The sequence below is a fragment of the Ranitomeya imitator genome, chromosome 5, assembly GCF_032444005.1.
Source record: "Ranitomeya imitator isolate aRanImi1 chromosome 5, aRanImi1.pri, whole genome shotgun sequence".
Taxonomy (NCBI): domain Eukaryota; kingdom Metazoa; phylum Chordata; class Amphibia; order Anura; family Dendrobatidae; genus Ranitomeya; species Ranitomeya imitator.
In genome coordinates this window covers 267,967,189-268,111,367 of record NC_091286.1, presented here as the reverse complement: position 1 = coordinate 268,111,367, position 144,179 = coordinate 267,967,189, and positions in this window count along the sequence as shown.

Sequence of the window (144,179 nt, the reverse complement as noted above, 5' to 3'; positions counted from 1 at the left end):
TTCATTTGCTTCTATCTAGTGTTTTAATAATTGTAGTGACTTACAATTAAGTCCATATATATTTGGACAGAGACAACATTTTTCTAATTTTGGTTATAGACATTACCACAATGAATTTTAAACAAAACAATTCAGATGCAGTTGAAGTTCAGACTTTCAGCTTTCATTTGAGGGTATCCACATTAAAATTGGATGAAGGGTTTAGGAGTTTCAGCTCCTTAACATGTGCCACCTTGTTTTAAAGGGACCAAAAGTAATTGGACAGATTCAATAATTGTAAATAAAATGTTCATTTTTAGTACTTGGTTGAAAACCCTTTATTGGCAATGACTGCCTGAAGTCTTGAACTCATGGACATCACCAGACGCTGTGTTTCCTCCTTTTTGATGCTCTGCCAGGCCTTTACTGCGGTGGTTTTCAGTTGCTGTTTGTTTGTGGGCCGTTCTGTCTGAAGTTTAGTCTTTAACAAGTGAAATGCTGCTCAATTGGGTTGAGATCAGGAGACTGACTTGGCCATTCAAGAATATTCCACTTCTTTGCTTTAATAAACTCCTGGGTTGCTTTGGCTTTATGTTTTGGGTCATTGTCCATCTCTAGTATGAAGTGACGACCAATCAGTTTGGCTGCATTTGGCTGGATCTGAGCACACAGTATGTCTCTGAATACCTCAGAATTCATTCGGCTGCTTCTGTTCTGTGTCACATCATCAATAAACACTAGTGACCCAGTGCCACTGGCAGCCATGCATGCCCAAGCCATCACACTGCCATCGCCGTGTTTTACAGATGATGTGGTATGCTTTGGATCATGAGTAGTGTTGAGCATTCCGATACTGCAAACATCGGGTATCGGCTGATATTCGCTGTATCGGAATTCCGATACCGAGTTCCGATACTTTTGCGATATCGGATACCGGAATCGGAAGTTCCCATAGTGCAATGATGCACTATAATGGAGTGTGGGCGGAGACTGTGTTTGTGTGTGGGCGGGGTCTGTGCGAGCCTGCCGGGGGTCTGTGCGTGCCTGCTGGGGGTCTGTGCGGGCTGCTGGGGGTCTGTGCGAGCTGCTGGGGGTCTGTATGGGCCTGCTGGGGCTCTGTACGGGCTGCCGGGGGTCTGTACAGGCCTGCCGGGGGTCTGTACGGGCCTGTTGGGGCTCTGTGCGGGCTGCCGGGGCTCTGTGCGGGCTGCAGGGACTCTGTGTGGGCTGCCGGGGGTCTGTGCGTGTGTGCAGGCATCGTCCAATGGGACTACAAATCCCATCAGACAATGCCTGCTACAGTGACAGTGATTGACACACTAGCCAATGATGGGACAGTAGTAGTCCCATCATCTGGCTAATGTGTTGAATGTAAAATAAAAAATACTACATACATACTACATACTGTACTTACTACATACATACTACATACATACATACATACAACATACTACATAGATACTACATATATACTGCATACATACTACATACATACATACATACTACATACATACTACATACTACATACATACATACTACATACATAATACATACTACATACATACTACATACACACTACATACATACTACATACTACATACATATTACATACTACATACATACTACATATATACTACATACATACTACATACTACATACATCCATACTACATACATACTACATACACACTAAATACATACTACATACTACATACATGCTACATACATGCTACATACATAATACATAATACATACATACTGCATACATACTGCATACATACTACATACATTCTACATACTACATACATACTACATACATACTGCATACATACTGCATACAATACATTCATACATTTATACATTACATACAATACATACATACAATACAGTACATATAACATAGAGTACATACTCACCATCACTTGTCACTTTGTTCCCCGAAGCGTAGTGTCACCTGTAAAAAATATTTAAATAACAAACAACCAATATACTCCCTGTCCGCAGAAATCCACGCGTGTCCCACGATGACCTCCCATGGAGAACAGCAGCATCAGCTGATGCGACCGCTCTCCAGGGGCTCCAGGAACACAATGATGGGAGGAAGGTATCCTTCCGCACTGTATTCCTCCACCGCTGTAAAAAAAATAATCCCTAGTCTCACTTTTGGCATTGCTGTGTGAGAAATTTTCCCACGCAGCAATTGCCATAAAGTGAGACTGTGAACTATAGCAACCTCAGTGATGCACTGCAGGAACCATTGTCTCCTGTCAGTGTGTCACTGAGGGTCCTATAGAGCAGTGACATCACAGTGACATCACCCGATGTCACTGTTCTATAGGGGAGATTGTGGGACACTTGTTATTAATTGGACTACGGCAGACAAGGAAATCCTGAAAACATGACCTGTTTGCAGCCCTTGAGGAATGCAGTTTGACACCCCTGTGCTACATACATACATACTACATACATACTACATAGAATACATTCATACATTACATACAATACATATAGACATACAGTACATTAAACATAGAGTACATACTCACCATTACTTTTCATTTTGATCCCTGAAGCCAGTGTCCCCTGTAAAAAATATTAAAATAACAAACAACCAATATACTCCCTGTCCGCAGAAATCCACAAGTGTCGCACGACGATCTCCCGTGGAGAACAGCAGCATCAGCTAATGTGACAGGTAGTATACGGTTTATTATTTTATGTTTTTTGCAGGCGCTGAAGTATGGTAAGTATGGTTAAATGAAAAATATTAAAATATAGGGGGACCCCACATCATTTTTGGGGAGTTCCCCCTAATTTAATAGCCATAAACGGATCCGTTTTTTTCCGCCGGATCCAATTTTTCCGCCTGATCCGTTTTTTTCTGCCAGATCCGTTTTTTCCGCAGGATGTTTTTTTCTGCCGGATTCGTTTTTTCCACAGGATTTGTTTTTTTCTGCCGGATCCATTTTTTCTGCAGGATCCATTTTTTTTCCGCCGAATCCGTTTTTTCTGCTGAATCCATTTTTTTCCGCCGGATCCATTTTTTTCCACCGGATCTGTTTTTTCCGCAGGATCCGTATTTTTCCGCAGGATCCGTTTTTTCCTCCGGATCCATTTTTCCACAGGATCCGTTTTTTCCGCCGGATCCTTTTTTCCCGCCGGATCCGGTTTTTTTCGCCGGATTGTGCCTGACTGCAAAAACCTGATCTGTGAAACCAGCCAGATATATGGATAGATACATCTATGTATCTATAGATATATCTATCTATAAATATATCTATAGATAGATATATCCATAGATATATAATAGAAAGGCCGATTTTCTAAGGCTATTTCCATACTTGCATTTTTAGCAATCCGTCGTTTTGGGAAAAAATCTGATCCTGCAAATGTGCTCGCAGGATGCGTTCTTTACCCATAGACTTGCATTAGCGACGGATCGCGACTGATGGCCACACGTTGCGTCCGTCGTGCAACGGATGCATGGTGTTTTGGCAGACCGTCGGCACGAAAAAACATTCAAGTGAACTTTTTTTGTCCGTGGCGTCCGCCATTTTCTACCGCACATGCACTGCCGAAACTACGCCTACTTCTCACGGACTTCAGAATGGGCACCGGATGCATTGAAAAACTGCATCCGCTGCCCACATCGTGCAGAAATTTCACAACGTGCGTCGGTACATCGGCCCGAGGCATAGCTACGGACCCATACCGACGGAAGTATGAAAGAGGCCTTAATGAGCGTTTAATTAAAAAAAAAAACAGAAAAAAATGGCGTGGGCTCCCGCGCAATTTTCTGCCCAAGAGGGGGAAAGCCGACGGCCGGGGGCCAATATTTGTAGCCTGCTATGAATATTAGCCCGCAGCTGTCTGCGTAGCCTTTACTGGCTATTAAAATAGGGGGACCCAAAAAAAAGTTACTTGGGGTCCCTCTATATTTTATAGCCAGAAAGGCTACGCAGACAGCTGTGGGCTGATATTCCTAGCCTAGAGAGGGGCCATGGATATTGCCCCCCCCCGGCTACAAATACCAGTTCGCAGCTGCCCCAGAAGTGGTGCATCTGTGAGATGCGCCAATTCCGGCACTTAGCCCCTCTCTTCCCATTCCCGTTTAGCGGTGGGATATGGGGTAATAAGGGGTTAATGTCAGCTTGCTATTGTAAGGTGACATTAAGCCGGGTTAATAACAGAGATTCGTCAATAAGACCCCTATCCATTATTAATCCAATAGTAATAAAGGGTTAAAAACACACGCACACATTAGGAAAAAAGTATTTTAATATTCTTCATTTAACCATACTTACCATACTTCAGCGCCTGCAAAAAACGTAAAACAATAAACCGTATACTACCTGTCACATTAGCTGATGCTGCTGTTCTCCACGGGAGATCGTCGTGGGACACTTGTGGATTTCTGCGGACAGGGAGTATATTGGTTGTTTGTTATTTTAATATTTTTTACAGGGGACACTGGCTTCAGGGATCAAAATGAAAAGTAATGGTGAGTATGTACTCTATGTTTAATGTACTGTATGTCTATATGTATTGTATGTAATGTATGAATGTATTCTATGTATCATGTATGTAGTATGTATGTATGTATGTAGCACAGGGGTGTCAAACTGCATTCCTCAAGGGCTGCAAACAGGTCATGTTTTCAGGATTTCCTTGTACTGCACAGGTGATAATTTAATCACGTACACACATAAGGATTCCAACACCTTGTGCAATGCGAAGGAAATCTTGAAAACACGCATGGTTTGCGGCCCTCGAGGAATGCAGTTTGACACCACTGATGTAGCATGTATGTATGTAGTATGTATGTTTTTTTTTTCATTCAACACATTAGCCAGATGATGGGACTACTACTGTCCCATCATTGGCTAATGTGTTAATCACTGTCACTTGTAGTCCCATTGGACGATGCCTGCACGCAAACACAGACCCCCGGCAGGCCCGTACAGACTCCCGCCAGCCCCCAACAGAGCCCCGGCAGGCCGCACAGAGCCCCGGCAGGCCCGTACAGACCCCCGGCAGCATGCACAGAGCCCAGGCAGGCCCGCACAGAGCCCCGGCAGGCCCATACAGACCCCCAGAAGCCCGCACAGAGCCCCGGCAGCCCACACAGAGCCCCGGCAGGCCCGTACAGACCCCCGGCAGCCCGCACAGAGTTCCAGCAGGCCCGCACAGACCCCCGGCAGCCCACATAGAGCCTCGAGAGGCCCGTACAGATCCCCGGCAGGCCCCCACAGACCCCGCCTGCACACACAGACGCTCACAGTGACCGCCCACGCACCGCCCACACTCTTCCCCCCTCCGGAACAGGTAGAAGGACAGAAAGGGCTTATTTATATTCTGATATTTGTGTCCCATTGACTTGCATTGGTATTGGGTATCGGTATCGGCGATATCCAATATTTTTTGGCTATCGGCCGATCCAATCCGATACCAATACTTCTGGATATCGGAAGGTATCGCTCAACACTAATCATGAGCTGTACCACGCCTTCACCATACTTTTGTCTTTCCATCATTCTGGTAGAGGTTGATCTTGGTTTCATCTTTCCAAAGAATGTTCTTCCAGAACTCTGCTGGCTTTTTTAGATGTTTTTTTTAGCAAAGTCCAGTCTAGCCTTTTTATTCTTGATGCTTATGAGTGGCTTGCACCGTGCAGTGAACCCTCTGTATTTACTTTCATGCAGTCTTCTCTTTAGGGTAGATTTGGATATTGATACACCTACCTCCTGGAGAGTGTTGTTCACTTGGTTGGCTGTTGTGAAGGGGTTTCTCTTCACCATGGAGATTATTCTGCGATCATCCACCACTGTTGTCTTCCGTGGGCGCCCAGGTCTTTTTGCATTGATTAGTTCACCAGTGCTTTCTTTCTTTCTCAGGATGTGCCAAACTGTAGATTTTGCCACTCCGAATATTGTAGCAATTTCTTGGATGTTTTTTTTTCTGTTTTTGCAGCTCAAGGATGGCTTGTTTCACCTGCATGGAGAGCTCCTTTGACCGCATGTTTACTTCACAGCAAAACCTTCCAAATGCAAGCACCACACCCCAAAATCAACTGCAGGCCTTTTATCTGCTTAACTGAGAATGACATAATGAAGGGATTGCCCACACCTGTCCACGAAATAGCCTTGCAGTCAATTGTCCAATTACTTTTGGTCCCTTTTAAAAACAGGGTGGCACATGTTAAGGAGCTGAAACTCCTAAAGCCTTCATCCAATTTTAATGTGGATACCCTCAAATGAAAGCTGAAAGTCTGAACTTCAACTGCATCTGAATTGTTTTGTTTAAAATTCATTGTGGTAATGTCTATAACCAAAATTAGAAAAATGTTGTCTCTGTCCAAATATATATGGACTTAACTATATATGGTGTTATTTAACCCCTTAAGGACCAGGGGTATTTTTGTTTTTGTGCCTCCATTTTTTGCTCCCCTTCTTCCCACGGCCATAACTTTTTTATTTTTTGTCAATATGGCAATGTGAGGTTGTTTTTTGCTGAACGAGTTGTACTTTTGAATGGCACCATTTATTTTACCATATCATGTACTTGAAAACGGGAAACAAATTCCAACTGCGGTGAAATTGCAAAAAAAGTGCAATTACACAATTGTTTTTTGGATTTTTCACCATGTTCACTAAATGCTAAAACTGACCTGCCATTATGATTCTCCAGGTCATTATGAGTTTTCAGAAACCAAACATGTCTAGGTTCTTTTTTTATTTAAATGGTGAAACAAATTCCTAGGTTTGTAAAAAATAATGTTGCATTTTTCTGAGACCCGTAGCATCTCCATTTTTCAGGATCTGGGGCTGGACGAGGGCTTATTTTTTGCACGCCAATCAGAGTTTGACAGCGGCATTTAACATGTTAAATGCCACGGGGAACCACAATTCCACCTGCGGCTGTTCCGGGCACATGTAAGCTGATCAGATCAACTGTCATGTGCCAGAATAGGTGCGGGCTCATCGCCGTAGCGAATCCAGTGTTATACATAACTCAATTATACTTTGTTGATTCATTCTGTTATTGCTCTGAAAAGCTTGCTTACTGAATAGCCTTTGGCAGTTTATTACTTCATTGCAATGCTTCTTCATAGAATTGGATTTGATTGTAGTTCTCACTTTCAAGCTTCACATCTTTCCTTGAGTTTGGTGATCCCAGGGGGAAGATCCCACAAGAAAAAGCCTGCAATGGTTTTTGCTGAAGCAGATCTTATTCATCATTCCATACCAAAGCCCAGAGTTCAGGAAACAATATTATAAGTCCTTTTGACTGTATAATTTTTTGCTGCTTTGTAATTAAGAAAAATAATGTTATCTATAATGCTCTTCATATCTCATATTTGGTCCCATTCCACCAAGTGCAAACCAAGTTGCTGTGACATATACAGTAAAGTCAGGAGAAAAACTAGGTACATTATTTTTTAATTCTATCCTTTTACATATCGGGCCATAAAACAACATTTGGTCTTAATATTAAGTTAACACAACCTCAGATGAACACAACACATGACAAATTATTTGCTTAACAAAAACTTTAGTAGGTGTCATGCTTCTGTATTTGAACCCTTAATTCTGTGCTCAGTGGCTCTTTCCACTGCTCCACAACTGATACACCTTTTCTTTTGGTGTTTTAGTTCTGTTTTCTTTATTTCTGTTGCTTTGGGATGATAATAGGTGTCTTTCGTTTACTTTGTCAGTCCTATCACCTTTTGTGTGCAGCTTTAACTACCTTCCCCAACTGGTGTTCCCTGCTGATGATAGACTTTGTTGGATTTATTCACTATGCTGCAGTTTGTGTTAGTTGCAGTTACTTTGTAAGTGATTGCTTTTCTCCTTAGGGAACTGCTACTCTAGCAATCCTAGAAGCTGCTAACAACATTCAGAGAAAGCCGATACTGAGTGGGAGCGCCATTGCGTTACCTTAGGGTGCCAGCCTCCGTTTTCAGGCAGGCACAGATCAGGGTCAGAGAAGTGTTTTTCCTATTTTGAACAGGGACCTGTCAGGTTTAGGTATATGTCTTCCAGGTATGTACGTTAACATTGTGAATGTGCTTTGGCAGTCATAAAACAATTTTTTTTCTAGGAGACGAAGGCATCGGGAATTAGGCGTTAAGGTGAGTATAATGGGTTTTTTATTTTTATTTGAATATGTATGTAATTATATTACTTTTTTTTTTAACTGTGAGCACAGGCGCAGGCTGATGAGACTATGTCTCCCATCAGCGGCTCCTGCCTTCATTGTTATTAGCGACAGCTGACATAGCCCGATGGGAGCAGTAGTCTCATCAGCTCACACCTGCTGACCTGCGTTTAGCTTTTTACCACAGGTCACCACTGCATGTCACAGTCATAGCTGTGGGGTCACACAGGACAGGCCGGAGAGAGCCGCCCCCTCCCCCCATGTAGCCTAATTACATGGGTGGGTGCTGGTGGTGGGGCATAAAGTGAGGGTTGGGGGCCGGGGGCTGGTCAATTCCAGCTCACTGTTGTGAATTCTGCTCTTGGGCTCCCTCCGGTGGTTGTTGATGGTAATGCAGTTATTCCTGAGCAGCAGTCTTGGACAGATGTTTCTGCTAATTGCAATTCTGACTGGGGTATTTAGCTGTGCAGGACTCATTAGTCCTTGCCAGTAGTCAATGTTCCTTTGGAAGTGTTGGTCCTCTGCCTGGCCTCTCCTGTTTGCTGCCAATTCAGCTAAGTGTTTGCTTCATTTTTTAGACACACTGCTGTGTGTTTATTTTCTGTGCTTATCTTGTTTCTATATTGTTCCTGCTAGACTGTGCCATATGTTTTTCTCAGTCTAGTTGGACTCGCTGGAGTCGCAGATATACTCTCCACATCTTTAGTTAAGGCCCCTTCACAAAAAAAAACACTAGATACTTACCTACCGCTGTCTGTCCTCCAGCGCTGCGCTCTGCTTCTCTGCTCTCCTCCTGTACTGTCTGTGAGCCGGAAAGCAGAGCGGGGAGGAGAGCAGAGCACAGCGCTGGAGGACAGACGGCGGTAGGTAAGTATCTAGTGTTTTGGTTTTTTTTACTTTTAGCATGGTAACCAGGGTAAACATCGGGTTACTAAGCGCGGCCCTGCGCTTAGTTACCCGATGTTTACCCTGGTTACCAGTGAAGACATCGCTGGATCGGTGTCACACACGCCGATCCAGCGATGTCAGCAGGAGTCCAGCGATGAAATAAAGTTCTGGACTTTCTTCAGCGACCAACGATCTCCCAGCAGGGACCTGATCGTTGGTCGCTGTCACACATAACGATTTCATTAACGATATCGTTGCTACGTCACAAATAGCAACGATATCGTTAACAATATCGTTATGTGTGAAGGTACCTTTAGGTGTGGAGTTTTTGTATTTTTCTGCTGTGGATATTTTGTAGTGTTTTATGCTGACCGCATAGTATCCTGTACTTTCCTTTCCTATCTAGGTAGAAGTGGCCTCCTTTGCTTATCCCTGTTTTCTGTCTGCGTGTGTCTTTTCCTCTCCTACTCACAGTCATTATTTGTGAGGGGCTACCTATCCTTTGGGGATCTACTCTGAGGCAAGAGAGTTTTCCTATTTCCATCTTAAGGGATATTTAGTCCTTAGGCTGTGTCGAAGTGTCTAGGTCTGGTTAGGCACACCCCACGGCTACTTCTAGTTGCGGCGATAGGATCAGGGTTTGCGGTCAGTAAAGTTACCACTGCTCCAGCGAAGGTCTTTTCATGCTGCTACAAGGCTACCTGATCATAACAGTACTACTGGCCAACAATGAGTTAATTGCATCTCAGAAGAAGGGAGGAAAGATCTTGAGCCATTTTTTTTTCTCCAGTCTGTTTTGTCTTCTCCTCCCTCTTTATCTCTGGGTGGCTGAAGAGCCTTGTGCTAGCATGAATGTTCAGGAATTAGTTTCTCGTATAGACCAGCTTGCTGCTAGAGTACAGGGTATTTCTGATTACAGTGTTCAGACTCCTGCTTTAGAACCGAAAATACCTACTCCTGATTTGTTTTTTGGTGACAGGTCCAAATTTTTGAGTTTTAAAAACAACTGTAAACTGTTTTTTGCATTGAAACCTCGATCCTCTGGTGATTCCATTCAACAGGTTAAAATCATCATTTCCCTGCTGCGTGGTGATCCACAGGATTGGGCATTTTCCATGGAATCTGGGGATCCTGCTTTGCTTAATGTAGACTCCTTCTTTCAGGCGTTAGGATTACTGTATGATGAACCTAATTCGGTGGATCAAGCTGAGAAGACCTTGTCGGCCCTGTCTCAGGGTCAAGAGGCGGCAGAATTGTACTGTCAGAAATTCAGAAAACGGTCTGTATTGACTAAATGGAATACTGATGCTTTGGCGGCAATTCTCAGAAAGGGTCTTTCTGAATCCGTTAAAGATGTTATGGTGGGGTTTCCCACACCCTCCAATCTGAGTGATTCTATGTCTCTGGCTATTCAGATTGATCAGCGCTTGCGGGAGCGCAGAACTGTGCGCGCTATGGCGTTATCCTCAGAGCAAATTCCTGAGCCAATGCAATCTGATAGGATTCTGTCTAGAATGGAACGACAAGGTTTTAGCCGTCAGAAAAGGTTGTGTTATTATTGTGGCGACGCTTCCCATGTCATTTCTGTCTGCCCTAAGCGGACCAAGAGGATCGCCAGTTCATTTACCATCAGTACTGTACAACCTAAATTTCTGTTATCTGTGTCCTTGATCTGTTCATTGTCATCATTTTCTGTGATGGCGTTTGTGGATTCAGGCGCCGCCTTGAACTTAATGGACTTTGAATTTGCCAGGCGTTGTGGTTTTCCCTTGCAGCCTTTGCAGAACCCTATTCCTTTAAGGGGCATTGATGCTACACCCTTGGCTAAAAATAAGCCCCAGTTTTGGACACAGGTGACCATGCGCATGGCGCCAGCCCATCAGGAAGATTGTCGATTTCTGGTGTTGCATAATTTGCATGATGCTATCGTGCTGGGTTTTCCATGGTTGCAAGTACATAATCCTGTTTTGGATTGGAAGTCCATGTCTGTGACTAGTTGGGGTTGTCAGGGGGTTCATAATGTTGTTCCTCTGATGTCTATCGCCCCTTCTCCCTCTTCTGAAATTCCGGAGTTTTTGTCTGATTTTCAGGATGTATTCGATGAGCCCAAGTCCAGTTTCCTTCCACCACACAGGGACTGCGATTGTGCTATTGACTTGATTCCAGGCTGTAAGTTTCCTAAGGGCCGACTTTTCAACCTGTCTGTACCTGAACATACCACCATGCGGAGCTATATTAAGGAGTCTTTGGAGAAAGGGCATATTCGGCTATCTTCTTCACCGTTGGGCGCGGGGTTCTTTTTTGTTGCTAAAAAAGATGGTTCCTTAAGACCCTGTATTGATTATCGCCTCTTGAATAAGATCACGGTCAAGTTTCAATATCCTTTACCTTTGCTTTCCGATTTGTTTGCTAGGATTAAGGGAGCTAGTTGGTTTACTAAGATTGACCTTCGGGGGGCTTATAATCTTGTTCATATTAAGCAGGGTGATGAATGAAAAACTGCGTTTAACACGCCCGAAGGCCATTTTGAATACCTTGTGATGCCATTCGGACTCTCTACTGCTCGATCTGTTTTTCAGTCCTTCATGCATGATATCTTCTGGGATTATCTTGATAAATTCCTGATTGTATATTTGGACGATATTTTGATCTTTTCCGATGATTGGGAGTCTCATGTGCAGCAGGTCAGGATGGTATTTCAGATCCTTCGTGACAATGCCTTGTTTGTGAAAGGGTCTAAGTGTCTTTTTGGGGTGCAGAAGGTTTCCTTTTTGGGCTTTATTTTTTCTCCCTCGTCTATAGAGATGGATCCAGTTAAGGTTCAGGCCATTCATAATTGGATTCAGCCCACATCCGTGAAGAACCTTCAGAAATTTTGGGGTTTTGCTAATTTTTATCGCCGTTTCATTGCTAATTTTTCCAGCATGGTTAAACCCTTGACTGATTTGACGAAGAAGGGCGCTGATGTGGCGAATTGGTCCCCTGCGGCTGTCTCTGCCTTTCAGGAACTTAAGCATCGTTTTACTTCTGCTCCAGTGTTGCGTCAACCGGATGTTCCTCTTCCATTTCAGGTTGAGGTTGACGCTTCTGAGATTGGGGCGGGGGCTGTTTTGTCTCAGAGGGATCCTGTTGGTTCCTTAATGAAACCGTGTGCCTTCTTTTCCCGTAAGTTTTCGCCTGCTGAACGCAATTATGATGTTGGCAATCGGGAGTTGTTGGCTATGAAGTGGGTGTTTGAGGAGTGGCGACATTGGCTTGAGGGAGCTAAGCACCGTATTGTGGTCTTGACCGATCATAAGAATCTGATTTACCTTGAGTCTGCCAAACGGTTTTATCCTAGACAGGCTCGATGGTCCTTGTTTTTTTCTCGTTTTGATTTCGTGGTCTCGTACCTTCCGGGTTCTAAGAATATTAAGGCTGATGCCCTCTCTAGGAGTTTTTTGCCTGATTCTCCTGAGGTCTTGGAACCAGTTAGTATTTTGAAGGAAGGGGTGGTCCTTTCTGCCGTTTCTCGTGATTTACGACGTGTTCTTCAGAAATTTCAGGCTGACAAACCTGATCGTTGTCCTGTGGGGAAGCTGTTTGTTCCTGACAGATGGACTAGTAGAGTGATTTCTGAGGTTCACTGTTCTGTGTTGGCTGGTCATCCTGGCATTTTTGGTACCAGAGACTTGGTTGGTAGGTCATTTTGGTGGCCTTCTTTATCACGTGATGTGCGGTCTTTTGTGCAGTCCTGTGGAACTTTTGCGCGGGCCAAGCCTTGTTGCTCCCGTGCTAGTGGGTTGCTTTTGCCATTGCCGGTCCCTGAGAGGCCCTGGACGCATATTTCTATGGATTTTATTTCCGATCTTCCTGTTTCCCAGAGGATGTCTGTTATCTGGGTTGTTTGTGACCGATTCTCTAAGATGGTTCATTTGGTGCCTTTGCCTAAATTGCCTTCTTCTTCTGATTTGGTTCCGTTGTTTTTTCAGCATGTGGTCCGTTTGCATGGTATTCCTGAGAATATTGTGTCCGACAGAGGTTCCCAGTTTGTTTCTAGGTTTTGGCCGGCCTTTTGTGCTAGGCTGGGCATTGATTTGTCTTTTTCTTCTGCATTTCATCCTCAGAAAAATGGCCAGACCGAGCGTACTAATCAGACTTTGGAGACCTATTTGAGATGCTTTGTGTCTGCTGATCAGGATGATTGGATCTCTTTTTTGCCATTGGCCGAGTTTGCCCTTAATAATCGGGCTAGTTCGGCTACTTTGGTTTCGCTTTTTTTTGTAATTTTGGTTTTCATCCTCGTTTTTCTTCTGGGCAGGTTGAGTCTTCTGACTTTCCTGGTGTGGATTCTGTGGTTGACAGGTTGCAGCAGATTTGGGCTCAGGTGGTGGACAATGTGGTGTTGTCTCAGGAGGAGGCTCAACGTTTTGCTAACCGACGTCGCTGTGTTGGTTCCCGGCTTCGGGTTGGGGAATTGGTTTGGTTATCTTCCCGTCATGTTCCTATGAAGGTTTCTTCTCCTAAGTTTAAGCCTCGGTTTATTGGTCCTTATAGGATTTCTGAGATTATTAATCCTGTGTCTTTTCGTCTGGCGCTTCTGGCCTCTTTTGCTATCCATAATGTCTTCCATAGATCTTTGTTGCGGAAATATGTGGAGCCCGTTGTTCCCTCTGTTGATCCTCCGGCCCCTGTGTTGGTCGATAGGGAGTTGGAATATGTGGTTGAGAAAATTTTGGATTCTCGTTTTTCGAGGTGGAAGCTTCAGTACCTTGTCAAATGGAAGGGTTATGGCCAGGAGGATAATTCTTGGGTTTCGGCCTCTGATGTCCATGCCGCTGATTTGGTTCGTGCCTTTCATCTTGCTTGTCCTGACCGGCCTGGGGGCTCTGGTGAGGGTTCAGTGACCCCTCCTCAAGGGGGGGGTACTGTTGTGAATTCTGCTCTTGGGCTCCCTCCGGTGGTTGTTGATGGTAATGCAGTTATTCCTGAGCAGCAGTCTTGGACAGGTGTTTCTGCTAATTGCAATTCTGACTGGGGTATTTAGCTGTGCAGGACTCATTAGTCCTTGCCAGTAGTCAATGTTCCTTTGGAAGTGTTGGTCCTCTGCCTGGCCTCTCCTGTTTGCTGCCAATTCAGCTAAGTGTTTGCTTCATTTTTTTAGACACACTGCTGTGTGTTTATTTTCTGTGCTTATCTTGTTTCTATTTTGTTCCTGCTAGACTGTGCCTTATGTTTTTCTCAGTCTAGTTGGACTCGCTGGAGTCGCAGATATACTCTCCACATCTTTAGTTAGGTGTGGAGTTTTTGTATTTTTCTGCTGTGGATATTTTGTAGTGTTTTATGCTGACCGCATAATATCCTGTACTTTCCTTTCCTATCTAGGTAGAAGTGGCCTCCTTTGCTTATCCCTGTTTTCTGTCTGCTTGTGTCTTTTCCTCTCCTACTCACAGTCATTATTTGTGGGGGGCTACCTATCCTTTGGGGATCTACTCTGAGGCAAGAGAGTTTTCCTATTTCCATCTTTAGGGATATTTAGTCCTTAGGCTGTGTCGAGGTGTCTAGGTCTGGTTAGGCACACCTCACGGCTACTTCTAGTTGCGATGATAGGATCAGGGTTTGCGGTCAGTAAAGTTACCATTGCTCCAGCGAAGGTCTTTTCATGCTGCTCCAAGGCCACCTGATCATAACAGCTCACCTTCCAAAAGTTGTCATGTCCAGCATCGATGTCATACTTGAGAGCCTGAGGGCGGCTGCAGCTTTGCGCCCTCCTGGCTGGCTGGAAGCGCAGGTGGTGCACATTGTGGATGGCGGCGGAGGGTCCTTGCCAGCTGACCCCCCCTTGGAGCGCCAGTCTCGGCGGTCGCGGCCCCCTGAGCGGTTGTCTCCCGATTCGGGTCCACGTGTCCCCCGGAGGCACAGGAGCCCCTCCCGGGACCCTCCAGGCCGGGTGCCGGTAAAAGCAGTGGCGAGCAGGCCCCAGCCTGGGTGGAATCCGACATGGTGCGGTGAGGGCAGAGTCAAGACGCATCGGGCAGCATCTGGGGCTTGTAACATCGGGAGGCCGCGGCGGTGATGTGCCTGCCACGCGGCCTGCCTCTGCGCATTCGGCTGGGTCCGGAGGAGCGGCTGATGCTGGTGAGTCGGGCAGCCTGAGACCGAATAGTGCTGGGCAAGCCTCTTTCGCAGTGTCGGGGGGTTCCCCTGCTCCAGGGCCGCGGGCTAGATGGCATTCTGCTGTGGCCGGGAATGCGGCTGGCGGGGGTCAGCGCGCTGCAGGGTCACCTGCCCAGACTACGCCATCCCCTGGCACCTGGAGTCCGGATCCTATAAATCCTGTGCCTGCAACGTTCCAGAGCATTCGGTCGGATGGGCAGCACCAGCTACAGAGGGAAGACGGGTCGGTGGCGGATTGGGCAGTCCGTGGACGTCTGGATGCCAACACTCTGGCTGAGGGGACCACAGATCTCTCGCAGCCTGGTGAGTATGGGTCACATTTTTGTCCTTCAGATGCATGATCGCCTGCTTTTAGTGGGGTCAAGGTGCACTTGGGGAAGGAGTGGGGATGGCAGGTGGTGGGGAGATGGCAGGGGTCTGCGAGATTTTGTTTAATGTGCAGGATTTGCTGGGGAGATTGAATCGCAGTATGGGTGCGAAGGCACATTTCGGAGCTTGGTTGGGCTCACAGCTGGGGCCGGTTAGTTCAGCACTGGCCCCAGCTGTGGTTGCGAAACCGGTTTCTGTTTCGGTTCAGACGGAGAAAAGAGTGCAGGATCCACCTGGACGATAGGGCACATGGGGAGGTATACATGTGTTTCGAGGGCCTGTTGGGGGCGCATCTTAAAAAAGAGGTTAGGGAGAAGATAGGAAAAGACGAATATGTTGAAATTTTCTCATTGCTCCCATTAGAAAAATTTAATCTTGATAAGGGGAAGAAGGAGGATAGCAAAAAGGAGGAGGAAGAAACACGGCGGCGGCGTTTGATTCCTCAGACTTTCGCTAATTGGCTTCAGGCTTTTGCCATTCTGGCCAGTGTTATTGGCGAGAAGGTGCCCGAGAATTGTTTGGGGTTATTTTGTTATTTGGATTCCATCAGTGAGGCTCACAGGGTGTATGGCGGTCAGGCATGGCTTAGGTACGATGAGCAATTTAGACAGAGAAAAGCTGTTCGGTCGGCCATTAGAAGGGACCAGAAGGATATTGATCTCTGGTTATGGGTAATGGTACAGTACAAGTTCGGCCATCCCTTTCACGGGGGGGGGGGGCCGGTGGTTCAGGCCAGAGTTCACAGCCCGGTGCCTCAGGGTCCTCAAATAACGCAGGACAGGCAGGAGGGCAGAAGTTGGGTGTGTGCTGGCAATTTAACGAGGGACAGTGCAAGTTTGGAGTCAATTGCAAGTTTAAACACTTGTGTTCTCACTGCAGCGGGTCCTCCCCTGGGACCGCCAAATGTTTTAAGAAGGGCAAGGCAAAGCCAGGTTCAGGTAATTCCCATGGGGGAGACACTGGTAAAATGGGAAAGGATGGTCCCTTATCTAAATAGATATCCGGATAGGGAGAAGGCATCTTTGTTGTTGTTTGGTTTTAAGGAAGGTTTTGTTATTCCGGCTCCTTCCTTTGCGGTTCCCTGTGTTTGAAAAAATTTGCGATCAGCTTTGTTGCACGCTGATGTGGTCTCGGAAAAATTGCGTAAGGAAGTGGTGCTGGGGCACATGGCGGGCCCCCTTGAGCGGGCTCCGTTTGAGGATTTAGTCATTTCCCCTTTGGGGGTGGTGCCTAAGAAGGAGGCAGGAAAATTTCGCCTGATCCAGCACTTGTCGTATCCCAGGGGTCTATCCGTGAACGATGGTATTGATCCTGAGCTTTGTTCGGTGGTGTACGCATCTTTTGATGAGGCTGTGGATTGGGTGCAGAAATGCGGAAAATGGGCCATTCTTGCCAAGACGGATACTGAATACGCTTTTCGTTTGTTGCCAGTTCATCCGAGTAGCGTTAGACTCCTCAGTTGTTTTTGGGAAGATCGCTTCTTTGTTGATAGATGTTTGCCCATGGGCTGTTCGCTATCCTGTGCTTTGTTTGAGGCATTTAGTTCCTTTTTGGAATGGATAGTGCGGGATGTTTCCGGTTGTGATTCAGTTTTGCATTATTTAGAAGATTTTCTGTGTGTCAGCCCGGCTTGGTCTGATCGTTGTTCTAGGATTTTGTGTGCAATTGAATGGGTGGCGTTTTGGGGTTCCTCTGGCTCCTGGTAAGATGGAGGGCCTGAGCACGTGTTTATGTTTTTGGGTATTGTCAACGATACTGTTCGGTGGGAGTTTGGATTGCCTGATGACAAAGTCGTAAGCCTTCAGGAGGATGTATTCCCATAGTCCTATGTTTGGCAGCGGCTAAAGTCACTCCAGCATAATGTCAAAACACATTTTCATGTGGTAGGTGCCACAGAAAAAATGAAGTGAAAAGAGAATATAAGGGTACCGTCACACTATAACATTTCGATCGCTACGACGGTACGATCAGGGATCCTGCTGAGAATCGTACGTCGTAGCAGATCGTTTAGAACTTTCTTTCATCGCTGGATCTCCCGCTGTCATCGCTAGATCGGTGTGTGTGACACCGATCTAGCGATCTAGCGATGCGATCTAGCGATGCGTTCGCTTGTAACCAGGGTAAACATCGGGTAACTAAGCGCAGGACCGCGCTTAGTTACCCAATGTTTACCCTGGTTACAAGCGTTAAACTAAAAAAAAAAAAACAGCACATACTTACATTCTGGTGTCCGTCAGGTCCCTTGCAGTCTGCTTCCAGCACTGTGACTGCCGGCCGTAAAGTGAAAGCAGAGCACAGCGGCTGTGCTTTCACTTTCACTTTACGGCCGGCAGTCAGTGAGTACGGGAAGCAGAGACTGCAAGGGACCTGACGGACACCAGAATGTAAGTATGTGCTGTTTGTTTTTTTTTAGTTTAACGCTTGTAACCAGGGTAAACATCGGGTAACTAAGCGCGGTCCTGCGCTTAGTTACCCGATGTTTACCCTGGTTACCCAGGGACCTCGGCATCTTGGTCGCTGGAGAGCGGTCTGTGTGACAGCTCCCCAGCGACCACACTACGATTTACCTACGATCACGGCCAGGTCATATCGCTGGTCGTGATCGTAGGTAAATCGTATAGTGTGACGGTACCCTTAGTAAAAACAGAATATTTATTTATGAAACTTTTTCTAAAAGAATTTCTGATACATAAAACAATTCTAAAGACGGACCAAGGGGGAACGGAAAACCTCCAAATACCAGGGGAAACTAGTACCGCACAATGCCAGAAAATGCAGTGAGCTAAAATAATACAAATATCTTATAGCTCAAAAGATTATGCACAGTAGTATGCAGCGCACAGAGCTGTATATAATATATGGCGTGTTATATGAAAGTGCTATATCCACCACATGTAGCAACATGAAGGCAGATGTATCCAGAACTGCAGCGTTTTGCTTGCTTATAAATACCTGGGAAGTGATAAACACACTATACTACCTAGTTTTTATGTAGTGGGAAAATATAGAGCACAAAGAAGAGTAGTTTACCTGCTAGTGCAGTTATTGGATGTTCCGGATCTGTGTGCCGTGGTCAGAGTGCTGTAGAAGCTCCCCTACGCCCAACAAGCGCCGTTTCGCAAATAGCTTCTTCAAAAAGGGGCATGGATAGTTTTGATAGGTGTTAGGAGTGTTTATATACTGTGTATGGGAGTGCAAAGTGTTGAAGGGGAGGCCCGGTGAGCTCAAAATTAGCGCATACAGGGCCAAGGTGTGACACTTTGCACATGTTGCTACATGTGGTGGATATAGCACTTTCACATAACACGCCATATATTATATACAGCTCTGTGCGCTGCATACTACTGTGCATAATCTTTTGAGCTATAAGATATTTGTATTATTTTAGCTCACTGCATTTTCTGGCATTGTGAGGTACTAGTCTCCCCTGGTATTTGGAGGTTTTCCGTTCCCCTTTGGTCCGTCTTTATAATTGTTTTATGCATCAGAAATTGTTTTAGAAAAAGTTTCATAAATAAATATTCTGTTTTTACTTATATTCTCTTTTCTCTTCATTTTTTCTGTGGCACCTACCACATGAAAATGTGTTTTGACTTCGGGAGGATGTGCGGCGGGCTGGTCGCCTGCACAAATTGCCATTGCAAGAGTTGCACTCGCTGCTAGGGAAGCTTCATTTTGCTTGTCGGGTCATGCCGATGGGTAGAGTTTTTTCTAGGAGGTTGGCCAGTGCTAAGACAGGAGTCAGGGCTCCTCATCATTTCGTACGGTTATCGGCATAGCACAAAGAGGACTTGGCGGTTTGGAGTGAATTTTTGGAGAATTATAACGGCAGGTCTTTGTTTATTGAGGGTGTGATTGACAACGAATCTTTGGAGTTATTTACCGACGCAGCAGGTTGGTTGGGCTTTGGAGCGTACTTTCAGGGACAATGGTGTGTGTCACAATGGCCGGCGCTTTGGATTTCTTCTGGCTTGGTTCGAAACATTGCGCTTTTGGAGATTTTTCCCATCTTGGTTGCGGTTCATTTGTGGCAAGGGATCTTTCGGAACAGGCGGGTTCATTTTCACTGTGATAACATGGGGGTGTTTTGCGCGATTAACAGCTTGTCTGCATCGTCGCCTCCGTTTGTGCGTGTATTAAGGCAGTTGGTGTTGTTGTGTTTGACTTTGAATGCACACGTCACAGCGTCGCATGTGCCAGGAGTTAATAATTCCATAGCTGACTCTTTTTCTCGTTTACAGTTCGATCATTTTCGGTCATTGGCTCCGGATGCGGAGGTGGTCGGGTTGGAGTGCCCTGCAAAACTCTGGCTAGTGGTATCCGGGTCGCTGAGGCTTTGATTAAGGTGTCATTGGCGCCCAGAACTTGGGAGGCGTATCAGACAATTTGGTTTGAGTGGGAGAATTTGTTTTCGCCAGCGGCGTCTTGTGGGTCGAGCGAGCAGGATCAGGTTGGGACCTTGTTGTCGTGGTTGACTCGTGGGGCATCGGTAGGATGGTTATCTTCCAAAGTGTCAAGAGTCATGGTGGTTTTGGCCTCTGGGTTTAAATTGCGGGGTCAGCATGATATCACCAAGATCTTTTTGGTGCAACGGGCGGTGAAAGGTTTTCGGCGGCGGCCTGGACAAATGGATACTAGGTGACCGGTTTCCTTCAATGTGTTGGAAAAGTTGGGAGAGGTTTTGTCGTCTTTGTGTTTCTCGGTTTTTGAGCTTTGTTTGCTTCATTTTGACTTTTTCGTTTGCCTTTTTCGGGGCGTTCAGAGTGGGCGAGTTGGTGTCGCCTAGCAAAAAGGTGATGGGGGGACTTTTGGCCAGGGACGTGTTTTTGTCTGACGGTCGTGTGGAGCTGTGGCTGCGGCGATCAAAATTGGATAAGTAGGGCAGGGGTAGTAGAATCGTTTTGGGTTCAGTTGCGGGTTCTGCTATGTGTCCAGTGGCCTGTCTTCACAGATTTTGGGGCCTTCAGCCTCGGTGGGATCGGTCGTTGTTATGCCATCAAGATGGTTCCCTTTTGTCTCGTTATCAGTTTATGGTTGTTTTTAAAAAGGCTATCACGTTGTTGGCTTTGGATGGAGCTTGTTTTGCCCCTCATTCCTTTCGGATCGGGGGCCGCGACAGAGGCGGCGCTGGGGGGTTTAGGTGCCTCCACCATTTAGCAGATTGGTAGGTGGTGCTCAAATAGATATTGTAGTTACCGTATTTTTCCGACCATAAGACGCAATTTTTTCCTCCAAATTTGGGAGGAAAGTGTGAGTGCGTCTTATGGTACGGATGTAGCATGTGGGGAGGGGGGCAGCAGTGAGTGGGATCGCACTGTTATGCCACTTCAGGATGTCCCTGCTGCCCGGAATCAGTGCCGGGGAAACCATGTGGTCCCGAAGATTAAGTGTAGTGAATATTCATTAGCGGCTTCCCGCCCACCTATCAGCTGAGCAGTGAGCCGGAGCAGCAAATGAATACTGCACTTAAGCAGGAACAGACATGGCTTCCCCAGCGCTGATTTCTGCAGCAGCTGGGGAGGTCTGTGTGTCTGGGGGAGAGGAGGCAGCAGCAGCAGGGGCCAGAGGAGAGAGGAGATCGCTGCATACCTGCCTGCCATGCCTGGGCTGGACATCAAGTGCTGTGCACAAACAGGACCTGTTTGATGTCAGGAGTGGGCGGGCTGGAGCATCACATGGCAGCTCAGAGCCATCCCTCTTCTTGACATCATCACAGGTCCTTCAGGCTCTCCACTAGAATCTGCAGCTTCCTCATAACCTGTGCTGTGGAAAGGAAACGAGGGAAGGCTCTGTGTGCAGTCATGGGATGCTTTTAACTCACCACAGTGTGGCTGGCTGCCACATTTAAGAGGTTAGTCTTTACAAAACACAATAAAGCACTCTGCCACTCCTTTGGTGAACTATAACTCCCAGCATGTCATAGGATCTGCAGGACATGCTGGGAGTTATAGTTCTCCCATGGGATTTTAAAGCAGCACTCCAGTGTTATTTTGCAGTGCTGGAGTGGTGATTTCAATATAAGCCCTGTGCCCCCATTCTTATACTCACCCTCCAGCATCTTCATATAGTATTGTACAGACACCACACTGGTCCCACAGCTTCCAACATAATAACATACTATTATATATAATAACACCACATATAATAGTATGTTATTTATGTTATTAAATATTTTACCACATTTTTTTGCTTCAAATATTTTTTTCCCTATTTTCCACCTCTAAAACCTGGGTGCGCCTTATAGTCCGGTGCGTCTTATAGTGCGAAAAATACGGTATGTGCGGCCACAAGGGGTGGTCGAGGTTAGTTTGTAGGAGTTGCATTGCCAGGTATTTCTATTGTTCGTAGTATATTTTGAGTCTGCGTTTTGTTTTCCAGGTCCCCAGGCATTATTGGTGTGGATTCTCGGACACTCGTATGTTCATTGGGGAGCCCTGCGTGCCGATGTGCGGACTGAGGGCAGACAGCTTGGTTTTGATCGGAGTGTGGCAGTAATCCGGTGGCTTGGTTTTCGGGGGATGGCCTGGAAAAGAGTATTACGGGAGATCCAGTGTGAGCTTGGATAAAGCCCCGAATGTTTTGGTATTACATGTTGGGGGTAACGATTTGGGGGGTTGACCTTTTCAGGAATTAATAAAGGATATAAAACAGGATTTTTTACGGTTATGGGTTTTGTATCCGGGCTTGACCATTGTCTGGTCCGAAATTGTGCCGCGGAAACGTTGGAAGAATATGCGGTCTTTGGAAAAAATCAATAAGGCCAGGATAAAGGTTAACAGGGCGGTGTCCGCATTCGTGTCTAGAAATAGGGGCATGGCGGTGAGACATTTTGAGTTGGAAAAAGGTAAAGGGGCATTTTGGTTGGCTGACGGTGTTCATTTGAATGCCGTGGGAATGGATTTTTGGGCGCTTGGCTTACAGGAGGGCATTGAAAGGGCCATGGCTTTTCGTTTTGGTGTGGTCTCGGGCCTTTAAGGTGTTCAAAGGCCTCTCATTGTGGCGTCTGGGGGGAGTCCTTGGAGTTGGTGGAAATTATTTTGGGGGGTCCATTGGCATATGGCTCCTGTTTTTGGAGTTTAATATGTTTCGGATCTGGTGAATGGTGGTGGGGAGTTCCGGCAGGGGTGGTCGGATCTCCAGAATATTATCGTGAACAGTGAACCCTCTTTGGGGGTTTTTGGTGCTCCCGAGCCAGGGTTACAACGGCTGGAAGTAAAAAATTGGTGTTATGTTATGTTCACTTTATGGGTTGTTAAATCACCAGATTCTTGTGGGCTCCAAGGACTTCTCCTAGTCGAAAAATGTTAATGTATTTACATTCATTGTTAATTGTTGTATGTTAAATAAAAGAGGCTGCTGTGGCCTATATTATTCCAAAGAAATTCTGGTCTTTGTCTTTACTTGGGTCAGGGTGGTGTAAATAGTGGTGCTGGTAATTATGGGGGAGTCAATAATTGGCGGGGCCAGAGTGAATTTGCCCCTTCATAGGGGGCGCCTTCGACAATACCAGTGTCATGACATCTGACAACGTGACCCTGCAGTGCTCTGACTGACGTTCTTACCAGCGATAACGTTGCCGCCGATAAGAACCTCTGCGCCGGTGTTTCCCATGCTGTCACACAGATGACAGAATGGGAAACACCATAGGAAGCCGGTAAAATGCACAGCAAAAACTCAGCAAATCCGCAAGCATTTTTATACCTGAGTTTTTGCTGCGGATTTGACTGACTGAATTGAAGTCAATGGGTGAAAAACATTGCAGAAATGCACAAAGAATTTACATGCTGCAGAAAAAAACGCATTACAACTAATCGAAGGCAATTTACTGATCATGTGCACAACACTTCAGGATTGTCATTGAATTAACTTGCATAAGGATTCCATAGCGTTTTTGGCACATTTACGCTTGGAAAAACTGCAGTGAAAATTCATCAAAAAACGCACAGTGTACAAACAGCCTTAAGGCTTTAGTTAGCATGTTAAACGGCTTAGGCCGGGGTCACACTTGCGAGTGTAATGCTAGAAACTCATGCGAGTCTTGTGCATCAATACCCGGCATTGCCGCCAGCACTCAGGACTGGAGCGTCCAGCTTCATAGAAATACATGCAGCCGCACATTCCGGTCCTGAGTGCCGGTGGCAGTGCCGGGTATTAAGGCGAGAGACTCACGCGAGTTTCTCGCATTGCACTCGCAAGTGTGACCCCGGCCTTAGCCATTTTATCTGTATTTTAACAGATGTGTGTACACCTACTAATATGTGTGTATGACAAGTTCATATGCTGCACACACTAGAGCAGCTTTCCTCATAGACTGCACAGATGAACTGTCTAAAATCCTGTTGATGGAGGAGCATCTGACCATTTCATTCCATCATCTACGTCCACTTGAAATTGATATGAGCTCATCTGGGCTTGTTTTGTAGCCACTAGTGTTGAGCATTCCGATACCGCAAGTATCGGGTATCGGCCGATACTTGCGGTATCGGAATTCCGATACCGAGTTCCGATACTTTTGTGGTATCGGGAATCGGTATCGGATCCATAGTGATGTGTAAAATAAAGAATTAAAATGAAAAATATTGATATATTCACCTCTCCGGCGGCCCCTGGACATCACCGCTGGTAACCGGCAGGCTTCTTTGTTTAAAATGAGCGCGTTTAGGACCTGAGAATGACGTCGTGGCTTCTGATTGGTCGCGTGCTGCTCATGTGACCGCCACGCGACCAATCACAAGCCGCGACGTCATTCTCAGGCACTAAACTCCTCATTCTAGGAATTTAGGACCTGCGAATGACGTCGCGGCTTCTGATTGGTCGCGTGGCGGTCAAATGAGCGGGACGCAACCAATCAGAAGCCGTGATGTCATTCTCAGGTCCTAAACACGCTCATTTTAAACAAAGAAGCCTGCCGGTTACCCGCGGTGATGTCCAGGGGCCGCCGGAGAGGTGAATATATCAATATTTTTTATTTTAATTCTTTATTTTACACATTAATATGGATCCCAGGGCCTGAAGGAGGGTTTCCTCTCCTTCAGACCCTGGGAACCATCAGGATACCTTCCGATACTTGGTGTCACATTGACTTGTATTGGTATCGGATATCGGTATCGGCGATATCCGATACTTTTCGGGTATCGGCCGATACTATCCGATACCGATACTTTCAAGTATCGGACGGTATCGCTCAACACTATTAGCCACGTGACCTGAACATCTTGCAGTATTTGAACCATGAACGCCACTGTCATAGTATTGTAGAGTCAAATGTGAGGCCATCTTTACAAAAGCTAAAGCTCAGCCAAAACAGAGTCATGAACAGGACAATGATCGCAAGCATACCAACAAGCAAACAAGCAAATCTACATCAAATCAAGGTGTTGCAATGTACCCACCAAACTCCAGACCTCACTGTGATTGAAATGCTGCAGCTGTTCCTTAAAAAAGCCTGATACACTTAGTTGATCAATGACATGAGGTTCTATCAGTATAAAGATACACTCTAGCTCCTGATACTTTACCCAGTATTGTGAGCATGTTCGGATGTAGCAATCATTACAATAGCAGATGTGCTTTTACTGGTTCACTTGCATATAAACCAACTTTCATACTTGCTATTTACTACAGATGAGTGTATTGTTTCACATTCATTTGAACATTTTGAGATTCAATTTGCAGTTCACAAAATAAACTTCCCCATCACCATTTCCCACACTGATGAAGTATCAGAGAGATGGCTAATGTCATTTTGTGTGGTGTGGTGCGGTAACCCATGTTACAGCCAGGGGGCGCTGTATGTGGGCTTCAGGATGCGCTTGGAGGCATAATTATGGTGATGAGACAAAGTCTGGCAGGATTGTAAATGGTCGGAATGTGTCGCAGAGGTGCTCTGCGCTGTAAGCCCAAAATGATATGGTTATGCTGGGACTTATAGTTCCACATGAGTTTGTTTTGTTTACTTATAACGGCAGGCTTATAGGGTTAGCTGGTGAGCTGGGCGGGACTGGCTAACCACACACACTCCCAACTAGGGGAGTGGTTACAACCATATAATGTGATTGAGGTCTGGTCACATGGTCAGAGTGTATGGATCTGTTTGGTCCATGTGCAAGGTCCTGGACGGTCGGTGTTGGAAGCTCCTGTGAGTGGAGTCTTCCTGGAAGCACCTGAGAGACTGTGAACCTAAATGCTCAGGGTGTTGGATTGTCCTGGGATGGACTGGAGTCCTGCAAGCACCTGGTGAGAGAGTGAGTCCTGGAATGGTTAGGGTGTTGGATTGTCCTGGGATGGACTGGAGTCCTGCAAGCACCTGGTGAGACCATGGACTGATGCAGGGCCGGCGTCAGCACCAGGCGTACCCGGGCAAATGCCGGGGCCCTGGCGAGACAGGGGGGCCCATTCAGGGCTGGCGTTAGGGGCAGGCTGCCCGCATGCGGCCCCTGAGGCAGGCATCTGCGGTCCGAGGTGCACGATTGAAGAGAGGAGGCAGCACGGAGCTCTGGGACTTTTGCAGCTGCTGGAGGGCAACCCACAATCCATCGCCATGGATACACAGAGCAGAGCAGAGTGACTTCCGACCGTCCAGTGCCCAGAGAATGAGCCGAGCGTCCCCAAGCAGGAAGTGTGCAGCACCTGCCACCTGGCTGGAACAAAGGATTGCGGGGGGATGCAGAGCCTGGCTGGGAGGACAAGGTATGGGCTCTTATATACTGGCTGGGCTGTGTTATATACTACGTGGGCTGCTATATACTACGTTGGCTGCTATATACTACATGGGCAGCTGGGCTGCTATATACTACGTGGGCTGGGCTGCTATATACTATGTGGGCTGGGCTGCTATATACTATGTGGGCTGGGCTGCTATATACTATGTGGGCTGGGCTGCTATATACTACGTGGGCTGGGCTGCTATATACTATGTGGGCTGCTATATACTACATGGGCAGCTATATACTACGTGGGCTGGGCTGCTATATACTACGTGGGCTGGGCTGCTATATACTACGTGGGCTGCTATATACTACGTGGGGTGCTATATACTACGTGGGCTGGGCTGCTATATACTACGTGGGCTGGGCTGCTATATACTACGTGGGCTGCTATATACTACATGGGCTGCACTGCTATATACTACATGAGCTGGGCTGCTATATACTACGTGGGCTGTGCTATATACTAGGTGGGCTGCTATATGCTACGTGGGCTGCTATATACTACGTTGGCTGCTATATACTACATGGGCTGCTATATACTACGTGGGCTGGGCTGCTAAATACTACGTGGGCTGTGCTATATACTACATGGGCTGCTATATACTACGTTGGCTGCTATATACTACATGGGCTGCTATATACTACGTGGGCTGGGCTGCTATATACAACGTGGGCTGCTATATGCAACGTGGGCTGTGTTATATACTACGTGGGCAGTGTTATATACTACGGTGGCAGTGTTATATACTACTTTGGCAGTGTTATATACTACGTGGGCTGCTATATACCAAGTGGGCAGTGCTGTATACTACTATGTGGGCAGTGCTGTATACTACTGTGTGGCTGTGCTATATACTACTATGTGGGCAGTGCTGTATACTACTATGTGGGCAGTGCTGTAACTACTATGTGGGCAGTGCTGTATACTACTGTGTGGGCTGTGCTATATACTACTGTGTGGGCTGTGCTATATACTACTGTGTGGGCTGTGCTATATACTACTGTGTGGGCTGTGCTATATGCTACTCTGTGGGTAGTGCTGTATACTACTATATGGGCTGTGCTGTATACTACATGGCTGTCCTATAAACTACGTGGGCCGTGTTATATACTATGTGGCTGTGCTATATACTGTATGGGCTGTTATATGATACGTGGGCTGTGATATATACTACGTGGCTGTGTTATATGCTACGTGGGCTGTTATATACTACATGGCTGTGTTATATGCTACGTGGCTGTGCGATATACTACGTGGGCTGTGTTATATACTACATGGCTGTGTTTATATGCGATCATGAATCGTGGTATGTGTTAAAGGGGGGGCCCACTGAGACTCTTTCGCCCGGGGCCCACAAAAACCTGGAGCCGGCCCTGGACTGATGGCCTGTGTGTTGGAAGTGCCTGTGATTGGACTTCCTGGAAGCGCATGGAGAGCCTGCATCTACAGAGCATGAGACGGTTTCTGTGTTGGGGAAGCTACAGTTCCTACTGTGGGTCTGGACTATCCGAGGTGCCTTGGTCACAAGGATGGTGATCCCAGTGAGGCAGTTTTTCCCCTGTGAACCAGCGTTGGCAGGAGTCAGTGTGTGGAGCCGGAACTCCTGAAAGGTAACTTCAGGTAACAAGGGGTTACGGGCAGACACGGATCTGCCATTGGAACAGACTGTCAATGATTAATGTGTTCCGTTAATGTGTATAATAGACTGAATGTCATGTGGTTTATGATGTATAATAAACCGGATTGGACTGTTTATGTGGAGAAACCGTGCCTGAGTGCTTAAATCCCGTGCCAAGCCAGTGTTCCCGAACCCACTCAGGTAGCGTTTCACCACAGTGGTCACATGGGCTTTCTCATAATGATCTTCAGCTTTGTCTTCTTATAGATTATCAAGCCTTGTTCAGTGATGGTCAGAACCTGGACCATCACAGATCAGCGGTTCCTAGCGGAGCACAGTTTGTATGGCAGAGTCGTTCTCCATCTCCAAAGTCACATGGCAAGTCTCTATCTTCTGTAGAGTGTAAGGTCTTATGGTCAGCAGGATCCTCTCTCTCCTATATAGTGTAAACTCCTATCATCAGCGGGGTTCTCTCTCTCTCACCTGTAGAGTGTAAGCTCCTATAATCTCCTGTAGAAAGAGAGCTCTTAAGGTGAGCAGGTTCCTCTCTCTCCTGTAGAGTGTAAGCTCTTATGAAACTACCTTTGTTGTACATGTATCTTTGTACTACTTGTATTGTTTGTATGGGGCACTATATATATATCCACTTTGCACCTACAGTTATTCCCATGTTTCCTCATGAATTATATTATTTTTAATAATTTGCATGTATTCAATTATACTTTATTTAACCCCTTTCTGACCTCGGACGGGATAGCACGTCCGAGGTCAGAAGCCCCGCTTTGATATGGGCTGCGGCGGTGAGCCCGCATCAAAGCCGGGACATGTCAGCTGTTTTGAACAGCTGACATGTGCTCGTAATAGGCGCGGGCAGAATTGTGATCTGCCCGCGCCTATTAACTAGTTAAATGCCGCTGTCAAACGCTGACAGCGGCATTTAACTATCGCTTCCGGCCGGGCGGCCGGAAATGATCGCATCGCTGACCCCCATCACATGATCGGAGGTCGGCGATGCTTGTACATTGTAACCATAGAGGTCTCAAGGACTGATCGCCGGTAGCTGTGAGCGCCACCCTGTGGTCGGCGCTCACAGCACACCTGCAATTCTGCTACATAGCAGCGAACATCAGATCGGTGCTATGTAGTAGAGGCGATCGTGTTGTGCCAGCTTCTAGCCTCCCATGGAGGCTATTAAAGCATGGCAAAAGTAAAAAAAAAAAGTTTAAAAAAATGTGAAAAAAATAAAAAAAATATATAAAAGTTTAAATCACCCCCCTTTCGCCCCAGTCAAAATAAATCAATAAAAAAAAATCAAACTTACACAAATTTGGTATGGCCACGTTCAGAATCGCCTGATCTATCAATAAAAAAAAGCATTAACCTGATCACTAAATGGCGTAGCGAGAAAAATATTCGAAATGCCAGAATTACGGTTTTTTGGTCGCTGCGAAATTGCATTAAAATGCAATAACGGGCGATCAAAAGAACGTATCTGCACTGAAATGGTATCATTAAAAACGCCAGCTCGAAACGCAAAAAAATAAGCCCTCAAGCGACCCCAGATCATGAAAAATGGAGACGCTACGAGTATCGGAAAATGGCGCAATTTTTTTAAAGATTCTTTTAGCAAAGTTTGGAATTTTTTTTCACCACTTAGATAAAAAATAACCTAGTCATGTTTGGTGTCTGTGAGCTTGCACTGACCTGGAGAATCATAATGGCAGGTCAGTTTTAGCATTTAGTGAACCTAGCAAAAAAGCCAAACAAAAAACCAGTGTGGGATTGCACTTATTTTGCAATTTCACTGCACTTGGATTTTTTTTTCCATCTTCTAGTACATGACATGGTAAAACCAATGATGTTGTTCAAAAGTACAACTCGTCCCGCAAAAAATAAGCCCTCATATGGCCATATTGACAGAAAAATAAAAAAGTTATGGCTCTGGGAAAGAGGGGTGCGAAAAACGAACACGGAAAAAGGAAAATCCCAAGGTCATGAAGGGGTTAAATAACTTGAGAACGCTCTTAACTATATCAACATCTCCAGCACACTCATCACCAGTAGAGTCCTTTACATATGAACCATGGATAAACAATAATTTTATGTTTTAAAGCAAATATTTGTATAAGTCTATATACAATGGGGGAAAAAAAGTATCTAGTCAGCCATCAATTGTGCAATTTCTCCCACTGAAAAAGATGAGAGAGGCCTGTAATTGACATCATAGTTAGACCACAACTATGAGAGTCAAGATGAGAAAACAAATCAAGAAAATCACCTTGTCTGATTTGGCAAGATTTATTTTGCAAATTATGGTGGAAAATAAGTATTTGGTCATTAACAAAAATTCATCTCAATATTTTGTTATATATACTTTATTGGCAATGACAGTGGTCAAACGTTTCTGTAAGTCTTCACAAGGTTGGCCCACACTGTTGGAGGTATGTTGGCCCATTCCTCCAAGCAGATCTCCTCTAGAGCAGTGATGTTTTGGGCCTGTCTCTGGGTAACACAAACTTTCAACTCTTCTTATGAAGTCACTCCTTTGTTGCTCTTGCGGTGTGCTTGGGATCACTATCTTGCTGAAAGACCCATCCATGTTTTATCTTCAATGCCCTTGCTGATGGAAGGATGTTTCCACTCAAATTCTCATTATTAATGGCCCTGTTCATTCTTTCATGTACACAGATCAGTTATCCTGGTCCCTTTGCAGAAAAACAGCCCCAAAGCATGATGTTTCCACCCCCATGCTTCACAGTAGGTATGGTGTTCTTTGTATGCAACTCAGCATTCTGTCTCTCCTCCAAATAAGAGTTTTGTTTCTACCAAACAGTTCTGCTTTGGTTTCATCAGACCATATGATATTCTCCCAATACTCTTCTAGATAATCCAAATGCTCTCTAGCAAACTTCAAATGGGCCCAGACATGTACTGGCTTAAGCAGGGGGACAAGTCTGGCACTGAAGGATCTGCGTACCTGACGGAGTAGCGTTTTACTGATGGTAGCCTTTGTTACAGTGGCCCCAGCTCTGCAGGTCATTCACTAGGTCCCCCAGCGTGATTCTGGGATTTTTGCTCACCATTCTTGTGAACATTTTGACCCCACCGGGTGAGATCTTGCGTGGAGTCCCAGATCGAGGGAGATTATCAGTGGTCTTGTATGTCTTCCATTTTCTTATTATTGCTCCCACAGTTGATTTCATCACACCAAGCTGCTTGCCTACTGCAGATTCAGTCTTCCCAGCCTGGTGCAGGGCTGCAATTTTGCTTCTGGTGTCCTTCGACTGCTCTTCGGTCTTCACCATAGTGGAGTTTGGAGTGTGACTGTTTGAGGTTGTGGACAGGTGTATTTTATACTGATAACAAGTTCAAACAGGTGCCATTACTACAGGTAATGAGTGAAGTACAGAGGAGCCTCTTAAAGAAGAAGTTACAGGTCTGTGAGAGCCAGAAATCTTGCATGTTTTAGGTGGCCAAATGCTTATTTTCCACCTTAATTTGCAAAATAAATCTTGCCAAATCAGACAAGGTGATTTTCTGGATTTGTTTTCTCATTTAAACGCTCATAGTTGTGGTCTACCTATAATGTCAATTACTGGCCTCTCTCATCTTTTTAAGTGGGAGAACTTGCACAATTGGTGGCTGAATAAATCTTTTTTTCCCCACTGTAATTTGTTTTTGGTGACTACATTAACAGAACATATTTTTTCACATGTAGCTCTGTGACTTAGGTCATTTTTGTAGGCGATTATTCACTAGTATAACAGATCAGTGAAGTGCATGCTGATTTTTTTCTTCACAAAGACCACCGATCCTTATAAAAAATTGTTGGTCTGCACATATAGCTGTCTGAACCCGGCATTAAAGGAAACCTGTCACTAGTTCTAATGTTTGTAAACCATCCCCATCACCTTTAAAATCATGTAAATGGGGTTCCTACAACCCCTTTATATTCTCATAGGTACTCCTGCATACCTTTGAAAAAGTGCTTTATACATGTCCCACCCTGCATGTAAATTGTGTGGTTCAGTTCAATGGGTAAATTCTGATTGCGATCAACGCCACTACAGTCCCTTGAAACACCACCTCTTCTATCTGAATGGAAGTGGATGATGTCTTTATCTCATCCATACAGTGCTTGAAGTCTCTCACAGGTGCAGGCCAGGGCCCATGATAGGGGACATTATTACAGGCAGGAACCAGCACAGAGGACAAAAAGGGGCCAGGAAAGAGAAAATTATTACAGGAAAGGGCCAAGATAGGGACATTATTACAAGAAGGGGTTAGGACAGAGGTAATTCTTACAGGAAAGAACAAGGATGGGACACATTATTGCAAGATGGAACCAGGATGGGTAATGTTCTTACAGAAAGAAGCCAGGATGTGGACATTATTACAGGAAGGGTCCGGGACAGAGGTAATTCTGACAGGGAAGAGCCAGGAAAGGGGACATTATAGCAGGAAGGAGCCAGGAAGGGGGACATTATTACAAGATAGAGTCAGGATTGGAGACATTTTCACAGAAAGGGGACAAGATGGGGACATTATTACGGAAGGGCCCAGGAAGGGAACATAATTACATTATTACGTGGATGTGCTAACACATGTCTTTATGGGCTTTAGAACGCTACAAGGACCCATACATTTGATAAACAAAAATGTCCATAAACATAGTAATGCTCATCAAAGGGTTCCTCCACCAAAGAAGGAAATCCCACAGGAAGCATAGAAGGGGTGTGAAAAGCTAACACTCACCCAAGAGATACCAAGTATCATAACACACCACTCAAAGGGCAATATAAAAGGGTAACAAACTTTATTGAGTATACAAAAATGCTAAAAAGCGTAACATCAAATAGTAAGCAGTAAGAGGAAGGATATAAAGTACCCGAGTACAATGCACAGAAAAAGAGAATGAGGTAAACAAGGCTCTGGGATACAGTAGGTATATATGACATAGTATGATAGCTTAGTAGTAGCATGCATAAAGAGTTAACCATCCTTTATAAAAGTGCTGGTGCATAGAGGGTTAACACAGAAACCGACACATACCCATAAAGTCCGCCTGTCCTCAGCCTCAGAAAATGCCCCGACGCGCGTTTCGCGTATATGCTTTATCAAGGGGAAAAAAAAAGTGTGCGTGTCATGTCTCCCAAACACCCCCAGTTTATAAGGCCCAATACTTATCACCACTGCCAATCCCGCATCACGTACGGCACCACCGCCCCCGGGTTCCAGGTGCATCTGTTTCCGGCACTCACTGTCGGTATGCGGGGAGGAAATCCTCCTTGACGTCATATCCGCAATACCGACAGAAAAGAGGCCTTCGACAAAATGGTGGATCCCGGGCGCAGTGCGCATGTGCGTCGCCATCTTGTTAGGGTCGGATTTTAGTACTGCAGAGAATACAGCCAAACCAATGGAGCCAGCGCGTTCACCCCAAACCCCAGTGGTAAGTGACACACTATGGCTGCAGAAACAGGAAAGCACTAACACCGGAAAATACAGTAACAAAAATTATTTATATATATATCTCATTAACTACAAAATCGCATCAATATACATATCATTGCACAGGAGATAGAAAAGAGGAGAGAAGGGAAAAGAGGAGACCAAAAGGAGAACAGCAATATAAAGATATCATCACGTAATAGTACCTATAGGTTCTCCGATGAAAATTCTCCCTCTATATCTTGTTTCCCAGTCACAATCCATAATATTTCCGGACTGTAGAAAATAGTGATGTTGCCTGCAAGTTATTCCACTGAGGGACATTAAACCAACTGAGATGTCATAAGATTGTGGGATGATGAGTGCTTTAAACCGGAGCATTTATAAGTAATTTTCCATCATTATTGCTAAAAAATAAAAAAATACAAAGGAAAAAGAATATAAATAAAGACATAACAACAATGAGATTAAAAAGCAGAGAATTATAAAAATGGAGCAAAACTTAATTTCTCATTAAGCCCCCCAGGGGACATAGTGCCAAGTTCAACGATCCACCTAGTCTCGGATTGTGCCAACAGCTGCTTTAAATCACCCCCTCTTATACCCCCGTGAATCCTATCAATGCCCCTAACTTTGAGGCCTCAGGGGTCAGAGTTGTGATGCAATAGAAAGTGTTTAGGCAGCGTTTTCAGTGTAGACGTATCTTCCACCTCCTTGGCAGCTGAGATGTCCCTCACATGCTCTCTCACCCTAACACGCAGCTCCCTAGATGTTAAACCAATATAGGTTTTAGAGCACGGGCACTGTTCAAGGTATACAACATAAGAGGTGTTGCAGGATATGTAATGAACAATATTATATTCATGAGTCCCAGCCACGTTGTTAAAGGTTTTAGCCCTTATAATGTTGGATAGATTGCATGCCATACAGTTCCCACACGGGAAACAGCCCCATCTTTGTTTTGAGTTACCGAAGAAGCTCTTATGTGGAGCCACATAGTGGCTTCTCACCAATTGGTCCTTTAAATTTTTGCTCCTTCTTGCAAGATGGAACCAGGATGGGTAATGTTCTTACAGAAAGGAGCCAGGATGCGGACATTATTACAGGAAGGGTCCAGGACAGAGGTAATTCTTACAGGGAAGAGCCAGGAAAGGGGACATTATAGCAGGAAGGAGCCAGGAAGGGGGACATTATTACAAGATAGAGTCAGGATTGGAGACATTTCCACAGAAAGGGGACAAGATGGGGACATTATTACGGAAGGGCCCAGGAAGGGAACATTATTACTGGATGGGGTTCATAATTACATTATTACGTGGATGTGCTAACACATGTCTTTATGGGCTTTAGAACGCTACAAGGACCCATACATTTGATCAATGTGCAGGTGGGGGTCCAGGTGCAAATTTTGCATTGGGCCCATAAGACTATAGTTATGTGTGCATGAATATAAATAGAAAAGCCACAAAAGAGGACTGAAAATCATCCAAAAATTCAAGAATTAAAACAGCAGTTCCTACCTGTCCAGGCGTCTTACTGTAACTAGTGCACTCCCATGATGCAGCAAGCCCATGAGCTTAAAATTATGGCAATACATGTGCAAAATACTGATGAGACAACCACTCACAACATACCAACTCATGGAAGGGGTGTTTGCTTAGTATATGATTGTCCACAAGAGGCTTGCATAGGGCGCTGGTCACACACAGGTAATGCACAGTGTCTGGCTTACAGCCTATCAATGACGCCCATACTATTAGATTAGGCAGGCTGCCCAGCACTATCTAGATCAGGGGTGTCAAACTGCATTCCTCAAGGGCCGCAAACAGGTCATGTTTTCATGATTTCCTTGTACTGCACAGGTGATAATTTAATCACCTACACACATAATGATTGCAGCACCTTGTGCAAAGCTAAGGAAATCTTGAAAACACGCATGTCCACTGACACAAGCAATAAGCATCTTTTTACCAAACATCTTTGTTATTCAATATATTGAAATTGAAACATAAAACTGTCTTTTTGTTTCCATGTAAAAAAAATAAGTTGTTAAAAATTAATATTCAAAAGATCATTTCTGCAGAAGGTTATTGTATAAAGTCTCACGTTATGTCCTGGAGAGCTACTCCGAGGTGAAGAACAGTTTGATGCCATAAGGGCAAAATATGGAAAGTAGAGAAGAGTTCACACTTTATGGAACATATTGTTTTAAATAATTAATGCTTGCGGTTAGGAATTACAATGAAAACAAGCATGCCGTTTCCAAGAAGAGAACTTTTATGCGACTTTTTGAACTGTAGTCATACTTTACTTTACATATCATTGAAATTGGGCAAGTGGTGTAATATTACATGGTATTCAGTTTATTTTTTCATCTTCCAGATCCCTTATGTTCTCTAGAAATAAATGTTGACATTATGGATTACATGAGATCCAGCTGTGCTATCTTTATATACATTATAAGTTCGGTGCTTCTATACAAACAATTATTGCTAATATAAGCGAATAACCTCTGGAAAATTAATATTGTGCACAAGAAATCATTTTCTTTTGTTTATTTTTCCAAATTCCAGGGTTTTTTTTTGTTTTGCTTATAAGAAAATAAATGACCATACTTGTATTATGATATTCTTGGAGGATATTAGAAATACAAGGCAAAGCATAGAAAGGCTTTGGAAGAATAAGGCTCAACTCAACTAATCTCATTTAATTCATCATGAATAGGTTGTCCACTACTGGACAACCCCTTACTAAGAGCTCCACTGTGCAGCATGAAAAAGATGTACTTACCTCCCGGACTGGCGCTAAATTTCTGATTTTCTAAAGCAGTCACTGGACATAAAAATGGAATATGATGTCTGCAGTTAATCAGTGACCATTGATCAGCTGCAGCCTTCACTATTCTGTCAAAGTGTAAGAAACACTGACTTATAAAGAAAATAATACAGGATAGTAATGGTTTTTATTAGTGATGAGCGAATATACTCGTTACTCGAGATTTATATCTGTTAGCCAGCATAAGTACATGTGGGGGTTGCCTGGTTGCTAGGGAATCTCCACATGTACTTATGCTGGCTAACATATGTAAATCATCCAGCTGCGGCAAGAAAAACTAAATCTCCAAGCACTAAAAAATACTCGGAGGACCCTCGAGCGTGCTCGAGAAATCTTGAGTAACGAGTATATCTAGAGTTGAGCGACCTTGACCTTTTTAGAGTCGAGCCGGGTTTTGCGAAACCCGACTATGTCCAAAGTCGGGTCGAGTGAAATCGGCCGATTATGACGTAAAGTCGGGATCGACCGAAACACGAAACCCAATGCAAGTCAATGGGGCAGCATAGTCGGCAGTGAGTGGGGGCCAGGAAAACACCTAGAGTGCCCATTTTAATGTCAAAACCATCCATTCTTCTTAATGAAGCTTGTCAAGCGTAATTTACCTTATAATAATTGGAAGGCATTTGAAATTGGGGGTCATTTGGCTAAAGTTGTGGGGGGTAGGGCTGGTTCAAGTAATTAGTGGGCCCAGGAAATCTGGACCACGTCACGGCAGTGGAGCAGGGAGAGGTAAGTATTTCAACTTTGCAAGTGCTGTGAACCTGAGCAAGCAGGGGGGGCCCACTCGTTGGCATTGGCACTGGCACAGGGCCCCTCAAAGTACAGCGGTGTGTTTGCACGGCGGGGGCGCCTCCCACCGGCAGCAACACTTTTGCGTACTATGAGAGGCCCTGTGCCAGTGACGTCGCCAACTAGTATTCCTCCCCCCACCTGATGAAGGAACCTGCACTTTCATCTGCACCTTCCTCTTTGTCCCCGTGTAAGGTGGTATGGTATGCGGGAAGAGCAACCTGACTTTCAGCAGGGTCACAATGTTGTTGTGTAGCGTGCACGGGGAATGTTGCGTTATGGGTCAATGTACCAGCAGACTCATCTATCACTGGCTGGGCAATGGGCACGATGAAGTGGAAACACAGATATAGGCCCAAAGAAGAAAGTGGGCTAAATGCAGTTCAAAATTGGTAACACAGGAATAACCAGGGGGCATTGCAGTGGAGGACAACTGGAATGAGAGGCTGACACAGAGAGTAGGGCCAAATCAGTAAGTAGTCGAAATGCAGTTCAAAATTGGCAACCGTAGTAAACAGGCGGCACAGCTTTGTTCAGTGGAGGAGAACAGCAAGGAGTGGCAGACACCGATAGTAGGCCCCAAACCAACTAGTACGCCAAATGCAGTTGTTCCATTTAACCACAATTTAATGAGAGCCTGAAGATAGAAGCTCAGGAAAGGCAACCTGGGGAACACCTTGGAGTGTAACACACCATCTCTCTCCACCCCATACCCATTTTGTAGGCCTAATGCTGTGTACTTTTCTACAACTACTAAACGAGAGTCGGAAGACCGAAGCAATGGCAAGGAAACCTGGGGAACACCTTGGAGTGTAACACACCATCTCTCTCCACCCCATACCCAATTTGTAGGCCTAATGCAGCCTACTTTCCGACACCTACTAAACGAGAGCATGAAGATCGAAGCTCAGGAAAGGCAACCTGGGGAACACCTTGGAGTGTAACACACCATCTCTCTCCACCCCATACCCATTTTGTAGGCCTAATGCTGTGTACTTTTCCACCAACTACTAAACGAGAGCCGGAAGATCGAAGCTCATGAAAGGCAACCCGGGGAACACCTTGGAGTGTAACACAACCTCTCTCTACACCACGAAAGGGCTGATTCTTAGGAAGGAAGGCTGTTGTAAATAAGCATTGCGCGTCCGAGGGTGATTATATTCTTATTCGGTATCTACTCACCCTCGGACGCGCCATGCTTCTTGATTTGTAATTAATGTTTATTTGCAATGTGCTTTTGACTTACTCAATTATTTTTTTAATTATTGATTTTATTAAATTAATAGTTTAACATCTTATTGGAAATAATTTAAAGGAGACGCGACAGGACAACACTCGGTGGATGCCATATCTGTGTTAACAACTCCAAAAAACTTTCAGTTAACTTCTTGCAGGAGAAAGAAATTGTAGCTGTTGGACCTTTGTAGTACAGTTCCAGATATTTGTTGTGTGTTTGTTTTGATTGTTAAAATGTCTGCATTTGAGATCTCAACACGATCTTATTTTTTATAATCAAATTAATTTTTTAAATATTTTATTAGGTTGGTTCAAGGGGTACACGGGCCGCAGTAGACAGGTCAGTGGAGGCCTAGTGGAAGGAGGGACCGCAGATGCGCCACTGTTTCACCCATACACAATTAGTAGGCCTAATGCAGCGTAGTTTCCAACAGCTACTAAACGAGAGCCGGAAGATCGAAGCTCAGGAAAGGCAACCTGGGGAACACCTTGGAGTGTAACACAACCTCTCTCTACACCACGGAAGGGCTGATTCTTAGGAAGGAAGGCTGTTGTAAATAAGCATTGCGCGTCCGAGGGTGATTATATTCTTATTCGGTATCTACTCACCCTCGGACGCGCCATGCTTCTTGATTTGTAATTAATGTTTATTTGCAATGTGCTTTTGACTTACTCAATTATTTTTTTAATTATTGATTTTATTAAATTAATAGTTTAACATCTTATTGGAAATAATTTAAAGGAGACGCGACAGGACAACACTCGGTGGATGCCATATCTGTGTTAACAACTCCAAAAAACTTTCAGTTAACTTCTTGCAGGAGAAAGAAATTGTAGCTGTTGGACCTTTGTAGTACAGTTCCAGATATTTGTTGTGTGTTTGTTTTGATTGTTAAAATGTCTGCATTTGAGATCTCAACACGATCTTATTTTTTATAATCAAATTAATTTTTTTTATATTTAATGATGTTGGTTCAAGGGGTACACGGGCAGCAATAGACAGGTCAGTGGAGGCCTAGTGGAAGGAGTGACGGCAGACAGGCATCAAAGGCCTAACATTGGGCTGGCTGTAGGCAAGTTAAAATTGGTTCCAGGGGAACACGGCCATCAGTGGCCTGGTCAGTGTAGTTGTAGTTGAAAGAACGGGACGCAGACAGGCTTCGAAGGCCTAACATAACAAACTTGGGCTGGCTGTAGGCACTTTTAAATTGGTTCCAGGGGTACACGGGCAGCAGTGGTCTGGTCAGTGGAAGTCTAGTGGAAGGAGTGACCGCAGACAGGCTTCCAAGGCCTAACATAACAAACTTGGGCTGGCTGTAGGCACTTTTAAATTGGTTCCAGGGGTACACGGGCAGCAGTGGTCTGGTCAGTGGAAGTCTAGTGGAAGGAGTGACCGCAGACAGGCTTCCAAGGCCTAACATAACAAACTTGGGCTGGCTGTAGGCACTTTTAAATTGGTTCCAGGGGTACACGGGCAGCAGTGGTCTGGTCAGTGGAAGTCTAGTGGAAGGAGTGACCGCAGACAGGCTTCGAAGGCCTAACATAACAAACTTGGGCTGGCTGTAGGCACTTTTAAATTGGTTCCAGGGGTACACGGGCAGCAGTGGTCTGGTCAGTGGAAGTCTAGTGGAAGGAGTGACCGCACACAGGCTTCCAAGGCCTAACATAACAAACTTGGGCTGGCTGTAGGCACTTTTAAATTGGTTGCAGGGGTACACGGGCAGCAGTGGTCTGGTCAGTGGAAGTCTAGTGGAAGGAGTGACCGCAGACAGGCTTCGAAGGCCTAACATAACAAACTTGGGCTGGCTGTAGGCACTTTTAAATTGGTTGCAGGGGTACACGGGCAGCAGTGGTCTGGTCAGTGGAAGTCTAGTGGAAGGAGTGACCGCAGACAGGCTTCGAAGGCCTAACATAACAAACTTGGGCTGGCTGTAGGCACTTTTAAATTGGTTCCAGGGGTACACGGGCAGCAGTGGTCTGGTCAGTGGAAGTCTAGTGGAAGGAGTGACCGCAGACAGGCTTCGAAGGCCTAACATAACAAACTTGGGCTGGCTGTAGGCACTTTTAAATTGGTTCCAGGGGTACACGGGCAGCAGTGGTCTGGTCAGTGGAAGTCTAGTGGAAGGAGTGACCGCAGACAGGCTTCGAAGGCCTAACATAACAAACTTGGGCTGGCTGTAGGCACTTTTAAATTGGTTCCAGGGGTACACGGGCAGCAGTGGTCTGGTCAGTGGAAGTCTAGTGGAAGGAGTGACCGCAGACAGGCTTCCAAGGCCTAACATAACAAACTTGGGCTGGCTGTAGGCACTTTTAAATTGGTTCCAGGGGTACACGGGCAGCAGTGGTCTGGTCAGTGGAAGTCTAGTGGAAGGAGTGACCGCAGACAGGCTTCGAAGGCCTAACATAACAAACTTGGGCTGGCTGTAGGCACTTTTAAATTGGTTCCAGGGGTACACGGGCAGCAGTGGTCTGGTCAGTGGAAGTCTAGTGGAAGGAGTGACCGCAGACAGGCTTCGAAGGCCTAACATAACAAACTTGGGCTGGCTGTAGGCACTTTTAAATTGGTTCCAGGGGTACACGGGCAGCAGTGGTCTGGTCAGTGGAAGTCTAGTGGAAGGAGTGACCGCAGACAGGCTTCGAAGGCCTAACATAACAAACTTGGGCTGGCTGTAGGCACTTTTAAATTGGTTCCAGGGGTACACGGGCAGCAGTGGTCTGGTCAGTGGAAGTCTAGTGGAAGGAGTGACCGCAGACAGGCTTCCAAGGCCTAACATAACAAACTTGGGCTGGCTGTAGGCACTTTTAAATTGGTTGCAGGGGTACACGGGCAGCAGTGGTCTGGTCAGTGGAAGTCTAGTGGAAGGAGTGACCGCAGACAGGCTTCGAAGGCCTAACATAACAAAATTGGGCTGGCTGTAGGCACTTTAAATTGGTTCCAGGGGTACATGGGCAGCAGTGTATGGTCAGTGGAAGTCTAGTGGAAGGAGTGACGGCAGACAGTCTTCGAAGGCCTAACATAACAAAATTGGGCTGACTGTAGGCACTTTTAAATTGGTTCCAGGGTAACACGGCCAGCAGTGGCCTGGTCAGTGTAGTAGTTGTAGAAAGAAGGGACCGCAGACAGGCTTCGAAGGCCTAACATAACAAAAATGTCAAAACAATGGTATTGTCAGTGCCAGGCATTGAAGGATGTCAGCGCCTAGACTACACATTGGTGAAGCTGTGAGAGATAATTTTGCTAGTGGTAGAGCACTGTTTGAGCTGGGGGGGGGAACTGTCTTGTGGCCGGCGGTACAGGCACAGGGCCCCTCATATTACAACGGTGTGTCTGACGTTGGGTGCGCACCACCACCGCCAGAGACACTTTATTGTACTATGAGGGACCCAGTGGCAGTGCCGTCGACCAAAAGCGGCCACACCCACCTCTTCAGACAAACAGCACTCTCAAGGGTCCAAGCGCAAAGTGGCGATAGCACGGCCCCGTGTGGGGAGTTTGGCCATTTCGTGAGGTGGAAACATGTCGTATGCTGGACAATCAGGTGAAGAAAATTACGAGATTGGAAAAGTCATTCAGAATAGTCCACAGGCAAGACCTTTTCATAGGAAAGCTAGGTGTCAGCCGGGCAGGGTGGGGCAAAAGATTTTGAAATCCAGTTGTGGTTCATTTTAATGAAGGTTAGATCATCTACATTTTGGGTAGCCAGACGAGTCCTTTTTTCTGTTAGTATTGAACCTGCAGCACTGAATACTCTTTCTGATAGGACACTAGCTGCCGGGCAAGCAAGCTCCTGCAATGCATATTCTGCCAATTCTGGCCAGGTGTCTAATTTGGATGCCCAGTAATCAAATGGGAATGACGGTTGAGGGAGAACGTCGATAAGGGATGAAAAATAGTTTGTAACCATACTGGACAAATGTTGTCTCCTGTCACTTTGAATTGATGCTGCAGTACCTGTCCTGTCTGCGGTCATAGAAAAATCACTCCACAATCTGGTCAGAAAACCCCTCTGGCCAACGCCACTTCTGATTTCTGCCCCTCTAACACCTCTGGTCTGCTGGCCCCTGGAGCTCGTGTGAGAACGATCACGGGCGCTGTGTGCAGGGAATGCCAGAAGCAAACGGTCAACAAGAGTTGATTGTTTTGTTGCTAATATTAGTTCCAAGTTCTCATGTGGCATAATATTTTGCAATTTGCCTTTATAGCGAGGATCAAGGAGGCAGGCCAACCAGTAATCGTCATCGTTCATCATTTTTGTAATGCGTGTGTCCCTTTTGAGGATACGCAAGGCATAATCCGCCATGTGGGCCAAAGTTCCCGTTGTCAAATCTGCGGTTGTGCTTGGTTGAGGGGCAGTTGCAGGCAAATCTACGTCACTTGTGTCCCTCAAAAAACCAGAACCCGGCCTTGCCACGCCACCAATTTCCCGTGCCCCCGGGAAAGCTTCCTCATTAAAAATATACTCATCCCCATCATCCTCCTCATCCTCCACCTCCTCTTCGCCCGGTACCTCGTCATGTACACTGCCCTGACCAGACAATCGCTGACTGTCATCAAGGCTTTCCTCTTCCTCTGGTGCAGACGCCTGATCCTTTATGTGCGTCAAACTTTGCATCAGCAGACGCATTAGGGGGATGCTCATGCTTATTATGGCGTTGTCTGCACTAACCAGCCGTGTGCATTCCTCAAAACACTGAAGGACTTGACACATGTCTTGAATCTTCGACCACTGCACACCTGACAACTCCATGTCTGCCATCCTACTGCCTGCCCGTGTATGTGTATCCTCCCACAAAAACATAACAGCCCGCCTCTGTTCGCACAGTCTCTGAAGCATGTGCAGTGTTGAGTTCCACCTTGTTGCAACGTCTATGATTAGGCGATGCTGGGGAAGGTTCAAAGAACGCTGATAGGTCTGCATACGGCTGGAGTGTACAGGCGAACGGCGGATATGTGCGCAAAGTCCACGCACTTTGAGGAGCAGGTCGGATAACCCCGGATAACTTTTCAGGAAGCACTGCACCACCAGGTTTAAGGTGTGAGCCAGGCAAGGAATGTGTTTCAGTTGGGAAAGGGAGATGGCAGCCATGAAATTCCTTCCGTTATCACTCACTACCTTGCCTGCCTCAAGATCTACAGTGCCCAGCCACGACTGCGTTTCTTGCTGCAAGAACTCGGACAGAACTTCCGCGGTGTGTCTATTGTCGCCCAAACACTTCATAGCCAATACAGCCTGCTGACGTATGCCAGTAGCTGCCCCATAATGGGAGACCTGGTGTGCAACAGTGGCAGGTGCGGATGGAGTGTTTGTGCGACTGCGGTCTGTGGACGAGCTCTTGCTTCTGCAGGAGGACGAGGAGGAGGAGGAGGAGGAGGGGGTGCGAACGGCTACAGACAACTGTTTACTAGACCGTGGGCTAGGCAGAACTGTCCCAAACTTGCTGTCCCCTGTGGACCCTGAATCCACCACATTTACCCAGTGTGCCGTGATGGACACGTAACGTCCCTGGCCATGCCTACTGGTCCATGCATCTGTTGTCAGGTGCACCTTTGTGCTCACAGATTGCCTGAGTGCATGGACGATGCGCTCTTTAACATGCTGGTGGAGGGCTGGGATGGCTTTTCTGGAAAAAAAGTGTCGACTGGGTAGCTCGTAGCGTGGTACAGCGTAGTCCATCAGGTCTTTGAAAGCTTCGCTTTCAACTAACCGGTAGGGCATCATCTCTAACGAGATTAGTCTAGCTATGTGGGCGTTCAAACCCTGTGTACGCGGATGCGAGGCTAAGTATTTCCTTTTTCTAACCATAGTCTCATGTAGGGTGAGCTGGACTGGAGAGCTGGAGATCGTGGAACTAGCGGGGGTGCCGGTGGACATGGCAGACTGAGAGACGGTGGGAGACGGTATTGTTGCCGCCGGTGCCCTAGATGCAGTGTTTCCTACTACGAAACTGGTGATTCCCTGACCCTGACTGCTTTGGCCTGGCAAAGATACCTGCACAGATACAGCAGGTGGTGCGCTAAATGGTGGTCCTACACTGCCGGAAGGGATGTTGCGTTGATGACTAGCTTCATTGGCCGAGGGTGCAACAACCTTAAGGGACGTTTGGTAGTTAGTCCAAGCTTTCAAATGCATGGTGGTTAAATGTCTATGCATGCAACTAGTATTGAGACTTTTCAGATTCTGACCTCTGCTTAAGGAAGTAGAACATTTTTGACAGATGACTTTGCGCTGATCAATTGGATGTTGTTTAAAAAAATGCCAGACTGCACTCTTTCTAGCATCGGATACCTTTTCAGGCATTGCAGACTGAGCTTTAACCGGATGGCCACGCTGTCCTCCACCAGGTTTTGGCTTTGCCACGCGTTTTGGGCAAGATACGGGCCCGGCAGATGGAACCTGTGGCGATGTTGATGCCTGCTGCGGCCCCTCCTCCTCCTCTGCTTCAGAACTGCTGCCGCCTGCACCCTGTTCCCCCAATGGCTGCCAATCGGGGTCAAGAACTGGGTCATCTAATAACTCTTCTTGTACCTCCTGCGCAACTTCGTCTGTGTCACCGTGTCGTTCGGTGGTATAGCGTTCGTGATGGGGCAACATAGTCTCATCAGGGTCTGATTCTTGATCAGCACCCTGCGAGGGCAATGTTGTGGTCTGAGTCAAAGGACCAGCATAGTAGTCTGGCTGTGGCTGTGCGTCAGTGCACTCCATGTCAGATTCAATTTGTAATGGGCATGGACTGTTAACTGCTTCACTTTCTAAGCCAGGGACGGTATGTGTAAAGAGCTCCATGGAGTAACCCGTTGTGTCGCCTGCTGCATTCTTCTCTGTTGTTGTTTTTGCTGAAGAGGACAAGGAAGTGACTTGTCCCTGACCGTGAACATCCACTAACGACGCGCTGCTTTTACTTTTACCAGTTTCACGAGATGAGGCAAAAGAGCTAGAGGCTGAGTCAGCAAGATAAGCCAAAACTTGCTCTTGCTGCTCCGGCTTTAAAAGCGGTTTTCCTAATCCCAGAAAAGGGAGCGTTCGAGGCCTTGTGTAGCCGGACGACGAACCTGGCTCCACAGCTCCAGACTTAGGTGCAATATTTTTTTCCCCACGACCACCTGATGCTCCACCACTACCACTACCCTCATTACCAGCTGACAATGAACGCCCCCGGCCACGACCTCTTCCACTAGACTTCCTCATTGTTTTAAAAACGTAACCAAACTAACGTTATTTGTTGCAGTCACACAACTTACACGGTGAGCTATAACTTCAGTATGATTTAGCTACCCCTTTACAGGTTGGTGAGACCACAGCGAAAATCAGGCCCAATGTTACACACTCTTTTTTTGGTGGCTGCAAATTAGAGAGATGCCCCACACGCAGGACTGTCACTGAAGCACAAATGTTAATATTAATGTCACACTATTATTTTTTTTTTATTTTTATTTTTTTCAGGAACACTTTAGAAACCCCCCCAAAAAAAAAAAATAGATTTTTGCAGGGAGAATTTAGAAAACAAATGTAACAAACTATATGCTTTCTATGGGCCACTGAGTGAGAGATGACGCACACAGGAATCAGGAGTGGCACACAAGCCCAGAGGCCAATATTTTTCTACCAATGATTGATGGAGTTATTTTCTCTGGTAGATTTTGGAACCCAAATCAAGGAAAAAAAATGTAGGCTTTCTATGGACCACAATTGGAGAGAGAGAGAGAGAGAGAGAGAGAGAGATGGCACACCCAGGAGTCAAGACTGGCACACAAGCAGAAAGGCCAATATTAATCTCCCATTTTTTGGGGGGTTTTGTTTTTTTTTTTTGTTTTTTTTTTTTTTCAGGGAGACTTTAGAAAAAAAAATAATAAAAAAAATATGATTTTATCAGGAAGAATTTAGAAACCAAATAAAATAAAATGATTTTTTCAGGGAGAATTTATAAAACAAATAAAAACAAAAATAGGCGTTCTATGGCCCACTGACTGAGAGATGACGCACACAGGAGTCAGGAGTGGCACACAAGCCCAGAGGCCAATATTTTTCTACCAATGATTGATGTAGTTATTTTCTCTGGTAGATTTTGGAACCCAAATCAAGGAAAAAAAATATAGGCTTTCTATGGACCACAATTGGAGAGAGAGAGAGAGAGAGAGAGAGAGATGGCACACCCAGGAGTCAAGACTGGCACACAAGCAGAAAGGCCAATATTAATCTCCCACTGTTTTTTTTGTTTGTTTTTTTTTTTTTTTTTTCAGGGAGACTTTAGAAAAAAAAATAATAAAAAAAATATGATTTTATCAGGAAGAATTTAGAAACCAAATAAAATAAAATGATTTTTTCAGGGAGAATTTATAAAACAAATAAAAACAAAAATAGGCGTTCTATGGCCCACTGACTGAGAGATGACGCACACAGGAGTCAGGAGTGGCACACAAACCCAGAGGCCAATATTTTTCTACCAATGATTGATGTAGTTATTTTCTCTGGTAGATTTTAGAACCCAAATCAAGGAAAAAAAATATAGGCTTTCTATGGACCACAATTGGAGAGAGAGAGAGAGAGAGAGAGAGAGAGAGAGATGGCACACCCAGGAGTCAAGACTGGCACACAAGCAGAAAGGCCAATATTAATCTCCCACTGTTTTTTTTTGGTTGTTTTTTTTTTTTTTTTTTCAGGGAGACTTTAGAAAAAAAAATAATAAAAAAAATATGATTTTATCAGGAAGAATTTAGAAACCAAATAAAATAAAATGATTTTTTCAGGGAGAATTTAGAAAACAAATAAAACCAAAAATAGGCGTTCTATGGCCCACTGACTGAGAGATGACGCACCCAGGAGTCAAGACTGGCACACAAGCAGAAAGGCCAATATTAATCTCCCACTGTTTTTTTTTTTTTTTTCAGGGAGACTTTAGAAAAAAAAATAATAAAAAAAATATGATTTTATCAGGAAGAATTTAGAAACCAAATAAAATAAAATGATTTTTTCAGGGAGAATTTAGAAAACAAATAAAACCAAAAATAGGCGTTCTATGGCCCACTGACTGAGAGAGAGAGAGAGATGGAACGCTTAGTACTGGCACACAAGCCCAAAGGGCAATATTAATCTCCCTTTTTTTTTCCAGGGAGAATTTCTAAAACCCAAAAAAAAAAAAAAATAGGCTTTCTATGGCCCACTATTTGTGAGAGAGATGGGACGCTCAGGACTGGCACAGATGGCACGCTCAGGACTGGCACAGAAGCCCAGAGGCCAATATTAATCTCCCTTTTTTTCTGGGAGAATTTATAAAACCAAAAAAATATTTAAATAGGCTTTCTATGGCCCACTATTTGTGAGAGAGATGGCACGCTCAGGACTGGCACAGATGGCACGCTCACAACTGGCACACAAGCCCAGAGGCCAATATTAATCTCCCTTTTTTCAGGGAAAATTTATAAAACCAAAAAAAAAATTAAATAGGCTTTCTATGGCCCACTATTTGTGAGAGAGATGGCACGCTCAGGACTGGCACAGATGGCACGCTCACAACTGGCACACAAGCCCAGAGGCCAATATTAATCTCCCTTTTTTCAGGGAAAATTTATAAAACAAAAAAAAAAATTAAATAGGCTTTCTATGGCCCACTATTTGTGAGAGAGATGGCACGCTCAGGGCTGGCACAGATGGCACGCTCAGGACTGGCACACAAGCCCAGAGGCCAATATTAATCTCCCTTTTTTTCAGGGAGAATTTATAAAACCAAAAAAAAAAATAAATAGGCTTTCTATGGCCCACTATTTGTGAGAGAGATGGCACGCTCAGGGCTGGCACAGATGGCACGCTCAGGACTGGCACACAAGCCCAGAGGCCAATATTAATCTCCCTTTTTTTCAGGGAGAATTTATAAAACCAAAAAAAAAAATAAATAGGCTTTCTATGGCCCACTATTTGTGAGAGAGATGGCACGCTCAGGGCTGGCACAGATGGCACGCTCAGGACTGGCACACAAGCCCAGAGGCCAATATTAATCTCCCTTTTTTTCAGGGAGAATTTATAAAACCCAAAAAAAAATAAAATAGGCTTTCTATGGCCCACTATTTGTGAGAGAGATGGCACACTCAGGACTGGCACACAAGCCCAAAGGCCAATATTAATCTCCCACTGTATTTTTATCAGGGAGAATTTATACACCCCACAAAAAAAAATACAGAAAAATGAAAAGGCTTTCTATGGCCCACTATGTGAGAGAGATGGCACACACAGGGATGGCACTCTAGCAGAAATGCCAAATTGCCAATCTTAATCTCCCACCAAAAAAAAAAAAAAAAAAAAAAAAAAACAGGGAATGTCCTACAATTACTATCTCCCTGCCTGCAGTAATCTCAGCCAGGTATGGCAGGCAGCTACTATCTCCCTGCCTGCAGTAATCTCAGCCAGGTATGGCAGGCAGCAATAAGGAGTGGACTGATGCACAAATGAAATAAAAAGTGTGGACAAACAAAAAAGATAGCTGTGCAGAAAGGAAGGAACAAGAGGATTTGTGCTTTGAAAAAAGCAGTTGGTTTGCACAGCGGCGTACACACAGCAATGCAGCTATCAGGGAGCCTTCTAGGGCAGCCCAATGAGCTACAGCGCTGAGGGGAAAAAAAAAAAAAAAAAAACTTCCACTGTCCCTGCACACCGAGGGTGGTGTTGGACAGTGCAAATCGCTGCAGCACAAGCGGTTTTGTGGTTAATGGACCCTGCCTAACGCTATCCCTGCTTCTGACAAAGCGGCAGCAACCTCTCCCTAAGCTCAGATCAGCAGCAGTAAGATGGCGGTCGGCGGGAACGCCTCTTCATAGCCCCTGTGACGTCGCAGACAGCAAGCCAATCACTGCAATGCCCTTCTCTAAGATGGTGGGGACCAGGACCTATGTCATCACGCTGCCCACACTCTGCGTTTACCTTCATTGGCTGAGAAATGGCGCTTTTCACGTCATTGAAACGCGACTTTGGCGCGAAAGTCGCGTACCGCATGGCCGACCCCGCACAGGGGTCGGATCGGGTTTCATGAAACCCCGACTTAGCCAAAAGTCGGCGACTTTTGAAAATGTTCGACCCGTTTCGCTCAACCCTAAGTATATCCCCTCATCACTAGTTATTATTCCCATCCTATAAACTCCTGGTGTGTGTCTAAATTTGTCATCATTAGGGTTGAGCGAAACGGGTCGAACATTTTCAAAAGTCGCCGACTTTTGGCTAAGTCGGGGTTTCATGAAACCCGATCCGACCCCTGTGCGGGGTCGGCCATGCGGTACGCGACTTTCGCGCCAAAGTCGCGTTTCAATGACGCGAAAAGCGCCATTTCTCAGCCAATGAAGGTAAACGCAGAGTGTGGGCAGCGTGATGACATAGGTCCTGGTCCCCACCATCTTAGAGAAGGGCATTGCAGTGATTGGCTTGCTGTCTGCGACGTCACAGGGGCTATAAAGAGGCGTTCCCGCCGACCGCCATCTTACTGCTGCTGATCTGAGCTTAGGGAGAGGTTGCTGCCGCTTTGTCAGAAGCAGGGATAGCGTTAGGCAGGGTCCATTAACCACAAAACCGCTTGTGCTGCAGCGATTTGCACTGTCCAACACCACCCTCGGTGTGCAGGGACAGTGGAAGTTTTTTTTTTTTTTTTTTTCCCCTCAGCGCTGTAGCTCATTGGGCTGCCCTAGAAGGCTCCCTGATAGCTGCATTGCTGTGTGTACGCCGCTGTGCAAACCAACTGCTTTTTTCAAAGCACAAATCCTCTTGTTCCTTCCTTTCTGCACAGCTATCTTTTTTGTTTGTCCACACTTTTTATTTCATTTGTGCATCAGTCCACTCCTTATTGCTGCCTGCCATACCTGGCTGAGATTACTGCAGGCAGGGAGATAGTAGCTGCCTGCCATACCTGGCTGAGATTACTGCAGGCAGGGAGATAGTAATTGTAGGACATTCCCTGTTTTTTTTTTTTTTTTTTTTTTGGTGGGAGATTAAGATTGGCAATTTGGCATTTCTGCTAGAGTGCCATCCCTGTGTGTGCCATCTCTCTCACATAGTGGGCCATAGAAAGCCTTTTCATTTTTCTGTATTTTTTTTTGTGGGGTGTATAAATTCTCCCTGATAAAAATACAGTGGGAGATTAATATTGGCCTTTGGGCTTGTGTGCCAGTCCTGAGTGTGCCATCTCTCTCACAAATAGTGGGCCATAGAAAGCCTATTTATTTTTTTTTTTGGTTTTATAAATTCTCCCTGAAAAAAAGGGAGATTAATATTGGCCTCTGGGCTTGTGTGCCAGTCCTGAGCGTGCCATCTGTGCCAGCCCTGAGCGTGCCATCTCTCTCACAAATAGTGGGCCATAGAAAGCCTATTTAATTTTTTTGTTTGTTTTATAAATTTTCCCTGAAAAAAGGGAGATTAATATTGGCCTCTGGGCTTGTGTGCCAGTTGTGAGCGTGCCATCTGTGCCAGTCCTGAGCGTGCCATCTCTCTCACAAATAGTGGGCCATAGAAAGCCTATTTAAATATTTTTTTGGTTTTATAAATTCTCCCAGAAAAAAAGGGAGATTAATATTGGCCTCTGGGCTTGTGTGCCAGTCCTGAGCGTGCCATCTGTGCCAGCCAGCCCTGAGCGTGCCATCTCTCTCACAAATAGTGGGCCATAGAAAGCCTATTTAATTTTTTTTTTTGTTTTATCAATTTTCCCTGAAAAAAGGGAGATTAATATTGGCCTCTGGGCTTGTGTGCCAGTTGTGAGCGTGCCATCTGTGCCAGTCCTGAGCGTGCCATCTCTCTCACAAATAGTGGGCCATAGAAAGCCTATTTAAATATTTTTTTGGTTTTATAAATTCTCCCAGAAAAAAAGGGAGATTAATATTGGCCTCTGGGCTTCTGTGCCAGTCCTGAGCGTGCCATCTGTGCCAGTCCTGAGCGTCCCATCTCTCTCACAAATAGTGGGCCATAGAAAGCCTATTTTATTTTTTTTTTGGGTTTTAGAAATTCTCCCTGAAAAAAGGGAGATTAATATTGGCCTCTGGGCTTGTGTGCCAGTTGTGAGCGTGCCATCTGTGCCAGTCCTGAGCGTGCCATCTCTCTCACAAATAGTGGGCCATAGAAAGCCTATTTAAATATTTTTTTGGTTTTATAAATTCTCCCAGAAAAAAAGGGAGATTAATATTGGCCTCTGGGCTTCTGTGCCAGTCCTGAGCGTGCCATCTGTGCCAGTCCTGAGCGTCCCATCTCTCTCACAAATAGTGGGCCATAGAAAGCCTATTTTATTTTTTTTTTGGGTTTCAGAAATTCTCCCTGGAAAAAAAAAGGGAGATTAATATTGCCCTTTGGGCTTGTGTGCCAGTACTAAGCGTTCCATCTCTCTCTCTCTCTCAGTCAGTGGGCCATAGAACGCATATTTTTGGTTTTATTTGTTTTCTAAATTCTCCCTGAAAAAATCATTTTATTTTATTTGGTTTCTAAATTCTTCCTGATAAAATCATATTTTTTTTATTATTTTTATTTCTAAAGTCTCCCTGAAAAAAAAAAAAAAAAAACAACCAAAAAAACAGTGGGAGATTAATATTGGCCTTTCTGCTTGTGTGCCAGTCTTGACTCCTGGGTGTGCCATCTCTCTCTCTCTCTCTCTCTCTCTCTCTCTCTCTCCAATTGTGGTCCATAGAAAGCCTATATTTTTTTTCCTTGATTTGGGTTCTAAAATCTACCAGAGAAAATAACTACATCAATCATTGGTAGAAAAATATTGGCCTCTGGGTTTGTGTGCCACTCCTGACTCCTGTGTGCGTCATCTCTCAGTCAGTGGGCCATAGAACGCCTATTTTTGGTTTTATTTGTTTTCTAAATTCTCCCTGAAAAAATCATTTTATTTTATTTGGTTTCTAAATTCTTCCTGATAAAATCATATTTTTTTTATTATTTTTTTTTCTAAAGTCTCCCTGAAAAAAAAAAAAAAAAACAGTGGGAGATTAATATTGGCCTTTCTGCTTGTGTGCCAGTCTTGACTCCTGGGTGCGTCATCTCTCAGTCAGTGGGCCATAGAACGCCTATTTTTGGTTTTATTTGTTTTATAAATTCTCCCTGAAAAAATCATTTTATTTTATTTGGTTTCTAAATTCTTCCTGATAAAATCATATTTTTTTTATTATTTTTTTTTCTAAAGTCTCCCTGAAAAAAAAAAAAAAAAAACAACCAAAAAAAACAGTGGGAGATTAATATTGGCCTTTCTGCTTGTGTGCCAGTCTTGACTCCTGGGTGCGTCATCTCTCAGTCAGTGGGCCATAGAACGCCTATTTTTGGTTTTATTTGTTTTATAAATTCTCCCTGAAAAAATCATTTTATTTTATTTGGTTTCTAAATTCTTCCTGATAAAATCATATTTTTTTTATTATTTTTTTTTCTAAAGTCTCCCTGAAAAAAAAAAAAAAAAAAACAACCAAAAAAAACAGTGGGAGATTAATATTGGCCTTTCTGCTTGTGTGCCAGTCTTGACTCCTGGGTGTGCCATCTCTCTCTCTCTCTCTCTCTCTCTCTCTCTCTCTCTCTCCAATTGTGGTCCATAGAAAGCCTATATTTTTTTTCCTTGATTTGGGTTCTAAAATCTACCAGAGAAAATAACTACATCAATCATTGGTAGAAAAATATTGGCCTCTGGGTTTGTGTGCCACTCCTGACTCCTGTGTGCGTCATCTCTCAGTCAGTGGGCCATAGAACGCCTATTTTTGTTTTTATTTGTTTTATAAATTCTCCCTGAAAAAATCATTTTATTTTATTTGGTTTCTAAATTCTTCCTGATAAAATCATATTTTTTTTATTATTTTTTTTTCTAAAGTCTCCCTGAAAAAAAAAAAAAAAAAAAAAAAAAAAAAAAAAACAGTGGGAGATTAATATTGGCCTTTCTGCTTGTGTGCCAGTCTTGACTCCTGGGTGTGCCATCTCTCTCTCTCTCTCTCTCCAATTGTGGTCCATAGAAAGCCTACATTTTTTTTCCTTGATTTGGGTTCCAAAATCTACCAGAGAAAATAACTCCATCAATCATTGGTAGAAAAATATTGGCCTCTGGGCTTGTGTGCCACTCCTGATTCCTGTGTGCGTCATCTCTCACTCAGTGGCCCATAGAAAGCATATAGTTTGTTACATTTGTTTTCTAAATTCTCCCTGCAAAAATCTATTTTTTTTTTTTGGGGGGGTTTCTAAAGTGTTCCTGAAAAAAATAAAAATAAAAAAAAAATAATAGTGTGACATTAATATTAACATTTGTGCTTCAGTGACAGTCCTGCGTGTGGGGCATCTCTCTAATTTGCAGCCACCAAAAAAAGAGTGTGTAACATTGGGCCTGATTTTCGCTGTGGTCTCACCAACCTGTAAAGGGGTAGCTAAATCATACTGAAGTTATAGCTCACCGTGTAAGTTGTGTGACTGCAACAAATAACGTTAGTTTGGTTACGTTTTTAAAACAATGAGGAAGTCTAGTGGAAGAGGTCGTGGCCGGGGGCGTTCATTGTCAGCTGGTAATGAGGGTAGTGGTAGTGGTGGAGCATCAGGTGGTCGTGGGGGAAAAAATATTGCACCTAAGTCTGGAGCTGTGGAGCCAGGTTCGTCGTCCGGCTACACAAGGCCTCGAACGCTCCCTTTTCTGGGATTAGGAAAACCGCTTTTAAAGCCGGAGCAGCAAGAGCAAGTTTTGGCTTATCTTGCTGACTCAGCCTCTAGCTCTTTTGCCTCATCTCGTGAAACTGGTAAAAGTAAAAGCAGCGCGTCGTTAGTGGATGTTCACGGTCAGGGACAAGTCACTTCCTTGTCCTCTTCAGCAAAAACAACAACAGAGAAGAATGCAGCAGGCGACACAACGGGTTACTCCATGGAGCTCTTTACACATACCGTCCCTGGCTTAGAAAGTGAAGCAGTTAACAGTCCATGCCCATTACAAATTGAATCTGACATGGAGTGCACTGACGCACAGCCACAGCCAGACTACTATGCTGGTCCTTTGACTCAGACCACAACATTGCCCTCGCAGGGTGCTGATCAAGAATCAGACCCTGATGAGACTATGTTGCCCCATCACGAACGCTATACCACCGAACGACACGGTGACACAGACGAAGTTGCGCAGGAGGTACAAGAAGAGTTATTAGATGACCCAGTTCTTGACCCCGATTGGCAGCCATTGGGGGAACAGGGTGCAGGCGGCAGCAGTTCTGAAGCAGAGGAGGAGGAGGGGCCGCAGCAGGCATCAACATCGCCACAGGTTCCATCTGCCGGGCCCGTATCTTGCCCAAAACGCGTGGCAAAGCCAAAACCTGGTGGAGGACAGCGTGGCCATCCGGTTAAAGCTCAGTCTGCAATGCCTGAAAAGGTATCCGATGCTAGAAAGAGTGCAGTCTGGCATTTTTTTAAACAACATCCAATTGATCAGCGCAAAGTCATCTGTCAAAAATGTTCTACTTCCTTAAGCAGAGGTCAGAATCTGAAAAGTCTCAATACTAGTTGCATGCATAGACATTTAACCACCATGCATTTGAAAGCTTGGACTAACTACCAAACGTCCCTTAAGGTTGTTGCACCCTCGGCCAATGAAGCTAGTCATCAACGCAACATCCCTTCCGGCAGTGTAGGACCACCATTTAGCGCACCACCTGCTGTATCTGTGCAGGTATCTTTGCCAGGCCAAAGCAGTCAGGGTCAGGGAATCACCAGTTTCGTAGTAGGAAACACTGCATCTAGGGCACCGGCGGCAACAATACCATCTCCCACCGTCTCTCAGTCTGCCATGTCCACCGGCACCCCCGCTAGTTCCACGATCTCCAGCTCTCCAGTCCAGCTCACCCTACATGAGACTATGGTTAGAAAAAGGAAATACTTAGCCTCGCATCCGCGTACACAGGGTTTGAACGCCCACATAGCTAGACTAATCTCGTTAGAGATGATGCCCTACCGGTTAGTTGAAAGCGAAGCTTTCAAAGACCTGATGGACTACGCTGTACCACGCTACGAGCTACCCAGTCGACACTTTTTTTCCAGAAAAGCCATCCCAGCCCTCCACCAGCATGTTAAAGAGCGCATCGTCCATGCACTCAGGCAATCTGTGAGCACAAAGGTGCACCTGACAACAGATGCATGGACCAGTAGGCATGGCCAGGGACGTTACGTGTCCATCACGGCACACTGGGTAAATGTGGTGGATTCAGGGTCCACAGGGGACAGCAAGTTTGGGACAGTTCTGCCTAGCCCACGGTCTAGTAAACAGTTGTCTGTAGCCGTTCGCACCCCCTCCTCCTCCTCCTCCTCCTCGTCCTCCTGCAGAAGCAAGAGCTCGTCCACAGACCGCAGTCGCACAAACACTCCATCCGCACCTGCCACTGTTGCACACCAGGTCTCCCATTATGGGGCAGCTACTGGCATACGTCAGCAGGCTGTATTGGCTATGAAGTGTTTGGGCGACAATAGACACACCGCGGAAGTTCTGTCCGAGTTCTTGCAGCAAGAAACGCAGTCGTGGCTGGGCACTGTAGATCTTGAGGCAGGCAAGGTAGTGAGTGATAACGGAAGGAATTTCATGGCTGCCATCTCCCTTTCCCAACTGAAACACATTCCTTGCCTGGCTCACACCTTAAACCTGGTGGTGCAGTGCTTCCTGAAAAGTTATCCGGGGTTATCCGACCTGCTCCTCAAAGTGCGTGGACTTTGCGCACATATCCGCCGTTCGCCTGTACACTCCAGCCGTATGCAGACCTATCAGCGTTCTTTGAACCTTCCCCAGCATCGCCTAATCATAGACGTTGCAACAAGGTGGAACTCAACACTGCACATGCTTCAGAGACTGTGCGAACAGAGGCGGGCTGTTATGTTTTTGTGGGAGGATACACATACACGGGCAGGCAGTAGGATGGCAGACATGGAGTTGTCAGGTGTGCAGTGGTCGAAGATTCAAGACATGTGTCAAGTCCTTCAGTGTTTTGAGGAATGCACACGGCTGGTTAGTGCAGACAACGCCATAATAAGCATGAGCATCCCCCTAATGCGTCTGCTGATGCAAAGTTTGACGCACATAAAGGATCAGGCGTCTGCACCAGAGGAAGAGGAAAGCCTTGATGACAGTCAGCGATTGTCTGGTCAGGGCAGTGTACATGACGAGGTACCGGGCGAAGAGGAGGTGGAGGATGAGGAGGATGATGGGGATGAGTATATTTTTAATGAGGAAGCTTTCCCGGGGGCACGGGAAATTGGTGGCGTGGCAAGGCCGGGTTCTGGTTTTTTGAGGGACACAAGTGACGTAGATTTGCCTGCAACTGCCCCTCAACCAAGCACAACCGCAGATTTGACAACGGGAACTTTGGCCCACATGGCGGATTATGCCTTGCGTATCCTCAAAAGGGACACACGCATTACAAAAATGATGAACGATGACGATTACTGGTTGGCCTGCCTCCTTGATCCTCGCTATAAAGGCAAATTGCAAAATATTATGCCACATGAGAACTTGGAACTAATATTAGCAACAAAACAATCAACTCTTGTTGACCGTTTGCTTCTGGCATTCCCTGCACACAGCGCCCGTGATCGTTCTCACACGAGCTCCAGGGGCCAGCAGACCAGAGGTGTTAGAGGGGCAGAAATCAGAAGTGGCGTTGGACAGAGGGGTTTTCTGACCAGGTTGTGGAGTGATTTTTCTATGACCGCAGACAGGACAGGTACTGCAGCATCAATTCAAAGTGACAGGAGACAACATTTGTCCAGTATGGTTACAAACTATTTTTCATCCCTTATCGACGTTCTCCCTCAACCGTCATTCCCATTTGATTACTGGGCATCCAAATTAGACACCTGGCCAGAATTGGCAGAATATGCATTGCAGGAGCTTGCTTGCCCGGCAGCTAGTGTCCTATCAGAAAGAGTATTCAGTGCTGCAGGTTCAATACTAACAGAAAAAAGGACTCGTCTGGCTACCCAAAATGTAGATGATCTAACCTTCATTAAAATGAACCACAACTGGATTTCAAAATCTTTTGCCCCACCCTGCCCGGCTGACACCTAGCTTTCCTATGAAAAGGTCTTGCCTGTGGACTATTCTGAATGACTTTTCCAATCTCGTAATTTTCTTCACCTGATTGTCCAGCATACGACATGTTTCCACCTCACGAAATGGCCAAACTCCCCACACGGGGCCGTGCTATCGCCACTTTGCGCTTGGACCCTTGAGAGTGCTGTTTGTCTGAAGAGGTGGGTGTGGCCGCTTTTGGTCGACGGCACTGCCACTGGGTCCCTCATAGTACAATAAAGTGTCTCTGGCGGTGGTGGTGCGCACCCAACGTCAGACACACCGTTGTAATATGAGGGGCCCTGTGCCTGTACCGCCGGCCACAAGACAGTTCCCCCCCCCAGCTCAAACAGTGCTCTACCACTAGCAAAATTATCTCTCACAGCTTCACCAATGTGTAGTCTAGCCGCTGACATCCTTCAATGCCTGGCACTGACAATACCATTGTTTTGACATTTTTGTTATGTTAGGCCTTCGAAGCCTGTCTGCGGTCCCTTCTTTCTACAACTACTACACTGACCAGGCCACTGCTGGCCGTGTTACCCTGGAACCAATTTAAAAGTGCCTACAGTCAGCCCAATTTTGTTATGTTAGGCCTTCGAAGACTGTCTGCCGTCACTCCTTCCACTAGACTTCCACTGACCATACACTGCTGCCCATGTACCCCTGGAACCAATTTAAAGTGCCTACAGCCAGCCCAATTTTGTTATGTTAGGCCTTCGAAGCCTGTCTGCGGTCACTCCTTCCACTAGACTTCCACTGACCAGACCACTGCTGCCCGTGTACCCCTGGAACCAATTTAAAAGTGCCTACAGCCAGCCCAAGTTTGTTATGTTAGGCCTTGGAAGCCTGTCTGCGGTCACTCCTTCCACTAGACTTCCACTGACCAGACCACTGCTGCCCGTGTACCCCTGGAACCAATTTAAAAGTGCCTACAGCCAGCCCAAGTTTGTTATGTTAGGCCTTGGAAGCCTGTCTGCGGTCACTCCTTCCACTAGACTTCCACTGACCAGACCACTGCTGCCCGTGTACCCCTGGAACCAATTTAAAAGTGCCTACAGCCAGCCCAAGTTTGTTATGTTAGGCCTTGGAAGCCTGTCTGCGGTCACTCCTTCCACTAGACTTCCACTGACCAGACCACTGCTGCCCGTGTACCCCTGGAACCAATTTAAAAGTGCCTACAGCCAGCCCAAGTTTGTTATGTTAGGCCTTGGAAGCCTGTCTGCGGTCACTCCTTCCACTAGACTTCCACTGACCAGACCACTGCTGCCCGTGTACCCCTGGAACCAATTTAAAAGTGCCTACAGCCAGCCCAAGTTTGTTATGTTAGGCCTTGGAAGCCTGTCTGCGGTCACTCCTTCCACTAGACTTCCACTGACCAGACCACTGCTGCCCGTGTACCCCTGGAACCAATTTAAAAGTGCCTACAGCCAGCCCAAGTTTGTTATGTTAGGCCTTCTAAGCCTGTCTGCGGTCCATTCTTTCAACTACTACTACACTGACCAGGTCACTGCTGCCCGTGTACCCCTGGAACCAATTTAAAATTGCCTACAGCCAGCCCAATTTTTTTATTTTAGGCCTTCGATGCCTGTCTGCGGTCCATTCTTTCAACTACTACTACACTGACCAGGTCACTGCTGTCCGTGTACCCCTGGAACCAATTTAAAATTGCCTACAGCCATGTGTTATTATTTTAGGCCTTCGATGCCTGTCTGCGGTCACTCCTTCCACTAGGCCTCCACTGACCACACCACTGCTGTCCGTGTACCCCTGGAACCAATTTAAAATTGCCTACAGCCATGTGTTATTATTTTAGGCCTTCGATGCCTGTCTGCGGTCACTCCTTCCACTAGGCCTCCACTGACCACACCACTGCTGTCCGTGTACCCCTGGAACCAATTTAAAATTGCCTACAGCCAGCCCAATTTTTTTATTTTAGGCCTTCGATGCCTGTCTGCGGTCCATTCTTTCAACTACTACTACACTGACCAGGTCACTGCTGTCCGTGTACCCCTGGAACCAATTTAAAATTGCCTACAGCCATGTGTTATTATTTTAGGCCTTCGATGCCTGTCTGCGGTCACTCCTTCCACTAGGCCTCCACTGACCACACCACTGCTGTCCGTGTACCCCTGGAACCAATTTAAAATTGCCTACAGCCATGTGTTATTATTTTAGGCCTTCGATGCCTGTCTGCGGTCACTCCTTCCACTAGGCCTCCACTGACCACACCACTGCTGTCCGTGTACCCCTGGAACCAATTTAAAATTGCCTACAGCCAGCCCAATTTTTTTATTTTAGGCCTTCGATGCCTGTCTGCGGTCCATTCTTTCAACTACTACTACACTGACCAGGTCACTGCTGTCCGTGTACCCCTGGAACCAATTTAAAATTGCCTACAGCCATGTGTTATTATTTTAGGCCTTCGATGCCTGTCTGCGGTCACTCCTTCCACTAGGCCTCCACTGACCACACCACTGCTGTCCGTGTACCCCTGGAACCAATTTAAAATTGCCTACAGCCATGTGTTATTATTTTAGGCCTTCGATGCCTGTCTGCGGTCACTCCTTCCACTAGGCCTCCACTGACCACACCACTGCTGCCCGTGTACCCCTGGAACCAATTTAAAATTGCCTACAGCCAGCCCAATTTTTTTATTTTAGGCCTTCGATGCCTGTCTGCGGTCCATTCTTTCAACTACTACTACACTGACCAGGTCACTGCTGTCCGTGTACCCCTGGAACCAATTTAAAATTGCCTACAGCCATGTGTTATTATTTTAGGCCTTCGATGCCTGTCTGCGGTCACTCCTTCCACTAGGCCTCCACTGACCACACCACTGCTGTCCGTGTACCCCTGGAACCAATTTAAAATTGCCTACAGCCATGTGTTATTATTTTAGGCATTCGATGCCTGTCTGCGGTCACTCCTTCCACTAGGCCTCCACTGACCACACCACTGCTGTCCGTGTACCCCTGGAACCAATTTAAAATTGCCTACAGCCAGCCCAATTTTTTTATTTTAGGCCTTCGATGCCTGTCTGCGGTCCATTCTTTCAACTACTACTACACTGACCAGGTCACTGCTGTCCGTGTACCCCTGTAACCAATTTAAAATTGCCTACAGCCATGTGTTATTATTTTAGGCATTCGATGCCTGTCTGCGGTCCATTTTTTCAACTACTACTACACTGACCAGGTCACTGCTGCCCGTGTACCCCTGGAACCAATTTAAAATTGCCTACAGCCAGCCCAATTTTTTTATTTTAGGCCTTCGATGCCTGTCTGCGGTCCATTCTTTCAACTACTACTACACTGACCAGGTCACTGCTGCCCGTGTACCCCTGGAACCAATTTAAAATTGCCTACAGCCATGTGTTATTATTTTAGGCCTTCGATGCCTGTCTGCGGTCACTCCTTCCACTAGGCCTCCACTGACCACACCACTGCTGTCCGTGTACCCCTGGAACCAATTTAAAATTGCCTACAGCCATGTGTTATTATTTTAGGCCTTCGATGCCTGTCTGCGGTCCATTCTTTCAACTACTACTACACTGACCAGGGCACTGCTGGCCGTGTACCCCTGGAACCAACATCAGAAAATATAAAAATAAGTATTTTGCTTATAAAAAAGAAAATACTGGTGAGATATCAAATGCAGACATTTTAACATTAAAAACAAACACACAACTCTAATCTGGTACAGTACTAAAAATGGCCACCAGCTACAATTACTTTCTCCTGCAAGTAGTTAACTGAAAGTTTTTTTAAATTGAAAACACACATATGGCATCCACCGAGTGTTGTCCTGTCGCGTCTTCTTTATATTATTGCCGAGAAGATGCAAAATAATGAAAATAATAAAATCATTAATTACCAAAATAATAGAGAAAGTCAACACCACATTGCAAATAAACATTCATTCCAAATAAAGAAGCAGGGCGCGTCCGAGGGTGAGTATATACCTAATAAGAATATAATCACCCTCGGACGCGCAATGCTTATTTCCAACAGCCTTCCTTCCTAAGAATCAGCCCTTCCGTCGTGTAGAGAGACGTTGTGTTACACTCCAAGGTGTTCCCCAGGTTGCCTTTCCTGAGCTTCGATCTTCCGGCTCTCGTTTAGTAGTTCTTGGAAACTACTCTGCATTAGGCCTTCAAATTGGGTATGGGGTGTAGAGAGATGGTGTGTTCCACTCCAAGGTGTTCCCCAGGTTGCCTTTCCTGAGCTTCGATCTTCCGGCTCTCGTTTAGTAGTTGTTGGAAACTACGCTGCATTAGGCCTTCAAATTGGGTATGGGGTGTAGCGAGAGGGTGTGTTACACTCCAAGGTGTTCCCCAGGTTGCCTTTCCTGAGCTTCGATCTTCCGGCTCTCGTTTAGTAGTTCTTGGAAACTACACTGCATTAGGCCTTCAAATTGGGTATGGGGTGTAGAGAGAGGGTGTGTTACACTCCAAGGTGTTCCCCAGGTTGCCTTTCCTGAGCTTCGATATTCCGGCTCTCGTTTAGTAGTTGTCGGAAACTACGCTGCATTAGGCCTACAAATTGGGTATGGGGCGTAGAGAGAGGGTGTGTTACACTCCAAGGTGTTCCCCAGGTTGCCTTTCCTGAGCTTCGATATTCCGGCTCTCGTTTAGTAGTTGTCGGAAACTACGCTGCATTAGGCCTACAAATTGGGTATGGGGTGTAGAGAGAGGGTGTGTTACACTCCAAGGTGTTCCCCAGGTTGCCTTTCCTGAGCTTCGATCTTCATGCTCTCGTTTAGTAGTTGTCGGAAACTACGCTGCATTAGGCCTACAAATTGGGTATGGGGTGTAGAGAGAGGGTTTGTTACACTCCAAGGTGTTCCCCAGGTTGCCTTTCCTGAGCTTCGATCTTCCGGCTCTCGTTTAGTAGTTGTTGGAAACTACGCTGCATTAGGCCTTCAAATTGGGTATGGGGTGTAGCGAGAGGGTGTGTTACACTCCAAGGTGTTCCCCAGGTTGCCTTTCCTGAGCTTCGATCTTCCGGCTCTCGTTTAGTAGTTCTTGGAAACTACACTGCATTAGGCCTTCAAATTGGGTATGGGGTGTAGAGAGAGGGTGTGTTACACTCTAAGGTGTTCCCCAGGTTTCCTTGCCATTGCTTCGGTCTTCCGACTCTCGTTTAGTAGTTGTAGAAAAGTACACTGCATTAGGCCATACAAAATGGGTATGGGGTGGAGAGAGATGGTGTGTTACACTCCAAGGTGTTCCCCAGGTTGCCTTTCCTGAGCTTCTATCTTCAGGCTCTCATTAAATTGTGGTTAAATGGAACAACTGCATTTGGCGTACTAGTTGGTTTGGGGCCTACTATCGGTGTCTGCCACTCCTTGCTGTTCTCCTCCACTGAACAAAGCTGTGCCGCCTGTTTACTACGGTTGCCAATTTTGAACTGCATTTCGACTACTTACTGATTTGGCCCTACTCTCTGTGTCAGCCTCTCATTCCAGTTGTCCTCCACTGCAATGCCCCCTGGTTATTCCTGTGTTACCAATTTTGAACTGCATTTAGCCCACTTTCTTCTTTGGGCCTATATCTGTGTTTCCACTTCATCGTGCCCATTGCCCAGCCAGTGATAGATGAGTCTGCTGGTACATTGACCCATAACGCAACATTCCCCGTGCACGCTACACAACAACATTGTGACCCTGCTGAAAGTCAGGTTGCTCTTCCCGCATACCATACCACCTTACACGGGGACAAAGAGGAAGGTGCAGATGAAAGTGCAGGTTCCTTCATCAGGTGGGGGGAGGAATACTAGTTGGCGACGTCACTGGCACAGGGCCTCTCATAGTACGCAAAAGTGTTGCTGCCGGTGGGAGGCGCCCCCGCCGTGCAAACACACCGCTGTACTTTGAGGGGCCCTGTGCCAGTGCCAATGCCAACGAGTGGGCCCCCCCTGCTTGCTCAGGTTCACAGCACTTGCAAAGTTGAAATACTTACCTCTCCCTGCTCCACTGCCGTGACGTGGTCCAGATTTCCTGGGCCCACTAATTACTTGAACCAGCCCTACCCCCCACAACTTTAGCCAAATGACCCCCAATTTCAAATGCCTTCCAATTATTATAAGGTAAATTACGCTTGACAAGCTTCATTAAGAAGAATGGATGGTTTTGACATTAAAATGGCCACTCTAGGTGTTTTCCTGGCCCCCACTCACTGCCGACTATGCTGCCCCATTGACTTGCATTGGGTTTCGTGTTTCGGTCGATCCCGACTTTACGTCATAATCGGCCGATTTCACTCGACCCGACTTTGGACATAGTCGGGTTTCGCAAAACCCGGCTCGACTCTAAAAAGGTCAAGGTCGCTCAACTCTAGTCATCATTTTATGACCAGTGAGAGTATGTCCTCTGAGAACCCAACAATTTAATAATTAGGGATCCACATACCGTATTTTCTGGCGTATAAGACAACTTTTCAACCCCTAAAAATCGTACCAAAAGTCGGGGGTCGTCTTATACGCCCGGTACGGGTGCAGGGAGCGATCCTGGATGGTTCCCAGGGTCTGAAGGAGAGGAGACTCTCCTTCAGGCCCTGGGATCCATATTCATGTAAAAAATAAAGAATAAAAATAAAAATTATGGATATACTCACCCCTCCGATAGACCCTGGCTCTCAGCGGTGCAAAAGTCTGCCTCCATTCCTAAGAATGCAGTGAGTGAAGGACCTTCGATGTCGTCGCAGTCACGCGACCGGTCACGCAACCGCGACGTCATCGCAGGTTCTACGCTCACTGCATTCTTAGGAACGGAGGCAGACGCTTGCACCACTGAGAGCCAGGGTCCGTCGGAGGGGTGAGTATATCCATATTTTTTATTTTTATTCTTTATTTTTTACATGAATATGGATTTCAGGGCCTGAAGGAGAGTCTCCTCTCCTCCAGACCCTGGGAATCATACGCACCGCACACGCTGTATAAGATGACTGGGCGTTTAAGATGACCCCCGTCTTATATGGTGGGTATATCCCAAATTCCATATTTTATATGGAAAAGTTGGGGGTCGTCTTATACGTCCAGTCGTCTTATACACCAGAAAATACGGTAATTGTTTTTTGCATATTCTTTCAAGTTTTCTTTACATGAGGTGGTCCTTGTACACTTGGTGGTGAGGAAAAAGGTTATGGAGAAACAGTTAAGATGATGCCATAATTAGTGATCTGGACTTTCTAAGAAAAATCCTTTAGAAAAACCCCTTAAGTCACTCTGTCTGGTACTTGCACAGACAAGACGGATCCAAAGATACCTGTTCATACAATGATCATCCCGGGATCACATAAGTGAGACGCGGTGTGAGATGGCTTAGGAGGTAAAAAAGTGTGATTATAGGGAATCTGTCACCAGATTTTTGCTACCCCATCTACTTAGAATATATCGCCATAACCCAGGAAACGAAAGTAAGTCTCAGAAAGAAGAAGTGAGAACAGAGATCCAAGAAAAATGCAATTTTTTAAATCAAATTCATATTGAATACAAAGACAAATTTGTACAACATTAATACAAAGGTGCCTCATGAAACAGGGATCATGGTAACTGCCTGAAGGTACCATATTTTTCGGACTATAAGACGCACCGGACCATAAGACGCAACCCAAAAGAGCAAGCATAGTGTGGACCACATCCCTCCACCCCAATGCTCATTTTGCTTTGCTTCTTCCAGGGGGAAACTTCTTTTTTTTCCCTTTTCTCAGGTTATGGTGATATACATTAAGGTGGAAATGCTATCCTTAATTGTTTAATTTAATTGTAATATTACAAGGGACATTCATTATATGTAGCCAACTCCTTAGAGCAACATGACGTAGAGTAGGGGTTGGGAACTTCCGGCCAGCGGGCTGCATGTGGCCCGTGGTGACTTTTCATGCGGCCTGCGGGCAGGTCCCCGGAGTCCACAATGCATGGGTAGCAGCCGTATCCTGCCAGCTGCTGCCTCTTTAACCCCATGAGCACTGTATGCAGCTTTCATACAGAGCGCTGCCTGCCTGTACATGAATGATGATGTCATCGGGGAGGGTGGAGTTAGTGCCCAATGCCCTCCCATCCTCCTGTACAGGAAAAGGAGCTGCTGCCAGAGAGTCCAGAGCGATCTCTGTGCCAGCAGCTCTGGGCCTGTCTCCTGGTGAGTGGTGATTTCGGTGTCCACCAGCAGAAAGGTACAGAGCTGTGATCTCTGCCCCTCAGCTATGGGCCCCCTGTGATCTCCGTGCCCCCCAGTTATGTGCAACAATATGATCTCTGTGCCCCCCAACTATATGGCCCCCTGTGATCTGTGTCTCCCCGTTATATGCCCCCATGTAATCTCTGTGCCCCATAGCTATATATCTCCTTGTGATCCCTGTGCCCCCCAGCTATGTGTCCCTTGTGATTTCTGTGACCCCCAGCTATGTTCCCCCTGTGATATTTGTGCTCCTAAGTGTTATCTGTGCCCCCTGTGATCTCTGTCCCCTCCAACTATGTGCCCCCCATCTATGTGCCCCCTATGATCTTCATGCCACCCCTGGTGATCTCTGTGTCCCCTGGTGATCTATGAGTCCCATCCGGTGATCTATGTGCCTGCCCAGAAATGCCTGTCCCCCCAGTGCTATATACTTATTGCCCCCCCAATGCCCCCCAGGGCTGTATGTGCCCCCAAGTGATATGTATATTCCTCAGTGCTGCATTTACCCCAGAAGTGCTATATATCCCCTGAGTACTTTATATCCCCCAGTGCTGTATATCCCCCCACCTGTGATGTATATAGCCCCCAGTGATGTATGTGACCCCCACCAGTGATGTATATTCCCACAGGGACATATATACCCCCAGTGTTGTCTGTGCTTCCTAGTAATATATATAGCCCCTCAGTGTTGTCTATTCCCCCCAGCCTCCCCGGTGATGAATGTGTCCCAGCATCTCTTCTGATGTCTATGCCCCCCCAGCCCCTCCTTAAATTTATATGACCCCAGAGTCCCCTGTGATGCTCTCACATTAAGGGTAAATTACCGTAATTAATTGTTTGACTAAATATACCGGGGTACTTTTCAAGGTGATCATTTTTGTGTGGCCCCAGAATGATGGTAGAAATTTTCAAATGGCCCCCGAAGGGAAAAAGGTTCCCCACCCCTGAAATAGAGGCAGAGGCGTAGCTAGGGTTTTGGTTCAGGGGGGGCGAAGCTTCTGAGTGGGCCCCTAACCAGGTAACCTTGATTATAACTGGGTGACGCGGCCTAATAGTGGAAGAGGACCTCAGCAGATGACCGCGCTGTTACTGAAGATAATCTATATATATAATTGTCTAAGGGTTTTTCTGTCTGTCTGTCTGTCTGTCTGTCCTGGAAATCCCGGCTCTCTGATTGGTCGAGGCCGCCAGGCCTCGACCAATCAGAGACCGGCACAGCATCGACGTAGAAATCCCGCGTCTCTGATTGGTCGAGGCCGCCAGGCCTCGACCAATCAGCAACGGGCACAGCGACGATGATGTCATAAAGGACGTAGAAATCCCGCGTCTGATTGGTCGAGGCCGCCAGGCCTCGACCAATCAGCAACAGGCACAGCGACGATGATGTCATAATGGTTGCCATGGCGACGATGTCATAAAGGTTGCCTCGACCAATCAGCGACGGGCACAGTCTGCCGCAAATTCTGGAATCATCATTGTCCATATATTACAGGGACATGCATATTCTAGAATACCCGATGCGTTAGAATCGGGCCACAATCTAGTCTCTATATAAAGACCAACATGGATATTACCGCCATATGGTCAGTAGAAAATACCAGTCCTACGGAACATGTAAGAGATCACTGCACAGTTACAGATAATGTCTTACCGCTGATGTCCTTTATGATGGAATCGTTCACTTTTCATGTCTTTTCCATCTGGCCCAGACCGACATGACAACTTCTTCCAGCCAGGACTCGTCTGCAGAGATTACAACAAAGACACATTTCACTTCTCATATTCCAGCCCCATCACCATCTATTCCCAACCTGCAGAAATTCCTCATCCTGCTGATACCCCAATACTGAGTAGCGGCTGTCGTATGTGTCCCTATTACTGCACCTGCTACCCCAATACTGGGCCTCTGCTGCCGTATGTGCCCCATTACTGCATCTGATACCCCAATACTGAGCCGCTGCTGCCGCATGTGTCCCTTTTACTGCACCTGCTACCCCAATACTGAGCCTCTGCTGCCGTATGTGCCCCATTACTGCACCTGATACCCCAATACTGAGCTGCTGCTGCCATATGTGTCCCCATTACTGCACCTGATACCCCAATACTGAGCCGCTACTGCCGTATGTGTCCTTATTACTGCACCTGATACCCCAATACTGAGCCTCTGCTGCCGTATGTGTCCCCATTACTGCACCTGATACCCCAATACTGAGCCGCTACTGCCGTATGTGTCCTTATTACTGCACCTGATACCCCAATACTGAGCCTCTGCTGCCGTATGTGTCCCTATTACTGCACCTGATACCCCAATACTGAGCCGCTGCTGCCGTATGTGTCCCAATTACTGCCTCGATACCCCAATACTGAGCTGCTGCTGCTGTATGTGTCCCTATTACTGCACCTGATACCCCAATACTGAGCCACTGCTGCCGTATGTATCCCTATTACTGCACCTGATACCCCAATGCTGAGCCGCTGTTGCCGTATGTGTCCTTATTACTGCCCCTGATACCCCAATACTGAGCCTCTGCTGCCGTATGTGTCCCAATTACTGCACCTGATACCCCAATACTGAGCCTCTGCTGCCGTATGTGTCCCTAATACTGCACCTGATACCCCAATACTGAGCCGCTGCTGCCGTATGTGTCCCTATTACTGCACCTGATACCCCAATACTGAGCATCTGCTGCCGTATGTGTCCTTATTACTGCATCTGATACCCCAATACTGAGCCGCTGCTGCCGTATGTGTCCCTATTACTACACCTGATACCCCAATACTGAGCCGCTGCTGTCGTATATGTCCCTATTACTGCTCCTGATACCCCAATACTGAGCCGCTGCTACCGTATGTGTCCCTATTACTGCACCTGATACCCCAATACTGAGCCGCTGCTGCCATATGTGTCCCTATTACTGCACCTGATACCCCAATACTGAGCCGCTGCTGCCGTATGTGTCCCTATTACTGCACCTGATACCCCAATACTGAGCCGCTGCTACCGTATGTGTCCCTATTACTGCACCTGATACCCCAATACTGAGCCGCTGCTGCCATATGTGTCCCTATTACTGCACCTGATACCCCAATACTGAGCCGCTGCTGCCGTATGTGTCTCTATTACTGCACCTGCTGTGTGGTTCTCTGTACCCTCTAAAGTAATGCCGGGTGCAAGTGCCCTAGAAATAAGTGTCCACATTTTGCCCCCTAGAAAGTAATATTGCCCTGTGTGCTCCTTTGATAGTCACAGTAACCTGAGTTCCCCTATAACAATAAGTGCCCACTTTACATTAAATAATAATGTCCTCAGTCTCCCCCTTGTACAGCTCCCCTATACACAGTAGAATGCCCCCTAACTGTATAGTACCATCCACACAGTAAACTGACCCCTTATTAGCCTCCAAACTGTTTGATGGCTCCAGCACTATATGATGGCCCTTCACTGTAATCCCCACACTGTATGATGCCCCTTCACTGTGTGATGGCCCCAGAGATAACCTCCATATAGTATTATGTGCCAGATAGTCTTCAATATAGTACAAGGCAGCACCCCATAGGCAGACCCTGTAGTATAAGACAGCACCCCTATTACTGCACCTGATACCCCAATACTGAGCCTCTGCTGCCGTATGTGTCCCTAATACTGCACCTGATACCCCAATACTGAGCCGCTGCTGCCGTATGTGTCCCTATTACTGCACCTGATACCCCAATACTGAGCCGCTGCTGCCGTATGTGTCCCTATTACTGCACCTGATACCGCAATACTGAGCCTCTGCCGCCGTATGTGTCCCTAATACTGCACCTGATACCCCAATACTGAGCCGCTGCTGCTGTATGTGTACCTATTACTGCACCTGACACCCCAATACTGTGCCGATGCTGCCATATGTGTCCGTATTACTACACCTGATACCCCAATACTGAGCAGCTGCTGCCGTATGTGTCCCTATTACTGCACCTGATACCCCAATACTGAGCCTCTGCTGCCGTATGTGTCCCTATTACTGCATCTGATACCCCAATACTGAGCCTCTGCTGCCGTATGTGTCCCTAATACTGCACCTGATACCCCAATACTGAGCCGCTGCTGCCGTATGTGTCCCTATTACTGCCCCTGCTACCCCAATACTGAGCCGCTGCTGCCGTATGTGTCCCTATTACTGCCCCTGCTACCCCAATACTGAGCCGCTGCTGTCGTACGTGTCCCTATTACTGCACCTGATACCCCAATACTGAGCCGCTGCTGCCGTATGTGACCCTATTACTGCACCTGATACCCCAATACTGAGCCGATGCTGCCGTATGTGTCCCTATTACTACACCTGATACTCCAATACTGGGCCGCTGCTGCCGTATGTGTCCCTATTACTGCACCTGATACCCCAATACTGAGCTGCCGCTGCCGTATGTGTCCCTGTTACTGCACCTGATACCCCAATACTGAGCCTCTGCTGCCGTATGTGTCCCTATTACTGCACCTGATACCCCAATACTGAGCCGCTGCTGCCGTATGTGTCTCTATTACTGCACCTGCTGTGTGGTTCTCTGTACCCTCTAAAGTAATGCCGGGTGCAAGTGCCCTAGAAATAAGTGCCCACATTTTGCCCCCTAGAAAGTAATATTGCCCTGTGTGCTCCTTTGATAGTCACAGTAACCTGAGTTCCACTATAACAATAAGTGCCCACTTTACATTAAATAATAATGTCCTCAGTCTCCCCCTTGTACAGCTCCCCTATACACAGTAGAATGCCCCCTAACTGTATAGTACCATCCACACAGTAAACTGACCCCTTATTAGCCTCCAAACTGTTTGATGGCTCCAACACTATATGATGGCCCTTCACTGTAATCCCCACACTGTATGATGCCCCTTCACTGTGTGATGGCCCCATAGATAACCTCCATATAGTATAATGTGCCAGATAGTCCTCAATATAGTACAAGGCAGCACCCCATAGGCAGACCCTGTAGTATAAGACAGCACCCCTATCGGCAGACCCTATAGTATAAGGCAGTACCCCATAGGCAGACCCTGTAGTATAAGGCAGCATCCCATAGGCAGCCCCTGTAGTATTAAGCAGCACCCCCATAGGCAGATCCTGTATATAAGGCAGCACCCCCCCAATAGGCAAATCCTGTATATAAGGCAGCACCCCCCCAATAGGCCGATCCTGTATATAAGGCAGTACCCTCCCAATAGGCAGATCATGTACAGTGGGGCAAAAAAGTATTTAGTCAGTCAGCAATAGTGCAAGTTCCACCACTTAAAAAGATGAGAGGCGTCTGTAATTTACATCATAGGTAGACCTCAACTATGGGAGACAAACTGAGAAAAAAAAATCCAGAAAATCACATTGTCTGTTTTTTTAACATTTTTTTTGCATATTATGGTGGAAAATAAGTATTTGGTCAGAAACAAACAATCAAGATTTCTGGCTCTCACAGACCTGTAACTTCTTCTTTAAGAGTCTCCTCTTTCCTCCACTCATTACCTGTAGTAATGGCACCTGTTTAAACTTGTTATCAGTATAAAAAGACACCTGTGCACACCCTCAAACAGTCTGACTCCAAACTCCACTATGGTGAAGACCAAAGAGCTGTCAAAGGACACCAGAAACAAAATTGTAGCCCTGCACCAGGCTGGGAAGACTGAATCTGCAATAGCCAACCAGCTTGGAGTGAAGAAATCAACAGTGGGAGCAATAATTAGAAAATGGAAGACATACAAGACCACTGATAATCTCCCTCGATCTGGGGCTCCACGCAAAATCCCACCCCGTGGGGTCAGAATGATCACAAGAACGGTGAGCAAAAATCCAAGAACCACGCGGGGGGACCTAGTGAATGAACTGCAGAGAGCTGGGACCAATGTAACAAGGCCTACCATAAGTAACACACTACACCACCATGGACTCAGATCCTGCAGTGCCAGACGTGTCCCACTGCTTAAGCCAGTACATGTCCGGGCCCGTCTGAAGTTTGCTAGAGAGCATTTGGATGATCCAGAGGAGTTTTGGGAGAATGTCCTATGGTCTGATGAAACCAAACTGGAACTGTTTGGTAGAAACACAACTTGTCGTGTTTGGAGGAAAAAGAATACTGAGTTGCATCCATCAAACACCATACCTACTGTAAAGCATGGTGGTGGAAACATCATGCTTTGGGGCTGTTTCTCTGCAAAGGGGCCAGGACGACTGATCCGGGTACATGAAAGAATGAATGGGGCCATGTATCGTGAGATTTTGAGTGCAAACCTCCTTCCATCAGCAAGGGCATTGAAGATGAAACGTGGCTGGGTCTTTCAACATGACAATGATCCAAAGCACACCGCCAGGGCAACGAAGGAGTGGCTTCGTAAGAAGCCTTTCAAGGTCCTGGAGTGGCCTAGCCAGTCTCCAGATCTCAACCCTATAGAAAACCTTTGGAGGGAGTTGAAAGTCTGTGTTGCCAAGCGAAAAGCCAAAAACATCACTGCTCTAGAGGAGATCTGCATGGAGGAATGGGCCAACATACCAACAACAGTGTGTGGCAACCTTGTGAAGACTTACAGAAAACGTTTGACCTCTGTCATTGCCAACAAAGGATATATTACTAAGTATTGAGATGAAATTTTGTTTCTGACCAAATACTTATTTTCCACCATAATATGCAAATAAAATGTTAAAAAAACAGACAATGTGATTTTCTGGATTTTTTTTTCTCAGTTTGTCTCCCATAGTTGAGGTCTACCTATGATGTAAATTGCAGACGCCTCTCATCTTTTTAAGTGGTGGAACTTGCACTATTGCTGACTGACTAAATACTTTTTTGCCCCACTGTATATAAGGCAGCACCCCCAATAGGCAGATCATGTATATGAGGCAGCGCCCCCCCAATAGGCAGATCCTGTATATAAGGCAGGGGCCCCCCAATAGGCAGATCCTGTAAATAAGCAGCACACCCCCCCAATAGGCAGATCATGTAAATAAGGCAGCACACCCCCCCAATAGGCAGATCCTGTATATAAGGCAGCACCCCCAATAGGCAGATCCTGTATATAAGGCAGCACCCCCCAATAGGCAGATCCTGTAAATAAGGCAGCACCCCCCCAATAGGCAGATCCTGTAAATAAGGCAGCACCCCCCCCAATAGGCAGAACCTGTAAATAGGGCAGCACCCCCCCCCCTAATAGGCAGATCATGTAAATAAGGCAGCACCCCCCAATAGACAGATCCTATAAATAAGGCAGCACACCCCCCAATAGGCAGATCCTGTAAATAAGGCAGCACACACCCCTAATAGGCAGATCATGTAAATAAGGCAGCACCCCCCAATAGACAGATCCTGTAAATAAGGCAGCACACCCCCCAATAGACAGATCCTGTAAATAAGGCAGCACTCCCCCAATAGACAGATCCTGCAAATAAGGCAGCACCCCCCCCAATAGACAGATCCTGTAAATAAGGCAGCACCCCCCCCAATAGACAGATCCTGTAAATAAGGCAGCACTCCCCCAATAGACAGATCCTGCAAATAAGGCAGCACACCCCCCCCCCCCCCAATAGACAGATCCTGTAAATAAGGCAGCACACCCCCCAATAGGCAGATCCTGTAAATAAGGCAGCACACCCCCCTAATAGGCAAATCATGTAAATAAGGCAGCACCCCCCAATAGACAGATCCTGTAAATAAGGCAGCACACCCCCCAATAGACAGATCCTGTAAATAAGGCAGCACTCCCCCAATAGACAGATCCTGCAAATAAGGCAGCACACCCCCCCAATAGACAGATCCTGTAAATAAGGCAGCACCCCCCCAATAGACAGATCCTGTAAATAAGGCAGCACTCCCCCAATAGACAGATCCTGCAAATAAGGCAGCACACCCCCCCAATAGACAGATCCTATAAATAAGGCAGCACCCCCCCAATAGACAGATCCTGTAAATAAGGCAGCACCCCCCCAATAGACAGATCCTGTAAATAAGGCAGCACACTGTTGTGAATTCTGTTGTCAAGCTCCCTCCTGTGTAATAGAGATAGCAAAGGCGTGCACTCTGATCGGTGTGGATTGGTGCAGGCTGAACCACGGTAACTTCATAAATAAATAAACAACAGCCGCACTCGATATTTTGTTTTTTCATATGCAAATAAAGTAATTTATTATTTTCACCACAGTGGTATTTGCGAAACTGGGGTCACCACAATCATATATCGAGGTACTAGGTAACGTTTCGGCCCCGTTGTGGGCCTTTGTCAAACCTCACTTGTTGTAAAAAGAAAAAAGTGGAGGGTACCCCAAAGTAACGAAACAGGTAGTAAGGCAGGATCCAGGCGGAGACGTATAATGCAAAAGCGGGAAAAAGAAGGTAGGTCAGGAAAGGGGAAACAAATTCCCAGTATGCGCTGATACCCCAATACTGATATCACCGCAGGCACGCAGCACACCGGATCCACAGCGCATACTGGGAATTTGTTTCCCCTTTCCTGACCTACCTTCTTTTTCCCGCTTTTGCATTATACGTCTCCGCCTGGATCCTGCCTTACTACCTGTTTCGTTACTTTGGGGTACCCTCCACTTTTTTCTTTTTACAACAAGTGAGGTTTGACAAAGGCCCACAACGGGGCCGAAACGTTACCTAGTACCTCGATATATGATTGTGGTGACCCCAGTTTCGCAAATACCACTGTGGTGAAAATAATAAATTACTTTATTTGCATATGAAAAAACAAAATATCGAGTGCGGCTGTTGTTTATTTATTTATGAAGCTCCCTCCTGTGGTCATGAATGGTACTTCGGCTGGTTCTGTCCATGGGTTTCCTCTGGTGGTTGTGAGTGGGGCTGCGGCTTCTGAGTTTCCTTCCACAGGTGACGAGGTTAATTCGTTAGCTGGCTGCTCTATTTAACTCCACTTAGATCATTGCTCCATGCCACCTGTCAATGTTCCAGTATTGGTCTAGTTCGCTCCTGGATCATTCTTGTGACCTGTCTTCCCAGCAGAAGCTAAGTTCCTGCTTGTTTTTCTTTTGTTTGCTATTTTTTTGTCCAGCTTGCTATTTTGATTTTTGTCTTGCTTGCTGGAAGCTCTGGGATGCAGAGGGAGCGCCTCCTCACCGTGGGTCGGTGCGGAGGGTCTTTTTGCGCCCTCTGCGTGGTCTTTTTGTAGTTTTTGTGCTGACCGCAAAGTTACCTTTCCTATCCTCTGTCTGTTCAGTAAGTCGGGCCTCACTTTGCTAAATCTATTTCATCTCTGTGTTTGTAATTTTCATCTTAACTCACAGTCATTATATGTGGGGGGCTGCCTTTTCCTTTGGGGAATTTCTCTGAGGCAAGGTAGGCTTTATTTTTCTATCTTTAGGGCTAGCTAGTTCCTTAGGCTGTGACGAGTTGCATAGGGAGCGTTAGGAGCAATCCACGGCTATTTCTAGTGTGTGTGATAGGATTAGGGATTGCGGTCAGCAGAGTTCCCACGTCTCAGAGCTTGTCCTGTATTATTAGTAACTATCAGGTCATTCCGTGTGCTCTTAACCACTAGGTCCATTTTGTCCTTACCACTAGGTCATAACAGTACAGGTGGCCCAAAGTATTAATGCATCTCAATAGAGGGATAAGAGAAGTTCTGAGACCATTTTTTTTCTTTGCAGTGTGTTTTGTCTCTCTTTTCCCCTTTACCTCTGGGTGGTTCAGGATACAGGTGTAGATATGGACATTCAAGGTCTGTCCTTTTGTATGGATAATCTCACTGCAAGGGTACAAAACATTCAAGATTTTGTGGTTCAGAATCCGATGTTAGAGCCTAGGATTCCAATTCCTGATTTGTTTTTTGGGGATAGATCTAAGTTTCTGAATTTCAAAAATAATTGTAAATTGTTTCTTGCTTTGAAACCTCGCTCCTCAGGTGACCCTGTTCAACAAGTGAAAATCATTATTTCTTTGTTACGTGACGACCCTCAAGACTGGGCATTTTCCCTTGCGCCAGGAGATCCGGCATTGCGTGATGTTGATGCGTTTTTTCTGGCGCTTGGATTGCTTTATGATGAACCAAATTCAGTGGATCAGGCAGAGAAAATCTTGCTGGCTCTGTGTCAGGGTCAGGATGAGGTAGAGATATATTGTCAGAAGTTTAAGAAGTGGTCTGTACTCACTCAGTGGAATGAATGTGCCCTGGCAGCAATTTTCAGAAAGGGTCTCTCTGAATCCCTTAAGGATGTCATGGTGGGATTTCCCATGCCTGCTGGTCTGAATGAGTCTATGTCTTTGGCCATTCAGATCGATCGACGCTTGTGTGAGCGTAAAGCTGTGCACCATTTGGCGGTATTATCTGAGCATAGACCTGAGCCTATGCAATGTGATAGGACTTTGACCAGAGCTGAACGGCATGAACACAGACGTCGGAATGGGCTGTGTTTTTACCGTGGTGATTCCACTCATGCTATCTCCGATTGTCCTAAGCGCACTAAGCGGTTCGCTAGGTCTGCCACCATTGGTACGGTACAGTCTAAATTTCTTTTGTCCGTTACTCTGACTTGCTCTTTGTCATCCTATTCTGTAATGGCATTTGTGGATTCAGGCGCTGCCCTGAATTTGATGGACTTGGAGTTTGCCAGGCGCTGTGGTTTTTTCTTGGAGCCCTTGCAGTATCCTATTCCATTGAGAGGAATTGATGCTATGTCTTTGGCCAAGAATAAGCCTCAGTACTGGACCCAATTGACCATGTGCATGGCTCCTGCACATCAGGAGGATATCCGCTTTCTGGTGTTGCATAATCTGCATGATGTGGTCATTTTGGGGTTGCCATGGCTACAGGTCCATAATCCAGTATTGGATTGGAAATCTATGTCTGTGTCCAGCTGGGGTTGTCAGGGGGTACATGGTGATGTTCCATTTTTGTCTATTTCGTCATCCACCCCTTCTGAAGTCCCGGAATTTTTGTCGGATTGCCGGGATGTATTTGATGAGCCCAAATCCAGTGCCCTACCTCCTCATAGGGATTGCGATTGTGCTATCAATTTGATTCCTGGTAGTAAGTTTCCTAAGGGCCGACTGTTCAATTTATCTGTGCCAGAACACACCGCTATGCGGAGTTATATAAAGGAATCCTTGGAGAAGGGTCATATTCGCCCGTCGTCGTCACAATTGGGAGCAGGGTTCTTTTTTGTGGCCAAGAAGGATGGTTCTTTGAGACCTTGTATTGATTACCGCCTTCTTAATAAGATCACAGTCAAATTTCAGTACCCTTTGTCGCTGCTGTCTGATTTATTTGCTCGGATTAAGGGGGCTAGTTGGTTCACCAAGATAGATCTTCGTGGTGCGTATAATCTTGTGCGTATTAAACAGGGCGATGAATGGAAAACAGCATTTAATACGCCCGAGGGCCATTTTGAGTACCTAGTTATGCCATTCGGGCTTTCCAATGCTCCATCAGTATTTCAGTCCTTTATGCATAACATCTTCCGAGAGTACCTGGATAAATTCCTGATTGTATATTTGGATGATATTTTGGTCTTCTCGGATGATTGGGAGTCTCACGTGAAGCAGGTCAGAATGGTGTTCCAGGTCCTTCGTGCGAATTATTTGTTTGTGAAGGGGTCAAAGTGTCTCTTTGGAGTTCAGAAGGTTTCATTTTTGGGTTTCATTTTTTCCCCTTCTACTATCGAGATGGACCCTTTTAAAGTCCAGGCCATTTATGATTGGACTCAGCCGCCATCTGTGAAGAGTCTGCAAAAGTTCCTGGGCTTTGCTAATTTTTATCGTCGCTTCATCAGTAATTTTTCTAGTGTTGCTAAACTGTTGACTGATTTGACCAAGAAGGGTGCTGATGTGGTCAATTGGTCTTCTGCGGCTGTGGAAGCTTTTCAAGAGTTGAAGCGTCGTTTTTCTTCTGCCCCTGTGTTGTGCCAGCCAGATGTTTCGCTCCCGTTTCAGGTCGAGGTTGATGCTTCTGAGATTGGAGCAGGGGCTGTTTTGTCACAAAGAAGTTCTGATGGCTCGGTGATGAAACCATGTGCCTTCTTTTCTAGAAAGTTTTTGCCTGCTGAGCGCAATTATGATGTTGGCAATCGAGAGTTGTTGGCCATGAAGTGGGCATTCGAGGAGTGGCGTCATTGGCTTGAAGGAGCCAAGCATCGTGTGGTGGTCTTGACGGATCACAAGAATTTGACTTATCTCGAGTCTGCCAAACGGTTGAATCCTAGACAGGCTCGTTGGTCGCTATTTTTCTCCCGTTATGATTTTGTGGTTTTGTACCTTCCGGGCTCTAAGAATGTGAAGGCTGATGCCCTGTCAAGGAGTTTTGTGCCCGACTCTCCGGGTGTTCCTGAGCCGGCGGGTATTCTCAAAGAGGGGGTAATTTTGTCTGCCATCTCCCCTGATTTGCAGCGGGTGCTGCAAAAATTTAAGGCTGTTAGACCTGACCGTTGCCCAGCGGAGAAATTGTTTGTCCCTGATAAATGGACTAGTAGAGTTATCTCTGAGGTTCATTGTTCGGTGTTGGCTGGTCATCCTGGAATCTTTGGTACCAGAGATTTGGTGGCTAGATCCTTTTGGTGGCCGTCTTTGTCACGGGATGTGCGTTCTTTTGTGCAGTCCTGTGGGACTTGTGCTCGGGCTAAGCCCTGCTGTTCTCGTGCCAGTGGGTTGCTTTTGCCCTTGCCGGTCCCGAAGAGGCCCTGGACGCATATTTCTATGGATTTTATTTCGGATCTCCCTGTCTCTCAAAAGATGTCGCTCATTTGGGTGGTTTGTGATCGCTTCTCTAAGATGGTCCATTTGGTACCCTTGTCTAAATTGCCTTCCTCCTCTGATTTGGTGCCATTGTTTTTCCAGCATGTGGTTCGTTTACATGGCATTCCGGAGAACATCGTTTCGGACAGAGGTTCCCAGTTTGTTTCGAGGTTTTGGCGATCCTTTTGTGCTAGGATGGGCATTGATTTGTCTTTTTCCTCGGCTTTCCATCCTCAGACAAATGGCCAAACCGAACGAACTAATCAGACTTTGGAAACATATCTGAGATGCTTTGTTTCTGCTGATCAGGATGATTGGGTGTCCTTTTTGCCTTTGGCTGAGTTCACCCTTAATAATCGGGCCAGCTCGGCTACTTTGGTTTCGCCGTTTTTCTGCAATTCTGGTTTCCATCCTCGTTTCTCTTCAGGGCAGGTTGAGTCTTCGGACTGTCCTGGTGTAGATACTGTGGTGGATAGGTTGCAGCAGATTTGGACTCATGTGGTGGACAATTTGACATTGTCCCAGGAGAAGGCTCAACGTTTCGCTAACCGCCGGCGCTGTGTGGGTCCCCGACTTCGTGTTGGGGATTTGGTTTGGTTGTCGTCTTGTTATGTTCCTATGAAAGTTTCCTATCCTAAGTTTAAGCCTCGTTTCATTGGTCCGTATAAGATTTCTGAGGTTCTCAATCCTGTGTCGTTTCGTTTGACCCTTCCAGCTTCTTTTGCCATCCATAATGTATTCCATAGGTCGTTGTTGTGGAGATACGTGGCGCCTGTGGTTCCATCCGTTGATCCTCCTGCCCCGGTGTTGGTTGAGGGGGAGTTGGAGTATGTGGTGGAGAAGATTTTGGATTCTCGTATTTCGAGACGGAAACTCCAGTACCTGGTCAAGTGGAAGGGTTATGGTCAGGAAGATTATTCCTGGGTCTTTGCCTCTGATGTTCATGCTGCCGATCTGGTTCGTGCCTTTCATTTGGCTCGTCCTGGTCGGCCTGGGGGCTCTGGTGAGGGTTCGGTGACCCCTCCTCAAGGGAGGGGGTACTGTTGTGAATTCTGTTGTCAAGCTCCCTCCTGTGGTCATGAATGGTACTTCGGCTGGTTCTGTCCATGGGCTTCCTCTGGTGGTTGTGAGTGGGGCTGCGGCTTCTGAGTTTCCTTCCACAGGTGACGAGGTTAATTCGTTAGCTGGCTGCTCTATTTAACTCCACTTAGATCATTGCTCCATGCCACCTGTCAATGTTCCAGTATTGGTCTAGTTCGCTCCTGGATCGTTCTTGTGACCTGTCTTCCCAGCAGAAGCTAAGTTCCTGCTTGTTTTTCTTTTGTTTGCTATTTTTCTGTCCAGCTTGCTATTTTGATTTTTGTCTTGCTTGCTGGAAGCTCTGGGACGCAGAGGGAGCGGCTCCGCACCGTGAGTCGGTGCAGAGGGTCTTTTTGCGCCCTCTGCGTGGTCTTTTTGTAGTTTTTGTGCTGACCGCAAAGTTACCTTTCCTATCCTCTGTCTGTTCAGTAAGTCGGGCCTCACTTTGCTAAATCTATTTCATCTCTGTGTTTGTAATTTTCATCTTAACTCACAGTCATTATATGTGGGGGGCTGCCTTTTCCTTTGAGGAATTTCTCTGAGGCAAGGTAGGCTTTATTTTTCTATCTTTAGGGCTAGCTAGTTCCTTAGGCTGTGACGAGTTGCATAGGGAGCGTTAGGAGCAATCCACGGCTATTTCTAGTGTGTGTGATAGGATTAGGGATTGCGGTCAGCAGAGTTCCCACGTCTCAGAGCTTGTCCTGTATTATTAGTAACTATCAGGTCATTCCGTGTGCTTTTAACTACTAGGTCCATTTTGTCCTTACCACCAGGTCATAACAGCACACCCCCCAATAGACAGATCCTGTAAATAAGGCCGCACCCCCCCCCCATTAGACAGATCCTGTATATATGGCAGCACCCCCCCAATAGACAGATACTGTAAATAAGGCAGCACCCCCCCCAATAGACAGATCCTGTAAATAAGGCCGCACACACCCCCAATAGTCAGATCCTGTAAATAAGGCAGCACACCCCCCAATAGACAGATCCTGTAAATAAGGCCGCACCCCCCCCAATAGACAGATCCTGTAAATAAGGCAGCACCCCCCCAATAGACAGATCCTGTAAATAAGGCAGCACCCCCCCAATAGACAGATCCTGTAAATAAGGCAGCACCCCCCCCAATAGACAGATCCTGTAAATAAGGCCGCACCCCCCCCAATAGACAGATCCTATAAATAAGGCAGCACCCCCCAATAGACAGATCCTGTAAATAAGGCAGCACCCCCCCAATAGACAGATCCTGTAAATAAGGCAGCACCCCCCCAATAGACAGATCCTGTAAATAAGGCCGCACACCCCCCCAATAGACAGATCCTATAAATAAGGCAGCACCCCCCAATAGACAGATCCTGTAAATAAGGCAGCACCCCCCCAATAGACAGATCCTGTAAATAAGGCAGCACCCCCCCAATAGACAGATCCTGTAAATAAGGCCGCACACCCCCCCAATAGACAGATCCTATAAATAAGGCAGCACACCCCCCATAGGCAGATTCTGTAAATAAGGCAGCACCCCCCCAAATAGACAGATCCTATAAATAAGGCAGCACACCCCCCAATAGGCAGATCCTATAAATAAACAAATACTCACCTCTCTTCCTCCTTGTTCTTCCAGCGGCGCTCCCTCCTCCTGCTCATCCACTGACAGCGGGCGCAGGGCGGTGACGTCATCGCGCCCGCTGTCAGTGTGGGGGATGATGGGAGAAGGAGCGCAGCGCTCCTTCCCTCATCACTGCGGTGAGCTGTATCGGCTAGATGCCGATACAGCTCACATTGCGACAACGGGCGGGGGGCCCACTGCTGGCTCCGGGGCCCCCCCGCCTGCTCAGGGGCCCCATAGCGCCAGAGCAGGGAGATCGATTCTCCCTGCCCTGTCGCAGAATGTAACTGCATCGGCGCGCAGCGCGCCGATGCAGTTACAGTAGCGTAGCTCCGGGTGGGCCCCCTCAGAATGCGGGGCCCGGGGCGATGGCCCCCTCTGCCCCCCCGGTAGCTACGCTACTGCGTAGAGGCAACGACCCTGTTTCCAACAATGTATCACGTACTTTGCTGGTTGCTGCAGTTCTGATTAAAAACGGTCTTATCTGCTGCAGGTATAGCAGTTCTCTAAATGCTGAGCTTATAATAACCCCGCCAAAAACTCTGATTAGCAGCTTTTTGTGTACATAGTGAATTGGCAGAAAACTGCCAACCAGTGAAGTAGGGGATATAAAGAGCTCATGATTATGGAGGACTACATGGCAAAAGGTTTACTAGTCATTTAGTGATAATCTGCTGCAAATAATAAAACAGTGATTTCTATAAAAACTACAGCAAACATCACAATAAATGACACATCGCTGGAATCTGTGTCTCTGTCCCTACATCATGCTGCTCTCAGGTGGCAAAACCTGGTGATAGATTCCTTTTAAGTTATATATTTTATCCTAAGTGACGCAAAAAGAGTTAATGGTAAAATAAAGTGCTAAAATAGAAACGTGAATGGCATTAATATCAGTATCAGTAATAAAAGGACTAATAAATCCTTGTTTCATAGGCTAGTCATCCACAGAAGGGCCCAGCAATGTCTCTACAGCCTCTGACAGGAACCTGAATTAGATGTTTCGGTCATAGCATTCCGCTTCCTCCTCCAAGTCTGCACTTATCATAAAGATTACTGTGTGACTGTGATTTCCCAGCTTCACAGCTATATCTTTAATCTTTCCTACCACTTCAGGAGAGCTCTGCCTGATAACTAATGATCTATGAAGGCTGGCACTGCCAGGCTCACTTGCCTCCTGGTGGTTTTCTTCAGTCCTATGAAATGAGCAGCCCTGACACTGCATAAACAGTAAAGCTCTTTGTGTGCTGTCATCCACAAAAGTCCACAATATCAATGTAGCAAAGAATATTACAAATATTTTAACCTGAAATTTTATGATTTTACAATAAAAAGATGTACAATGATTCGAAGAAAGATCCCGTTGAATAAAAAAAAATCAACGTATCGTTTGTACAATTACAGTTGAATCCAAAAGTTTGCATACACCATATAAAAAGACACATATGCATATTTTTTCTCAATATCTGACATGAAATCACAATAAACTTTTCCTGTTTTCGGTCAATTATGATTACCATAATCTACTATATAATTGTCTAAGGGTCACTTCTGTCTGTCTGTCTGCCACGGAAATCCCAAGTCGCTGATTGGTCGCGGTCAAATGGCCGCGACCAATGAGCGATGGGCACAGTGCAGCCGCGAAATGGCTGCTCCCTACTCCCCTGCCATCAGTGCCCGCTCCATACTCCCCTCCAGTCAGCGCTCACACAGGGTTAATGGCAGCGTTAACGGACCGCGTTATGCCACGGTGTAACGCACTCCATTAATTCTGCTATTAACCCTGTGTGACCAACTTTTTACTATTGATGCTTCCTATGCAGCATCATTAGTAAAAAGATCTAATGTTAAAAAAGTAAAAAAAATAAAAAATCATTATACACTCACCTTCTGTCGGCCCCCGGATCCAGCTCAGGCCTTTCCCGCTCCTCGCGACGGTCTGGTCCATGCATTGCGGTCACGCAAGATGTGCTATATACTACATGGCTGGGCAATATACTACGTGGCTGGGTAATATATTACATGGCTGGGTAATATACTTCGTGTCTGTGCTATATACTACGTGTCTGTGCTATATACTATGCAGGTGGGCAATATACTACGTGGCTGGGCAATATACTACGTGGCTGGGCAATGTACTACGTGGCTGGGCAATATACTACGTGTCTGTGCTATTTACTACGTTGGCTGGGGAATATAATACATGGCTGGGCAATATACTACATTGCTGTGCTCTATACTACGTGACCTGGGTTATATACTGCATGGGCAGTGTTATATACTACGTCTCTGTGCTATATACTACGTGGCTGTGGTATATGTTACGTGGCTGGGCAATATACTACATTGCTGTGCTCTATACTACGTGGCCTCAGTTATATACTGCATGGGCAGTGTTATATACTACGTCTCTGTGCTATATAGTAGGTGGCTGTGCAATATGTTACATGGCTGTGCAATATATTATGTGGCTGTGCAATACATTACGTGGCTGTGCAATATACTACGTGGCTGTGCAATATACTACGTGGCTGGGCAATATACTACGTGGGCTGTGCAATATACTACGTGGCTGGGCAATATACTACGTGTCTGTGCTATATACTATGTGTCTGTGCTATATACTACATGGCTGGGCAATATACTACATGGCTGGGTAATATACTTCGTGTCTGTGCTATATACTACGTGTCTGTGCTATATACTATGCGGCTGGGCAATATACTACGTGGCTGGGCAATATACTACATGTCTGTGCTATTTACTACGTGGGCTGTGCTATATACTACGTGGCTGGGCAATATACTACATTGCTGTGCTCTATAATACGTGACCTGGGTTATATACTGCATGGGCAGTGTTATATACTACGTCTCTGTGCTATATACTACGTGGCTGTGCAATATATTATGTGGTTGGGCAATATACTACGTATCTGTGCTATATACTATGTGTCTGTGCTATAAACTACGTGTCTGGGCAATATACTACGTGGCTCGGCAATATACTACATGGCTAGGCAATATGCTACATGTCTGTGCTATTTACTACGTGGGCAGTGCTATATACTATGTGGCCAGGCAATATACTACGTGGCTGTGCTATATACTACGTGGGCGGGCTGTGTTATCTGCTACTTGGCTGTGCTATATTTCTCTGCTGTATCTGTGCATCATGAATCGTGGTATGTGTTAAAGAGGGGGACCCACTGAGACTCTTTCACCCTGGGCCCTCAAAAACCTGGAGCCGGCCCTGGCTTCACTGATTGCTCATGCCTGGCCACAAACAATCAGCGACAGTCGCAGTCCGCCTGCAATTTAGTGCGGAATTTGAACCACGCTTCGCTAATTGGTTACGGCCAGCCGAATCCTTTGTATAAATTGCATTATTCTGAAAACTTCATAAATAAACTACATACATATTCTAGAATACCCGATGCATTAGAATCGGGCCACCATCTAGTTTTTAATATTTGCCAAATGCCAGAATAATGAGAGAGAAAATGTTTAAGGCATTTTTATTACTTAGTGCAAAGTCAAAAGTTTACATACACTTAGATTACTATGACTTTAAACAATTCTGGACTGCCCATATTCTGATAGATTTTATGCCAACATCTGATTAGAGCACTGTTCCCCAACTCCGGTCCTCAAGAGCCACCAACAGGTCATGTTTTGAGGATTTCCTTAGTATTGCACAGGTCATTGAATGCTTGCCTGTCCAGGTGATGCAATTATCACCTGTGCAATACTAAGGAAATCCTGAAAACATGACCTGTTGGTGGCTCTTGAGGACCAGACTTGGGGAACACTGGATTAGAGACACACCAGTTGATGTATTTTAATGCACACCTGAAACACACTGCTTCTGCATGTAGCATCATGGGAAGCTCTAAAGAAATCAGCCAAGATATCAGAAAGAGAACTGAGGACGTGCACAAATCTGGCTCATCCTTGGGTACAGTTTCAAGATACCCGAAGGTGCCTCGTTCATCTGCACAAATAGTTATATGCAAGTACAAGCAAGATGGGAATGTCCAGCCATCATACCGATCAGGAAGGAGATGGGTTCTGTGTCCCAGAGATGAATGTGCATTGATCTGACATGTGCATATTAACCCAAGGACAAAAGCAAAAAACCTTGAGAAGATGATGGCGGAAGCTGGTAAGATTGTGTCAATATCCACAGTGAAACGAGTACTATATCAACATGGGCTGAAAGGCCACTCTACCAGGAAGAAGCCATGAAAGATACATAAAAAAGCCAGATTAATCTTTACAATTGCACACAGGAACAAAGACCTTGATTTTTGAAAACGTCCTGTGGTCTGATGAAACTAAAATTGAACTTTTTGGGCATAATGACCATTGTTACGTTTGGAGGAAAAAGAGAGAAGCTTGGAAGCCTAAGAACACCATCCCAACTGTGAAACACGGGGGTTGCAGCATCATGTTGTGGGGTTGTTTTGCTGCAGGAGGGATTAGTGCACTTGACAAAACAGAGAAAATGAGAAAAGAAGATTATATCGCAATACTGAAGCAACATCTCAAGACATCAGCCAGGAAGTTAAAGCTTGGGTGGAAATGGGTCTTCCAATTGGATAATGACCCGAAGCATACTTTTGAAATGTAACAATGTGGCTTAAGAATAACAAAGTCACTGTTTTGGAGTGGCCATCACAAAGCCCTGATCTCAATCATATTGAATATTTAAGGGCAAAGCTGAAAAGTCAGATGCGAGCAACGCGACCCAACCTGGATCAGTTACACCAGTTTTGTCAGAAGGAATGGGCCCAAATTCCAACCAACTATTGTCAGAAGCTTGTGGAAGGATATCCCAAATGTTTCACCCAAGTCATTCAGTTTAAGGGCAATGGTACCAAACACTAATGAAATGTATGTAAACGTTTGCCTTTGCAGTAATTAATAAAAATACCTTAAACATTTTCTCTCTTTCATTATTATGGCATTTGTCAAATATTAATAATTATGGTAATCTTAATTGACCTAAAACGGGAAAGGTTTATTCTGATTTCATGTCAGATATTGAGAAAAACATGCATATGCATCTTTTTTTATAGTGTATGTAAACTTCTGGTTTCAACTGTACATGATTACATGCACTGCGGAAACGGATGACTAAGAAAGCGATGATTTTTCAAGGGAATTTGTCACCAGGTTTGTCCCATATGAGATAAGACCACCACCTTTCAGCCATGATATAAAGCATTCGAATATGCTGGATATCTGCCCCCAATCCGACCTGCAAGCCAAGAAAAACACCTTTTATTATACTAACCTGCGAGGCGGTTCGGTCAGATGGGGGTCACTGTCTTGGTTCGGTGCCTACTTTTTATTTTCCCTACCTTCCTCCTTCTCCTTTTGTGCTTTGTGTAGACGATACGTCTTCCTCAGTGAAAAGTATTAGATCTGATTTTGCTGCATGAGACGTCTCTAACTGGAGCCTAACAGGTGACATTTCTCTCTATAGAGGCATGTCACTCTCCAAAAGAAGAAACGTTACCCCTTAGGCTAGGTTCCCATTGCGTTAGGGCAATCCGTTAGGCGCATAGCGCTAGCGGATTGCGCTAATGCAATGTTTATTTTGGGGTCGCGTTCGCCGTCCCCACTAGCGCAGATCCCCGATCTGCGGTAGCGAGGGACGAACCTCGGACGCTGCAAGCAGCGTCCGCGGTCCGTCACAAAAGAACTGCACATCGCTAGCGCGTGCTGAAAATGGCACGTGCTAGCGATGCGCTACAGGCAGAAACAAAATTGCTGTCAATGGGTGCGCTAACGGACATGTTGCACGGCGTTAATTGCGACATTTTCGTGCAATGCTGTTCGTTAGCGTTAACCCATTAACGCAATGGGAACCTGTTATGACCTGGTGGTCAGGACAATAATGGACCTGGAGGTTAAGAGCACACGGAATGACCTGATAGTTACTGATAATATAGGACGAGCTCTGGGACGTGGGAACTCTGCTGACCGCAATCCCTAATCCTATCAACCACACTAGAAATAGCCGTGGATTCCTCCTAACGCTCCCTATGCAACTCGGCACAGCCTAAGGAACTAGCTAGCCCTAAAGATAGAAAAATAAAGCCTACCCCGCCTCAGAGAAATTTCCCAAAGGAAAAGGCAGCCCCCCACATATAATGACTGTGAGTAAAGATGAAAATACAAACACAGAGATGAAATAGATTTAGCAAAGTGAGGCCCGACTTACTGAACAGACTGAGGATAGGAAAGGTAGCTTTATGGTCAGCACAAAAACCTACAAAAAGACCACACAGAGGGTGCAAAAAGACCCTCCGCACCGACTCACGGTGCGGAGGCGCTCCCTCTGCGTCCCAGAGCTTCCAGCAAGCAAGACAACAATCCAAATAGCAAGCTGGACAGAAAAATAGTAAACCAGAGAAAAACAAGCAGTCACTTAGCTTCTGCTGGGAAGACAAGAACGATCCAGGAGTGAACTAGACCAATACTGGAACATTGACAGGTGGCATGGAGCAAAGATCTAAGTGGAGTTAAATAGAGGAGCCAGCTAACGAATTAACCTCGTCACCTGTGGAAGGAAACTCAGAAACACCCACAGCCACCAGAGAAAGTCCATGGACAGAACCAGCCGAAGTACCATTCATGACCACAGGAGGGAGCCCGACAACAGAATTCACAACAGTACCCCCCCCCTTGAGGAGGGGTCACCGAACCCTCACCAGAGCCCCCAGGCCGACCAGGACGAGCCAAATGAAAGGCACGAACCAGATCGGCAGCATGAACATCAGAGGCAAAAACCCAGGAATTATCTTCCTGACCATAACCCTTCCACTTGACCAGGTACTGGAGTTTCCGTCTCGAAATACGAGAATCCAAAATCTTCTCCACCACATACTCCAACTCCCCCTCAACCAACACCGGGGCAGGAGGATCAACGGATGGAACCACAGGCGCCACGTATCTCCGCAACAACGACCTATGGAACACATTATGGATGGCAAAAGAAGCAGGAAGGGCCAAACGAAATGACACAGGATTGATAACCTCAGAAATCTTATACGGACCAATGAAACGAGGCTTAAACTTAGGAGAGGAAACCTTCATAGGAACATAACGAGACGACAACCAAACCAAATCCCCAACACGAAGTCGGGGACCCACACAACGCCGGCGGTTAGTGAAATGTTGAGCCTTCTCTTGGGACAATGTCAAATTGTCCACCACATGAGTCCAAATCTGCTGCAACCTATCCACCACAGTATCTACACCAGGACAGTCCGAAGACTCAACCTGCCCTGAAGAGAAACGCAGATGGAAACCAGAATTGCAGAAAAACGGCAAAACCAAAGTAGCCGAGCTGGCCCGATTATTAAGGGCGAACTCAGCCAATGGCAAAAAGGACACCCAATCATCCTGATCAGCAGAAACAAAGCATCTCAGATATGTTTCGAAAGTCTGATTAGTTCATTCGGTTTGGCCATTTGTCTGAGGATGGAAAGCCGAGGAAAAAGACAAATCAATGCCCATCCTAGCACAAAAAGATTGCCAAAACCTCGAAACAAACTGGGAACCTCTGTCAGAAACGATGTTCTCCGGGATACCATGTAAACGAACCACATGCTGGAAAAACAATGGCACCAAATCAGAGGAGGAAGGCAATTTAGACAAAGGTACCAAATGGACAATCTTAGAAAAGCAATCACAAACCACCCAAATGACCGACATCTTTTGAGAGACGGGGAGATCCGAAATAAAATCCATAGAAATATGCGTCCAGGGCCTCTTCGGGAGCGGCATGGGCAAAAGCAACCCACTGGCACGAGAACAGCAGGGCTTAGCCCGAGCACAAGTCCCACAGGACTGCACAAAAGAACGCACATCCCGTGACAAAGACGGCCACAAAAAGGATCTAGCCACCAAATCTCTGGTACCAAAGATTCCAGGATGCCCAGCCAACACTGAACAATGAATCTCAGAGATAACTCTACTAGTCCATCTATCAGGGACAAACAGTTTCTCTGCTGGGCAACGGTCAGGTCTATCAGCCTGAAATTTTTGCAGCACCCGCCGCAAATCAGGGGAGATGGCAGACAAAATTACCCCCTCTTTGAGAATACCCGCCGGCTCAGGAACACCCAGAGAGTCAGGCACAAAACTCCTTGACTGGGCATCAGCCTTCACATTCTTAGAGCCCGGAAGGTACGAAACCACAAAATCAAAACGGGAGAAAAATAACGACCATCGAGCCTGTCTCGGATTCAACCGTTTGGCAGACTCAAGATAAGTCAAATTCTTGTGATCTGTCAAGACCACCACGCGATGCTTGGCTCCTTCAAGCCAATGACGCCATTCCTCGAATACCCACTTCATGGCCAACAACTCTCGATTACCAACATCATAATTGCGCTCAGCAGGCGAAAACTTTCTAGAAAAGAAAGCACATGGCTTCATCACCGAGCCATCAGAACTTCATTGCGACAAAACAGCCCCAGCTCCAATCTCAGAAGCATCAACCTCAACCTGAAACGGGAGCAAAACATCTGGCTGGCACAACACAGGGGCAGAAGAAAAACGATGCTTCAACTCCTGAAAAGCCTCTACAGCTGCAGAAGACCAATTGACCACATCAGCACCCTTCTTGGTCAAATCAGTCAATGGTTTAGCAACACTAGAAAAATGAGCGATGAAGCGCCGATAAAAATTAGCAAAGCCGAGGAAGTTTTGCAGGCTCTTCACAGATGTCGGCTGAGTCCAATCGTAAATGGCTTGGACTTTAACAGGGTCCATCTCGATAGTAGAAGGGGAAAAAATGAACCTCAAAAATGAAACCTTCTGAACTCCAAAGAGACACTTTGACCCCTTCACAAACAAGGAATTCGCACGAAGGACCTGGAACACCATTCTGACCTGCTTCACATGAGACTCCCAATCATCCGAAAAGACCAAAATATCATCCAAATACACAATCAGGAATTTATCCAGGTACTCTCGGAAGATGTCATGCATAAAGGACTGAAATACTGATGGAGCATTGGAAAGCCCGAATGGCATAACCAGGTACTCAAAATGGCCCTCGGGCGTATTAAATGCTGTTTTCCATTCATCGCCTTGTTTAATACGCACAAGATTATACGCTCCTCGAAGATCTATCTTGGTGAACCAACTAGCCCCTTTAATACGAGCAAACAAATCAGACAGCAACGGCAAAGGATACTGAAATTTGACTGTAATTTTATTAAGAAGGCGGTAATCAATACAAGGTCTCAAAGAACCATCCTTCTTGGCCACAAAAAAGAACCCTGCTCCTAACGGTGATGACGACGGGCGAATATGGCCTTTCTCCAAGGATTCCTGTATATAACTCCGCATAGCGGCGTGTTCTGGCACAGATAAATTGAACAATCGGCCCTTAGGAAACTTACTACCAGGAATCAAATTAATTGCACAATCGCAATCCCTATGAGGAGGTAGGGCACTGGCTTTGGGCTCATCAAATACATCCCGATAATCCGACAAAAACTCTGGAACTTCAGAAGGAGTGGAAGACGAAATAGACAAAAATGGAACATCACCATGTACCCCCGGCAACCCCAGCTGGACACAGACATAGATTTCCAGTCCAATACTGGATTATGAACCTGTAGCCATGGCAACCCCAAAACGACCACATCATGCAGATTATGCAACACCAGAAAGCGGATATCCTCCTGATGTGCAGGAGCCATGCACATGGTCAATTGGGTCCAGTACTGAGGCTTATTCTTGGCCAAAAGCGTAGCATCAATTCCTCTCAATGGAATAGGATACTGCAAGGGCTCCAAGAAAAAACCATAGCGCCTAGCAAACTCCAAGTCCATCAAATTCAGGGCAGCGCCTGAATCCACAAATGCCATAACAGAATAGGATGACAAAGAACAAATCAGAGTAACGGACAATAGAAATTTAGACTGTACCGTACCAATGGTGTCAGACCTAGCGAACCGCTTAGTGCGCTTAGGACAATCGGAGATAGCATGAGTGGAATCACCACAGTAAAAACATAGCCCATTCCGACATCTGTGTTCTTGCCGTTCAGCTCTTGTCAAAGTCCTATCACATTGCATAGGCTCAGGCCCATGCTCAGATAGTACCGCCAAATGGTGCACAGCTTTACGCTCACGCAAGCGTCGATCGATCTGAATGGCCAAAGACATAGACTCATTCAGACTAGCAGGCATGGGAAATCCCACCATGACATCCTTAAGGGCTTCAGAGAGACCCTTTCTGAAGATTGCTGCCAGGGCACATTCATTCCACTGAGTGAGCACAGACCACTTTCTAAACTTCTGACAATATATCTCCGCTTCATCCTGACCCTGACACAGAGCCAGCAAGATTTTCTCTGCCTGATCCACTGAATTAGGTTCGTCATAAAGCAATCCAAGCCCCAGGAAAAACGCATCAACATCACGCAATGCCGGATCTCCTGGCGCAAGGGAAAATGCCCAGTCATGAGGGTCACCACGTAACAAAGAAATAATGATCTTTACTTGTTGAACAGGGTCACCTGAGGAGCGAGGGTTCAAGGCAAGAAACAATTTACAATTATTTTTGAAATTCAAGAACTTAGATCTATCACCAAAAAACAAATCAGGAATTGGAATCCTAGGCTCTGACATCGGATTCTGAACCACAAAATCTTGAATGTTTTGTACACTTATAGTGAGATTATCCATCAAAGAGGACAGACCTTGAATGTTCATGTCTACACCTGTGTTCTGAACCACCCAGATGTAAAGGGGAAAAGAGAGACAAAACAAACTGCAAAGAAAAAAAATGGTCTCAGAACTTCTCTTATCCCTCTATTGAGATGCATTAGTACTTTGGGCCACCTGTACTGTTATGACCTAGAGGAAAAAAAAAAAAAAAAATCCAGCTTCCAAAAATATCAAGATTTATTGAGGATAAAATCCAAATTCCAATGACATGGTTCACAGGAGAATGAGTAGCATCAGGCTACGCGTTTCGAACAATGAGTTCTTTTTCAAAGTGCTTTGAAAAAGAACTCATTGTTCGAAACGCGTAGCCTGCTGCTACTCATTCTCCTGTGAACCATGTCATTGGACTTTGGATTTTATCCTCAATAAATCTTGATATTTTTGGAAGCTGGATTTTTTTTTTTTTTCCTGTTTGCCTTATCGTTCCACGTGATGACTGCACGGTATCCGGGCTTCCCCACAACAAATGCCTAATAGGTGAGCTGGTTTTTCACTATTTTTCACTGTTATGACCTGGTGGTCAGGACAATAATGGACCTGGAGGTTAAGAGCACACGGAATGACCTGATAGTTACTGATAATATAGGACGAGCTCTGGGACGTGGGAACTCTGCTGACCGCAATCCCTAATCCTATCAACCACACTAGAAATAGCCGTGGATTGCTCCTAACGCTCCCTATGCAACTCGGCACAGCCTAAGGAACTAGCTAGCCCTAAAGATAGAAAAATAAAGCCTACCCCGCCTCAGAGAAATTCCCCAAAGGAAAAGGCAGCCCCCCCACATATAATGACTGTGAGTAAAGATGAAAATACAAACATAGAGATGAAATAGATTAAGCAAAGTGAGGCCCGATTTACTGAACAGACTGAGGATAGGAAAGGTAGCTTTGCGGTCAGCACAAAAACCTACAAAAAGACCACGCAGAGGGCGCAAAAAGACCCTCCGCACCGACTCACGGTGCGGAGGCGCTCCCTCTGCGTCCCAGAGCTTCCAGCAAGCAAGACAACAATCCAAATAGCAAACTGGACAGAAAAATAGCAAACCAGAGAAAAACAAGCAGTCACTTAGCTTCTGCTGGGAAGACAGGTCACAAGAACGATCCAGGAGTGAACTAGACCAATACTGGAACATTGACAGGTGGCATGGAGCAAAGATCTAAGTGGAGTTAAATAGAGGAGCCAGCTAACGAATTAACCTCGTCGCCTGTCTAAGGAAACTCAGAAACACCCACAGCCACCAGAGAAAGTCCATGGACAGAACCAGCCGAAGTACCATTCATGACCACAGGAGGGAGCCCGACAACAGAATTCACAACAGGAACCTAGCCTTAGACCCCAAAGCTGCTGTAATCGCCGGACTTTACAAACCCATAGACAGCTTGTAGTTGCTAGCTTGGGTAAGATATTTTAGTTTTTTAACCCCTTACCGACATATGACGTACTGGTACTTAATATGCCGGCTCCCTGGCTTTAATGCAAGCCCACATGCCAAAGACTGCATCTTTCTCGTCATGAGTAGTGTTGAGCATTCCGATACTGCAAATATCGGGTATCGGCCGATATGCGTTGTATCGGAATTCCGATACCAAGTTCCGATATTTTTGCGATATCGGAATCGGAAGTTCTTATAGTGCAATTATGTCGTGCAACGGTTCTGTTGTGTTTTGGCAGACCGTCGGCACGAAAAAATGTTCAAGTGAACTTTTTTTGTCCATCGCGCCCGACATTTTCTACCGCGCATGCGTGGCAGAAACTCCGCCCCCTCCTCCCCGCACTTCAGAATGGGCAGAGGATGCATTGAAAAACTGCATCCGCTGCCCACGTCATGCACAAATTTCACAACGTGCGTCGGTATGTCGGCCCGATGCATAGCGACGGACCCGTACCGACGCAACAGTGAAAGAGGCATTAATGAGCGTTGAATAAAAAAAAAAGTGGAAAAAAAAGGCGTGGGCTCCCGCGCAATTTTCTGCGCTAGAGGGGGAAAGCCGACGGCCGGGGCCAATATCTGTAGCCTGCTATGAATACCAGCCCGCAGCTGTCTGCGTAGCCTTTACTGGCTATTAAAATAGGGGACCCCCCACAAAAAGATGTGGGGTCCCCCTATATTTTATAGCCAGAAAGGCTACGCAGACAGTTGCGGGCTAATATTCATAGCCTAGAGAGGGGCCATCGATATTGGCCCCCCCGGCTACAGATACCAGTCCGCAGCCGCCCCAGAAATGGTGCATCTGTAAGATGCACCAATTCCAGCACTTAGCCCCTCTCTTCCCACTCCCGTGTAGCGGTGGGATATGGGGTAATAAGGGTTTAATGTCACCTTGCTATTGTAAGGTGACATTAAGCCGGGTTAATAACGGAGAGGCGTCAATAAGACGTCTATCCATTATTAATCCAATAGTAAGAAAAGGTTAATAAAACACGCACACATTCGGGAAAAGGTATTTTAATATTCTTCATTTAACCATACTTACCATACTTCAGCGCCTGCAAAAAACGTAAAATAATAAACCATATACTACCTGTCCGCCATAGTCCAATTAATAACGAGTGTCCCACGACGATCTCCCCTATAGAACAGTAACATCGGGTGATGTCACTGCTCTATAGGACCCTCAGTGACACACTGGCAGGAGACAATGGCTTCTGCAGTGTATCACTGAGGTTACTAAATTTCAAAGTCTTACTTTATGGCAATTGCTGTGTGGGAAAATTTCTCATGCAGCAATGCCATAAGTGAGGCTAGGGACTATTTTTTTTACAGCGGCGGAGGAATCCCTTCCTCCTGTCATTGTGTTTCTGGGGCCACTGGAGAGCGGTTGCAACAGCTGTTGCTGCCGTTCTCCACGGGAGATCGTCGTGGGACACTCGTGGATTTCTGCGGACAGGGAGTATATTGGTTGCTTGTTTTTTTTTCACCTTTTTTACAGATGACACTGGCTTTGGGAATCAAAATGACAAGTAATGGTGAGTTTGAACTCTATATTTAATGTACTGTATGTCATGTATGTAATGTATGAATGTACTGTATGGAGTATGTATGGAGTATGTATGGAGTATTTTTTTTTTCATTCAACACATTAGCCAGATGATGGGACTACTACTGTCCTATCATTGGCTAATGTGTCAATTACTGTCAGTGTAGTAGGCATCTTCCGATGGGACTTGTAGTCCCATCGGACGATTCCTCACTGAGACACCCCGCACAGAGACACGCCACACGCCGCAGAGACCCCGCACAGACACCCCGCACGCCCCGCACAGACCCCCGCACTGTTGTGAATTCTGTGGTCAAGCTCCCTCCTGTGGTCATGAGTGGTACTTCGGCTGGTTCTGTCCATGAGCTTCCTTTGGTGGATGTGAGTGGGGCTGCGGCTTCTGAGTTTCCTTCCTCAGGTGACGAGGTTAAGTCGTTAGGTGCTGCTCTATTTAACTCAACCTAGTTCTTTGTTCCTGGCCTCCAGTCAATGTTCCAGTATTGGTCTTGCTCTCTCCTGGATCGTTCTTGTGGCCTGTCTGCCCTGCATAAGCTAAGTTCTGCTTGTGTTACTTTTGTTTGCTATTTTTTCTGTCCAGCTTGCTATATTGGTTTGTCTTGCTTGCTGGAAGCTCTGGGACGCAGAGGAAGCACCTCCGTACCGTTAGTCGGTGCGGAGGGTCTTTTTGCGCCCTCTGCGTGGTTGTTTGTAGGTTTTTGTGCTGACCGCAAAGCTATCTTTCCTATCCTCGGTCTATTCAGTAAGTCGGGCCTCACTTTGCTAAAATCTATTTCATCTCTGTGTTTGTATTTTCATCTTTACTCACAGTCATTATATGTGGGGGGCTGCCTTTTCCTTTGGGGAATTTCTCTGAGGCAAGGTAGGCTTATTTTTCTATCTTCAGGGCTAGCTAGTTTCTCAGGCTGTGCCCGAGGCGCCTAGGTCTGGTCAGGAGCGCTCCACGGCTACCTCTAGTGTGGTGTGATAGGATTAGGGATTGCGGTCAGCAGAGTTCCCACGTCTCAGAGCTCATCCTATGTGAATAGCAACTATCAGGTCATTTTCTGTGCTCGTATTCACCAGGTCCATTGTGGTTCTGAATCACCAGTTCATAACAGTACTGGAGGCCCAAAGTACTAATGCTTCTCAATAGAGGGAAAAGAAAGGTTCTGAGACCATTTTTTTTTCTTTGCACTGTGTTTTGTCTTTCCTTTCCCCTTTACATCAGGGTGGTTCTGAACACAGGTGTAGACATGGACATTCAGGGTCTTTCCTCTTTGATGGATAATCTCGCTATAAGTGTACAGAACATTCAAGATTTAGTGGTTCAGAATCCTATGTTAGAACCTAAAATTCCTATTCCTGAGTTATTTTTTGGAGATAGAGCTAAGTTTCTGAATTTCAAAAATAATTGTAAACTATTTCTGGCTTTGAAACCCCGCTCCTCTGGTGACCCAGTTCAACAAGTAAAGATCATTATTTCTTTATTACGTGGCGACCCTCAAGACTGGGCATTTTCCCTTGCGCCAGGAGATCCTGCATTATGTGATATTGATGCGTTTTTTCTGGCGCTCGGGTTACTTTATGATGAACCTAATTCGGTGGATCAGGCAGAGAAAATCTTGCTGGCTCTGTGTCAGGGTCAGGATGAGGTAGAGATATATTGTCAGAAGTTTAGGAAGTGGTCTGTTCTCACTCAATGGAATGAATGTGCTCTGGCAGCAATTTTCAGAAAGGGTCTCTCTGAAGCCCTTAAGGATGTCATGGTGGGATTTCCTATGCCTGCTGGTCTGAATGAGTCTATGTCTTTGGCCATTCAGATCGATCGACGCTTACGTGAGCGTAAAACTGTGCACCATTTGGCGGTATTATCTGAGCATAAACCTGAGCCTATGCAATGTAATAGGACTTTGACCAGAGCTGAACGGCAAGAACACAGACGTCGGAATGGGCTGTGTTTTTACTGTGGTGATTCCACTCATGCTATCTCTGATTGTCCTAAGCGCATTAAGCGTTTCGCTAGGTCTGCCACCATTGGTACGGTACAGTCAAAATTTCTTTTGTCCGTTACTTTGATCTGCTCTTTGTCATCCTATTCTGTCATGGCATTTGTGGATTCAGGCCCTGCCCTGAATTTGATGAACTTGGAGTATGCTAGGCGTTGTGGGTTTTTCTTGGAGCCCTTGCAGCATCCTATTCCATTGAGAGGAAGTGATGCTACGCCTTTGGCCAAGAATAAGCCTGAGTATTGGACCCAACTGACCATGTGCATGGCTCCTGCGCATCAGGAGGATATTTGCTTTTTGGTGTTGCAGAATCTGCATGATGTGGTCGTGTTGGGGTTGCCATGGCTACAAGTCCATAACCCAGTATTGAATTGGAAATCTATGTCTGTGTCCAGCTGGGGTTGTCAGGGGGTACATGGTGATGTTCCATTTCTGTCTATTTCATCATCCACCCCTTCTGAGTTCCCAGAGTTCTTGTCAGATTACCGGGATGTATTTGATGAGCCCAAGTCCAATGCCCTACCTCCGCATAGGGATTGTGATTGTGCTATCGATTTGATTCCTGGTAGTAAGTTTCCTAAAGGTCGACTGTTTAATTTGTCTGTACCTGAGCACGCCACTATGTGGAGTTACGTAAAGGAATCCTTGGAGAAGGGTCATATTCGCCCGTCGTCGTCGCCATTGGGGGCAGGGTTCTTTTTTATGGCCAAGAAGGATGGTTCGTTGAGACCTTGTATTGATTACCGCCTTCTAAATAAAATCACAGTCAAATTTCAGTACCCCTTGCTGCTGCTGTCTGATTTGTTTGCTCGGATTAAGGGGGCTAGTTGGTTCACCAAGATAGATCTTCGTGGTGCGTATAATCTTGTGCGTATTAAACAGGGCGATGAATGGAAAACAGCATTTAATACGCCCGAGGGCCATTTTGAGTACCTGGTTATGCCATTCGGTCTTTCCAATGCTCCATCAGTATTTCAGTCCTTTATGCATGACATCTTCCGAGAGTACATGGATAAATTCCTGATTGTATACTTGGATGATATTTTGGTCTTCTCGGATGATTGGGAGTCGCACGTTAAGCAGGTTAGAATGGTGTTCCAGGTCCTGCGTGCGAATTCTTTGTTTGTGAAGGGGTCAAAGTGTCTCTTTGGTGTTCAGAAGGTTTCATTTTTGGGTTTTATTTTTTCCCCTTCTACTATCGAGATGGACCCTGTTAAAGTTCAGGCCATTTATGATTGGACTCATCCGACATCTCTGAAGAGTCTGCAAAAGTTCCTGGGCTTTGCTAATTTTTATCGTCGCTTCATCAATAATTTTTCTAGTATTGCTAAACCGTTGACTGATTTAACCAAGAAGAGTGCTGATGTGGTCAATTGGTCTTCTGCTGCTGTGGAAGCTTCGCAGGAGTTGAAGCGTCGTTTTTCTTCTGCCCCTGTGTTGTGCCAGCCAGATGTTTCGCTCCCGTTCCAGGTCGAGGTGGATGCTTCTGAAATTGGAGCAGGGGCTGTTTTGTCGCAAAGAAGTTCTGATGGCTCGGTGATGAAACCATGTGCCTTCTTTTCCAGGAAGTTTTCGCCTGCTGAGCGTAATTATGATGTTGGCAATCGAGAGTTGCTGGCCATGAAGTGGGCATTCGAGGAGTGGCGTCATTGGCTTGAAGGAGCTAAGCATCGCGTGGTGGTCTTGACTGATCACAAGAACTTGACTTATCTCGAGTCTGCCAAACGGTTGAATCCTAGACAGGCTCGTTGGTCGCTGTTTTTCTCCCGTTTTGACTTTGTGGTTTCGTACCTTCCGGGCTCTAAAAATGTGAAGGCGGATGCCCTGTCTAGGAGATTTGTGCCCGACTCTCCGGGTTTGCCTGGGCCGGCGGGTATTCTCAAAGAGGGGGTAATTTTGTCTGCCATCTCCCCTGATTTGCGGCGGGTGCTGCAAAAATTTCAGGCTACTAGACCTGACCGTTGCCCAACGGAGAAACTGTTTGTCCCTGATAAATGGACGAGTAGAGTTATCTCTGAGGTTCATTGTTCGGTGATGGCTGGTCATCCTGGAATCTTTGGTACCAGAGATTTGGTGGCTAGATCCTTTTGGTGGCCGTCTCTGTCGCGGGATGTGCGTTCGTTTGTGCAGTCCTGTGGGATTTGTGCTCGGGCTAAGCCCTGCTGTTCTCGTGCCAGTGGGTTGCTTTTGCCCTTGCCGGTCCCGAAGAGGCCCTGGACACATATCTCTATGGATTTTATTTCGGATCTCCCCATCTCTCAAAAGATGTCGGTCATTTGGGTGGTTTGTGATCGCTTCTCTAAGATGGTCCATTTGGTACCCTTGTCTAAATTGCCCTCCACCTCTGATTTGGTGCCATTGTTTTTCCAGCATGTGGTTCGTTTACATGGCATTCCGGAGAACATCGTTTCTGACAGAGGTTCCCAGTTTGCTTCGAGGTTTTGGCGAGCCTTTTGTGCCAGGATGGGCATTGATTTGTCTTTTTCCTCGGCTTTCCATCCTCAGACAAATGGCCAAACTGAACGAACCAATCAGACCTTGGAAACATATCTGAGATGTTTTGTTTCTGCTGATCAGGATGATTGGGTGTCCTTTTTGCCTTTGGCTGAGTTCGCCCTTAATAATCGGGCCAGCTCGGCTACTTTGGTTTCGCCGTTTTTCTGCAATTCTGGTTTCCACCCTCGTTTCTCTTCAGGGCAGGTTGAGTCTTCGGACTGTCCTGGTGTGGATACTGTGGTGGATAGGTTGCAGCAGATTTGGACTCATGTAGTGGACAATTTGACATTGTCCCAGGAGAAGGCTCAACGTTTCGCTAACCGCAGGCGCTGTGTGGGTCCCCGACTTCGTGTTGGGGATTTGGTTTGGTTGTCGTCTCGTTATATTCCTATGAAAGTTTCCTCTCCTAAGTTTAAGCCTCGTTTCATTGGTCCGTATAGGATTTCTGAGGTTCTTAATCCTGTGTCTTTTCGTTTGACCCTTCCAGCTTCTTTTTCCATCCATAATGTATTCCATAGGTCATTGTTGCGGACATACGTGGCACCTGTGGTTCCATCTGTTGATCCTCCTGCCCCGGTCTTGGTTGAGGGGGAGTTGGAGTATATAGTGGAGAAGATTTTGGATTCTCGTATTTCGAGACGGAAACTCCAGTACCTGGTTAAGTGGAAGGGTTATGGTCAGGAAGATAATTCCTGGGTCTTTGCCTCTGATGTTCATGCTGCCGATCTGGTTCGTGCCTTTCATTTGGCTCATCCTGGTCGGCCTGGGGGCTCTGGTGAGGGTTCGGTGACCCATCGTCAAGGGGAGGGTACTGTTGTGAATTCTGTGGTCAAGCTCTCTCCTGTGGTCATGAGTGGTACTTCGGCTGGTTCTGTCCATGAGCTTCCTTTGGTGGATGTGAGTGGGGCTGCGGCTTCTGAGTTTCCTTCCTCAGGTGACGAGGTTAAGTCGTTAGGTGCTGCTCTATTTAACTCAACCTAGTTCTTTGTTCCTGGCCTCCAGTCAATGTTCCAGTATTGGTCTTGCTCTCTCCTGGATCGTTCTTGTGGCCTGTCTGCCCTGCATAAGCTAAGTTCTGCTTGTGTTACTTTTGTTTGCTATTTTTTCTGTCCAGCTTGCTATATTGGTTTGTCTTGCTTGCTGGAAGCTCTGGGACGCAGAGGAAGCACCTCCGTACCGTTAGTCGGTGCGGAGGGTCTTTTTGCGCCCTCTGCGTGGTTGTTTGTAGGTTTTTGTGCTGACCGCAAAGCTAGCTTTCCTATCCTCGGTCTATTCAGTAAGTCGGGCCTCACTTTGCTAAAATCTATTTCATCTCTGTGTTTGTATTTTCATCTTTACTCACAGTCATTATATGTGGGGGGCTGCCTTTTCCTTTGGGGTATTTCTCTGAGGCAAGGTAGGCTTATTTTTCTATCTTCAGGGCTAGCTAGTTTCTCAGGCTGTGCCCGAGGCGCCTAGGTCTGGTCAGGAGCGCTCCACGGCTACCTCTAGTGTGGTGTGATAGGATTAGGGATTGCGGTCAGCAGAGTTCCTACGTCTCAGAGCTCGTCCTATGTGAATAGCAACTATCAGGTCATTATCTATGCTCGTATTCACCAGGTCCATTGTGGTTCTGAATCACCAGTTCATAACACCGCACGCCCTGCACAGACCCCCGCACACCCCACAGAGACCCCCACACGCCCCGCAGAGACCCCCGCAGAGACCCTCGCACGCCCTTCAGAGACTATACCTGCCGCAAAGAGACACCCCGCCCACCACAGAGACACCCCGCATGCCCCACAGAGACCCCGCACACCCCACAGAGACCCCACCCACTGCAGAGACCCCGCCCGCCGCAGAGACACCCGCATGCCCCACAGAGACCCCCACCCGCCCCGCAGAGACTCTCGCATGCCCCGCAGAGACCCTGCCCACCGCACAGAGACCCAGCTCGCACGCCCCGCACAGACCACCGCACGACCCACAGAGACCACACCTGCCCCACAGAGACCCCGCCCGCTGCAGAGAAACCCCGCCAGCAGAGACCCTGCACGCCCCGCAGAGACCCCGCACCCCCTTCAGAGGCCCCGCACGTCGCACAGAGACCCTGCCTGCTGCAGAGACCCCCACGCACCCCGCAGAGACCCCCGCACGCCCCGCAGAGAACCTCACATGCCCCGCAAAGACCCCACCCGCCACACAGAGACCCCGCCCGCCGCACAGAGACCCTGCCCGCCGCAGAGACCCCCGCCCCGCAGGTACACATCCCTGGCAGGCCCGCACAGACCTCGCCCTCACAGACACTCACAGTGTCTGCCCACGCACCGCCCCTCCGGAACAGGATGTTTAAGGACAGAAAGGGCTTATTTACATTCCGATATTTGTGTCCCATTGACTTGCATTGGTATCAGGTATCGGTATCGGCGATATCCGATATTTTTGGGATATCGGCCGATCCAATTTGATACCGATACTTCTGGGTATCGGAAGGTATCGCTCAACACTAATCATGAGCCTTTGCCAGCTGTGATTAGCGGAGAAAGTATTTTCTTCAGTTTTCCTGCTTTCCAGTACATTACATGATAAAATAAATTGTGTCATTCAAAAGTACACCTCATCCTGTAAAAACAAGCCCTTATACACCTATATTAATGGAAAATGAAAAAGTTATGACTCTTGGGAGAAGGGGAGGAAAAAGCAAGCACGAAAAAACGGAAAATGGCCTGGTTGTGAAGGTGTTAAGTTATATGTCCTTTTCTCCATCTTTCTCAAGAGGGAGGACAACTTTAAGAGCACATTTGGACATAATGATTAGGATTTCTTAACAGGATGGGAATCACTCAACAATAGAGCAAAATGTTCATTCATTGGTTGAGATTATTTTTAACCCCTTTCTGACCTCGGACGGGATAGTACGTCCGAGGTCAGAACCCTCACTTTGATGCGGGCTCCGGCGGTGAGCCCGCATCAAAGCCGGGACATGTCAGCTGTTTTGAACAGCTGACATGTGCCCGCAATAGCGGCAGGTGAAATCGCGATTCACCCGCCGCTGTTAACTAGTTAAATGTCGCTGTCAAACGCTGACAGTGGCATTTAAGCGGGGCTTCCGACCGGGCGTCCTGAAATGAGCGCATCTCTGACCCCCATCACATGGTCGGGGGTCAGTGATGCTTCTGTATAGTAACCATAGAGGTCCTTGAGACCTCTATGGTTACTGATCCCCGGTAGCTGTGAGCGCCACCCTGTGGTCATAGCACACCTGCATTTCTGCTGCATAGCAGCGATCTAATGATCGCTGCTATGCAGCAGAGGCGATCGAGTTGTGCCAGCTTCTAGCCTTCTATGGAGGCTATGAAGCATGACAAAAGGAAAAAAAAAAGGAAAAAAAATGTGAAAAAAATAAAAAAAATAAAAAAGTTTAAATCACCCCCCTTTCGCCCCATTCAAAATAAATCAACAAAAAAAAATCAAACCTACACATATTTGGTATCGCCGCGCTCAGAATCGCACAATCTATCAAAAAAAGCATTAACCTGATGGCTAAACAGCGTAGCGAGAAAAAAATTTGAAACGCCCAAATTACTTTTTTTGGTCGCCGTGACATTGCATTAAAATGCAATAACGGGCGATCAAAAGAACGTATGTGCACCGAAATGATATCATTAAAAACGCCAGCTTGGCACATAAAAAATAAGCCCTCAACTGACCCCAGATCATGAAAAATGGAGACGTTACGGGTATAGGAATATGGCGCAATTTTTTATTTTTTTTGCAAAGTTTGAATTTTTTTTTTCTCCACTTAGATAAAAAATATGAGCACATAAGGACCCCTCACAAAACAATAAGAGAGATCACATGAATGTATAGTTCGAAAAACATGAAAATTTTTATTGAAACACATACAATATATAAAAAATCCTCAACCAAATAAATAGGTCATAAAGTTAAAAATACCTCCGATCTATAGAAACAGCAAGTCTCATGAAATGATATAGACAAATACCTAAAACATTGCTTATAAATGGCCCACCTAAATGGTAGTTGGCCTAAGTAATAGCATAATGATTGTGGTAAGTACAAAACCTACGTTCGGGAAAAATTACTAAAAATATGTATATGTGAAAAAGCACACTATTGCTACCAAAGTACCCAAAAAAGGAGTGTATAAACACTAATATATAATATCTATATAAGTACTAAGATAGTATAATAATAACTGTGCAAAATGGCGCTACAAATGTGCCAATAAATCGCCATTGGAGCTGCATATTTGTACAAAGCATACTAACTATATGCATAGGGGAGGAGAAAAGTAACTATTTAATAATCAAGCAATATCGCTAGATGGTGACAATAGCAAAGGCAAACCCTATAAATGTGCTGCGATGCAAAAAATGCTACCGCCGCTGCAAAAGAGCGGAGTCTATATATCAGGTACAACCTATGCTGGATAACCCCGATATCTACTCATACAAATTGTGTAGTGTCAAACCCATATTATGACTACAAACACTCCCCTTAAGTGCCCCAACGGCCACCAAATATAAATCCCAAGCAGGAGATAGAATAATAATTACCACATAAATCAGAGCACAGGACAAGCTGACTGACTTTTTATTAGATAAAAAATAACCTAGTCATGTTAGGTGTCTTAGGCTATGTTCACACATTCCTGATTTCCCTCCTTTTTTTCAGGACTAAAAACCGCAGCTCTTGGCAGAAAACGCAGGTCCTTTTTTTGGTGCTTTTTTGGTGCGTTTTTTGATGCGTTTTTTGATGCGTTTTTTTTATGCAGTTTTCTATGCAGAGTCTGTGTGTTTTCTAGGAAGTTTTTTAGGGTTAAAATGGCTGAAAATACCCTAACCCTACCCCTAACCCTAACCCTAACCCTACCCCTAACCCTACCCCTAACCCTAACCCTACCCCTAACCCTAACCCTACCCCTACCCCTAACCCTACCCCTAATACCCCTAACCCTACCCCTAACCCTAACCCTATTCTAACCTTAGTGGAAAAAAAAATTCTTAGGGTTGTTTTATTGTCCCTACCTATGGGGGTGACAAAGGGGGGGGGGGGGGTCATTTACTATTTTTTTTATTTTGATCACAGAGATAGGTTATATCTCAGTGATCAAAATGCACTTTGGAACGAATCTGCTGGCCGGCAGATTCGGCGGGCGCACTGCGCATGCGCCCGCCATTTTGCAAGATGGCGGTGCCCAGGGAGAAGACGGCCGGACGGACACCGGGAGGCCGGGTAAGTATAAGGGGGGGAGATGAGGGCACGGGGGGGCGTCGGAGCACGGGGTGGCATCGGAGCATGGGGGGGTGGGATTGGGGCACGGGGGGGCAGCCACACTGCAGCGGTTCTGCACCACAAACCGCAGAAAACCCGCAGATATTTTTTTCATCTGCGGGTTTTACTGCGGGTTTGACCTCACAATGGAGGTCTATGGGTGCAGAACCGCTGCAGTTCCGCAAAAAGAAGTGACATGGTACTTCTTTTTTACCGCGGCTATTCAGCGCGGCTTTTTTCACGATTTTCCACAATGTGGGCACAGCAGTTCCTGTTTTCCATAGGGTACATTGTAATGTACCCTGCATGGAAAACAGCTGCGGACCCGCAGCGGGAAAATCGCGGCGATTCCGCAAGAAAAAAAGGATGGTGTGAACATGGCCTAAGAACTTGTAATGAACTGGAGAATCATAATGGCAGGTCAGTTTTAGCATTTAGTGAACCTAGCAAAAAAGCCAAACAAAAAACAAGTATGGGACTGCACTTTTTTTGCAATTTCACCGCACTTGGAATTTTTTTCCCGTTTTCTAGTACATGCTAAAACCAATGATGTTGTCCAAAAGTACAACTTGTTTCGCAAAAAATAAGCCCTCACATGGCCATATTGACGGAAAAATAAAAAAAGTTATGGCTCTGGGAAGGAGGGGAGCGAAAAACGAACACGGAAGAACGGAAAATCCCAAGGTCATGAAGGGGTTAAGCTTTAAAATGATTTGTCTTGGCAGCATGTGCTGCTGAGAATAGAATGTTCTATGCACAAAGAGCAATCATATTAATGAAGGCCCTATGAGCATGGAAGTATGGATGCCTGTCTAAACAGTTAATTAAATACCCTCTGATCGCCGTGGTTTAACACCCGTATAAATGGACCCTGGGTCTCTTTTTTGTCCTCATCTCATCTCCATACTGAAATTAATGAAATGTATAGTCTACAAGTGAATGCAACTGCCAAGCAGCATAGAGCACTCCTTTTATAATTTGCATATGTCCTAAGAGGATAGTAGGACACTGTAGGAAGTCTTTGATTTAAATCAGTTTAATGTTAAGAAATGTGGCTATTTTCTTTATTCCACCGTGTATTTATGAAATTTAAGAACTTAGGATACAGTTCTCTTGATAACCTTCTATCTATTCTAATTGTCCAGTTGGAAACAGCATCTATCCAAGATTAACACCTGTTTCTATATATTTATATATTTGTTTATTTCTTCCTGCTTTCTTTTCGTTGTTATAATAATCCAGTAGTTCACAAAATCAATCAATCTTGAATTTTCCCTTTTTTTTGCAAGCACATTACATGCAATTTAACCTACAAATGCCCACCTTTGTAATGTTCATGTGAATCACCTTAATAGCTGACATCGAAGGGTTTAAGAAAAAGGCAAAGAGTGACATGTATGGAAAGTAATGCATGTCTTCTGGCATTCCAGAACCCACAGAGTGTTTAAGTGGCATAATATAGTACTAGCAATTGTAGATCACTGTGGTTTAATTATACAATCTTTCCTTTACAAGTAACAGTATGCTTCAGCAAGGTTTTAAGTCACAATACAATAGACCACAGAAATTAAACAGGCAGTCCATTTTAGCCCATACTTCTCACAACTGTAACTGTGTATGCATAACTTGGGTAATACATCATTATTTAGTATGTTGTGCATACCTGGAAAAATATTTCCTAAATGTGCTAAATTATTTAAAGAGCACCTGTGTCACGGTTCCACCCCTCACGGTGTCTGGGATGCAGTTACTGACAGCTCAGCCGTCTAATCTGATATAGGGGTGTGCTGAGCTGTTGGTGCTTTGATTGACAGCTTGGCCATCCAATCTGGTACAGGGGTGTGCTGAGCTGTCAATGTGTTGATTGACAGCTCAGCTATCCAATCTGAGACTGTGAGGCATCGGCTGTCTCCATGTATTCATTATTCCAGGTAATCGCAATGCTTCTTAACTGAGCTTTGTCTCCCAGAACTCTGCCTGTGAGGTTTGCACTTTCCTGTGCCTTAAGTTTGGCATGCCTGATCGGTTGCCTGTCCTTGGACTTCGTTCTGACTAGGGTTGAGCGAAACGGGTCGGCCAGATTCAGAAGTCGCCGACTTTTGGCAAAGTCGGGTTTCATGAAACCCGACCCCTATGTGGGGTCGGCCATGAGGTCGGCGATCATCTGATCTGGAATCGGAATTCCGATACCGAGTTCCGATATGTTTAAGATATCGGGAATCGGTATCGGAATTCATATTTAAGTGTAAAATAAAGAATAAAAATAAAAAAATATTGATATACTCACCCTCGGACGCGCCCTGGTTCTCACCGGCAGCCTTCCTTCCTAAGAATGAGCGCCTGAAGGGCATTCGATGACGTCGCGGCTTGTGATTGGTTGCGTGAGCGGTCACATGGGCGGTCACGTGACCAATCACAAGCCGCGACGTCATCTAAGGTCCTTCAGGCGCTAATTCTTAGGAAGGAAGGCTGCCGGTGAGAACCAGGGTGCGTCTGAGGGTAAGTATATCAATATTTTTTATTTTGATTCTTTATTTTACACTTAAATATGGATCCCAGGGCCTGAAGGAGAGTTTCCTCTCCTTCAGACCCTGGGAACCATTAGAAACCCAATGCACTGCATTGGGTTTCGTGTTTCGGCCGACCCCGACTTTTCTATAGGATCGGCCGATTTCACTCGACCCGACTTTTGAAAAAGTCGGGTTTCGTGAAACCTGACCCGATCCTATAAAAAGAAAAGTCACTCAACCCTAGTTCTGACCATTTAACCCCTTCAGCTCTGATCTGTTTTCCTCCCCATACTCTGACCTCGGAACATTACCTGACTATGCGTGTCTCTTCCTTCTGTTTGAGGTAGCCTCCTGGCTTCTGACCTCGGTACATTTCCTGACTAAGCTTTTGTCTCTTCCTTCTGTCTATGACGTACCCTCCTGGCTGATGACCTTGGACTCCTTGACCCCTCTGACTCATGGCTTGGCCGTGAGTAGTGACTAGTGTCACAACCTGTCAGCAGGACTATTGATCCCTAACTTAATGTTTGAGTGGAAGGCTCCATTAATGACTATTATTTTCATACTTTTCCATTTTAATTTAGGTGCATTTTTGAGAAATCTATTTTTGAAGTTTTATTTATTCTCAAGTACATTGGGGGGGCACTTTACTCACCAGCATTGCTGTACATCGATGCCAACCAATGATCTGATTGACAGGTCACTCTTCCCTCAGTGACCTATCTCCTCTGTGGCATGATTGCCCGGGTTTGATGGAATAACCCTAGCTGCACTGTGAGATTCTAATGATGATGTGGTTGTTTGTACATTGATCTCGCCACATGATCGGGAGCTCAATGCACAGATGAAGCCCTTCCTGATGAAATGAACCTGGGCTATGACGGTGGCCTATTCAGGGGTGACATGTCACTGAAGGAAGAGTGACCTGTCAATCAATAACAAAAGCCAGAGGTGGGCAGTTGAGAAGAAAACTTAAAAAATGGATTCCGCAAAAATGGCCAACAAAATTGTATTAGAAAGGTATTATCGTAAAAAGCATTAAAGAGGTTGTACTCTCCTACCGAATATCCTGCTGACAGCTCCTCTTTGATATGTAGTAGCTATTCACAGTGTCTGGGAAGAAGTATTGTCACATGCATGCATATTCTTACAAACACTAATACAGCAGAGATTGGGCATATGAGCTCCAGGAAGGCATCATAGCACGGTCCAATATATCCTAGTTCAACAGTGTTAATAACTTTTATAGATTGAGTAAACTATGACACTTAGGCTACGATCCTACAAAGAGTTGTTTTTGATGTTGCAGTTTTTTTTTTGCAACATTCCTGCACCTATTGGGTGAATTAGGTTACTTGTTTTTTTTTCATTACGTTTTGGAGTGCACGTTTTAAATGCGTTTTTATTGCATTTTGGAAGCTACAGTTTGGGCTCTTTCTTTGTATATCATGGTTTAAATAAAGCTGCTTTCTTTTTGGTTTTGACAAAACTGTGCATATATGTGTGGATTGCATTTTTTTTAACCTGAGTATTTTTCGCATATTCTGCAGTTTGTAGGGATTCACTCTTTCAGGTAGGCATTAGGTAGCATTCAAACACAATTTTATTGCTTTCATAAAACTCTAAGAAAATAAAACTACAAAAAACAGCCTCTTATGAGCATAAAGGTATCACCGCAAATCAACCATTCATTTAGCAGAGCAAATATGTCAGTGCAGGCTCACCCAAATAAATTACAGTCCTTTCTCTCTGAGCACACTTTAGCTTCCACATCTTTGTCTGCAGCTCCAACACACAGACTGCTGAGCTTTCCTAGCTGATCCATGCAGGATCCATCCAGAGAGAGACCCCTGAAAGTCTTTCTCTCAGCTACAACTCATATCATGGCTGGTTTCTCACCAGTTCCAGCACACTTGATTCTTTTTCATTCAACAGACTAGCACAAAGTGAAGCACTGGTTTTAGTAAAAAGCTACACAGATGCATCTAATCAAATCCTGCAGATCTAGTACTTAACTTTGTCCTACCTGGCTGTGATACATATCCCCCTCTGCCCAAAGCAGGGGGCTGACAGTGATTTGCCAAATCACAGCACCTACAGAGTCCTGCTACCTACAGATTACATGCAATGTTCTGCTGCCTGTACATCACACACATAGGCTCTGTCATATGCATATTATAAAGATGCTCGCTGCCTACCACTGCCTGTCAGTCTAGTACAACAAACAAACAAGTACCATACTGCTCTACCAACACACAGCATCACACACAGCTCTGCTACACATGCAAACATGCTGGTCTGTGCTTAGTACACTATATTCTCCTCTCTAGCCAGTAAAGTGAAGGGATCAAAACAATAACATGTAACAAGTCCTTGATCACTCCCACTTGGTGGGACATGGAATCACAGTTTGTTCATATGTCGACCTGGGCCATGGGATAATCCTTGGCATCTCCATGTATACATCTTACCCCTACCCTCTTACCAGGGACTAGCACAGGCCGAAGTGTGGCTCTTATGTAAAGTGTAAATATGAAAAAGAAGAACTGCGGCACCACTCACCAGATAGCGTAGATCAAACCTTTAGAAGCGCTGGTAGAGCGCGAAACAGCTGTTGTCTTCCCCTGCTAACTTCCGCTATGTCCGCACTCCCCCGAGCCGTGAACACGTCATGATGGATTTTTTACCTTCAATAAAGGTTTATTTATACTGAATTGTTTGTTTTTTCGTATGCGAGCACCTCCAGTTACTGAAGCCTTACACCCACAAGTGACTGGGTTCTTACCAGTACGTTACATTCAGGCTGTGCAGCAATACTTTTTTCTCTTCATTGATTGAATTCTTATGTAAAGTGTGTGTCTGATAACCAAGGTGGCATAAATGTGTAAACCTGTGTCTGCATCAGTATAATCCTGTACCTGTTGTAAATAATTTTGATCGTCTACCGTAGTTATTCAGACATACCTCCCAACTTTTGAAGATGGGAAAGAGGGACAAAGTTTGCGGCGCGCAACGTGCGCCGCAGCAAATTTTAGGCCACGCCTCTGACCACACCCATTCAGAACTAGTCACACCCATATCCACGTCCCAACCACACCCATTTAGCACTGCTGATCACACTGTTTCATAAAGAATAATTATAAACAAAAAAAATGTCCAAACAGTGCTCCATACTGTATAATGGCCCCACATGATGCTCCATACTGTATAATGGCCCCACATGATGCTCCACACTGTATAATGGCCACACATGATACTTTGTACCATATAGTGGCCACACATAGCCGCTCCGTACACACGCGGCTCCGCTCTGTACACCTCATACAAATGCGGCTCCACTCCGTACACCTCATACACACGCGGCTCTGCTCCGTACACCTCATACACACGTGGCTCCGCTCCGTACACCTCATACACACGCGGCTCTGCTCCGTACACCTCATACACACGTGGCTCCACTCCGTACGCCTCATACACACGCGGCTCTGCTCCGTACCCCTCATACACACGCGGCTCTGCTCCGTACCCCTCATACACACGCGGCTCCGCTCCATACACCTCATACACACGCGGCTCCACTCCATACACCTCATACACACGTGACTCCGCTCCGTACACCTCATACACATGCGGCTCCGCTCCGTACACCTCATACACACACGGCTCTGCTACATCCACACTGTAAACACCTCCTGACCCCACACAAGGCAGCATACTTACCTCATCCAGCAGCACCATGGCAAGTTGGCAACCAGCGCCACAGCCGAGTCCTGCAATCCACGGAGGTCCCGATCATGTGACCCCTGACTCCTCCCCTCCTGTGACCTCATCACAGGTCCTGTGCGCACAGAGCAGCCAATATGTGGTGTAAGGCTCTGCGGGTGCAGGGATGACCGGCTGATACATTGCACACCTCCCAACCAGTGCAGGACATACTTGTCCCGGCCGTGACAGTGGGGGAGACAAAATTGTGACAGTCCCGCTGGATCCGGGACGGTTGGGAGGTATGATTCAGATGCCGCTGTTGCCTAAGCATTACTAAAAGACTGTAATAAAATGTCACAGATGGAGTTACAATCTGAGGTGATGTGAAACACAAGAAGAGGAAGTGCGGTCATCTTAGGGACAATATGCAGTTTTGAGAACAGGGAGAGGATGTGCCTAAGGGGAATCCAATGACATCCTCTCTTGGAAGCAACCCATAGAGATCAGAGTAGCAGCAGAGTGGAGCTGATCGTGTCCATGACCAGAACCTGTTCAGATGTGAGGAGAATTCTTCCAGGAACACTGCTGAGAGATTGAAAAGGCTGGGACCAAGTGTGAGAGGTCTTAAGTCACAGTCATCAACAGTACCATTCACCTGCTGAGGGGACCCCACATCCTTCTGTATACACCGATTGCTTGTTCAGAGCTGTCCAGAACAGACTTGTGTCGGTAAGAAAATTGAGGCCCACTATGTCGCCCCAGAGGGTATCTTTGCATGCACCTTACTACATTGTGGCACCAAAATACTCAAGACTGAGCTAGAGAATGTAGTTAAATATACAGCCATATTAACTGTTTCAGGCCACATTTATTGCCAAAACCAGACTCCAGAACTTCCAGATTTGCAGCCACATTTCTTGTTTCTTCTATAATCAATGCCTAGGTGCCGAAATGACACGCAATCCACACCTAATCCACACTTAGGTGCCTACATGGCATGCAATGGACTTCAGACTAAACTTCTATTTCCTTTTGTTTCAGGAGAGAGTTTCTGAGAAACATTATAGTAAGGGATTGTTCATTTTTTATAGACTGTTTGTGGCTAAATAGCCATCACAGTTGGTTAACTATTATGGTATTTTTGGTATAGTTGAGAACAGACTAATTATTTAAGTTCATTGAAGTCACATCGGGACAGGAGAGGGATATTTGGTTGGGAAATAGAGTCAATTGATTGTAAACTGTTGTGTTGCACCTCAGGCAAGCCAATACGTTGCACTCATATAATTGTCCCAGTTCTCAAGGGTGTCAACAAGTAACAGGTATCCGGTTTAGACAGGCTCGCCAGTAGGTAGATTAATAGAAAGCATAGTAGGTACAGATAGCTTGGGCACCACCCTATATAGCACAAAGCTCTCAGCCTCCCGGTTGAATGTCTGTATAATGTTTTGAATGTTTTCTCCGCTGCAGCGGCTTCGTCACTTCCCCTGACGAAGCCGCTGCGACGGCGATACGCGTGGGGTCTTTTCTCCACACCCCCCTCTTTGGTATACACCGGTCATTTATGACATGTGGATTTGCGGAGCTATTGCAGCCTAGCTGTCTCCCTGTTCCCACTTACTTCACCTCAGATTCAGCTTAGTATCTCTGGCGCGATGCCGTGTATATTTTCTATATGGGAGCTTTGCCTTTCCATTTGGGCTTTTTTCCACATGTGTGCCATTTAGTGAGCTTTGCTTAGACATCTATATGACATAGACTATTTATATCGGGTCATGTTGGTGGTTGGTGCATTTACTCACCAGTAGGGAATATAGGGACCAGGTATATATCTCTTTTTTGGTCATGGCCTTCATATTTGCTAGCTTATGGTACTGTATGTAATCACATGTCCGGTTACGTATATTGTTTTATACATTTCCTGCAGATACTGTACTATGTTATGGGGGTGTTTTGTACACATTTGCTGTCATTTTAAGTGTTTTTATGTTTATGTTGTGGTGTTTAATAAATACTTTCGCTATTTTGCTACATTTCATGGTTGTGCGAGCCTGCATTAGTCCTTTCTTTTTTCTTTATTTTTCTTGGCTATACATTCTATTGGACTAGGCTCTGCACCCTTTTTCATTTTGTTATACAGCTGGAGTGCACCCTTTATTTGCATATTGTAAGAATAAATATTGATGCTATTGGTGGGAGCTAGGAAACAACTAAGTGGGATGGAGGTCTTGATCAAACCCACCACCCATAGGGAAATGTTGACGAGACCACTGGTAGGCTGGGTCCGTGCCACTGTGAATAATGGGTATGTTGTTATGATGAGGTAATTCAGTACCACAATGGACATAGAAGTCAGAGCACATACAATGACCTGACAATAACCCAAAAACATAGAATGAGATCTGAGACGTGGGAACTCTGCTGACCGCAATCCCTAATCCTCTCCAACCACACTAGAGGCAGCCGTGGATTGCGCCTAACGCTCCCTATGCAACTCGGCACAGCCTGAGAAACTAGCTAGCCTGAAGATAGAAAATAAGCCTACCTTGCCTCAGAGAAATACCCCAAAGGAAAAGGCAGCCCCCCACATATAATGACTGTGAGTTAAGATGAAAAGACAAACGTAGAGATGAAATAGATTTAGCAAAGTGAGGCCCGACTTACTGAACCGAGCGAGGATAGGAATGATAACTTTGCGGTCAACACAAAACCGTACAAACAACCACGCAAAGGGGGCAAAAAGACCCTCCGTACCGACTAACGGCACGGAGGTACACCCTCTGCGTCCCAGAGCTTCCAGCAAGCAAGAAAAACCAAATAAACAAGCTGGACAGAAAAAACAGCAAACAAAAATAACACAAGAGCAACTTAGCTATGCAGAGCAGCAGGCCACAGGAACGATCCAGGAGGAAACAAGTCCAATACTAGAACATTGACTGGAACCCAGGATCAAAGCACTAGGTGGAGTTAAATAGAGCAGCACCTAACGACTTCACCACATCACCTGAGGAAAGAAACTCAGAAGCCGCAGTACCACTTTCCTCCACCAACGGAAGCTCATAGAGAGAATCAGCCGAAGTACCACTTATGACCACAGGAGGGAGCTTGACCACAGAATTCACAACAGTACCCCCCCTTGAGGAGGGGTCACCGAACCCTCACCAGAGCCCCCAGGACGACCAGGATGAGCCATATGAAAGGCACGAACAAGATCGGGAGCATGGACATCAGAGGCAAAGACCCAGGAATTATCTTCCTGAGCATAACCCTTCCACTTAACCAGATACTGGAGTTTCCGTCTTGAAACACGAGAATCCAAAATCTTCTCCACAATATACTCCAACTCCCCCTCCACCAAAACCGGGGCAGGAGGATCAACAGATGGAACCATCTGTATCTCCGCAAAAATGACCTATGGAATACGTTATGGATGGAAAAAGAATATGGAAGGGTCAAACGAAAAGACACAGGATTAAGAACCTCAGAAATCCTATACGGACCAATGAAACGAGGTTTAAACTTAGGAGAGGAAACCTTCATAGGAATATGACGAGAAGACAACCAAACCAAATCCCCAACACGAAGTCGGGGACCCACACAGCGTCTGCGATTAACGTTGAGCCTTCTCCTGGGACAAGGTCAAATTGTCCACTACATGAGTCCAAATCAGCTGCAACCTGTCCACCACAGTATCCACACCAGGACAGTCCGAAGACTCAACCTGCCCTTTAAGAGAAACGAGGATGGAACCCAGAGTTGCAGAAAAACGGCGAAACCAAGGTAGCCGAGCTGGCCCGATTATTAAGGGAGAACTCAGCCAAAGGCAAAAAGGACACCCAGTCATCCTGATCAGCAGAAACAAAGCACCTCAGATATGTTTCCAAGGTCTGATTGGTTCGTTCGGTCTGGCCATTAGTCTGAGGATGGAAAGCCGAGGAAAAAGACAAATCAATGCCCATCCTAGCACAAAAGGCTCGCCAAAACCTCGAAACAAACTGGGAACCTCTGTCAGAAACGATATTCTCTGGAATGCCATGTAAACGAACCACATGCTGGAAGAACAATGGCACCAAATCAGAGGAGGAAGGTAATTTAGACAAGGGTACCAAATGGACCATCTTAGAGAAGCGATCACAAACTACCCAAATGACCGACATTTTTTGAGAGATGGGAAGATCTGAAATAAAATCCATAGAGATATGTGTCCAAGGCCTCTTCGGGACCGGCAAGGGCAAAAGCAACCCACTGGCACGAGAACAGCAGGGCTTAGCCCGAGCACAAATCCCACAGGACTGCACAAAAAAACGCACATCCCGCGACAGAGACGGCCACCAAAAGGATCTAGCCACCAACTCTCTGGTACCAAAGATTCCAGGATGGCCAGCCAACACCGAACAATGAACCTCAGAGATAACTTTATTCGTCCACCTATCAGGGACAAACAGTTTCTCCGCTGGGCAACGATCAGGTTTATTAGCCTGAAATTTTTGCAGCACCCGCCGCAAATCAGGGGAGATGGCAGACACAATTACTCCCTCTTTGAGAATACCCGCCGGCTCAGACAAACCCGGAGAGTCGGGCACAAAACTCCTAGACAGGGCATCCGCCTTCACATTTTTAGAGCCCGGAAGGAACGAAATCACAAAGTCAAAACGGGCGAAAAACAGCGACCAGCGAGCCTGTCTAGGATTCAACCGCTTGGCAGACTCGAGATAAGTCAAGTTCTTATGATCAGTCAAGACCACCCCGCGATGCTTAGCTCCCTCAAGCCAATGACGCCACTCCTCGAATGCCCACTTTATGGCCAGCAACTCTCGATTACCAACATCATAATTTCGCTCAGCAGGCGAAAACTTCCTGGAAAAGAAGGCGCATGGTTTCATCACCGAGCGATCAGAACTTCTCTGCGACAAAACAGCTCCTGCTCCAATCTCAGAAGCATCAACCTCGACCTGGAACGGAAGCGAAACATCTGGCTGACACAACACAGGGGCAGAAGAAAAACGACGCTTCAACTCTTGAAAAGCTTCCACAGCAGCAGAAGACCAATTGACCACATCAGCACCCTTCTTGGTCAAATCGGTCAATGGTTTAGCAATACTACAAAAATTGCAGATGAAGCGACGATAAAAATTAGCAAAGCCCAGGAACTTTTGCAGACTTTTCAGAGATGTCGGCTGAGTCCAATCATGGATGGCCTGGACCTTAACAGGGTCCATCTCGATAGTAGAAGGGGAAAAAAGGAACCCCAAAAATGAAACCTTCTGAACACCAAAGAGACACTTTGATCCCTTCACAAACAAAGAATTAGCACGCAGGACCTGAAACACCGTTCTGACCTGCTTCACATGAGACTCCCAATCATCCGAGAAGACCAAAATATCATCCAAGTATACAATCAGGAATTTATCCAGGTACTCTCGGAAGATGTCATGCATAAAGGACTGAAACACTGATGGAGCATTGGCAAGTCCGAATGGCATTACTAGGTACTCAAAATGGCCCTCGGGCGTATTAGATGCAGTTTTCCATTCATCACCTCGCTTAATACGCACAAGATTATATGCACCACGAAGATATATCTTGGTGAACCAACTAGCCCCCTTAATCCGAGCAAACAAATCAGATAACAGCGGCAAGGGGTACTGAAATTTAACCGTGATCTTATTTAGAAGGCGGTAATCTATACAAGGTCTCAGCGAACCATCCTTCTTGGCCACAAAAAAGAACCTCGCTCCCAATGGCGACGATGACGGGCGAATATGCCCCTTCTCCAAGGACTCCTTCACGTAACTCCGCATAGCGGCGTGCTCAGGCACAGATAAATTAAACAGTCGACCTTTTGGGAATTTACTACCAGGAATCAAATCGATAGCACAATCCCTATGCGGAGGTAGGGTATCGGACTTGGGCTCATCAAATACATCCCGGTAATCAGACAAGAATTCTGGGACCTCAGAAGGGGTGGATGATGAAATAGACAGAAATGGGACATCATCATGAACCCCCTGACAACCCCAGCTGGACACAGACATGGATTTCCAATCTAATACTGGATTATGGACTTGTAGCCATGGCAACCCCAACACGACCACATCATGCAGATTATGCAACACCAGAAAGCGAATAACCTCCTGATGTGCAGGAGCCATGCACATGGTCAGTTGAGTCCAATACTGAGGCTTATTCTGGCCAAAGGTGTAGCATCAATTTCTCTCAATGGAATAAGACACTGCAAGGGCTCCAAGAAAAACCCACAACGCCTAGCATACTCCAAGTAAATCAAATTCAGGGCGGCGCCTGAATCCACAAATGCCATGACAGAATAAGATGACAAAGAACAGATCAAGGTAACGGACAAAAGAAATTTTGACTGTACCGTACCAATGGTGGCAGACCTAGCGAACCGCTTAGTGCGCTTAGGACAATCAGAGATAGCATGAGTGGAATCACCACAGTAGAAACACAGCCCATTCTGACGTCTGTGTTCTTTCCGTTCAACTCTGGTCAAAGTCCTATCGCACTGCATAGGCTCAGGTTTATGCTCAGATAATACCGCCAAATGGTGCACAGATTTACGCTCACGCAAGCGTCGACCGATCTGAATGGCCAAAGACATAGACTCATTCAGACCAGCAGGCATAGGAAATCCCACCATGACATCCTTAAGGGCTTCAGAGAGACCCTTTCTGAAAATAGTTGCGAGCGCACCTACATTCCATTGAGTGAGCACGGACCACTTTCTAAATTTCTGACAATATACCTCTATCTCATCCTGACCCTGACACAGAGTCAGTAAATTTTTCTCTGCCTGATCCACTGAATTAGGTTCATCATACAGCAATCCGAGCGCCAGGAAAAACGCATCAATATTACATAATGCAGGATCTCCTGGCGCAAGAGAAAATGCCCAATCCTGAGGGTCGCCACGTAAAAAAGAAATATTGATCCTGACTTGTTGAACTGGGTCACCAGAGGAGCAAGGTTTCAAAGCCAGAAATAGTTTACAATTATTTTTGAAACTCAAAAATTTAGTTCTATCTCCAAAAAACAAATCAGGAATAGGAATTCTTGGTTCTAACATAGAATTCTGAACCACAAAGTCTTGAATATTTTGTACTCTTGCCGTGAGCTGATCCACACATGAAGACAGACCTATAATGTCCATCGCTACACCTGTGTCCTGAACCACCCAAATGTCTAGGGGAAAAAAAAGGCAAAACACAGTGCAGAGAAAAAAAAATGGTCTCAGAACTTCTTTTTTCCCTCTATTGAGAATCATTAGTACTTTGGGCCTCCAGTACTGTTATGATGAGGTAATTCAGTACCACAATGGACATAGAAGTCAGAGCACATACAATGACCTGACAATAACCCAAAAACATAGAACGAGCTCTGAGACGTGGGAACTCTGCTGACCGCAATCCCTAATCCTCTCCAACCACACTAGAGGCAGCCGTGGATTGCGCCTAACGCTCCCTATGCAACTTGGCACAGCCTGAGAAACTAGCTAGCCTGAAGATAGAAAATAAGCCTACCTTGCCTCAGAGAAATACCCCAAAGGAAAAGGCAGCCCCCCACATATAATGACTGTGAGTTAAGATGAAAAGACAAACGTAGAGATGAAATAGATTTAGCAAAGTGAGGCCCGACTTACTGAAGAGAGCGAGGATAGGAAAGATAACTTTGCGGTCAACACAAAACCCTACAAACAACCACGCAAAGGGGGCAAAAAGACCCTCCGTACCGACTAATGGCACGGAGGTACACCCTCTGCGTCCCAGAGCTTCCAGCAAGCAAGAAAAACAAATAAACAAGCTGGACAGAAAAAACAGCAAACAAAAATAACACAAGAGCAACTTAGCTATGCAGAGCAGCAGGCCACAGGAACGATCCAGGAGGAAACAAGTCCAATACTAGAACATTGACTGGAGTGTTGTGAATTCTGTGGCAGAGCTCCCTCCTGTGGTCACAAGTGGTACTTCGGCTGATTCTCTCTATGAGCTTCCGTTGGTGGAGGAGAGTGGTACTGCGGCTTCTGAGTTTCTTTCCTCAGGTGATGTGGTGAAGTCGTTACGTGCTGCTCTATTTAACTCCACCTAGTGCTTTGATCCTGGCCTCCAGTCAATGTTCTAGTATTGGACTTGCTTCCTCCTGGATCGTTCCTGTGGCCTGCTGCTCTGCATAGCTAAGTTGCTCTTGTGTTATTTTTGTTTGCTGTTTTTTTGTCCAGCTTGTTTATTTGGTTTTTCTTGCTTGCTGGAAGCTCTGGGACGCAGAGGGTGTACCTCCGTGCCGTTAGTCGGTACGGAGGGTCTTTTTGCCCCCTTTGCGTGGTTGTTTGTAGGGTTTTGTGTTGACCGCAAAGTTACCTTTCTATCCTCGCTCTGTTCAGAAAGTCGGGCCTCACTTTGCTAAATCTATTTCATCTCTACGTTTGTCTTTTCATCTTAACTCACAGTCATTATATGTGGGGGGCTGCCTTTTCCTTTGGGGTATTTCTCTGAGGCAAGGTAGGCTTATTTTCTATCTTCAGGCTAGCTAGTTTCTCAGGCTGTGCCGAGTTGCATAGGGAGCGTTAGGCGTAATCCACGGCTGCCTCTAGTGTGGTTGGAGAGGATTAGGGATTGCGGTCAGCAGAGTTCCCACGTCTCAGAGCTCGTTCTATGTTTTTGGGTTATTGTCAGATCACTGTATGTGCTCTGACTTCTATGTCCATTGTGGTACTGAATTACCAGCCATAACACTGGAGGCCAGGATCAAAGCACTAGGTGGAGTTAAATAGAGCAGCACCTAACGACTTCACCACATCACCTGAGGAAGGAAACTCAGAAGCCGCAGTACCACTTTCCTCCACTAACGGAAGCTCATAGAGAGAATCAGCCGAAATACCACTTGTGACCACAGGAGGGAGCTCTGCCACAGAATTCACAACAGTATGTGCCATATGTTGTAGTAATGTTCTAGACAGCAAGTTAGCTGTCCCCGGAGGGAGATATCCCTGCTGGCCAAAGTCTATGTGCCCAATGGAAAAGTCCTTCTTAGGAGAGACTTCACATTACTGCCAGATAGGAGGTTGGCCGGAACTTATGCCATAGATGTCCAATGAAGGAAGGCCCCAACAGTAGAGTGGAATGGCCAAGCGATCAAGGCCTGATGGAGGTTGACTGTCGGACCTTGACTCCAGGACAGCAAAAACTTCTAAAAGAAACTCTGTGGGAATTCCAAAAGGCATTCTCTAGATTTGACAAGGATTTTGGGTGTACTACCGCTATTGAGCACGAAATCCCTATGCCAATCTGAGAGTGGTACCAGCAGATCTCCCTCAAGATGTACCAGGAGGTGAATGACATGGAGGCCAGCATGTTGGAGAATCAGGTGATCCAGGAGAGCCAAAGAAGGACGGATCCCTTTGGTTCTGTGTGGACTACTAGAAATTGAACTCCCAAACTGGGATTCCTGTCCGCTTCTGTGGATCTAAGAGTCATTATTTGCTTTGAGTCAAGTAAAATTCTTCTCAACTATTAACCTGGCCTGCAGATACTCGCAGGTATCGGTGGCCCAGAAAGAAGGTGAAGATGGCCTTCATTTTATTCATGGGACTCTACGAGTTCAACTGTATGCTGTGCAGCCTGCCCAATGCCTTGAGGAAATTTTAGCAGTTGACGGAGCATTTTAGAGTAGGTATTTATATACTTGGATGATGTGTTGTTTTTTGGGACGTCCTCCGAGGATCACCTGCAGAAGCTGCAATAGGTTCTAGGGCATTTACAAGACCACGGCCTCAAGATCAAACCCAGGAAGTTCCAACTGTTTCAACACCAGATTGAGTACTTAAGACATATGGTCATCCCTAAGTGGCTGAAGCTGGCTGCCAGCAAGGTGCACGCTGTCCAGAAGTGGCCTCGGTCAAATAGCCCCTGGGAGGTGCAAGCTTTTATAGGTCTTACCGGGTACTATGGAGGGTTTATACCCAAGTTGGCTCATTTGACTGACTGATTTGATCTTGAACAGAGGTTGGTGGCTCGCCTTTACAAGTACTAATATTGCATCCAGTTCCAATCTGGAAGAGAGAACAGCAACGCTGATGCACTCTCCTGTGTTCCCATATATAGATTAAGGATGTTGATTAGTAGCTGGAGGATACTAAAACCCTGAATCTTAGATGATTGCCTGCATTCCAGAACTTGGCAATTTCAAGTGGGGTGGCTTCAGTTATGCCAATGGTGTTACGGAAGACCTTGGCTTACTGGGAGAAATTTCTGGATGACTGTCCAAACCTATGGTGAGTGAAAGAGTGGGTCCTTATCAAGATCTGGCCATGGCTGGAAGAACAGGCTTACCTGACCTCAGAGGGCCAGAAGCTGCTGAGGCAGTCAAACTAGTTGAGTTTTATTCAGGGGCTTCTGTGTCAAACGATCTACTTACAGTCATAGTTGCAGTACCAAGAGCAGAAAGTCATTCCCATGTCATTGTGGCCGGCAGCCACTCAGGAAACCCTTGAGAGCGACAGCCATTTAGGAAGCGATAAGATGTACAGATGGTTCCAGCATCTGGTATTTTGCCCTGACTTGAGAAACATGGTAACTGAGGCATGACTCAGCCTTGTGGGCTGAGTAATAGCCCCATGTAGGGATGAGCGAATCCAACTGGGAAAGTTCAGGGTCCATATAGCACACTTGGTGTCTGTTACAGACTTTTTAATGTATGTCCGGTTACCTGTTTTGGATCACCAGTCTAACAAAGCTTGTTGCAGTGCAGTCAATCAACATGCTTTGAGACTGGACACTTCCGGAGCCATTACAGGCATGGAAACTATTGACATGGCTGTGATTGGCCAGAGCAGCATGTGACCCGCCCTGTATAAGGCCGGAGCATGAGTTCCACCACCATTATGCTCTCATTAGTGTAGGGAAAGTGTTGTGAATTCTGTTGTCGAACTCCCTCCTGTGGTCGTGAATGGTACTTCAGCGAGTTCTGTCCATGGACTCCCTCTGGTGGCTGTGAGTGGAGCTGCTGCTTCTGAGGTTCCTTACACAGGTGACGTGGTTTATCCTTTGGTTGGCTGCTCTATTTAACTCCACTCAGATCGTTACTCCATGCCAGCTGTCAATGTTCCTGCATTGGTTCAGTTCGCTCTTGGATCTTTCTGGTGACCTGTCTTCTCCAGCAGAAGCTAAGCTCCTGCTAGTTATTATTTGTTCATTGTTTCCTTGTCCAGCTGGCTATCATGATCTTGCCCTGCTAACTGGAAGCTCTGGGATGCAGAGTGGCACCTCCGCACCGTGAGTCGGTGCGGAGGTCTTTTTGCACACTCTGTGTGGTCTTTTGTAGTTTTTTGTGCTGACCGCAAAGATACCTTTCCTATCCTCTGTCTGTTTAGTAAGTCTGGCCTCCCTTTGCTGAAATCTGTTTCATTTCTGCGTTTGTGACTTTCGTCTTTACTCACAGTCAATATATGTGGGGGGCTGCCTTTTCCTTTGGGGAATTTCTCTGAGGCAAGGTAGGCTTTATTTTCTATCTCTAGGGCTAGCTAGCTCTTAGGCTGTGAAGAGGCGTCTAGGGAGTGTCAGGAACGCTCCACGGCTATTTCTAGTTGTTGTGATAGGATTAGGGGCTGCGGTCAGCAGAGCTCCCACATCCCAGAGCTTGTCCTGTGTGAGTTTAACTATCAGGTCGTGCCGGGTGCTCCTAACCACCAGGTCCATAACAGGAAAGGATGCAACTGGAGAGAGGGATAGATTCTGACTGCGCACTCTGCAAAGAACACCATTGTGTTTACTCTGCAACCCAAATATGTGGTAGTACTGTGCTTATACTGTGCTAAATGCTGCTGTGTGTACTCTGCAAACCCGTCTGTGAGAGTATTGTGCCAAAAGCTACCTGTGGGAGTACTGGGAGTTATGTCCTTTAAGCCGCTGTATCTACTCTGAACGTCTTGCTTGTGGGAATACTGTCCTTTAAGCTTCTGTGTGCACTCTGCAGGTTGCAGAATGAAGGGCAGTCTCCAACAATGTCGGGGTTTAACGAAGCTCGGCAGAAGTATGCGAGTGAGAGAGGGAACAGTTCTCGGTGAGTCACCTGATGTTTCTTAGGCAGCTCGCACATGGTATTTACTGTCCCGCAGCATTAGGTACCTTGAGCAATGGGAAACAATGGGCAAAGAGCAGTTCTCCAGTCACAGTCTCTGTAAGTAGCAGTGGGGATACTATAGCACGGACCTACGCTGTCACCGTGCTCAGTGGACAGAGCACCAAACTTCTCCTGCTGTGCGCTGCGTGCTCCCACCAATTCTGTCTGCCATTTTTCACACTCTGCCATTTTTATCATAGCTACGCCCCCTTCTGTTGAGTGCAAAGGTCGGTCCAGGTTTCTAAGCTTTCCCCCAGACAACAAAGGTGACAGTCCCGACAGTTCCGGACCTGGCGCAAGAAAGGTACCCCCGGTCCGGTCCCTCCTCTTACATACTCTGGAGCGGCATCGGTATGAGTAGTGTCCTAAAAAATAATTTTACTCTAACTTCTGGCTGGGCCTAATGCTTATTAAAGGATTTAACTACTCATATCTGGTCATGAAAGATCATTTCACAAAATACAAGGCAGCTGTACCCACCGACATAATACTCCACTTACTTTCAAGAGAAATTGACATGCTGTGCATTTGAAAGATGCACTGCAAGGTTAGTTTACACTGCATAAATTCAGGGATAAGAGGAAATGAGCGGCACATCTGTCCAACAACAGGTAAAAATTATTTCATGCTTTATTCAAAACTTATTGAAAACATGGAATCCAAAAAATATGTGTAAAACCTGATGGGTTTCTGGCGTCAAAGCACCCTTAGTCATAGGATATGGCAGGATATTCTAAATGAACTATTTAATTAGCTCTATGTCAATTACAACCCAGGTGAAAAATCATTGTGAAGCATGACGCAAAGGTGTTAACCACAGGTTACATAGATCCATTATGCTAATAAGACTAATTTACAAGAGTACTGTGTGTAATAGACACAGAAACCTTTGTGCAAAAATCTATTATATACAACTGCTTATAAAGATACTGCAATATTCTCATGAAAACCCCAAAAATTGCAACTGTCATAGACTAAGTGGCATCGTGTAAACTGAAATATACTAGTATTATATCATATTCTGAAAAAGATATTTAAAAAAAATAGAGATATACAAATGTTATACAAATTATACTAGTTCACAGAAAACCAATATATGTTCAAACATTATATATACATAGTTGTTATTGACTAATTGATGGAGAACTCCTCACAGTCTGAAATTACATTAATCACAGAAATATAGATCCATCCATTGGATTGAATAATGACTAGTGATGACGAGCGATCACTAAAATGCTCAGGTGCTCGTTGCTCGGGTCGAGCAAATTGGAAAACTCGGGTACTCGGCCTGAACACCGAGCCCAATGTAAGTCTATGGGAGACCCGAGTATTTTTACCGCAATCCCCCCCGGGGTCCTTTTAAGGTCTAAAAACGTCTGAAAATGATGGAAACACTGCTCATGTGACACAGGGACCTCATGGGGATCGCCCCTGGAAGCATTCCTGACTTCTAGTTCACAGCTTTAATCATTTTTTTCCGAGATTCATGCCATTTTTCCTGGTGCCACAAAAAACACATTAAAACAAAACCAAAAGGGGTTTTGCTGGGAAATATATCAAGGTACATCCTTTGCAGGTTAATGATGTGCCTGTAAGGCCAAATATTTAACCCCAGACCAAAAATTTCCTTCCACACTTGGGCTTACTTCAGACGCAGCGTTTTTGGAGCGTTTTTCAACTTTAACATTGCTTTCAACCACTACAAATGCATTCACTGGGACTAACATTTAACACCCCTAGCTGGCCATGTGGTGTGTGAAAAATAAGCAGACCCATCTTGTTTCATTTACGAAGGAGGGACTCTTAAAGTCACAGAGCCTATTTTTACTGGTGCATCAGGCGGCATTAATCTTCTTAAAGGGTCATTATTAAACAGTGGGTCTCCTAAGCTGTTGTAACCTAGGCTGTGAGTGGATAGGCTGCCAAGAATTATGATGCACCACAATACCCCTGTCATAAGATGTCCAGGGGCGACTCCTGAAAAAGTGTTGCATTGAATTCAAGGCCTGCCCTGCTACCAATTCATATGCACCCCCATAAGCCTTTGAACCCACATAGTGGATGGGCCCAGGAAAATCCACTTCACTATATGCATTTTGTATTCCCGCACTCCTTTGTTTTACACATTGGCGGCAAGGCCAGCCCTGCTGCATAGTCAGTCATATGCACCCCATTAGGCCTTGGAACCCACATACTGGATGGGCCCAGGAAAATCCACTTCACAATATGCATTTTGTACTCCCGTACTTCTTTGTTTTACACATTGGCAGCAAAGCCAGTCCTGCTGCATAGTCAGTCATATGCACCACATTAGGCCTTGGAACTCACATACTGGATGGGCCCAGGAAAATGCACTTCACAATATGCATTTTGTACTCCCATACTCCTTTGTTTTATACATTGGCAGGAAGGCCATCCCTGCTGAATAATCATTTGCAACTCATTACGCCCTTGAACCTGCATACTGGATGGGACCATGAAAATCCACTCATGTTTTTTAATGGTATGATGGTTCCCTCTTTGCAGAATTATTTACAGGAGAATTTGGCAATTTGATTTGCCTTGTTTTTAACACTAAGGTTCAGATACGGCTTTAAAAAAGGCGCATACTTGCAATGCAACGCAATTTTATTGCAAACTACAAAATTCAAGGAATAGTATTATTGATTATTGCGAGTGCGTACTCTTTTGTATATGTTAACATACAAAGGTTAACAAGTACATATAAGGATTAAATAAATATAGTGACTAGGTATATATGAAGATTAACTACATACAGTATACTTAGATCATCACCAAGACGCTTTTAAACATCATCCGTCTGGAATATCAGAGAAGCAACACCAAGACAGAGAACCCCTGAGGGTTCTTTCTTAATGTTTTTAATCAGTTTTCAATAAGAATATTTTTTTTATCATATCCTGGATGGCTGTGCAGATGATCTTCTCTCTTTTCTACCATTTCGTCTGTGATAAGATGAACTCCAGTTTGAAATTCATATTTCTATCTACAACGTGGTAAGCTCCGCAATCCCTCCCCTCCTCCCCCACCTTCATTGCATAATACTATAGCAGGGATCCCCAACTCCAGTCCTCAAGGCCCACCAACATGTCATGTTTTCAGGATTTCCTTAGTCTTGCCCAGGTAATAATTGCATCACCTGTGCAATGCAAAGGAAATCCTGAAAACATGACCTGTTGGTGGGCCTTGAGGACTGGAGTTGGGGACCCCTGTACTATAGCACTTTAATTGTACTGTTCCAGCCACAATGAAATGTTCCATAGAAACCCTACCTGCTGATATGGGATATATCATTATTTTTACACTAGATCCTCCATGCAGCTTCATGGTTCCCTCCAACATAGATGATGTCCTGCATTTCTTTTGCACTGATTCCATTATACTGCATGTGCATTTCTGATTATTATTAATTATAAAAATATATATTTTTTCAACCACTAGGTGACACATGAATATTTTGGTTTATTTGTAATCATTGCATTTTTTTTATTAAGTCTATAAGTTATTATTTTATGGCTAATCAATTATGAATGTGTATGCAATTACTCAGATATGATTGATAATTTAGAGCTACATCGCATCATCTAGTTTACTGCTCTTTCATGGTTTATAATCCTCAAATATGTGTATATTTTACTGTTTTTCGATATTCTGTACAATTCAATAGAGATTTTTATTTTTTATGTTTGAGTCGTATTGGGGTCTGTGGAGATCAGACTGAACTAAAGGAATCCATCTTATCTTCTTCCTGAGAAATCTCGCTTACAACAAGATACATTTCTGCTGACTTGACATTTCCTTTTATGGAAGTAATCATGTGTGCATTCCTTCTTTCAATAGCAGCCTTTCATTCACCTTCCAGATGATGTAACTTTCTACTGATAAAGACTGGTATAGATTGTTTATGTAAGAGATAGTGAAATATGAGCGCTTGTGCGCATGTCTGTAAAAGAATAATTCTTTTCTATATAAAGGGAGGGCAAAGCCCAGAGAGAGAGATGTGCTCCTGGGCTTCCCTTGTATATGATCACACAATACCTTGTTTGCGTGTCATTTACTCAGGATCCCTACCTCTAGTAAGCCAGGGACTGAGAAGGACTTAACATTTCTTTGGCGCACCGAACAGGGACCCGAGATGAGAGTATTTGCTCGAGATTCACCTGCAGATACGGACAACGGAGATCTGGGATAATGGACGGCAAATGAACTGAAAAACCTGGCCAGGTAAGAGACATTATTAGTTCTCTTTTATCTGCCTTGTATTATCCGAAAGATCTCTATGAGCCGTGTCACGCTGGGTTAGTCTAGTAGTGAGTAGATACCTATAAAACTCGGGTTACTATATTGTATAGATTTATGAGTCCTGTCCCTGGCAGTGTGTGAACAAGTGTGAAGGTTGTGGTATGTTGTGAAAGAAGAGCAAAAGTGCGTAGAAAAATAAGCCGAAATAGTTGGGGTATAAGCCTTATACACGGAAGTCAGCCTAACTGGGTCATGTGGTTGCGTCCTTTCGGGGAGACCTCCGCCCATGCTTGACTCTCATTTAAGTGCTTAACCTCCTTCATTTCTGGATAAGGTTTGATAGAATGAGCCCAGGACGCGGGTCCATGAGCCTGGGACAAGTATGCTAACTGACACAGAAAGTTTTGTGATCTGTATGGTGTTGCTGGGTCTGTTTGCGTGCATAATAGCACTTAAGAACATTCTGCACATTAGAAAGAATGGAGCAGATCAGCCCTTCAATATTTTAGCTCCCTAGGAGAGAAGGCAACGAGACATCACCTAGGATAAGTGATTGTCCAAACGTCACCTGGGGTAGAAATAGCTAATATTGAAAAAAAATAAAAAAGAAAAATGGGAAATAAACAGACAAAAACCGTCTTAGGACAAGTGGAAGCAGCAGATATCATACAGGAAAGATGTGGGAAGACAGTCAGAAGTCAGATTAGAAGGGTAAGAGAAAAATTGGGAATTTCAGAAGCACTTATGTTCAGTACAGAATGGGAAAAACTGAGTAAAGAACGAGGTGGAATTATCAAAGACAATGGGTGGGAAGAAATCATACACTGTATGATAGAGGTCTCAAAAACAGCTAAAGAGGAGAATTGGAAGTATGATCCAGACACTTCCAAATGGATTATGGGGAAGGGAAAAAGTTGTGACATAATCCCACCACCTTACCTAGATCCAAAAGCCCAATCATTTGTACCATCTGGAGGAGCAGAAGGAGGAAAACAATTTCCAGCCTTGTATCCCAATCTTGGTGGGGTAGGAGGATGGGTATGTTCACACTGTGGACAACAAAATCCAGATTGGAGAAATGATTGCCTAGTCTGTGGTACACCTAGACATGGCGCTGTACTTGCCCCTGTTAGGGTAGTACCAAGACCCTTTAGGGAACCTGGTGCTGACGGGGTAATGGGAACTAGATATCACCAGACCCGACAGTATTTTCCTTGGTCCCCTGCTGAAGGTATGTCCCTCCTGCATAATGCGCCTGATCCCACTCAATATCCCATCCGATTTGCACAATACATACAACAAATCATGCAGACTCATGCTGGGGTCTGGGCGGACGGGGAAGAATTATGTAGAATGAAAATGTCCCCCGGACTTTTTCAGGAATTATTGACACACCTACAGCCCAATAGACCAGTGGCAGAAGGGGGTGCCTTACAGACAGAAGCATCAGGTACCCAGTTCACAGAGGCATTAATAATTTTCATGAGAGAAAAACAGAGGGAAAGGGGATCTACGGGTGTGATTATGCAGAAATTTGGGCAAAGTATTGAAGAATATAGTCAAGAATTAGAAAATAGCTTTAGGGATGAAGGATTGGATTTGACTGATGCTTCAGTAAGGAGACTTTTTACAAAACAATTAATAGAGGGGCTAGATCCGAAAATCAGAGAAAAATTTAAATCCTCTACTCCAGATTGGAGAACAATTGAACAACCAAATATTGTGAAACAACGATGTTTAGGAATAGTCATGGATATGAGAGAGAATCGTAAGCCTGTTAGAATAGCACAAGCTAATACAGGAGGAAGAGTGAGACACAACTTTCCTTGCCACTACTGTAAAAAGCCAGGTCATTTCCAAAGAGAGTGCAGGAAGAAGTTGGCAGATATAAAGTCAGGCAAATTTGTTCCCAGAAATAACCCTCCCCAAACGGACAACCAGCAGAAATCTACCATCATAGATGGTCCCATACCAGATTCAGATTGACTCGATGTGTTACAAACTTCCCTACCAGCTAGAAGACCTATGATACAGGTGAATGTGGGGGGGAGAGAGATTCCATTTTTGATAGATACAGGTGCAACTTCCTCAATTTTGAATCAAGATTTTCTTCCGAATCCGGAAGATATTTCAGAACAAACAACTTTTGCTGAGGGTTATGATGGGGTAATTCGAACACTGCCATATACTGTGCCCCTAGAGGTCTCATTAGGACCTAAATGTTTTGCATCCAGATTTTTGTATGCCAGAGGTGCCCCAACATGTTTGTTAGGAACTGATGTCCTAAAGAAATTAGAAGCTAACATCAATTTTAGGGAAGATGGCACAGTTATACTGACTATCCCTGATGATGCAGAAACATTAGAACAATATGTTAGAATTCAGGCTTTTGAGGATTATGCTGAAGAAAAAGAGTACACCACAGATCTAGACCTCTCAATGGTCCCAGAAACACTGTGGGCACAGGGTGACACCGATGTGGGACTATTGCATATCTCTCCTGTAAAACTATCTGTGCAACCAGGAACTGTTCTCCCACAGCTCAGACAATACCCTGTGAGTGCCCAGCAGGAACTAGCGATTACAAAACAGATAGAGGGATATAAAGAGAAAGGAGTTTTGGTAGAGATACAATCACCTGCTAACACTCCTCTGTATCCAGTCAAAAAGAGAACTCTTGATAAGAGTTCTATGCCCAAATATCGTATGGTACATGATTTAAGAGAAATAAACAAAGTTCTAGATCCAATCACCCCAGTTGTACCCAATCCTCATACGTTACTATCACAGATACCAGCCAGTTCTCAAGTATTTACTGTAATAGATCTTTCAAATGCATTTTTCTCGGTTCCTTTACACCAAGATAGTTGGCATTTGTTTGCATTTACATTTAAGGGCAAACAGTTGGCGTGGACACGCCTTCCACAGGGAATGATACACTCCCCTACTCTTTATTCAAATGCCCTACAAACAGTCCTTCAGAGGTTTGAACCCGAACCACAGGTAGTAATTTTGCAGTATGTGGATGACCTACTACTTTGCTGCCCAGATCTAGAAACTGCAGAAAGGTCCACTGTGAGTTTACTATGTTTTTTAGAAAAAGAAGGGTGTAAAGTGAATAGACAAAAGCTACAAGTTTGTCAGACCAAAGTGGTCTTTCTAGGTCATTGCATTTCTCAAGGTAAAAAGCATCTTACACCACAAAGAACTGAAGCAATAAGACAGATGAATGAGCCTAGAAATCATAAACAGCTACGAGCATTTTTAGGAATAGTGTCTCATTGTAGACAATGGATTATACATGCCAGTCAACTAATGCAACCACTGTATGACTGTGTAAAAAGTGAACCTTATTTGTTGACAAAAGAAGGTCAGATTTCGTTCCAACAATTAAAAGATGCCCTTGTTTCAGCTCCAGCGTTAGGGCTACCAGACTACACCAAACCGTTTCAGCTTATGGCTGCAGAAGTTGATTCCCATGCTACAGGAGTTCTTACCCAGAAGCATGCAGGGAAACAAAGACCAATTGCATATCTTTCAGCAAGGTTAGATGCCGTAGCTAGAGCAGCGCCAACCTGTGTACGTGTAGTTGTTGCTGTCTCACTATTGTTGGACAAAGCATCAGAAATTGTCCTAGAGTATCCACTCACAGTTCAAACTACACATGATGTTTATGGGATATTAAACCAGGTCCAACCAAAACACATTTCCATGGCCAGACATTTGCGGCTACAGTGTTCTTTGTTGCTCCCCTCTACTATCACATTTGCTAGGCTTCAGACTCTCAATATAGCTACACTGCTACCTCTCGAGTCTGAAGGGGGGAATAAGGACACTGATCCACACGCAAATTTTTTCCCTACAGACACACATGATTGTACAGAGCTCATTTTACAAGAAACGGTAGGCTTACCCAATGTATCCGAAACACCACTTCAAAATCCAGATTTAGAGCTGTTTATAGATGGTAGTAGGTTTGCAGATGACACAGGTAACTTCCATACAGGGTATGCAGTTGTGTCAGAATCTGAAACTCTCAAAGCAGAACCACTTCCACCGAAACAGTCTGCACAAGAAGCAGAACTAACAGCATTGATTGAAGCTCTTAAAATAGCTGAGAACCAGACAGCTAATATATACACTGATTCTAGGTATGCACATGGTATTGTGTTTGATTTTGGAGTAATCTGGAGAGCTAGAGGTTACATGACAGCGTCAGGACAACCTGTAAAACATGCTTCTCTGATCAAACAGATCTTAGAGGCTGCACAAGAAACAAAAGAAGTAGCAGTAATCAAGGTAGCTGCACATGTGAGACTCGACACTAGGGAATCTAGGGGAAATGATAGGGCTGATAAAGCAGCCAAAGCAGCAGCTGTCAAACCCTTACAACAGGTTCATACTGTAAACCCCACAGAAAATACTGAAGATAGACTGAGACAAGCACAGGAAGATGCAGGAGAAGAGGAGAGGGACAGGTGGAAAAAGGAAGGGGCAGAAGAACAAGCGGGAATTTGGAAGAAAGATGGACTAATATGTCTACCTAGAGCCTGGTATCCGATTGTAGTTGGTGGACTGCACCACCCTACTCATGTGTCTGCAAATGCAATGACACTACTGGCAAAGCAAGTCTGGTTGGCTCCAGGTTTTGGCAACTATGCAACTATTGTGCTGCATGCGCTATATGCCTGACACATAATCCCGGACAGACAGCAAAGACCCCTATGAAGCACCACGTCCGACCTCTCTACCCGTTTCAGCGATTACAAATAGACTTTATCCAGCTGCCAAAAAGTAATGGGTATGAGTATGTGTTGGTATGTGTGGACATGTTCTCGGGGTGGCCAGAGGCCTATCCAGTTCGGAAGGCTTCAGCTAAAAACACTGCTGTAAAGCTAGTTGCCGAACTGATACCCCGTTACGGTCTCCCTGAAGTGATCGAGTCAGATAGGGGTACTCATTTTACTGGAGAAATATTTCAAAATGTACTGAAAATGTTGGGTTTTGAAAGTCAGTTACACACTCCGTACCATCCTCAAAGTTCTGGTAAGGTGGAACGCATGAATGGAACTTTAAAATTAAAAATACAGAAAGCCATGGCTGAAACAGGAAAGCCTTGGACAGAATGCCTTCCACTGGCCCTTTACTCAATACGCAATACCCCAAGGGGTAAGACTAAACTGTCTCCATATGAAATTTTGTTTGGCAGGACTGCCAATTTAGGATGTTATTTTCCACAGCAACTTGTGTTAAATATTGAGTCATTGACTTCTTATGTGCAAAATCTTCAGAAACAATTAACTAAGGTGCATGCACAAGTTTTTGCTTCCCTTCCAGATCCTGACAACACAGAAGGAAGTCACAAGTTGGAACCAGGTGATCAAGTCTATGTAAAAAGACACACCAGAAAGGCTCTAGAACCAAGGTTTGACGGACCCTTCCAAGTCCTGTTGACAACACCTACATCAGTCAAGCTTGAAGGAAAGGCATCATGGATACATGCAAGCCATTGCAAGAAAAGCAGTATAAACTCATGATATTGATGTTAATAATGATAACCTCAACGGAGGCGTGGGATAGACTGAATTCTCTAGCCCCTTTGAACAATAGATTCGTACAACATCATAGAAAATTAGTGCATGACTTGTTAAACAATACACAAACCCTGACAGATTGTTGGATCTGTACCCATTCGCCGGTATCAGCCACAAGTATACCTTTTCTAGCAGTTCCCGTATTAGCAGAAGAAATATTCGCTTGGCCTAATTGTTCAGACAACCTGGCCAACAACCAAATTGGTAATGCTAGGCTGTGGAATACTACAATCGCCATACCAATTGTGGGATGGGTAGAATTTCCTTGGTGGCAGGGTAATCTCTCAGGGAGTAACACACATCTACAATATTTAGCATTTAGGGGAGGAAAATGGGTACCTAGAAATAAGACTGGATTAACTAATTTAGGACAGGTCCCCACAGAAAATCTACAGCTTAGTTTCAGTACAACCGTCCCCCCCTCTGATGCTTTCAAACCTGTAGTATTGGAAAGATACATACATAATAGAAAATGGAAACATTCTAAATTGTTCCCCCAAGGTGATGATAACAGTTGTACAAGTAAGCTGGGGAACCTGGTTTGTAATGAATCCAATGAGTATATCAAAGGAATGCCTGTATGTGGGAATCCCGCAGCCGGGTACTGTAGCCCCTTGGGACAAAAACCCTCTTGGTGTATGCTTCAGAATGTATCTAGATTTGTGGACTTGGCTCACAGATTGGTATTGCAGCACTCAGCTCTATGGGATCTGCCTGAAGGTACATTTTGGATATGCGGAGAAGGAGCATATAAATGGCTTCCCGTAGGTATAAAGGGTACTTGTACATTAGGACGCCTAACCCCGGCTACATTCATAATTTCTAATAAACAAGTGAATATGCAAGCCGTGCCCAAGCACACACTGTATAAAAGAGCTGCAGATAACTCACCACGTCCCTCGGGGAGGCCACATATAGTACAAATGGGAATTCCTAACAAAATTGCTAGTACCATTTTTATTTATCCTATGTTAACACAGATGTGGGATAAATTAGTTAGAGCCACGGATTATCTAGATGATCAGATCTGGGATATATTGGATATACTAAACACTAGTATAGCTGTACAGAATCAGCTTATAATAGTCACTAACCAACATACCCTGGTATTGGATTACCTAACTGCCTCACAAGGGGGTATGTGTCAAATCATCGGACCCACCTGCTGTCATTATATAGACCCGAATAGTACTATGAGTATGACATTTAAATTAAAGGACGTACAACGACTCAGAGATCAGTATGACAAAGACAATGACCAGAATAAGGATAGCTGGTGGTCAGATACCTTTTCTTTTCTTAACCCAGCCAACTGGTTCAGAGGAATCGGTGGGTGGGTTGCTGGGATTATGCAGAGCATAATACATATAGTTATGATTATTGTAGTCATATACGTACTATTCCAGATTGTGCTCAAGAGTATCTCAGTATGCACAGATAAACTTTGTGTAATAGATGCAAGAGTATAAAGTTTTTTTTCCTTCTTCTCTTATGTTATCCTTTGCTAATACTGATTATTGCGCTTATTTTGCTATCCCTTTGTAATATCTGTACTTATTGCAAAACAAAGAAAAGGTTGCGAGAGTTAAACGGAAGAATTAATACTAGATTTGATCCTCTTATTGAATACAAGCATGTACATGTGTAATACCAAATAAAGGCTTTGTCTTTGGCCCTGTGGTAATAAAATAAATAAAAGAAAATGTCAAAGGGGGGAATTGTGGAGATCAGACTGAACTAAAGGAATCCATCTTGTCTTCTTCCTGAGAAATCTCGCTTACAACAAGATACATTTCTGCTGACTTGACATTTCCTTTTATGGAAGTAATCATGTGTGCATTCCTTCTTTCAATAGCAGCCTTTCATTCACCTTCCAGATGATGTAACTTTCTACTGATAAAGACTGGTATAGATTGTTTATGTAAGAGAGGGTCTTTTTCTCCTATTTTCGATTACTTTTGATGAACTTCTCAGGTGGGTACTGCCATGCTCTGTCTTTTCCTCAGCTTCACCCATTTTGAAGGAGTTGCCATAAACTGTCCTGAAAACACCCAAAGTCAAGAATTTGGCAACATTTGTGGGCTGCTTTATGCCACATCTTTGGCTTTAACACCATGATGAATTGTATAATTATTGACATCCACAACCTCACTTTTACAGGATTAACCATACGATCTTTAAATGAATAAAGGCATATTAAACAAAGGTCAGATTTCCATGGGAAAAAAAAAGTCCTCTCAAAGAGCATGTCATGTAATCTTGTCTTTGTTTGGCTTTACACTGGATAATTATTCCTTTATGTTCTATTTGTAATCTGATAATAGAATACCAAGCTAATTGCATATCAGTAAATGACTCATAAGCAGAGGCCCATACATAAGTACTGTTATCTGAGCAGTGGCATTTCAAAGTTTGGGCACCCCTTGACAAAATTACTGTTATTGTGAACAGTTAAACAAGTTGAAGAAAAATGAACTCTAAAATGTTAAAGATGACACATTTACTTTGTATTTTAAGGAACAGTAACAACAAATCTACTTCAATTTTTGCCATTTTAAAATTGCAAAAAGGAAAATGGGCTAATGCAAAAGTTTGGGCACCCTTGGAGATTTGTGTGCTCAGATGTTTCAGACCTTAATTAGTCTGTTAGGATTATGACTTGTTCACTATCATAGTTAGGAAAGGCCAGGTGATGCATATTTCCAAGCTTTATAAAAACCCAGCCTGTTCTAACCTTGTGACAAAAACAGCAGCCACGGGTTCTTCAAAGCAGATGCCTAGAACTCTGAAAATGGTGGAGGCCTACAAAGCACAAGAAGGCTATAAGATAGCAAAATGTTTTCAAGTTGCCTTTCCTTGGTTTGAAATGTAATTAAGAAATGGCAGTTACTAGGAACAGTGGAGGTCAAGATAAGGTCTAGAAGACCAAGCAAAATTTCAGTGAGAGCTGCTCGCAGGATTGCTAGAGAAGAAAATCAGAAACCCCGCTTGACTGCAAAAGTTTCAAAAAGATTTAGCAGACTCTGGATCTGTGGTACATTGCATTGTTCTACTTTTCAGAGACACCTGCAAAAAATATGACCTTCATGGAAGGGTCATCAGAAGAAAACCTCTCCTGCATCCTTAACATAAAATTCAGCATCAGAAGTATGCATAAGAACATCTAAACAAGCCAGATGCTTTTTGGAAACAAGTCCTGTGAACAGATGAGGTTAAAATAGAATGATCAAGGTATGTGTGGAGACAAAAGGGCACAGAATATCAGGAAAAGAACATCTCGTCAACCACTAAGCATGGGGGTGGATCAATCATGCTTTGGGGTTGCAGCCAATGGTACGGGAACATTTCACGGGTAGAGGGATGAATAGCTTCAATGAAATCCACAATAAACTACCTCAAAAGGCTCAAGTTGAAAGTTTTACAATGGCCTTCACAGTTCCCTGATCAGAACATCATTGAAAATCTGTGGCTAGACCTCAGAATAGCAGTGCATGCAAGATGACCAAGGAATTTCACAGAACTGAAAGAATTTTCCAAGGAGGAATAAATGAAAATCCATCAAGCAAGAATAGAAAGACTCTTGGCTGGCGACAAAAAGCATTTACAAGCTGGGATACTTTCAAAAAGGGGTGCTACCATGTACTAAGGATGCAGGGGGGGGGGGGGAAGGATGATCAACTTATCTCCACTTCAGCGTGTGTTCTGGCAATTAAGTAGCTTGTCTCCAAAGGCAAGAGGGTTCAGTGTCTGGAGAGGAACACTACAGAGAAGTGCTGGAACCATCCTGAACTGTGTGTGTTCTGCTAGCAGTGATCGGGAGGAGCACCTCTCTCAGAAGGACTGTGCTTTCTGCTGCCATTTTGTTTTGTTTCCTGTTTTGCCCAGAGGGCAAACTTATGGAGGGAGTTGAAGCTCCGAGTTGCCAAGCGACAGCCTCAAAATCTTAATGATTTAGAGATGATCTGCAAAGAGGAGTGGACCAAAATTCCTCCTGACATGTGCACAAACCTCAACATCAACTACAAATACTGTAACGTCTGACTGCTGTGCTTGCCAACAAGGGTTTTGCCACCAAGTATTGAGTCTTGTTTGCCAGAGGGATCAAATACTTTTTTCTCACTGCAAAATGCAAATACATTTATATAATTTATACAATGTGATGTTCTGGATTTTATTTTTGATATTCTATCTCTCAATGTTAAAATTAACCTATTCTTAAAATTATAGACTGTTCATGTCTTTGTCAGTGGGCAAACATACAAAATCAGGAAGGGATCAAATACTTATTTCCCCCACTCTATTCATTTAAAGAATATGTTATTGGCTGTTTACCAATTGGTTATCTAGAAATACATTTCTCAAGTTCATGATTCAAAACATAAACAAGTTACACTTTGCAAAGCATGAAAAAAGCTAGAATTTCACAACAAGAGTTCTTGTTGAATGTTAGGTAGTGCTGTCGTATTTACACTATGGTCAGCACAGTCTAGTTTTAACTCTGCCATTGGTCAGTCCACAATCTACTGTAAACCCTATCACCAGTTAGTAAATAGCACAGTCTGAATACTGCCTTTGGTTGGTCTACAGTCTATTGTAAACGCTGCAGACAGTCAGTCCACTGTAAATGAGGAAGTAGGCATGATCCAATGCTAAGCAAATTTATTACATGTAAACATGATTTGACGCTATCCAAATATAGGTGAACATTATGAATTCATGCATTTTTATTATATCCAGAGCTAATATCTACACCTCCACACACAGTCACCTGCTCATCAACTAACATACAGTGGGTACAGAAAGTATTCAGACCCCTTGACATTTTTCACTCTTTGTTTCATTGCAGTCATTTGGTAAATTCAAAAAAGATAATTTTTTTCTCATTAATGTACACTCTGCACCCAATCTTGACTGAAAACCCCCCAGAAATGTAGAATTCTTGCAAATGTATTAAAAAAGAAAAACTGAAATATCACATGGTCCTAAGTATTCAGACCCTTTGCTCAGTATTGAGTAGAAGCACCATTTTGAGCTAGTACAGCCAGGAGTCTTCTTGGGAAGGATGCAACAAGTTTTTCACACCTGGATTTGGGGATCATCTGCCATTCTTCCTTGCAGATCCTCTTCAGTTCCGTCAGGTTGGATGGGGAACGTTGGTGGACAGCCATTTTCAGGTCTCTCCAGAGATGCTCAATTGGGTTTAGGTCAGGGCTCTGGCTGGGCCAGTCAAGAATGGTCACAGAGTTGTTCTGAAGCCACTCTTTGTTATTTTAACTGTGTGCTTAGGGTCATTGTCTTGTTGGATAGTGAACTTTCAGCCAAATCTGAGATCCAGAGCACTCTGGAAGAGGTTTTGATCCAGGATATCTCTGTACTTGGCCGCATTCATGTTTCCTTCAATGACAACCAGTCGTCCTGTCCCTGCAGCTGAGAAGCACCTCCATAGCGTGATGCTGCCACCACCATGTTTCACTGTTGGAATTGTATTGGGCAGGTGATGGGCAGTGCCTGGTTTTCACCACACATAACGCTTAGAATTATCACCAAAAAGGTCTATTTTCATCTCATCAGGCCAAAAAATCTTATTTCTCATAGCCTGGGAGTCCTTCATGTGTTTTTTAACAAACTCTATGTGGGCTCTCATATGTCTTGCACTGAGGAGAGGCTTCCTTTGGGCCACTCTGCCATAAAGGCTCGACTGGTGGAGGGCCGCAGTGATAGTTTACTTTATGGAATTTTGTCCCATCTCCCTCTTGCATTTCTGGAGCTCAGTCACAGTGATCTTGGGGGTTCTTCTTTACCTCTCTCACCAAGGCTCTTCTCCCACGATTGCTCAGTTTGCCTGGACAGCCAGGTCTAGGAAGACTTCAGGTGGTCCCAAACTTCTTCCATTTAAGGATTATGGAGGCCACTGTGCTCTTAGGAATCTTGAGTACTGCAGAAATTATTTTGTAACCTTGTCCAGATCTGTGCCTTGCCACAATTCTGTCTCTGAGCTCCTTGGCCAGTTCCTTTGACCTCATGATTCTCATTTGGTCTGACATGCACTGTGAGCTGTGAGGTCTTATATAGATGTGTCTGTGGGAGAGAGGGGGGAGAAGGAACAGTTGGAGCTTGACACGCTGAGACATATATCATAAGCCGTTGCAATTGAATATAGCTGGAGGGTGCCACGCCTGCTGGTGATTTCAGCCGAAGTAAGGAGGGGTGTGTCCAGCACGTCCATTCAGTTTAAATAAAATGTCTCTTTTGTTAGAACATTTAAAAAAAAAACATTTTTAAAAAATGAGAGACTCTCTGCCTGACGTGTTTCTTGCGCACCACAGCGCCCTTATTTAGACAGGTGTGTGCCTTTCCAAATCAAGTCCTATCAGTTTAATTAAACACAGCTGGACTCAAATGAAGGAGTAGAACCATCTCAAGGAGGATCACAAGGAAATGGACAGCATCTGACTTAAATATGAGTGTCTGAGCAAAGGGTCTGAATATTTATGATCATGTGATATTTCTGTTTTTCTTTTTTAATAAATTTACAAAAATTTCTACATTTCTGTTTTTTCAGTCAAGATGGGGTGCAGAGTGTACATTAATGAGAACAAAATGAATTTACCAAATAACTGCAATGAAACAAAGAGTGAAACATTTAACCCCTTAGCGACCGCCGATACGCCTTTTAACGGCAGCCGCTAAGGGTACTTAAACCACAGCGCCGTTAATTAACGGCGCTGTGGAAAAAGTCCATAGCGCCCCCCAGAGGCCGATTTTCTCCGGGGTCTCGGCTGCCGAGGGTAGCCGAGACCCCAGAGAACATGATTCGGGGGGTTTTTAACCCACCCCGCATTTGCGATCGCCGGTAATTAACCGTTTACCGGCGATCGCAAAAAAAAAAAAAAAAAAAAAAAAGCGATCTCTTTTTAATTTCTCTGTCTTCCGATGTGATCGCACATCGGAGGACAGAGAAAAGGGGTCCCAGGCGGCCCCCCAATACTCACCTAGCTCCCCCGATGCTGCTCGTGTCTCCCGGTGGGCGCCGCCATCTTCAAAATGGCGGGCGCATGCGCAGTGCGCCCGCCGGCCGGCACTGGGAGAATCTTTGGGGTCTCGGCTGCCGGGGGTAGCCGAGACCCCAAAGAGCACGATCGGGGTCGGTATTACCGACCCCTGTTTTGCGATCGCCGGTAATTAACTGTTTACCGGCGACCGCAAAAAAAAAAAAAAAAAAAAAAGTAAAGTGTAATTCTCTGTCCTCTGATGTGATCGCACATCAGAGGACAGAGAAATAGGGGGATTCGGGGACCCTAGCATACTCACCTAGGTCCCTGGATCCTCTTGCTGCTCCTCCTGGCCGCCGGCAACAGAACATGGCGGACGCATGCCCAGTGCGCCCGCCATCTGTCTCCATCTGCCGGCCGGCAGGAGAACAGCAGTTGGGGCTAAAATTAAGGGTAGGGTTAGGGGTAGGGTTAGGGGTAGGGTTAGGGTTAGGGGTAGGGTTAGGTTAGGGTTAGGTTAGGGTTAGGGGTAGGGTTAGGGTTAGGGTTAGGTTAGGGGTAGGGTTAGGGGTAGGGTTAGGTTAGGGTTAGGGGTAGGGTTAGGGGTAGGGTTAGGGGTAGGGTTAGGGTTAGGTTAGGGGTAGGGTTAGGTGTAGGGTTAGGGGTAGGGTTAGGTTAGGGGTAGGGTTAGGTTAGGGGTAGGGTTAGGGGTAGGGTTAGGTTAGGGTTAGGGGTAGGGTTAGGGGTAGGGTTAGGGTTAGGTTAGGGTTAGGTTAGGGGTAGGGGTAGGGGTAGGGTTAGGTTAGGGGTAGGGTTAGGTTAGGGGTAGGGCTAGGGTTGGGGCTAAATTTAGGGTTAGGGTTGGGGCTAAATTTAGGGTTGGGGCTAAACTTAGGGTTAGGCTTCTTTCACACTTACGTCGGTACGGGGCCGTCGCAATGCGTCGGCCCGACATAGCGACGCACGTTGTGAAAATTGTGCACAACGTGGGCAGCAGCTGTAGTTTTTCAACACATCCCCTGCCCAATCTATGTCCTGGGGAGGAGGGGGCGGAGTTACGGCCACGCATGCGCGGTCAGAAATGGCGGATGCGACGTACAAAAAAACGTTTCATTGAACTTTTTTTGTGCCGACGCTCCGCCAAAACACAACTGATCCAGTGCACGACGGACGCGACGTGTGGCCATCCGTCACGATCCGTCGGCAATACAAGTCTATGGGCAAAATACGCATCCTGCGGGCACATTTGCAGGATCCGTTTCTTGTCCAAAACGACGGATTGCGACGGAATGCCAAACGACGCAAGTGTGAAAGTAGCCTTAGGGCTAGGGTTAGGGTTGGGGCTAAAGTTAGGGCTAGGGTTGGGGCTAAAGTTAGGGTTAGAGCTGGGATTAGGGTTAGGGTTTGGATTAGGGTTCGTATTAGGGTTAGGGTTGGCATTAGGGTTACGCTTGGGATTAGGGTTAGGTTTGGGATTAGGGTTAAGGTTAGGGTTGTGATTAGGGGTGTATTGGGATTAGGGTTAGGTTTGAGGTTAGGGTTGAGATTAGGATTAGGGGTGTGTTGGATTTAGGGTTTTGATTAGGGTTATGGTTAGGGTTGACATTAGGGTTGTTTTGGGGTAAGGGTTGTGATTATGGTTAGGGTTAGTGATTAGGATTATGGATGAGGTTGGGATTAGGGTTAGGGGTGTGTTGGGATTAGGGTTGGAGCTGGAATTGAGGGGTTTCCACTGTTTAGGTACATCAGGGGGTCTCCAAACACGACAGCCAATTTTGCGCTCAAAAAGTCAAATGGTGCTCCCTCCCTTCTGAGCTCTGCCGTGCGCCCAAACAGTGGGTTACCCCCACATATGGGGCATCAGCGTACTCGGGATAAATTGGACAACAACTTCTGGGGTCCAATTTCTCTTGTTACCCTTGTGAAAATAAAAACTTGGGGGCTACAAAATCTTTTTTGTGAAAAAAAAAATATTTTTTATTTTCACGACTCTGCATTCTAAACTTCTGTGAAGCACTTGGGCATTCAAAGTTCTCACCACACATCTAGATAAGTTCCTTGGGGGGTCTAGTTTCCAAAATGGGGTCACTTGTGGGGGGTTACTACAGTTTAGGTACATCAGGGGCTCTGCAATCGCAACATGATGCCCACAGACCATTCTATCAAAGTCTGCATTCCAAAAAGGCGCTCCTTCCCTTCCGAGCTCTGCCGTGCGCCCAGTGGTTTACCGCCACATATGGCGCATCAGCGTACTCGGGATAAATTGGACAACAACTATTGCAGTCCAATTTCTCCTGTTACCCTTGTGAAAATAAAAACTTGGGGGCTACAATATCTTTTTTGTGGAAAAAAAAATATTTTTTATTTTCACGACTCTGCATTCTAAACTTCTGTGAAGCACTTGGGCATTCAAAGTTCTCACCACACATCTAGATAAGTTCCTTGGGGGGTCTAGTTTCCAAAATGGGGTCACTTGTGGAGGGTTTCTACTGGTTAGGTACATCAGGGGCTCTGCAAACGCAACATAATACCCGCAGACCATTCTATTAAAGTCTGCATTCCAAAACGGCGCTCCTTCCTTCCGAGCTCTGCCGTGCGCCCAAACAGTGGTTTACCCCCACATATGGGGTACCAGCATACTCAGGACAAATTGGACAACAACTTTTGGGGTCCAGTTTCTCTTGTTACCCTTGTGAAAATAAAAATTTGGTGGCTAAAAATCTTTTTTGTGGAAAAAAAAAATATTTTTTATTTTCACGGCTCTGCATTATAAACTTCTGTGAAGCACTTGGGCATTCAAGGTTCTCACCACACATCTAGATAAGTTCCATGGGGGGTCTAGTTTCCAAAATGGGGTCACTTGTGGGGGATTTCTACTGTTTAGGCACATCAGGGGCTCTCCAATCGCGACATGGCGTCCGATCTCAATTCCAGCCAATTCTACATTGAAAAAGTAAAACGGCACTCTTTCTCTTCCAAGCTCTGCGGTGCGCCCAAACAGTGGTTTACCCCCACATATTGGGTATCGACGTACTCAGGAGAAATTGCACAACAACTTTTGTGGTCTAATTTCTCCTGTTACCCTTGTGAAAATAAAAATTTGTGGGCAAAAAGATAATTTTTGTAGAAAAAATGCAATTTTTTTTTTTCACGGCTCTACGTTATAAACTTCTGTGAAGCACATGGGGGTTCAAAGTGCTCGCCACACATCTAGATAAGTTCCTTAAGGGGTCTAGTTTCCAAAATGGTGTCACTTGTGGGGGGTTTCCACTGTTTAGGCACATCAGGGGCTCTCCAAACGCGACATGGCGTCCAATCTCAATAACAGCCAATTCTACATTGAAAAAGTAAAACGGCACTCCTTCTCTTCCAAGCTCTGCGGTGCGCCCTAACAGTTGTTTACCCCCACATATTGGGTATCAGCGTACTCAGGAGAAATTGCACAACAACTTTTGTGGTCTAATTTCTCCTGTTACCCTTGTGAAAATAAGAATTTGTGGGCAAAAAGATCATGTTTGTGTAAACAAAAGCGATTTTTTATTTTCACGGCTCTACGTTATAAACTTCTGTGAAGCACTTGGGGGTTCAAAGTGCTCACCACACATCTAGATAAGTTCCTTAAGGGGTCTAGTTTCCAAAATGGTGTCACTTGTGGGGAGTTTCCACTGTTTAGGTACATCAGGGGCTCTCTAAATGTGACATGGTGTCCGATCTCAATTCCAGCCAATTCTGCATTGAAAAAGTCAAACGGCGCTCCTTCACTTCTAAGTTCTGCGGTGCGCCCTAACAGTGGTTTACCCCCACATATACGTATTGGCGTATTCAGGAGAAATTGCATAACAAAATTTATGGTTACATTTCTGTTTTTACACTTGTGAAAATAAAAAAAATGGTTCTGAATTAAGATGTTTGCAAAAAAAAGTTAAATGTTCATTTTTTCCTTCCACATTGTTTCAGTTCCTGTGAAGCACGTAAAGGGTTAATAAACTTCTTGAATGTGGTTTTGAGAACCTTGAGGGGTGTAGTTTTTAGAATGGTGTCACACTTCATTATTTTCTATCATATAGACCCCTCAAAATGACTTCAAATGTGATGTGGTCCCTAAAAAAAAATGGTGTTGTAAAAATGAGAAATTGCTGGTCAACTTTTAACCCTTATAACTCCCTAACAAAAAAAAAATTTGTTTCCAAAATTGTGCTGATGTAAAGTAGACATGTGGGAAATGTTATTTATTAACTATTTTTTATGACATATCTCTCTGATTTAAGGGCATAAAAATACAAAATTTGAAAACTGCAAAATTTTAAAAATTTTCGCCATAGTTCCGTTTTTTTCATAAATAATCGCAAGTAATATCGAAGAAATGTTACCACTAACATGAAGTACAATATGTCACGAAAAAACAATCTCAGAATCAGCGGGATCCGTTGAAGCGTTCCAGAGTTATAACCTCATAAAGTGACAGTGGTCAGAATTGCAAAAATTGGCCTGGTCATTAAGTACCAAATTGGCTCTGTCACTAAGGGGTTAAAGGAGTCTGAATACTTTTGGTACCCACTGTATGTTATTGCTGCATCCTAGCTTTTTCTCACTGGCAAGTGCACCATACAATAATCCAATATCTCAGCTGACTCAGAGCAAGAACATAGTATCATAGTTAGCAAGACCGAAAAAAGATATTTGTCCA